This window comes from Salvia hispanica, chromosome 3, assembly GCF_029641045.1.
Source record: "Salvia hispanica isolate PSC_SH4W2 chromosome 3, Shi_PSC_v1, whole genome shotgun sequence".
NCBI classification, from domain to species: domain Eukaryota; kingdom Viridiplantae; phylum Streptophyta; class Magnoliopsida; order Lamiales; family Lamiaceae; genus Salvia; species Salvia hispanica.
Genome location: NC_142694.1, coordinates 55,994,738 through 56,133,598, shown reverse-complemented (window position 1 = coordinate 56,133,598; position 138,861 = coordinate 55,994,738). Strand labels below are relative to the sequence as shown.

Here is a 138,861-nt window from a genome sequence, read left to right as displayed (position 1 = left end):
TCAAATTTTCATGTTCTTATTTCAGTCGTCGAATAATGAAACTCGTTTGGGTCGTACTGTATAATGATTCCATTTACACCAAGCAAAACTTTAATACAATGGGTGGGCCTGTAAATGGGCCTATGGGGATTCACGAATGCAATAAATATGTTAAACTATACAAAATATAAAGCCTAATCAACTAACAGAAATGGGCTTTGAAAATGAAATTTAAATTGGCAGAAATAGATTAAATTAAAATAATTTTATAATAAATTTAACAATATATTTAGCGATATTCCAATTGCATACTTAGATCAATAAATTCAATAATATTATATATTTTCAAAAAACAATCACATTAGAGCATATCTATCACAATATATCAATGTTATACACATATAACATCAAATTCTTTTAATTTATAACGACTTCTATTAAAGTATATTATTATATCAGTCTATACCACACTCAATCTCAGTATAATTGAGTATTAATCATTGCATTACAATATGTAATGAATGTGATTGGTTCTACAGTCTCACTTTTTTTTAAAATCTCAAAAAACCAAGTCCACAAATATCATTTCTGTTAAATGACTGTATAATGTCCTATAATATTAGGTTACACAAAATTGGATATATCCAAAAAGTTCTAATTAGTTTAATTTGTACAATTTTGCAACGATAAAGAACCTTTTTATGCACACACGACAAACTTGGTAAGAAATTGTATAATTGAAAACATCATGCAATAATTTTGGACAAATGTAGTTCAATGATTTCCTCTTGCAAAGCGATCTTTTTGTGGGGTTGGGACGTGAATAATTAATGATAAAGTAGGGCTGGTTGGTGGGCTACCTTTCTCAAAGCTTATCCACATTATATCAACATCTCATACTCCATTATTTCATACACATGCATGTCAATCACAAAGCCAGCAATCCATAGTTATATCCAATTATTGGACACGATATTGATGGAGAAACCTACCCACCCTCCTTTCCCTTTCACATATGTCATCCTTTATTTATTATCTTATACTAGCATTATCACTATTAAATTCTAATTTCGTTACACTATTAAAATCGAATTTCATTAATATCCTCAGTTCAACTCAGATCGATTAAAATATTAGTCATTCACTTGTTCATATATTTCTCATCGTGTTTTAGTACTATCACATTATGAGTTTATTACACTTAATTTGGACCGGTTCAATTAATGACAAGTCATACAGCGTGCAAAGAGCAAGACAAGTCTGAAACAGGAAATTAAGGTTGCACTGATGAGTAATGAAGGTTCATACTTCATATACAAATAGAAACAACGCCGTCGTTACTAGAAGAAAAAGTCGGGTCAAGGCACCGTTAACCGGCCCTTTTGTCCCAATGCATTCCACGACGTCTCAAGCCGCATAAGATGCAGCTTCTCGACAAAAGGCTCAAGAACCTCGGCTTCTTCTTCCGGTGCAAAGGCCATGCAGATGCTGAGCTCTTGAACCGCGGCCTCATATTCTCTGAATTTAGTTACACATATTGTGAGTTTTTCATCACGAGCTCGACCAAATAAACGTATATATACGAGACTGGATTAATCAAGATATTACCGGCTGTAGTAGAGCATCATGCCATAGTCTCTTCTCATAGCCCAATTGTGCGGCTGAAGGATCAGTAACCTCTCCGAAGCCATGATCGCGAGCCTGCAAATAAACGTGTTATCTAATAACCGAGTTACACGACCATAAACTTGTCCAGTTTTTCTGCTTCATTTCTAAAGATTTCTTCCCTTTTCTTCCCTACTTTTTTCCCTAGTTCTTAGATCAGATATTTCAAATTTTAGCCTATTAAATATTTCGAATTCTACGATAAACAGCTTAAAGATTAGGACTCCAACGATGCAACTCATCGTATGTAATTCCGAACTAGCTAGGGTTATATTTTCGAGTAAGCCTTCCTGGCTTAGTTTAGATTAGTCGGGATTCACAAGTTCCGGCCATGCTTGCAAATAAGCATCTCAAAACCTGTAGGAGAAGACAATAGGCCCTCGAAAAGTCAGGAGAAGGAGACGACGAGGGCTAATGATAAAACCTGAAGATCGAGCAAAGATAGTCTACCTCAGCTCCTGAGGGCGCAGTAGAGGCATGCTCTTGTTGAGCTTCTCCTCAGAGTTGTGGACACAACGGAGCGGAGAAGTCAGCATCAACCCGTGATTCGTTCTCGAAGCACGTTTCCAGTAAAGCCGCTGCAATATACGTTACCAATTTTAGTAACGAAAAATTGTGCAAGAGGTTGATGGTTGGATAGTTAAGAAGTCACTCACAATTAAATTGGCTAGAGTGATTCCAATGATATCTCGGTTGGTTGCAACGTCTAGCCCCAAAAGTGAGTTGCTATTCACATCTGAGGCCCTAGACCGTGGATCGTCCACGCACTTCCCGTTGACAACCGCGAACAAGCTGTGCCCTGAGATCACTTTGAACAACTCCTGTGATGATAACAGTTAGTACAACATAGAGAAGTGGCAAATATAACAATTAACGAAGTGAATTGAGTAAGTGATAATGCGTATGAGTTTGGATATAGGCATATGTACCTCAGGATTTCCAGTTCGGGGCCATATCAAAAAATCTTCCCCGACACGAGATCCCACAATAGAAAGATTGAGTCTTTGGCAAACTTCAATGTAGACGACACTAAGCAAGATTGCTATTAAGAGTCGACATGGATGTACTCAAGTCAGCATTTTGCTAGACATAAGAAAATGAAAACGAACATGTTTGAGGGTAGGTGAAGAAGATATACCGCTGGCGCCACCAGAGCTTAATGCTGAGTGCAGGTACGAGCACTTCGAGTCTACTAAGACAGGTGACCTCTTTAAACCTCTATACTCGAAGAGGACTTTGTTCACTGCATCTAACACTTCTCCCATATCACATCCGATCTCTCTTGGAACCAACTCGGCCTTAACCTCGTTTGCTATGGTGTCCAGCTCCGCCAACCACCCGTTTATATCCTTTCCAGCCATTGGCATGGACTCCACAGAATCCCACCCTTGGGCATCAGGTGGCGACGATGTATCTTTCCTCTCATTGTGGATTGAACGAGCATCCATCTCACGATTGAGAGCCAGATACGCCTCATCTTCCGCGGCAACATAGAGCAAAGCCTGTAGAAAACAATTCCAAACAAACTAAGACAATATCAACAAAGCCAATATAATTTCATGTTATACTAAAATACAACCCCTTGAGAAGCAATAGATTACTAAAGGCCTCGTTTTTTTGTAAAAAAGTACAATATTTGTTTACTCATATCATTACTACGTGCCAACCCATGGATCTTTCACTAGAACTCCGGATACCATTGCACAAAGCATATATCTATATTTGGAATTCAAACCTTACCTAATCCAACTCTAACAAAGATTCTACCGAAACCATCTAAAACACGCTAAAAAAAACAGGGTGAGATCGCACTTTCCGGATCCATAACTCAACAGTCCGGGATCAAGAAACATAAATTTAGCAAGTCGCTTCGAACCAAATGGAACAAAAGTTTACCTTTGCAAGTGAAATATCTTTATCCTTAGATTGGAAAGATATCTCCATAGTAAACTTGTCTCGAGCAGATTCAAGCACCTGATATTGATATATATCATCACAACACCGATAATAATCACTTAATCACATTATTCAACCAAATCACACACACGCACACACGCACAAAACCATCACCATCCACATCACAACTTCAGCAAAAAACACACATGTTCCACAAGATCATCAAAATCAGTTCAAACCTCCTTATAGAAATCGGGTCTCGACAAATTGGGAGAGGTATCTAAGGCAGCAGAAGAAGCCAGAGGTGAAATGCTCAACCTCATCTTCTTGACTGCAGCATTGCTGGTGGAAGCAGCACTCTTCCCTTTACCACAACCAATCCAACATCCACCAAAATTATACCTGATGAACAAAAGGGATATTGGGGATTTTCCAAACTACCACAAAATGCATCTCCATTTATTTATTTACCATACAAAGCAAGTAACACCATAAACCCATATCTTTTAAATCTCATTCAAAACATATACTATATACATACATACCAATCACATGAAACTATGCAAAAAAAATCAGAGTTCAAAATCTTGACAAGAAATAAGGATGGATTCACCAGATACAAAATGCATCTCCATTTATTTATTTACCAAAGTTAGCAAGTATAATCAAAACCTACTCAAATGAAACTGTACAAAATCAAATTTCACACACACACACACGCAAAAATGGTAATATTGACAAGAAATAAGGATGAAATCACCTGCTACAAGGCAGAGCTAAGGAAGATGCAGTCATCATCTTTGTCATCTGCTGATTACTCAATGAAGCGCACAGCATTTTCTTCAAATATGAAAAGAATAAATTGCAAAAACAAATTGGTGCTGACAAAAAAAATAGCTCCCAACTTTTCAAGAAAAAAGGAAAAAGGGCTGCTGAATTTGGGTAAGATACTAAGATCAGAAAAAGGGGATGGTTTATTCTTCCATAAGATTCAAGAATCAAGCTCTCTCTCCTTGATAAATAGCTAAAGACAAAATCTTTGGGATTAAACGGTGGAAAGATTCAATTTTTAAGGGATTGGAAGAAATCATTTTGAGAGATGAATTGGGAGCCCAAAGAGACAAGAGAGAGAAAGACAAATATGGTGATGGAGAAGGGAAGTCGCTACAATTGCAACTGGTTAATGAATTGGAGAGGAAGGTGCTGACACTGATAAAATTCCCAACATCCATAGCATTGGAAAATCTCAACTCCAACATCAGCTTATATAGTCCAAACCCAACTCCACCTTTTCAGTTTTTTAAATATCTCTCTCTCTGAGTAGGAAGGTTTTTGGCACATATGCAACAAATTAATGGCTGATGTGCGGAAAACGGTGTATGAATTCAAGGGAAAGGGGCTCTGCTCTGAAATGTGAATTTTTATTATATTTACATTATCTTTCAAAAATGGGGGAAAATGTTAGAAATTGGAATCCGTGTAAATAATTGAAGATGGTGTTTGTTCAGAAAGACATGACGTTGGGTTCCTGTACTTGTCTTTTTACGCCGATGATATTTTTTTGTGTAATTATTTTACTGAAAAAATAAACTTATTTTAAAATTGGAATTGGATTTGCAAAGAAAATGAAGGGAATTGGATAAAATAAATTTTAGTTTGAAAATAAAAATTTTGGACTATTTTTTAACCATAGTTGATGTCTACGGCGATTCTACATAAATGAATTCGCGATTTTTAATTTGAGATACCATATGAAGACAAAAGGTTTTGTTTTTTGGAATTTATAATATTTAAAGCAAATTTTGAAGCTTAATTATACTCGTACAAATCGAAAGTGTTTTTAAAATTGTGTACCATACGTAATTAACTTATTTAATTGAAAACACTTCAAATTGCCTTAATATAAGATTTGTACGAACTTACCATTACATATGTTTTTTTGGCATTTTGCATGCCTATTTTTCTCGATTAATTATCTATATCTAGTCGACTCAATGCCAAAACATCAGTTTTGTGGAGCTTCGTCATTTCAAGCATTTATAATACGAGTAATAATATTGTCCTTACTAAAGCCATTCACGGTAGTGGATCGTCCAACCTATTATCAGGGGCGAAGTTAGGCATTTGTAGGGAATTGAGCAAATTTACCTATGAAGAAAATTTAAGAATTTGAGGAAGGACATTTAGTGAAAAACTAAAAGAAATAAATTTTACAAGTGACAATATATATATATATATATATGAAGAAGAAAATTTGAGGTGGGGCAAGTTCCCCACCTAAGTACTTACTAGGTTCACCCCTGCCTATCGTCTACTACTGCAGATGGTCGTTGTAAGAGTTTTGTATACTTTAAATCACCATATTAAGCGGCAATGCGGTTGGATTTCGCTGTGTTATGGGAGGGCTAGGGTCGTGAACAACATCGTGGTTGCGGTACAAGATCCGATGCAGTACGATACAGCCCTGGTAGTGGTTGCATAGCTTGGCAGGGAGCATTTTTATACTCCGTATTTATTTATTCATTTTATCATATTTTTTTCTTCCATACAACACCAAGCCATCACAATTCATCTACATTTTAAATTTCTCTTTAAAATTCTCTATAAAATTTGATGGATCCCCAAAAATTACTGCTCTGATAAAAGGAATGTTATTATCAAGTTGATATTGATAGTCGACCTTGTAATGGAAGGGAGATGCGGCAAAGGATTGTTGTTCCAAGACCTCATCGACCAAGGACGTATGTGCACCGAGAACGTGAAGAAGTTGTTGCACACCCCGTGCAAACTTGTTATGCCATGCACATTGCTAACACGTTGGCAAAATGTGATGATATTTCCATCAGTGCTCCGATAGACTTGGATACGATGGAATCTGGACGATGCAACAATGCACGTTGGCGATTCAACGGCCGGCATATAGAGGTTATCCGTACCTATTCGACAAGTATGTGATTCCATGTCATCAAATCAACAGGCTTCATATATAGATAAATGCTCTAACATCATAACATGATTTATATGTTTTGTTTTATCTCTTCATTTTTCCCAAATAAATTTTGTTTTATCTCTTCATTTTTCCCATATATTCTTGTTGTTTATTGTATTTCCTAGTTCAAATACCAGGATCTTTAGAGCATAACTCAGATATAAATTTTTTCGACCACGTCCAATTAATCTTGTCTCTAACGTTAGTTTTGATATAAAAATATACTAAATCTTGTTTTAAAGGACAATAATTCCCACATCACAACATGATTAGTTATTATAAAATGATAAATTACATAGAGAAAAGAGAGACAATGCAAACTTGGACCACATGTCTAAAGCATATAAACATGTGACTCAATCGGTTATTTTCATTATTTGTTTTCCAATATGGATGTCACATGTAACGCCTGCCACACTATTTTATTTGTTCACATATAAACATTAAATAAATAGTTACATTTATCGAGTTGTTTCGCCGGTCCTTCTCTATGTGGCAATTATATTTATAAATTATCCAAAAGATAATTTAATTTAATAGAATGCGCACCTTAGTGATTCAAAATTAAAAAAAATTCAAAAAAGTTAAAATAGGGGGTTTGAGTTCTAATAGAGATTCATATTACAGTAACTACGTACTATAATCAGAATCGTTAAAAAAATACCAATAGATTACAAAATAATAGCATCAGAAAATATCAATACAGTGTCAACGATTAACACCGTATTAACATTGTGTTGATACTGTATTGACATTGTGTTGACATCAAATGAGTTTGCATTTTATCACTACCCTATATTAATAATGGTTAAACCATCTTTACTTGAAAGATGATGCATAAACATATAGTTCGAATATGTAAACCTGAAATAATTTTTTTATTATTTATATATTAAAATACTTATATGTACTAATTTAATATTCGAAATAAATCACAAATAATAATATTGAAAGTGAATACGAAGCTCTATTATCCCAAATTCAAATAAAATTCGAAAAAATTAAAATAACGTTGAATATGACGTAATTAGAGCTGTACATCAAATAACACTACTAAAAGCTGAATACTAGTATCATTTTTATAAAAAATAAATCTTGATATATTGAAATAAAGAAAATGAGTAAAATATATCAAAGCATTGCTCTGAATGCGGAAGTGCTATATTAAGAATGAATTATGAATTTTATAAAAACAATATTCGTATTATTTTGAACCCAGACTTTTATATGAAAATTTAACAAACATTTTACCAAGAGACATAACTGAGACAAATTGACACCAATTAGGTGAAATTTAAATTAAAAGTCAGGACATTACCGATTTGGAAAAAATGGAAACACAAAAATAATAAGACATGATTATTAACACCAAAATTGTAGTACTAATTATTTTTGTAGTACAGCATTAGTAAGAAAATAAATTTTCAACAAAAATTTGGTGGACGCCTAGCAACCTAAAAACCAAACACTACATTTCTTACTAATTTAGTAGAGCAACAAGTAATTAAATTTTAAGAAGTGACAAACAGGTAAACCATCACAATCAATTCAAATCATAGAGTATTGATTATCTAACCAAATTATGAAAAAAAAAATTAATACTTCTGTTTTAGATACCAGAATAATCACGACCTTTTAAAGGAATTAAAAAATACTACTGCCAAAACTTCTAGTCGTTCCTAGGCCTAAATTTTTCTCTGTCATATTTGCAATTTTTTTACGTATATTTAAAGGCCTGTAATATTTATAAAGAGCAATCAACAACATATTTTATTTATATCACCCATGTATTAGGTGACATTTATTTTGTACTGCATCCATTTTAAGCTCTGAATTTATCCAAAAGTACACCTTTTTTTTATAATAACAAAGTCTCAAACACCAACGTCTCAACACCTATTGGTAATAACATTTTAGATTTATAGTGATAAAATTAATAACTTGCTAGTCAATTAAGACTAATTAATACTACTAAAATTTGATTTGTTCACATAAGTGCAAATTTAACGTAGAGAATTTCAAAACATTGATAAACATCATATTGGGTTTATTAAGCAGGAGATGAAACTCGAGCTGAACACTTATTGATGCATTATAAACTGTTGCATAAGATCTCCGCCGTCCTCAAGTTTATGGCATTCGTATTACCTCGTATCCGTGAGATACTCGAAGAGGAGATTCCTTGGACACCGGCCTGTCTTCTGAGCGAAGCTCCAAATTCACGTTCATCGTGCCCCAGTGGATTCGACATTTGTGAACTTGTTCGATGCTGAACCTGTTTACTAGGGCAAGCCCAAGGCATCTGTCGACAAGCCTCCATTCGCCTGCAAAAGATCATACTCCATTAGTTTTGTAACATCGGAAGTCGAGAGTTTTTGAAACGCAGGTGGGAGACGTTTTTGGAAAAACACCGAAAGTTGCTGACACAAACCATGATTAACCCTAATTCAGCTGAACAGTTACTTACCGTTTGGGCGAAGATGCCCTTCAAAAACCTGTTCACCGGACTCCGGCCAAGCCTCGTGGACAGACCCATCGATTGCAGTAAAAGACACGTATGTTTCAGTTGGATGCAGCAGATTGAACGTTGGGTGCACTCTTAAGCACACGAGCCTGAAAACAAAGTTAGAGACTGTTAGTTGGTAATGGCAGCGGACTGCGGGAAACAAACAACAAAGAACAGAAAATATAATGTACTGAAAGTGACTTGTGGATCAACATCAGCATGAGGATCAGTTTGAGGATCGAAATCAACGACACCATATAATTTCTTACAAAAGCAGAACCTTTTCGTTCATATAAAACCATTAGTAAGATTGGATGAAAAACCTCGAAAATCCTCCAGATCCAGCGCCAACATTGCGAGCTACAATGCTGGAATCGATTCGGATTGTTTTCAAGTTTTCTTTAGGGATGCATATCTGGCGCACAAGGGCTAAACCGCCTCCTATATCACCTTCTAGTTGTAGCGACTCGGCTTCTCCTGCCTGCTCCAGATCTCGTCTGTTACACAGAAGTTAGCTCGACTGAGAACTACACATTTTTAAATGAAAGCTTCTATAGACAACTGATAAGCTATGATGCAGCTTCACGAACTCCTTTTTTAGTAAGATACAGGTTTTTACGAACGAAAAACACTGATATAGATATGAATACAAACGTGTATATTAAATCAACCTAGCTATTATTAATCTAAACACTTACTCGATGACAGAATACTCCTCCGAGCATCCAGAAGAACGATACTCCAAGCCACTATATTCCTCGTACCCATTGATTTCAACTCTACTATGAAGCCACTGGGTTTCTGCCGCACATCCGAGTAGAGTGGGACAAAATAAAACATATGCATGATAAAAATAAGTAACTTTTTTCTTCTCGATATTAGGTTTTATGGAGTGTTATGAACAGAATATTTTGTCAAAAAGCTAAGACAATCGAAGCGGAAATTAAAACAGAAAATCATGTGCATTACTTGAAGGAAGGTGTTCCATGGAAATTATTCTTCCACCAATCCATGGCACGACTTTGAGAGACCAGTCGCCACTTTTGACTTCGACAGGTGTTCTAGATAGTTCTGTTCCTTTGTGTCCAGACACGTTTTCCACGTCTGGAATACGTCTAGCAGTTTCTGCAGCAAACGGGAGACTTATCAATGTCAATGAAAGGAAAGGAATGGAGTCAAAAGGAAAGAGGACGAGACCGTCACTCTATAGGCATATAATAAGAGCAGATCCATAACCTATACGAGTTCTTAGTTGTTTTTCACCAGCTGCAACCAAATCCGACACTTCCCTCTCCGATGGGAATGGAATTTTCAGAGCCTCCCCATCAATACCCCACGCATCGATCTATTTTATTTTCACATCAAACCATCAACATGAAAAAACAACGAAATTCAGAGATCACGATGTCTAGATTGTAATTTGTAAGTAACAGGCCATGAGATAGTTACATACCGTTGCACCTTTCCCGAGGAGTAGTTTTACATGTAAGCGACGGTTGGGCCTCTCCCAAGATCCTTCAGTTTTCAAAACCGTCACATTTACTACAGAAGACTGCCGTTCAGCAACATAAGTTGTCAATAAATATCCTCCTCTAGTGTATTCATACCCATCGCCATCATCTTCAAAGAGCGATCCTATGGCTTTACCAGCTTCGTCTAAAGCTACTAACAGCTGTAAATCATCGGTACGATTAGCTTCCCCAACATGCTGATAAGGTGAGGATGCGGGAATGATAGATCCGCCTTGGAGATACAATGCAGGCAAATCCTAGTCAGACAAAGACGATGATGAGGAAAAGGTACAAATCTTTGAATGGCATTTATTGCTCGAGAAGTAGAATGAATACTGGATGAGAGTCTTCAAAATCAAAACTATGCCAGATTCCTTTTGGCAACTTGTGTTCCATCTCGTATAACTCCTGATCTTGTCCCGTGCTGCAACATAATGAAAATACCGTATAATTCAGAGGCAGGATTTTCGAACCAGTGTGCGCAACTCTAAGGAGCTATCGCTGAGTGAGAGATTTAGAACCTTGCATATATGAGAAGTGGTCCTAAGAGAAATGAAATTTCTTGTGTCCTTAGCTCCAAATCTTTCGGATCTGACACGTTACGAACCAAATGTTAGGAGAATTTACCTGGTCGTCACGGCTCGTTCTAGTGAATTCATCATAATCAGAACATACCAGCAAAAAATGTAGGAGTTGCCACGGGAATGCCCTTTGTATGAGCCATGTAAAAGAGAGTATATATGTGGGGTAGAAGCCGATATCGTCTCTTTAGCGCAAGTCGGCAAACCTCCTCACACTGTGTAGGTGTATCTTCTTAGGCCATCAAGCAGTTGTTTATCATAATTACAGAAAAAAAATATTGGCGAATTTCAAATTTCAGCCACTTTAAGAGAAGCCTTTTAGATGCAAAACCTTTTTAAAGCATTCAATTGTAAGTTTTGTGAAAATATGTTCTAAATTTAGTTTAAGAGGGTCGAGAACACAAACCTCTAGCCCGAAAGACCAGGGTTCGTGATCAATAGTGTCAGTCTCAGAGTGACCTCGACAAAAGGGAAACATGGCGCCCACTCCCATCCACCTTCCAAACAGCTTTGGCGCTGCATTACCAGCAAAGCCACCGATATCTGGCCCCGAAAGTGGCTGACCACTCAGCCCCTGGACACATGCAGAATTGGTCATCCAAAAAGCTTGTTCTTACACCAAGAAAAAATGCTCGAAATCACAGCTGAATTGTTTAGAATACCCGCGACACTTACCAATTGAACAACCATAGAGATACTCATGTGAAGGTGCTCCCACGTGGAAAGATTATCTCCAGTCCATGTTGCAGCATACCTCTGGCTACCAATGAACCCAGCTCGAGTCAAAACAAAGGGCCGTTTTTGTTCATTTGCTAGTTTCATCCCTTCATATGTAGATCTAGCCATCAGCATACCATAAACCTGAAAAGGAGTAAAGAACATCCATTAGGTGGGGAACTGAAATCATAAGCTCCATCAACGTCAATAAGAAACGAACAGTGAGCTAACGAGTAGTACATTGTGATAGTGGGAATGCTTCTGATGGCCACCGAGTTCTTTGTCTCCCCTGTGGACATTGCTCTCCGGCATTGTCTTTGTCACGGTCTGAGAGAAATAATGTTAGCTAACAGAATCAAAAGCTATTTAATGCAAAATAGTTTCGACTTCACCTTGAAGACAGCTGGCTCATTCATGTCATTCCATATACCATCGACACCATTAGAGATAAAACCTTTTACTAGCTGAGCCCACCATGAACGGGCACTTGATTGTGTGAAATCAGGAAATACACAAGGCCCAGGCCACACGTCCCCTAAGTATAGCAGTCGATTAGTCGATTACAAGTGGAATAAACATGTTTTAGAACCCGAAAAGTATAATGATGTATGAAGACAGCTTCTTTCTGTGCAAGCATCAAGAGTAATAAGTACCAACAAAAGGTTGTCCATCCGCAGTTTGAACCCAAATGTCTCTTTCCAAACCACTATCATAGACAAAATAACCAGTCTCTCTTTTTATCCCTGGATCTAGCATCCAGATTCCCTTGAACCCATTTTGATGAAGATCAGCTCCTAGAGACTTCGGATCTGGAAATCGCTCCTGCAGAAGAAAAGAAACACATCAAAAGATGATATTTCTGAATAAAGACAGTCTATACTGATGCCTCTCCTAGAACCTCAATGGACATGACAAAAATCCAAAATCAAATCCAAAATATAAGAGAAACCGTTTTCGAAATTAGTGTCGAATAGATATGAATTGATGCAATTACTAGATACCATACCATGAACTGTAACCAAAATATAATCAAACAACAAAAGGCTGAAAGAATTGTACTAGTAAATGGAAATGGTTGAAAATTTTTTATTCTTAAGATGTTCGTTTTTCTCAATGTCATAGTTGGCTCTCCTTGGTCAGCGATGTGTCTCCGATCCTACTGTCCCTGCCCAAATTCTAGTTGTACTTTGCGAGTTGAGGGTCCTCTTCGACTTTAGTCCACATAGGACGGCTCTCTGATGCATCCTTTTTCTGGAACGATGAGAGAAACATTGACGATGAACTCCAATCGATCTCCAATACCATGATTGAGCGCTCAACAGTCTCACACTCAGATGAAGAAGATGTGTATTGTAAATTGATAAGAATGATTACAATAGGAATGATACGATACATTCAACGGAGTGATGATGGTTGGTTGCATGAAAGATTAGTCATGCAACACTCTCCACAACAAGACACTCTCTGTGTCAAATAAATGGTTGGTTGCATGAAAGAAAAAGAGCGATGATGCTGAAAAGAATAGTCATGTCACAAACAAGCAGAAATGGTGCTTGTTTCTGCGTGTTTCAAGGACAAGCTATTTATCACATTTAACCACCAAATACATATTTTGTAAGTATTAAATGGAAGGTGGAACTTGCCTTGTCAAAAGTGAAACAACGAAAACCATCCATGTAGTCTATGTCCATCCATATGACATCGCAAGGAATACCTTTCTCACGAAATGTCTTTGCTATCTGCAACAACAAGAGAAACAAAATGGTCAAAATTCCATCAGGCTCACCACCAAATAAGCCTTCACTTATGAAATTTAATGTTTCAATTCCAATGCATGAAGATTAAAATCAATAAATTTCTCATACATGCACGAGCAGCATATTAACATATACAAATATACAATGCTTTGATACAAAAGCAAAGATAGCAAAATCGATCAGTAAATATATTTCGACCTCACGAACTCGAGCATCAGAATGGTAGCTCCAGCGGCATTGGTGATAGCCTAAGGACCATTTTGGTGGCATAAAAACAGTCCCTGGCAACAAGACCAGGAAAGGGCATCACCAAACCATGACCAATAAAGACAAAATGGAAAATGTAACTAACTAGCAACTGCAATAGTAATATTGACTTAGTGCAAATTTCAATCATATAATGACATAGCAATGGGTCAATTTTTAAAAATCAAATATAAAGGACAAATAAGATTCAATAGGTCAGCTCTACTGGCAGTTTGCTCGATTTTGTAACGAGGTGAGATATAATGTATGCTTGAAAAGCATGAGGGCAAGTATTTACCAACTGCTCGCGAGTAAGAGGCAAGGACATCAGTTGGTGAAGCAAATGGACCAAATGTAATTACAGGATAAGGCGCTGCAGAAATCAGCTTGATGTTTGATTCCTTTCGCAAATCAATCTGTTAAACATCAATACGTCAATACAATTCCAATTTTGTATAAGTAATCAATACACAAGTACCTCACAGCGTCGAGTAGTATCTGCAAGAACTCCTATTGCCTCTCCATTTGGAAGCACCGCTAGAACCCAAGGGTGTGATTGGTACAATGAAGTAGTTCCAGGGCCATAGCCCCACGCATCCGTATTCCAAGTGAATATCTACACAAACATATAGCATATATACATATATATGTGATATATCAACTAACCTCAGAAAGAGAGATTATTAAAACAAAAGGCTAATAATGAGCTTACCCTCTTCCCTGTTCGTTCAAGCTCCCCGCTAACTTCTCCAGTTCCATAAAACGAGGTGTTTAGAGGGAACTAATTAACAGCCAAATTGAACCAAGTATCAGAGAGCTTCGAACATTTTATTCAAAATGTGAATTCCCTAAAACCAAAAAAGACATACATTGCCTTGTAGTATGATGAAAAATTAGATTACCTCTAAATTGATCAGTTGTTGCCCCTCTACACATTCAAAACTGGGAATGAAAGTTGGAACTTTATGGACATTCGCGAGTGGTGTATCCCTGACTCTCGGATTCTCAAACGAAATGCTGGGAAATGCAGCATTTCTATCATCTGCAGAACAATCAAAGCGGAACACTCCTTCCTCGAGAATTGGCTCATAAACCATCTTCCCATTCCGTGCCTCTGAGCTCAATGCAGTTTCTTCTTCCCCAGTCACCTTCTTTGACATTGCTACTGATCTCTGGTCAATTAACCCCCTTCTAACTTTCACCTTTCTACATGAACTACACCAAGAAACTAACCCAACTTACATGTCATCATAAGTCATTAGAAACAATCAAGAAAGGATCAAAATCACAATTCATAAAATAACAAATCAGCTATGGTTCTTCTACTCAATTAAACAGTAACCCAAAAAAGAGAGTAAGAAAACACACACACAGAGTTCTTCTACTCTATAAAATAGTGACCATATACATAGTGCTATTTCTTCTACTCAATAAAATAGTAGCCCATTAAAGAGAACATGTATATAGTTGTACCTCAACAATATAGTAACCCAAAAAAGAAAAGAAAAATACACTAAAATACAATCAAAGGTAGATGAAACTACAACTCACAACAGAAATGCAAAGCACTTCTTCATGTAGTTCGATTACACAGCATATGTTTATAAATTCAAGACAAAACAAACTTAAAGCATTTTGATGAATTTCAAACAAGTAGTATAGTTAGAAAACATGAAAATCGGGAATGCGACAGCTTACCGACCTGATGAGATGAATCAGAGAAAATTCAGCAACAGGTTTGGGATTGCTAGTCAAATGGGATTCGAATTTGAAGAAACGTGGAGTGTGGATGAGTGACGCGTGTGAGATTCTTGAACTACTAGTGGTATAACTGTAGGAAGTAGTGGAGTAGTAGGACGGATTTGCCATCGTGGTTCCAGATTATGATTGATAGTACCATATTTAGTTTAATCATTACAATATTACACGCGCACAGGTAGAGGACACGTGTCGGAATTTGGACGGTCTAAATTGTTCTCGTGACTCCACACTTTTTCATTTTATTGAGTGGGCCAAGCAGTTTAATTATTGTTTTCATCCAATTTCCTAGTGGGGTTCGATTTTCAAGATAAAATAATACTGCAAAGATATAATCTACTCCTTCTGTCCCGCTTAAAATGACACATTTTCCTTTTTAGTTTGTCCCAACTAAGATGACACATTTTCTTTTTTGGTAACTTTCTCTCTCCAATTAATATAATCAACCACTTTTTCTCACTCTTATTAAAATATTCATCTTTCTTTATCTCTCTACTTTAATACTTACACCTACATTTTCTCTCTCCAATTAAATACTTTAACCAATAATTCCTAAATTCCCGTGCCGGCTAAGCAATGTGTCATCTTAGCCGGGACGGAGGGAGTAGGATTTAGTTGTCAGATTATTTTAGTAATAGAGCTATAACTAACTATCCAATGATTATTCATCTAGGAGAAAAATTTCCCTAGTCAAGGAATACCAAGGCTGCAATCCTATTTGATATGTCATATCCATAAACTTTTGATAAATGGAAATATATATAACTCTAACTCCAACTAGATATATAGATTATGGAAACACTCCAATTATAACTATATACTCCCTCCGTCCCTGAAAATTTATCACATATTTCCTTTTCCGTCCGTCCCTAAAAGTTTGTCACTCTTTTACCATTTTTGGTAGTGGTCCCTACATTTCACTAACTCATTCACACTCACATTTTATTATAAAACTAATATATAAAAGTAGGACTCATATGCTACCAACTTTTTCAATTCACTTTCTAATACATTTCTTCAAACCCGTGCCAGGATAAATGGTGACGAATTATTAGAGACGGATGGAGTACCATTTAATATAGGATGGCGATGGAACCGTTAGATGATGATCTAGAAGATGAAGCCTACATTAAACGGGCACATATGCTTGTGCTTGTGCTATTGGGGGGGTTGATGTTACCCGATGGATCAGGATGTTATATACCTGTGATGTGGTTAACTCTACTTCGAGATGTTGAGGTTGCTTCTATGATTTGTTGGCGAGTGATGCACTTGCTACGTTATATCACAATCTTTGTGAGGCTTCCATGGGTAAAAGGAAAGAGATTGGAGGCCCGGCAGTACTCCTACAGCTATGGATGTGGGAGAGAATGTCCACTTTGAGACTCGATTTTGTGATGACACGTATGCACACAGACAACACTCCATGTGCATTAATGTAAGTTTGTTGTTTAAGTATTTTGTGTATTTAACGACAAAAACATATTAAATTGGAAAATTTCCGCGTTGTAGGTAGACTGGCTCATATCTGATAGACAAATCGTCCAGACATTCTGTTCTACATTATCGTGAACAGTTATCATTACTCCAACATAACCAGGTAAAATGAATACTTTTTTCATATATATGTGTGTTCATTGGTTTATATGTGTTTGTCTAATTGTTTAATGTAAAATTGTTGTTGTAGTTTATTTAGAAGTCATACGTGGTCGTCAATTCCCATACATGTGTCTCGATATAAACAACACATGGAGATCAGTAACATAAATGGTTTGTTGGGAAATTGTCGAGTTACATGAGCCCGAGCATGTCGTGAAACAATTTGGATGGACTCCTTTCATTCCATAAATGCGTGATTGGGGTTTCAATAAAAATCATTTCAAAACAAATCGTAAGAGAAAATCGAAGAAGGATTGGGCTAATTAGAATAGGGCTTACATTCAACATTTGGAGAGAAGGTCGGAGTTCGTGTCTAACCAATACACAGAACCTCTAGAAAACCACGTGCAGGTGATTAGAACTCGGGAATACATGGAGTGGTATTATAGAATAATTATTACATACATCACTCAGCCGGGTAGACTTCCAGATGTGGGAATGAACACCGGTGCATCAACAAGAACACTTTGCGTAAGTATCGTTTTTATAGTTTTTTTTTCATTTTATTTATTTATGTTATTAACTATTCACGTTTTATTTGTTACAGCTTGAGACAGTGACCAGAGTGTTTCACATCACGCGCGGTTTTGACCCAGCGAACGCCGTAGAATTCATGCATGGTCTTAACATGCTTGCTCTTGACTGCCTTAATGATTGCGGTGAGAATGAACGTACGGTCTTACCCCGCATACAGCGCACTGATGTGGATATGTCCCGGGGTTTTGTCCGAAGAACTCGGGGTAGTGGTCGAAGAGGTGTCTGAACAGGCGGGCATGGTAATTCACGTCATTTTAGAATGTCCCAAGACATGTCAGAGTCATCACAAGCCGCAAATGAAGAAAATATGAATTCGGATGACAAAATGGATTTGGACACTCATCGACAATTTTGAGAATGAGCCCGAAATGCAGAATCCACCAGCACCAGATGCCTCTAGTAGGTTTCCTACCTGGTCAGACGCGCCTCAGTCAAGTTGGATGACTCCAATGGATAGAGTTGGGTTACCATGACAGCCTACTACACAACAGCCTACTTCACATGATTCATTTTTTGCAGGTGTTCATATCATGCACTCTCCAGCGAATGAGGAAATAGATGATGATGCTCTACAGAGCAGTGCACAAATGGATCGTCCTAGGAGTAGTGCCTACATGGAGCGCCCCACGAGCAGTGAACATATAGACCCTCCTAGGAATAGTGTACAACTGGATCACCCTAGTAGTAGTGCACATACGTCACGTCCCGACAAGGAACGCTCCAGACCGAGTTTCACTCGGACATTTATGGACATCTTACCACTTAGAAGGTCTAGACGTGACAACAGAGGAAAGGGCCCGACTAAATATACATCATCATCCTTTAAGTAGATTATTGTAGACCGTTATTGGATTTGTTTTGTATTGAGTTCGTCTTTTTTTTTTTGGTGCAATGTGTTTGTACTTAGTTTACGTGGTTTTATTACAGGTGGTTTGATTAATAATTAGGGTAAACTCTATCGAAATTTTTTATAAAATTTTTTATGTGGCCTTTTTTAGATATCCTACTTAAATCTTTCTTTTTAACAAAAAATAACATTTCGCTCTATTACTTTACTTTTCTCATTATCTCTTCACTTTTCAAAAAATAACATACTTTACTTTCTCTTTCTACTAACTCTTTTAATAACTCTTTCTACTAACTCTTTTAAAAACTTCTCGCGTCTTTCCCCTCTCTGGAATTTTTTTTTTCCGGGTACAAATGGCGGATACTACCTCCCAGGAGGTAGTTTTGTAGAATTTGGCCCATAAACACGGCTATTGCCTTTTACCCTGATCTCTCCTAGCCGCCTTCGTTGATCAATCCTCACAAATTGAACTCGCAACTCGATTCACTTCCAATCGGAGTTGAAATCGCTCAAATGTCCGCCTCTTCCTTTCAGTCAGCTCTTATCAAGGGCCCATTACTCGTCGTCGAGCGGCTGAGAAAAATCTCCCGAGCGGCGGCCGCAGTAATCACTGATTCTGAAGCTAGGGATGCAAGGAAGACTTCATCCGCACAAATCCAGGGAAAAGAGTCTAGCTCGGCCAAAAAGGCGATGAAGCCACGCTGGCTAACTGTGGTGAGCATTCTCAATATGAATCTGGCGTTGGCGTTGGTGTTGGTTTTACAAGGTTGCGTGCAGATGCATCGGTGGACAGAGATGAACTCCGGTGGTGATGTGTCAGGGGATTTCGAAGGGAAGTTGTCGGTGGAGAAATTCATTACAATGAAGATGCAAGTTCAGATAATGCGCTGGAGTTGCATTTGGTAAAGGATTTGGAGATTATTGATTCCAGCAAGTGGACTTTTATCTTAGATTGGCTGAAGGTATGATTGTTATTTATATTTTGTTGTATAGTTGGTATATTTAAGACTATATTGATAAATATTCTAATTTTTTTTTCATAGAGACTTATCGATGCAATCAAGAATTGTTGTGAGCATGCGGAACACCGAATGTGTGTATGGCATATGCACAGCATAACAACCTTAAAAAGCAGTTTCCTGGCAGCGATTTAAAAGATCAGGTTTGGGAGGCAGCAAGATCAAGTAACATTCACGGCTTCGAGAAAAAAATGGAACAAATTAAGAACATGAATGAGGGAGCATACAGGTGGTTGATTGAACACACCAAACAAGGAGAATTGGAGTCGAGCTTTCTTTGAGTATCACGCAAAGACATCCTCGTGAACAATATTTCTGAATGCTTAAATAGGGTGTTGCTATTTGCTCGAGAGAAGCCATTGTATGGGATGTTGGAGTGTATAAGAATGTACATGATGGATAGATTCACAACAAGAAGGAAGATTGTCATAACATGTCGTAAATATGGCGAAAAGGGTCATAACAAGAGGAAATGTCCCCAGCTCATTCCTCTTGAATCATAACGTGTTGTTGAAGGTAGCAACCCCAAAGATACACAAGGTAGTTACCTTTTCTATTAAAAACTTACTAACTTGCTTGCATATACTAGTTAATTAACAAGAATAGAATATTGCTAATCTATATCATGCACAGAATGTGGGAAGAAGCGTAGGCGTAGTCGTCCACAACATTGTTGCTTGTGTTATCAACCGGGCCACAACAAGTCACGGTGTACAAGTATGGGTGCTGCTATGTACAAGAAACATACTTCTTCAAGTGTGTTGGCTGGAACTTCAAGTGGGTTGGCTGCTTCTTCAAATGCGCCAACAGCTGGTGAACTTTCGGAATGGGCCACCGGTGTTCAAGCAACTGAAGATGTCGCTGGCGGAGCTGCTCGGGTATGGAAACATGCTGGTGGCAGAGCTACATAATATTAAGAGAGTGCAGTTGGTCTTACAAATATTTGAAGGATTCTACTTTTGGAGATGCTAACTAGGATGCTATTGAGAGGGGAACTTTCATGCCTTTAGTTTACCATATTTTTGCTACAGACAATTTAAAATGAATGTCTCGTCTAATTAGTTTGCAGATTTATTATTTATAGTAGGAAAGAATTTTTATTTGATTTAATCAATTTTTATTTGAAGTAAAATATATTTTATAAAATTTAATATTAAATTGATTAGGTTAAATAAGTTAATTAAATTATAATTCAGTTGTTAAGTTGGTCATACACTTTCACTGTTTATTTTAACAGAAGAAGGGCTTTTTTGGATTAAAACAATATGTTTGGGATCAAAAGGTCACAAACTTAATGTATGGGACCAAAAAGAATTTTAGGGCAAATGTAAGGGACCAAAAGTGGACTCTAGTATTTTTTTTTAATATTTAATAATGCATTGCATTCCGCTAACTCATTTCACTCACATTTATCATAAAACTAATACTCTCTCCGTCCCACTTTAGGAGTCCCGGTTGAGTTCGGCACGGGTTTTAAGAAATATATAAGAAAGTTGGTGAAAAAAAATAGTGGAATGTGGGTCCTACTTTTATATATTAGTTTTATAATACAATATGAATGGAAAAATGTGAGTGGAATGTGGGGCCTATTACCAACTATGGAATATTCTAACCGGGACTCCTAAAATGGGACACCCAAAAGTAGTAAACCGAAACTCCTAAAGTGAGACGGAGGGAGTATATAAAAGTGAGACTAATATAATCTAGAGTGAACTACATAAATGGTACCTGATCTTTCACTTTCGCACGTAAATGGTACCTGATCTTTATTTTATATAGTTTTTGGTACCTATAAATCACATTTTTTATACCTGATGCAATTTTCTTCCCAAAATGCCCTTTAAACAAATATATTTTCCCATTTATGTCATAGAAGATATTTTGGACATCCATAAAATTAGTACCAAAAGTGATATTATAATATCTTCTTTCATTCTCCTAATTCTTTTTACTATTATTATTAATCAATATTAATATTATTATTTTGATGTTATAAATTAATAATTAATTCATTTTTAATAGCATTCAAATATATTTAAATATAATTATAGTTATAATTATATTTAATTATTATAATAATATTATTATTATAATACTAAAAACTAATAGTAATTAATAAATAATTATAGTATAATTATAGAAATTATGAATCACATAATATTATGTAATAATAATAATAATTATAATAATAATAATTATTATTATTATTAGTAACTAATCAATATAGCCTTAATAAAAATTTAACATTGTGAACTGTAATGATATAAAAGTTGAATATTATTAGTTAGGTGTTTCAACCTTAAAATGTGTATAAAATAATTTAATAAAAAATATTCAATTAATTTAATTACTTTAAATAATTAATTTAATTAGGGATTTTGTTTTTTATTTATAGAATGCAATAAGATGTATGTATAAAACACTAAAGAAAGAAGAAAAAGAAGAAAAAAGAACAAAGAAGGAAGAAGAAACATAAATTAAGGAGAAAAAAGAAAAAAAGAAAGGAAGATAAAATACTAAAAAGAAAGAAGAAAATGAGAAAAAAGAAAGAATAAGGAACTAAATAAGAAAAAGAGAAATAAGAAAGGAAGAAAAAATAATCACATATTTGGTTACCATTTAATTGAAATTTCCAAAAATATCCTCCCTGAAAAAAAATCACATATTTGGTATCCAGGGTTATTTTTGTCACTGGGTACCAAAAACGATATAAAATAAAGATCAGGTACCATTTATGTGGAAAGTGAAAGATCAGATACCATTTTTGTAGTTCACTCTATTTTTAATTAAGAAAATTAATAAATAAAATTAGAGGGTATTAATGTCAATTCCCTCTCATTAAAATCATCTTAAAACTTGAAATTTACGTAACTCTCTCGATTTAAATTATTTTTTCGCAAAAAATATATAAAATTAAAGATAATTTTATAAGGATTCCAACGAGATCTCAATTGCATATGTTCCAACGACGTTCGAATGATGAAATTTGATATTTTTTATTTTAGTTTTCGTAAATATTGATAACCAGATTTTTATCAACAAATGCATCAAAAATCTCAATAAAACCATGTAAAGATCTCAATAAATATGTGTTGATATTTTCTTGTACTAGTGTTGATATTCTTATGTCATATTGTTGATATTTGTAATACACTATGTTGATATAAAAAAACATTCACGAAATTTATCATATGATAACATAATGACGATATTACCCTTTTGTTGATATTTTGTCTACTATTTATTGAGATTTGTAAAATTTAATATCATCCACTCATTTTAAAATCTAAGGGTGGAGATTTTATCTTAATTTTGGATAAGAGTGCTATAAGTATTAGAATATGACCCTTCCTAGGAAACATATCATTCATAACAGAAGATATGACTACATAATATGGAATATTTTTTAAAAATAGTTATTTATTAAATTAATATTTCAAAACTAATTATTTAATAATATTATTAATATTATTATGATTATTATTATTATTAATTATGTATTGCATCCGACCCCACGAGCTTTATTTTCTGCGTCCGTCATTGCCGTATCCCACCGACGAGCTTGTGAGATCCTGCAGCAGCGGCGGCAGCTCATCCCCCGGCGCCCACTGCGGGTACTCCACCTGCCCGAACCCCGAGTTTTGCCCATAATCCACCTGCCCGAACCCCGAATACTGCCCCTCGCCCTGCCCCAAGTAGCTCTGCTGGTAGCCGTAGTTGTAGCCGCTGCCGCCGGCGTAGTTGTAGCCAGCGGCGGAGGGGGCTGGGTGGTCAGGCGAGAGCTCATACTCGGGCTCATGAGGGGCAGTGATGTTGGTGAGGGAGCCGCAGTGCTTGCCATCGGGATAGACGAAGTTGGTGTAGGCGTTGGAGCCGTGCATGGACCGGGCGGCATAGTCGTAGGCCATGGCGGCCTCCTCGGCCGTGTCGAATGTGCCAAGATTGTTTCGCTTAGTTGTCTTCTCCTCCGCGTCGTATATCCGCGCGCAGTACTTTCCTGTCCTCTTCTCTAAATCCACGCCCTTGTATTGGGACTGATCGTTTGATCGACTCATTTTGATCACTTCTTAGAAAACAAGAGTCGAGTGTTGTGTTTGAAGATGTTTGTGATTGAACGGGGCTTAAATAGAGAGATTGTAGGTTAACAAATAACAAATTTGGTAATGATGTGAAAAAAATAATTAATTTTGGGATATTTTCTTATGATTTTGCAATGAATTACTTTTGGAATGAAATATTATTTTAGGACATAATTAATGTCTATATTAATATATGTAATTCTCCTATATTCTTTTCCATGGTTATATTTTGCATAATATAATCTAATGTTGTTCAATAATTGTCATATTAGTGTTTAAATAGAGAGATTGTAGGTTAACTAATTTTGGTACGAAATTTTATTATGAATTAATTTTTGAACGGAATATTATTTTAGGACATAATGTATAAGCTGTAATTCTATTATATGTTTTTCCATAATTATACTTTGCCTAATACTCCCTCCGTGGCCATTAGGAGTCTCATTCCTTGGCGGCACGAGTTTTAAGAAATGTTAAGAAAAATTGGTGGAAAAAAGTTAGTGGAATAGGGAATGAAATGTGAGTGAAATGAGTTAGGTGAATGTGGGACCCTATTACCATTTATAGTAAAAGTGAACCGGGACTCCTATTCGCGGACGGACTAAAATGGAAAAACGGGACTCCTATTCGCAGACGGAGGGAGTACAATCTAATGTTATTTTTCATCTAATATAAAAATCTTATTGGACGATTCTAAAAAATGTTTACATACCATCAAGATTTTGAAAGCATTGTTCAGTCATTGTAATATAAGGGTTTAGCTTTTTATTTAGAAATACCGGATCCATAACTTAATTTTAAATAAACAAATACTCCATGAACTAGTTTTAATAATAGAGTTTCTTTTTATAATTTTCTTATTAATCATAATCTATAATATACTACAGTATATTTTAACTTTCTTCCTATTAAATTCAAATAAACTTACTAACTCTATCTTCTCGCCAGTTTTAATATATATTTAGCTTTTACTATACCTTTTATTATTATTTTCAATTCAATAATGCTAAAACTTGTATTTTTTTTTACAATTTTTCGTATATAGTTTATTACTTTGAGAAATTGAGAATAAGAATGTGCAAAAAAAAAACCCACTGAATCGGATTTATAGTCTAGTTATGTAGGGTTTTGTGATTTTTATTTTTTAGTCTAAAATGATTGAGTTTTGCATTTTAAATTTGGATATAAAGAAATTAGATTTTCAAGAAAATTATGAATTTAAAGAAATTAAGGATGCTAAAAAAAACCCTACGCATTGGAATTCAATTATAATTTTCAAACATTGAATTGAAAAAAATTAAATTTTGAAGCATAAAGAATTAAAATTAAAATTAAAATTATAAACTCAATTGTATTAATATAACATATATCAAATTTTGCTGCGTGATATATATAGTGAACTGAGCTAAGAAATCTAACATTTTAGAAAGAAAAATGAAAAAAAATATTAACTATATAGCTTTAAAATATTATATAGATGAATTAAAAATATGTGGTTATTATTTCTATTAATACTATATATTATTGTAGCCACCGGCGGCGGAGTCGTAGTTGTAGCCACCAGCGTCGTAATTGTAGCCACCGCCGGCGGAGTGGTCCGGCGACAGCTCATACTCAGGCTCATAGGGGGCGGTGATGTCGGTGAGGGAGGCGCGCTGGGTAGACAAAGATGGTGTAGGCGTTGGCGCCGTGCATGAACTGGACGGCGCAGTCGTAGGCCGTTGCAGCCTCCCACGCCGTATGTTCGCACTTCGTGCTTCTCGTGGCATATGTCTTCACATATATGGCCATGTGTTTACAACTTCTTCCGTTGTGCATTGTTTTAATATTTTGTACTAGATGGGTCATAAGAACAATGATTAGTGACGACCGACCTGTGATAAACACTATTTTGATCTTCATGATCTTTCTTTAACCTATGAACCTCTTTTATCTTGTTGAGAAGTATTTGTGTGTCTTATTGTTAATTCTTTCATCCCCTTCTATCCCCTCTTCCTAATTCCCTCCCCTAGTCACGATTCACCGAGCAATGCTATCCTTAGCAAAGCGCGGTCGTGACAATGCAGCCCAAATTTTTGAATGTTTATCTTAATTCAACTTTTTTTTTATCATCTATATTTATGTTCTTTGGGTCGATGAAATTATTTTCTTTATTATGATACCTGAAGTAAGTCTCTATAAAATTAGTAGCCTTGGGCCAAGAATTGGTTTCAAGTTATTATGGGATTTTATTAATTTTGTGAATTATTAATGATATTGTTAATTATAAGTTATCAACTAGTGAGATTTTATTAATTTTGTGAGATATTGAAATATACATAAATTGATGACTTATAGAATAAATATTGTTTTTTCCAGCAACTAGAAAAGAGTTGAATTCTCTTTACCGAAATAGAAAAAGAAAAAAGAGTTAAATTCCACCAAGATTTATATTTCAGAAAAAAGGCAACAATATAGATTCCTAATAGTATTCAAGATTCGAGATACTAAAAATAATCACAATATTTTGCGACAAAAGTATACACTTCTTTATATTTTGAGAAAAAAAGGCAACAATAGATCCCTTAAATTTGCTTTCCATAATTATATTTTATATTTAGACTAATATTTTACGTAGATTTATATCCTTATATTATAATTATTTCACATAATATAAAATTTTGATACGTATCTATACACTTCTTTAAATATTTAACAAGATTTCCGTATTTATCAATTCTAAAAAATATACTTACATAAAATTAAGATTCGAATGTAAAACAAAGTGATAATAATATACTAATACTAATAGATGTCGGTTCATACGATTTCATTAATAGATGACTATGCTCCATTGTACATTTATCAACTTAAAGTACGATTTTATTAATTCTAAGAGATACTCCTACTACTAAAGTATACGTACATTGTTAAGTTGTCGACTTAAATGGAACAATAGATTCCTACTAGTATTCAAGATTTGAGGTACTTAAAAATAAACACAATATTTTGTGACAAAAGTAAGTTTTTAAGAAATATTTTTGAAATCTCAACGCATTATTAATAAAATGTACTCCTATATAAAATACATCCACGTTAAACATTTAAGTGTTACTCAACTTACTAATTTATTATCATTTGTATAAGAAATTCACCATTCACATAACCATCTTATAATGTAGATTAAGTAAAAAGCAAAGACAAAAAAATTTACTAGTATCAAATCACTAGAGAAAAACGCAAGCATCGATTCGACTGTAATAAATTCAACGGAAGTAAAACTAATTAATAAAAACGCAAAAATTGAATCTAATAAACCCAGCAAAATAAGCTCAAAAAACCATCACTAATAGTAGTAATAAACCATAAACCATAAACCACCACCACTCACTGCCACCCATTCCCATTCCCATAGCCATATCCATACCCCCCTCCGCCGGAGTAGCTACCATCCCCACCCGGAGGCGGCATATACCCGCCTCCGTACCCCACCGCCGAGCTCGTGAGGTCCTGCGGCAGCGGCGGCAGCTCATCCCCCGGCGCCCACTGCGGGTACTCCACCTGCCCGAACCCCGTGTTTTGCTGGTAATCCACCTGCCCCGAATACTGCCCCTCGCCCTGCCCGTAATAGCTCTGCTGGTACCCAGAGTTGTAGCCGCTGCCGCCGACGTAGTTGTAGCCGGCGGCGGCGGGGGCGGGGTGGTCGGGCGAGAGCTCGTACTCGGGCTCATGAGGGGCAGTGATGTTGGTGAGGGAACCGCGGTGCCTGCCGTCAGGATAGACGAAGTTGGTGTAGGCGTTGGAGCCGTGCATGGACCGGGCGGCGTAGTCGTAGGCCATGGCGGCCTCCTCAGCCGTGTCGAATGTGCCGAGATTGTTTCGCTTAGTTGTCTTCTCCTCCGCGTCGAATATCCGCGCACAGTACTTGCCTGTCCTCTTCTCCAAATCCACGCCCTTGTATCGGAACTGATCGTTTGATCGACTCATTTTTATCATTTCTTAGAAAACAAGAGTCGAGTGTTGTGTACTTGTGTTTGAAGATGTTTGTGATTGAACGGGGTTTATATAGAGAGATTGTAGGTTAACACAATTTGGTAATTATGTGAAAAAAATAATTAATTTTGGGATGGAATTTTATTATCATTTTGGAATGAATTACTTTTGGAATGAAATCATTTTAGGACATAATGTCTTGATATAAGTAATTCTCTTATATTTTTTCCGTAATTATATTTTGCCAAAATACTATAATCTAATGTTATTTTAAATAGATTTTATATGATTATATTATGATTGTTTCATCTAATATAAAAGTACAGTACTTCCTTTAGATATTCAAGGTTTCCATATTTATTAATCTAGACGATTCTAAAAAATATAGTACTTGCTTACATACGATCAAGATTTCATTGAAAACTGCATGTTGTTCAATAATTGTTATATTAGTGTTTAGTTTTTTATTTAGACATACAAAAATCATAACTTAATTTTAAATACACTCACAAAGGAAAATATTTTAGAGACATAATGTCTCCAAGCCATAATGCCATAGCGAGGGTTAAATAGTAATATTATATTATATTTTATTTTTAATAAAATTTGTAATTTATAAAGGTTCTTTTTTGCCCCTACGTCTAGAAAATGGAAAATTTGAATAAGGGGTATTAATTACGTATGATATAAATAAGATGACTTCATTATGGGAACTATATATATGGAAGATATGGATTAATATTCCAATACATTCCTATATAAGTTCGAAGATTATTTGTATAAGGGAATAATTTTTATACATAGTTGATTTATTTATTTTTTTAATTTGCTGGAAAAATAAATTAATGAATGTATAAGTAAAAGTTTATCAATTTTTAGCTATTTTCCATTAATATGAAAAAATAATAAAACAAATAATTTTAAAATATTAAAAAATCAAATGCTTTAATAATTTTACAAAAAATATAAATTTAATATTTGCCTTTTTGGACATATTAATTTTGCTCCGTCCACTGCAATTAGTACCCTTTTTATTTGCGGAAATTTGTTCACACTTTTGATTTATTGGTATAAATTAAGTTTGTGATTTTGATTTTAGGAATTTCATAGATTTTATTGTAATTCTTTACAATCCCAAATTTAATTTCATTTAATTCTTCATTTTTGAAACGCTATAGTCATATCTTAATAAAAAAAATATAATCATATGTTATTAACTCATTTATTATTTACTATTTTTAAAATTAAAAAAAATTGAGTTATTATAACCATAATATTCAACTTCAAAGTCATACATATAAAATTAAAATAGTTACTTATTTTATAGCACAATTAAGAAAACAAGTCATATTATGTAAAACTAACAATATTATAATCACAAAATAAAAAATAAAATACAAAATACGGAGTATATCTTATATAAAAATTAAAATACAAACTAACTAATGGTATATAAAAAGTATAAAAAATAGAAAGAAAATCTACAAAGCACATTACAAATATAATTAAGATATAAAAATAATATAGTAATAAAATATACTAGCATCCTAATACTACTACTTAAGAAAATATAAAAATCTGCCTAATATTTGTAAAAATAATGTCTAATCTAATGCATTAATGAAAACGGAATATTACAATTTAGCTAAAATCAATACGGATATATATAATTTGATTTGGCATGTATAATCCAATTAGGATATATTAGTCCATATTTGAATTAATCTTATGTCAAAGAGACATAGGGGTATTATGGCTTGGAGACATTATGTCTCTAAATCACTACTCATAAACAAATTACTCCATGAACTAGTTTTAATAATAGAGTTTCTTTTTATAGTTTTCTTATTGATCATAATCTACGATGTATATTTTAACTTTCTTCCTATTAAATTCAAATACTCTATCTTCTTGCCGGTTTTAATTCAATAATGCTAAAACTTGTATTTTTTTTTACAATTTTTCGTATATACGTACTTTATTACTTTGAGAAATTGAGAATAAGAATATGCAAAAAAACCCACTATGCATCGGATTTATAGTCTAATTATGTAGGGTTTTGTGATTTAGTCTAAAATGATTGAGTTTTGCAATTAAAAAGTTGGTACAAGAATAAAATTGTATTTTTTTTAGGCTTGGTCGAAACCAAACACAAAGCTCTTCAAGATTTCAGAGTGAGGATGTGGTGGGGGCAAAGTGATGCCGATTGGGAGTACGTTGATGCTGTTTCGGGTAGCGGATGGGTTATTGCTTGTTGCGACAAAAATAAGTTTGATAGAGTGGTAGCAAAAAGGGAGACAGATGGATCCTTGCTTAAGGGACCCGAAAAGACTGGAGCTTTATTTGTGAGATTTTGGTTGTGTATGCTCCCAACTGCAGAACTGAACACAAACAGCTTTAAAATATTATATAGATGAATTAGAAATATGTGATTATCAATTCTATTAATAGTATATATTATTGTAGCCACCGTCGGCGGATTCGTAGTTGTAGCCACCGCCGGCGGAGTGGTCCGGCGTAAGCTCATACTAAGGCTCATAGGGGGAGGTGATGTTGGTGAGGGAGGCGCGTTGGGTAGACAAAGTTGGTGTAGGCGTTGGCGCCGTGCATGGACCGGACGGCGCAGTCGTAGGCTGCTGCGGCCTCCCACGCCGTATACCCGCACTTCATACTTCTTTTTTGGCCTTTTGGTGACGTCCTTGTACTTGTTCTCTTGGCTCGATCCTCCCCCTTTGGCCTTTACTTTTACTCTTGCCACCAAACATTTTGCTAAACTATTGGACAGTCATATTGAAACTATGTTGATTTAGTAATTGCGTCTTGATTTTTATGTTCTTAAAAAAGAAGTTATTCGTAGTGTATCGACACTACTATTATAACTCTCATGATCTATTGATTGAAAAAACACAAAGTGTTTGAGAACTCATCTACCTTTTTGGCTTATTTCTTGATTTTACAACCTTTTATTATTATTCCAAGTGTTCCTCACAATTTTATGAGTACAATTTATAATTATATTTCTCGTCTGAAACTCAAACACATGAATAGGTCTGCCACCTTTCTTAGTTCTAATTTTGAATATTGAGTTCTACACTCATCGAAACAACATGCAGAGCCCAAATTTGTGAATGTTTATCGTAATTCAACTTTTTTTTAAAATCTTCTTATTTATATGTTCTTTGGATCGGTGAAAATATTTTATTTATTATGATATATACCTGAAGTAAGAAGAACAAGAATTTCTATGGAGTCGTCATTTTTCAGTGGAGAGTGAAGTGAGGATGTTGTGTGTTTATGTTTTAATGTTTTAGTACGTTTTTTTTTCAGTTTTTTAAGAAGTGTAATTAGGTGTAATTAACTATAATTAGTAATTTAATTTAGTCAAATTTGCAATCACCGTCTATTTTTGACGGTTCTGTTAAGTGAGGACTGATTCGAGTCTGAGTTCATTTGTGAGGGACCAAATAATCAAAAAGATAATGTTTAGGACCAAATTGATAAAACGGTCATATGTTAGGGACCACTTTTGGCCTTTACTCTATCCATAATTTCATTCTATTTTTATTTCATTTATTGGATTTTTAAAGTTAATTATAAATTATCAAGTAATTATTATTTTTATAATATTGAAATATAGGGAATAACTTTTAAGGGAGTTTATAATATCGACTAAAATGTATACTCTGAATTTTTTTGAATAAGCTGCAAAATATGATGGGAGGTGTATGATTGAAAGTTATCTTAATACATATCGAGAGAGAAATATTCAATTAATATTATTACACATGATCAAAGAAATTTTTAAGTAGATTTTGTTAAATATAGATATTCCTAGGAGGGTCTAGGAGGGTGAGTGATGAATTGCTAACTAATTAGCAATCCCAAACTAAGACTAAATCTTAGCCATTAAATTAGAAAATCTAGTGGTTGAAATAATGCCACATGGATTATATTTTTAAGAGTGAACTACATAAATGGTACCTGATCTTTCACTTTCGCACGTAAATGGTACCTGATCTTTATATAGTTTTTGGTACCTATAAATCACATTTTTGGTACCTGATGCAATTTTCTTCCCAAAATGCCCTTTAAACAAATATATTTTCCCATTTATGCCATAGAGGATATTTTGGGCATCCATAAAATTAGTACCAAAAGTGATATTATAATATCTTCTTTCATTCTCCTAATTCTTTTTACTATTATTATTAATCAATATTAATATTATTATTTTGATGTTATAAATTAATAATTAATTCATTTTTAATAGCATTCAAATATATTTAAATATAATTATAGTTATAATTATAGTTATAATTATATTTAATTATTATAATAATATTATTATTATAATACTAAAAACTAATAGTAATTAATAAATAATTATAGTATAATTATATAAATTATGAATCACATAATATTATGTAATAATAATAATAATTATAATAATAATAATTATTATTATAATTATAATAATAATAATTATTATTATTATTAACTATTTAATATAGCCTTAATAAAAATTTAACATTGTGAACTGTAATGATATAAAAGTTGAATATTATTAGTTAGGTGTTTCAACCTTAAAATGAGTATAAAATAATTTAATAAAAAATATTCAATTAATTTAATTACTTTAAATAATTAATTTAATTAGGTATTTTGTTTTTTATTTATATAATGCAATAAGAACAAAGAAGAAAAAAGAACAAAGAAGGAAGAAGAAACATAAATTAAGGAGAAAAAAGAAAAAAAGAAAGGAAGATAAAATACTAAAAAGAAAGAAGAAAATGAGAAAAAAGAAAGAATAAGGAACTAAATAAGAAAAAGAGAAATAAGAAAGGAAGAAAAAATAATCACATATTTAGTTACCATTTAATTGAAATTTCCAAAAATATCCTCCATGAAAAAAAATCACATATTTGGTATCCAGGGTTATTTTTGTCACTGGGTACCAAAAACGATATAAAATAAAGATCAGGTACCATTTATGTGCGAAAGTGAAAGATCAGATACCATTTATGTAGTTCACTCTATAAACTATTAACATTTTCTACTCACTTCCATTATATTTTTCAAATTCGTGCTCTAGATCAAAATGGACAAATAAAATAGTTCTACTTCCAGGGGAGTGATCAATTGTCAACTCATCATTTAATTGATAACTACAACTAATTTAAGGCCACATGATTTTAAAAAACGTGTGGTCTACAATTTGCCACGTGTAATTTTTGTTTTTATTAATTAAATCAAAAAAAATTAAAAAAAACCCCAAATTAGGGTTTTGGATGAAAATGTCAATATAGTGTTTCGAAAATATCAACACAATGCTTTGAGAATGTCAACACAAATTTAGGATTGACATTGTATATGCTTTATATTGACATATTATCTTAGCTGTATTGACATTAGACTGTTTACGAAAAATACGAAAATTCTAGATTTTTTTTTCAAATTTTGACGTCGGAACATATGCATGTAGTATATCTTTGGAATCCTTATAAAATTATCTTTAATTTGATATATGTTATATGAATTTAAAGTTTTGTGATTTCTTTTAAAAGTTAGTTATAACTAACTTGACATTAATACCCCTATTGATTTTTATTGGAATTAATCCTATAGCCTTATTGACATTTTTGTTGATCGTATTGACATTTTGTGGTTAATGATCTAGGCCTTTAATTTAAATATCTAATGGCTATTATTGAATTGTAGTTAGCAATTAAGCATTGAGTTAGCAATATAACACTCCCCTCTACTTCCATTTCCAATTTGTGCGTTGAATTTGATTCACGCACAACTTCTCATACAAAAACTTACGCATTTTGATTTTTATTGTTAAGTTGTACTCTGAGTACCTTTCTATCCATAAAAATAGGAATCTTTTTTTTCTCCTACCTCTTTAAAAAAATTAAAAATTAGTGTAAGTGTTTAATAAAGAAATATGGAGTAAGTAACTTTTTATTAAAGCAACAGATTAATTAATTGACCAATCTAATACTCCATCGATTTTCTCATAGTTTTGGTCATTTTTCATTTTGAAAAGTTTCCTCGTAGTTGAGTCATTTCTGTATAAATTGGTAACACTTTTACATACTTTTACTTTATTCTCTCTTATTTTATTCTCTTTACTTTTTTTTATCTTTCTTAATTTTTTACCTATTTATTTAACACTCAACATCCATTTCTTAAACTCCATGCCGAAAAGTTTCGCCTCAACTATAAAGGAACAGAAGGAGCATTCTATTTCTTACATACTCCATCCGTCCCCAGTTACTTGAGTCGTATTCCATTTTGGGTTGTTCCATGTTATTTGAGTCATTTATCTTTTTAGCTAAAAATAAAACATCTAATCACACCTACTTTATTTTTACCATAATTTCGGGTTGTCCCAAGTCACACCTAATTTCGGTCTGTCCCATAATAATTGTCACACTTCATTTTTACCATAAATGGTAAGTAGGTCTCATGTTCAACTAACTCACTTTACTCACATTTTATTATAGAACCAATATAAAAAGTGGGTCCTACATTCCACTAACTTTTTCAATCAATTTTCTTTACAATTTTTAAAATCCGTACGCACAATAAGAGTGACAATTATTGTGGGACGGAGAGAGTAGATGAGAAGGGGAAGAGAACACATTAATACCTACTCCAATGGTATTTTAAATCAATAGTCAAAAATATATTTAAAAAATATAACAAAATTATGTAAAAAATTTAATCAATCATCTATAATAAAGAGGAAAAAAAAATACTCCCTCCATCCGTCCTATTTTGCCAATTTTATCCATCTCATGATAAGAATCATATTTCACTTTTACTATAATTGTGTGTTCACTATGTAACAATTGGTCAGTTCTTGGGTCAATTCTTGTATTATGATTGTTCACATTACACTAATTAATTGTTGGGGGTCTCTCAAATGGCAGAGGGCCCGCATGGTAGAGAATTGGTTAGAATTGGATACAATTAAATCTTTCAAAATATGTAAGAATTGAGTTTGCATTGCAAACTCCACCAAGAATTGGACTTAGAAAATGACTCATTGCCCCACCCTTCCACCTTATTATCTTCTCTCTCCTTTCTGGGAGTGGGGTAAATTCGCTCTTCCATAAATTTATAGGTCAAAGTCTTTATTTGGGTAAATATTTGGGTTAATTTTTAGACCAATTATAAGATACTAAACAATGGGAAAAAGAATTATTTATGTGGCTAATTATGGCTCAATTCTTAGAAAATTTAATTCTTCCAAATGTTAGAGATGGAAATGTTCTATAGTGAACATGCCCTAAATGGTAAGTAGGTCTCGCGTTCCACGAACTTATTCCATTTACATTTTTTTACCATAAAACTAATATATATATTAGTGAGATCCACATTCCACTAATTTATTTAACTCAGTATTTTTATATTTATTAAAATTTGTGCCAAAATCAAATAGAATTCGTGTTATTGGACGGAGGAAGTATTTCTCTACGTAGGTTTGATTTTTAAGTTTGGCAAAATGGAAGGGAGAAGAATAAAAGAATATAGCTGAAGGAAAGGGTAATTGTAATGGTAATGGAATAAAGATGGAGTAGACGTAGGGTTGGGTAAATATACCGAAAAAACGGTATATCGATCGTATCGTATCGAAAAATATCGAATTTTCGGTATACCGAAACTTTCGGTACGATACAATACCGTATCGAAAGTTTTCGGTATGATAACGATATGAATTTTCTTATACCGCGGTATACCGTTTTATATCGAATATACGATATATATCGATATTATCGGTATACCGAAATATATCGAAAATCAATACGTGTCGAATTATCGATACATATCGTTTATACCGATGATAATGATGATGATGATGATGACGATAATAATAATAATAATAATAATAATAATAATAATAATAATAATAATAATAATAGTAATAATAATAATAATAATATAATTTATTTTTTTAAGATTAAAGTTTAAATCATAAATATATCCATATAACTTAATTATATATTTTTTGATTATGAAGATGTAGACAATGTTTATTTTATTATGTTAAAATTATATTAATTTTGGTTTTATTTTTCGCTTTTGAAATTATATTTTTTGGTATACAGGTATTCGAAATGGTATAAAATTTCGGTATATCGTACGAAATATCGATATACCGTTCAGAACGGTATACCGAAGTTCGGTACGATATACCGAAATTTTGAAACAGTAACGGTATAGTTTTTTTCCATACCGAAATTTCGGTATACCGAAACTTTCGAAACAATAACGATATGAAATTCTTTCATATCGATATTTTCGGTATGATAACGAAACAAAATTTTTGATACGGTATATCGTATCGACCCAGCCCTAAGTAGACGGACTCAAAGGATGAATAATTCAAAATAAAAAACAAATTTATTTATGAAGTTATTTAATGTCAAACAAATTTGTTCCTCCTTTTCCAATCTGTTTATTTTGTTCTTTTATTTTTTTGTTGCGTGTATCTTATTTTTAGGGATGTTGATCGGGCCGCCCCACCGGTTTTTGGGCCAACCCTGCTCGGGTGACGAGTCAATCGGGTGCGGGTTAATTGGATTGTGATTTTTTCAGATTATAAAAATTCGACCCTAACCCTAAAAGCTCGGGTTTTGGGTAAGCCCAGCGGGTTAATCGGGTTGCTCCCGCTAAAATTAACATGCGATCAATCCAATAAATAATGGGGCAAAAATTAGTTACATTTATAAAATATAAAATATTTAATTATAATAAATTTGAGATATATACTTAAACTCAAACACAAATATGATAAATACTAATATTTAAGTGCAAAACATAAATTTAAATATTTTAAAGCATATTTTAGAAATTTAAATATTTTTTAATGAATTTGAAGTTTCTAATTTATTTATTTACTATTATATTAATAAAATTTTAATACATAATTTGTATAATTAATATAAAATTGAAAGTTATTTTATTTATTTATCTATATTATTAAAATAATCAATGAATGTGTCCAATTAGGAGTCAAACAAATATAACAATAAAAATTTTAGCGGATTTTCGGGCAAGGCCATCTGGTTTTCGGATATGACCCTAACGGGTTGCGGGTTAATCGGGTGCGAGCTAATCGGACAGTGATTTTATCGGAGTATAAATTTTTAACCCTAACCCTATACATTCTGCGGGCTATTCGGGTTAGCCCACAAGTTGCGGGTTGCATTGACATCCCTACTTATTTTGCACATGCATCAATATGCCAAAAATGATTAAAATTTTGTTTTTATTTCCCATATAAATTATCATTCGAATTATAAGTACTCCGAGATGTAAGGTGTTTTAATGTAAACAGTATTAAATTTAACTGAATTTAATCCAACACAAACAAGACGATAAAATGCACCTGAACTGATAAGTTATATACTAGTACTACATATATATTTTACCAATGATTTAATAACATCATATTTTCTGCATGAGCTAAATATCTATATCTATACTACTTAAAATAAGTAGTGGCAGTTTATTAAAGTTACTATAATATTCTTTTTGGAGGGAAAATGGTAAAACCAGATGTATTTAGTATTTTTTTTATGTGAAGAAAGAAAGAGAGGGACAGATTAGAGAAACGAGAAGAGAGGGATTTGAGAAAAAATTGGTCTAATGAAATGATAGCTTCTCGTAGAAGATTAAACACTTATATAAACACACTTTCACACCATTAATCTCCATTTATTTGGTACTGATTTCTGATTTCTTTATTTTTAATTTTAATTGCAGCAGGGAAAAGCTCTTGGAATCCGGCGACAGCTCCGACAACGGATGACGAGCGCGGCAAGACTGAGGGAGGAGGGGTGGTGGAGGCAAGGCGGCGGTTGGCTCATCGCCGGCGTCGGAGGACAGGAGCACCAGCCAGCACAGGCCGTGGAGGTGCCCATTCAGACACAAAGAACTCCACGGCGCCGTTGAAGCAGGGCGGTGGAGCTGCGAGTCAGGCGGCATGGGCGGCGAGGCTGTGCGGAAGGAACGCCGGCGAGGCTGGCCGGTGCAGGCGGGCTGCGAAGTAGCGAGGCGGAGGGAGCACCGATGAGGGAGAGAAAGAGAGAGAGAAGAGGACATAGGAAGGGTGATGGAGGAGCGGCGAGGCAGAGTGGAAGGTGTGGCGACGATGCAGGCTGATGGGCTTGCCGGCGTGGCGGCGATGCACGAGTCAATTCCGCCGATTGAGAGAGAGATGGAGATGGAGATGGAGAGTGAGAGCGCAGCGCCGATTCGGGGGAGGGGGAGAGGGCGGCGCCGATTTTTCACGTGGGGTTTGTAGGGAATTTTAATTTATGGTGTACTATTATTTGGGCTTTAATTGTGTTGGATATTAGTTTAAGGAGTGTGTTATTTGTGTTGGTATTTTAGTTTATGAAGTGTGTTATTTGGGTTTTATTTGTGTTGAATTTTATGATTGAAAATTTATAAATATTTAGAGTTCCAAATTGGTTGTTATGGCTATATCATTATATTTGTGTTTTAAATATTAGGTTTTAATTCGGACTATTAATTTATAAGACTTTGTATAAATCTTTTTAATTTAAATTCTCTTTTATAATTAAATTTGTATATTATTATTTTGCCTTTTATTAGACTTTTAATTAAAAAATATAGGTATGATTATTGGAAATTGTTGTATAGTAAAATGAATCGTTAACTTGATGAATTCAATAATAAAGTTGGAGGTTTTCTATCTAAAATAAAATAAAATAATAATACTTTGAACTAAAGTTATTAAGTTATTAATGCATACTCAATTGTTTGTAAATTATGTTTATATTTTTCATAAATTAAACTTATGAAAATTCTTTAAAGAGATCAAATCTCTTGAATTATAAAATTCTGAAAAAAAAAATACTACTCCCTCCGTGTATTAAATGTTTAATTTTTCATTTTTCGTCCATCCGCCAATAAATGTCTCATTTCAACAATAATGCATATTTTTAAAAATGTCTTATTCTAATTACATTTCCTGAAATGCAAACATCGTTATTTCTACTATTTCTACTTTATCATTATCTTTTTATATTCATTCTCTGCTCAATTTTTTTTAATTTTAACATACTTATAAATATATATTTATATTCAAGATATATAATTTATAAATATATTTATATTTAAATTACTAGAAGTACACGTAGTTATAATTGAGTTGATTTTGATTTATTCTACTACTAGATAAGATCCTTTTGTTTATGACTTTGAGTTCTATTTTTTTTTTATAATTTTCAAAATATTATCATGTACTATTGAATTTAATTTTGATGAAAATGCATTTGTTAATTGTGACTTTCTTTATTTGTTTTTCTTATTCTATTTCATCCACACATCTCCTCTTTTGTTATTTCTTTTATACATAGTTATATTTGAGTTGATTTTGATTTATTCTACTACTAGATAAAATCATTTTGTTTATGACTTTGAGTTCTATTTATTTTTTATAATTTTCAAAATATTAGCATGTAACACTGAATTTAATTTTTATGAAAATGCATTTGTTAATTGTGATTTTTCTTTTATTTGTATTTCTTATTCTATTTCATCCACACATCTCCTCTTTTGTTATTTCTTTTATTTTATACTACTACACTCATATCAAATATTAAAATAGTACTATACAATAATCTGCTAAAATATGAAATGTTTCATTGAGAGCGGGTTGAGAGAGGTGCAAATATCTTTTTAAGCCCAAATAATATTTTTAATTATTTATAATATTACAAATACTTATTTTAATTAGTTTTTATATGTAAATATATTTTTATACTTATTTACTCTATATTCTTTATTTTAAGTTAATTACACCATAACGATAATGTTGGGTGATGGAATTGTCGGATAAGATTATGACAGAATAATGTGTCGCAATCTTACTCTCTATGTAGAATAACAACTAAAATTAAGTAGAGATGATGAATTTTTTTTAATTTGAATAGAGTTCTAAAGTTAGAGCTATATATTATGTTTTAAAAACAAGGTTTAATATGCACTACTAATTTATAGTACTTTGTATAATATATATTGTCCAAATTATTATTTTTAATTAAGTAATTAAATTTATATAGTAATTAATTTGTCCTTAATTTGATTTATTCTACTACTAGATAAGATAATTTTATTAATGACGTTGAGTTCTATTTTTTATAATTTCTAAAATATTATCATGTATTATTGAATTTAATTTTGATGAAAATGCATTTATTAATTTTGATTTTATTTTATTCGTTTTATCATGTTTACTTAATTCTAAAAAATTATGTTTTTAGTTATAAATAAAGTACTATGTTGCAATTTCAAAACTTATGAACTATAGTGTTATTGTTATTCTTATTTTTTGCATTTATGAATAGTTATGCTTTGTTAATTGAAACAAGTGAACTATTTATTCGTTCAAATAGTTTGCTTTTTTTTTTCTTTTGTAAATAATAGTATTACATTTTTATTTATTTGTATGTCTTATTCTATTTCATCCACACATCTCTTTTGTTATTTCTTTTATTGTACACTATTACACTCATATTAAATATTAAAATAGTACTCTTTCTGTTTCATAGTAGAAAAGTCATTTTGTCATTTTGATACATTTCATAGTATTAGAGTCATTTCCTTTTTTTAGTAAAGTCAACATATTCTTCTCACTTACTTTACTCTCTCTTACTTTATTCTCCCTCCATCTCTCTATCTTTTTCATTTCTTACTTTATCCTTCATTTACATAACTCACTTAACACAATTTTTCTTAGATTACGTGCTGAAAATAAACGTCTCCATTACTATTGGACGAAGGGAGTATACAATCATCTGCTAAAATATGAAATGTTTCATTGAGAGTGGGTTGAGAGGAGTACAAATATCTTTATGTTGTTGTTTATAACATTTTCAATTATTTATAATATTACAAACACTTATTTTAATTAATTTTTATTTCTAGATATATTTTTATACTTATATACTCTATATTTTTTTATTTTAAGTTAATATATCTTCATTATTTAAAAAAATTTTGTCTCGTGCATAGCACAGTCGTTAACACTAGTTTATATATAATGAGACGGCTCCTCACAGGTTTACGAGTGGTTTTATTTATTTTTGTGACAATTAGGAGAAATGGGAGTGCAAGAAGTTAAAAGGTTCTTGAAGATAATTAATACTAACAGTGAATTAATTGGAAGGTAACTGACTATCTCAATATAAATTGTTGGTTATTAATCATTTAAATTTAAGTGCATATAACGTGCGAGAATGTTATGCATAAGCTTAAAAGAGAAAAAGTGTTGTCGTCGTGTTCTTAATAGTAGAATAATAGGGAAGGTAACATCACTTACAAACCTCTTTTTATATCTTACAAATTTGACTTTTATATCATACCAAACGCTTGTTATTCTATTCGTTTATCAAACGAATTTCACTTTTATATCTTACCAAGTGCTTAATAGAACTACACATACTACACACATTTCATACATTTCACACACTACACATATTTCACACACTACATACAATGTATATAGTGTGGGAAGTACACACTACACAAATTCCATTCGCTTACAAATTTCACTTTTATATCTTATAAATTTCACTTTTATATCTTACCAAACGCTTGTTATTCCATTTGCTTATTTTAGCGGACAAGAGCATAAGTTCTTACACCTAACGTCTGTTATTCTCCATTCCGAACCATTATATAAACATAGGTGAAGAAGTGTAATTGATCATTCGCCTTTTATTCAGGGAGTGAGAGTGTGAAGATGTGTAGTTGTCATTCACTCTCACTCTCATCCTCCATTTCACTCCACAAAAATGGTAGTATTCGCTACGGCCTCGACCGCCATCCAGCTAATGGGGCTAAGCGCTACGTCATTGGTGAGAGCTGATCGAAGGTGTGTTGGATACCCTGGAGTTTTCAGAAGTGAGGAGGCACCCGCAGACGCGAGATGTGTTGGAGGGACCCTGCCGTCATGATTGTGGGTCCCCAAAAAGTCGAGGGACCCTTCTGTCATTTCATCGCCAATTGTGGAGCACTGTAGCGGATGAGTTTTCAAATATCACCTCTCATGCGTGAAATATTTCTTCCAAAAGTCAAAGGAAACAGTGCAGGCGGAGTGGAAATCGAGGGCCATGCAGAGATATTTAATGAACACCGAGCCAGCCTTTTTGTCATGATTTGACACCATTACATGCCATTTATGGAACACCGAACAAGCCCTTAGGTCCTACTTGGTATGATGAAATGGAATGAGGAGGGAATGAAATGGAGATGGGAATGAAATGAAGGTGGGCATTCTTGTGCTTGGTAAGCACAAGGAATGCAAAAGGAATGAAATTGTTATTCCTTGATTAATTCTTTTCCCATGTTTGATAACTAAATTAATATGGAAATAGAATGAAATGAAATATGAATAATTAATATGTTGATTCTACCAAAAAAAGTACTACACACATTTCACACACTACACGCACTACACACATTTCACACAATACACGCACTACACACACTACAAACACTTCACACATTCCACACACTACACACATTTCACACACTTCACACATTTCATATATTTCATAAACAGTGTGTAGTGTATGAAATGTGCGTAGTGTGTGTAGTGTGTGAAATGTGTGAAGTGTGTGTAGTGTGTGTAGTGTGTGAAATATATGAAATGTGTGAAGTGTGTGAAATGTGTGGAATGTGTATAGTGTGTGAAATGTGTGTAGTGTGTGAAATGTGTGTAGTGTGTGAAGTGTGTGTGTGTGGATTTTCAATTATTAAAAAATTTAAAATTTTAATTTTATTATAAAATTGTGATGATATTAAATTTAAATATAAATAAAATAATATTTATATAATTTTGTTAAAATTTAAAATTAGAAGAAAGGAATATGAAATGAAATGGAATGACCATTCCTTAGCTAAATTGATGGAATGGTTATTCCATGTGGAATGGAATGGTGATTCCAAAGGGAATGGTTATTCCTAAGAGCAAAATATACCAAGTAGGGCCTTAGTCTTTAGAATTGATACATTCCGTCAAACCTCGTCTAACACCATTACTTCTCTTTTTTTTCATCTTATTCACTCTAAAATTATATCCTAAAATGTTATAAACCTGATATTATTTATATATTATATTCATTGATACATTTTTTTTATAATAATCATTGATACAAAATTATTCCCGATTTCAACTAGAGATACAACTGTAGATTATACTATTGCTATCGGAAAATTTATGATGACAACCATCTTATCAAGAAATGAGGAATAAATTTACCATATCTAACTAAATGCAACCAAGCTAAGCAACAAATTTATAGGTGGTATTCGGTTGTCATGACTAATAATCATGAGACTATCCATCTAGGATTTAAGTTGTGGGATTATTTTAGTTGGAGGGATGAGGCTTATGACTAATTATCATGAGACTATCAATCTAAGATTAAGTTGAAAGGGTTAATCTTATGAACCAAACATGATACATTTCTAATAATGAAATTTAGTGTTGCTAACCGAACACCCCCTATAATATACTATCTTTTTATTAAATTTGATTGAAAAGAAAACAAGTAGAGAAGTAGGAAGCATTTGAGAAAAAAAGTAACGGTGTTAAAAAGGATTCGATGGAATGAGAATATTAGTTTGGAACATTAAATAAACATTTAGTATTACTATATAAACTTAAATCTTTTTTGTATTAAATTGAAATATTAGTAAAATATTTATACCAAGTAATTACCCAAAATTTTTCACTTAGAAATGCAGTTTTGCCTAAAATAATGCGTAATCTTCTTTCTGGAAAATAGGTACAAGCAACCGAAGCGCGGCGTACACCTTATTCACCGCCCACATTCAAATCCTGGCTGAATAGTAGTATTCCCCTCAAATTCAATTTCAAATTGGTCCAGAATTTTTTCAAAATCAACAATCAAATGAAAAATTGAGACGACACCACACACTGCCGTTAGACGCCGCATTATCAGCTCATCGCCACCGTATCCGGAGTTTCTGAACACCTCCGCCGCTGCTCAATCGTCCAGTCAATCTCCCCCCATCTGTATCTGGTTAAATTTCATTATCATTTTTTGTTGGATATATACCTAGTTTATTCGGTAATTCTGGGGTTTGTGTTGGGATTTTAGAGTTGTGAGTTCACTAAGGCTCTGTGCAGTAATAGGTTTTAGTTTATACGTAATCGCCATCAATTATGAGTGCTAAATTTTAGGCAATCCTGTTTTCGGTGCATATTTTTTTAGAGATTAGTGAAATTTGCCAATTCTCCCTAATATATTTCTACTGTGTAACTGGGGAGAGTTAATGTCTAGTGAATTCATTTTGTTTTGCCATTTTCAGGTGTAGATTGAATTGTGTTATACGGAGGATTGATTACTATTGAAATATGTCATTACTAAGTAGATTCTTCTACAAAAGACCTCCAGATGGTCTGCTCGAACTTTCAGACAGAGTATACGGTATTTTGGTTCATTACATACTGTTTTCAGATATATTAGTCTCCATCAGCTTTTGTTTTTATATGTATATGTATTTATGGAAGCAAATGCTACCTTGTGCAGTTTTTGATTCCTGTTTCTCAACTGAAGTACTACCAGAGGATATATACCGACTTTACTTGCACGAAATCATTAATGAGTTACATGAAGAATTCCCAGAATCCTCATTTCTTGCATTTAATTTTCGAGAAGGAGAGAAGAGGAGCCAGTTTGCAGAGATTTTATGTGAATATGATGTCACTGTTATGGATTATCCAAGGCAGTATGAGGGTTGCCCCTTGCTGCCGCTATCTTTAATTCATCATTTTCTTCGCGCGAGTGAGAGTTGGCTTTCTCTTGGGAATTTCCAAAATGTGGTGTTGCTCCATTGTGAAAGAGGAGGTTGGCCACTGCTTGCTTTTGTTTTATCTAGTTTCTTGGTTTTTAGGAAGTTGCATAGTGGTGAAAGAAAGACTCTTGAAATGGTTTATCGCGAAGGTCCAAAAGGTTTGTTGCAGCTATTATCCCCGTTGAATCCGTTTCCATCTCAGCTTAGGTACCTCCAATACATATCGAGAAGAAACATATCCCCCGAGTGGCCTCCACCTGAGAGGCCTCTATCATTAGACTGTATCATTCTTCGATCAATTCCAAGGTTTGATAATCAGAAAGGGTGCAGACCGATTGTCCGTGTTTTCGGTAGAAATCTCCTTAGTAAAGATGGACTATCAACCCAAATGCTTTATTCCATGCATAAGAAGGGCAGACATGTTCGTCATTATCGCCAAGTAAGAATTTTGATCCTTGATTTTCTTCGTAGTATCCAAATAAGTTCTATTGCATTCTTATACATTTTGAGTATGCTGGAATTCTATGCAGAAAGATAGTGATGTCATCAAGATTGATATACAGTGTTTAGTGCAAGGGGATGTGGTATTGGAATGCGTCCACTTTGACTTAGATCCAGAAAGGGAAGTTATGATGTTCCGTATTATGTTCAATACAGCTTTTATTAGGTCTAATATATTGATGCTCAACTCTGAGAACTTGGATATTCTTTGGGACTCAAAGGCCAGGTTTCCTAAAGGCTTTAGGGCTGAGGTAAATTTTCATTTCGTTGGCAGATAGTTTAATTAGTGATTAGCTACATAATTTACAAACTTTGTTTTAAAATATTTGATGTGCAAGGGCAGGTGCTATTCGGAGATGTTGAGAGCCGCTCCCCCCCCAAAGCTCATACGCCAATGTTGAATGGAGAGGAGAAAGGTGGACTGCCCATTGAAGCTTTTTCCAGGGTTCAAGAGTTTTTTAATGGTGTGGATTGGGTTGATGGTAATGATGATGCTGCATTATGGTTACTTAAGCAGTTAACTGTGTTGAATGATGTCAAGGATTTGTCGATGCTGAGGAGGATGAGTGGTTATTCATCACCTCTTGATTCTGAAGAAGAAAACAATGCTTCCAGCATTGCTGATAGTCTTGATTTACTGGACGCAGAGAAAGCCATTGCACCCGACTTCAATTTGCTGGATGATCGTACATCTTTCGATTTTACTTTAGAGGATGCCTCTGAACTCAGGACCTATGATAATCAATTTAAGCCAATAAGGTCGACCCCTGTTGATCTTATCCAAACTTTGACTACTGATGACATGCAGTTAGATTCTCATGCTATTCGTGAAACTTCAAAGGAAATGGAAAGTTCAGATTCTGAACTTTTAACTTATCTTCAGCCACCATTGCAAACCTCCTCGTCTTCTGATTCTGTTACAGGGCATTCTCAACTATCAATCACTGATAGCAAGGAACTTCCTTCATCTTCTCCCACTGGTTCGTCTGAAGGGCTGCTACTGCCAGCTCCTTTTTCACATGATATTTCTACGGACATCCCCTCTCATCCACCACCTCCACCACCTCCACCTCCACCTCCACTACCTCGTCTTCATGCTCCAGCAATAGATCCACCTTCTCGTGGTTCAGCCACAATCCCTCCTCCTCCTACAAATAGTGGTTCAGTAGTTTCTCCACTTCCAACTCCCAAGCCAACAACATCCCCGCCTCCTCCTCCACCACCACCTGCTAATCCTTCCGGTGGTGTGTTAATAGCAACTTCACCTCCAACACCACCTCCCCTGCCGCCACCTTCGAGTTGTGATGTATTAGCAGCTCCACCTCCACCTCCACCATTGCTAGGACATGGTTCAGCACCTGCTCCACCTCCACCCCCACCTCCGCCACTTCCTGGACGTAGTTCAACTCCACCTCCACCTCCACCTCCACCTCCACCTCCACCTCCACCTCCACCTCCGCTGCTTCCTGGGAATGGTCCAACACATGCTCCACCCCCACCTCCGCCCGCTCCTCCTCTACCTCCACAACTGCCTTCTCGTAGTTCAGGAGCAACTCCACCCCCACCTCCGCCACCTCCTCCAGGCCGTGGTTCAGCACCTGTCCCACCTCCGCCACCTCCTCCAAGCCGTGGTTCAGCACCTGTCCCACCTCCGCCACCTCCTCCAGGCCGTGGTTCAGCACCTCCGCCACCTCCGCCACCTCCTCCAGGCCGTGGTTCAGCACCTGTCCCACCTCCGCCACCTCCTCCAGGCCATGGTTCAGCACCTGTCCCACCTCCACCACCTCCTCCAGGCCGTGGTTCAGCACCTGTCCCACCTCCACCACCTCCTCCAGGCCGTGGTTCAGCCCCAGCCCCACCTCCACCACCTCCTGGTCGTGGTTTAGCTCCTACCCCACCTCCACCACCTCCTGGCCGTGTTTTAGCTCCTGCCCCACCCCCACCACCTCCTGGACGTGGCTCAGCTCCTGCTCCTGCTCCACCTCCACCACCTACTGTTCCAGGTGCAGCACCTCCTCCACCTCCAGGTCATGGTTTACGATCTGCTCCTCCACCTCCTGGAGGAAAGAGCTCCAGCGTACCTCCACCTCCAGCTTTAGGAAGAGGCAGAGTTTTGCCCTCAGCGAAAGGAAGAAGTGCTAGTTCTTCAATCCCCCCTAAAAAAACTTCCCTGAAGCCCTTACATTGGGTGAAAGTTACTCGAGCAATGCAAGGGAGCTTGTGGGCTGATGCTCCAAAACAAGATAGTCAGTCAAAGTGGGTGTATCCCAATCTTCCTAGTCCTACGTTAATTATATTAATTCACCTTGACCTTAGGCAACATCTAATGGAACACTGGTAATTTTTTGTAGGGCACCTGAAATTGATATTTCTGAACTTGAGAGCCTTTTCTCAGTGGCATCTGCTTCAGATGGTGCTAACAAGGGTACAGGCGCACGTGGTTCCAAAATAAATAAGCCAGAAAAAGTGCAATTGGTATTACATTCATTCAACTTAGTAGCTGTATCGGTCATTGCCTACTTGTTGTAAACTTAAATGTCATTTACTTCATTTTTCTCGATTTACCTGAATGTTATCTGATTACGTAATATTTGGAATAGCAAAAACTAAAGAATCAAAGAATGATTGTTGATCTAACTAGCATCATTCTTTCAAGGACTGCAAAAAATCTTTCCATTGCTATTCATCTATTTTAGTGAAAAAAACATTACCTCACATCTTTGGCATTCTCCTGTTAGTCCATATGAAGAGCTTAGAGGCATGCATCCATTATGAGAAGCTAAATAAAACCAAAATTAGAAAACTGTAATATCCAAATCTATAATTAACAGGAGCAGGTGACTAAATAAAACACTTTTGAGTTCAGATTCTCGTGTTGAACTGTAACACTTCATATTGATAATCACATGCTGATAGAGAGGTGACTAAATAATAAAGAGAAATTCAATTGAAAAAGGTTAAACAAAGTTAGAAGAAAGCCAAGTCATGGGAAAAGTGACGTTAAATGATAAATCATCTTCCTGTTTGTTAGTTGAGTTGCATCTCTGTGACATTAAATGATAAATCATCTTCCTGTTTGGTTCTTTATTAGTTTAATTCAGTGTTTTATCCTGTCCAGGTTGATTTGCGTAGAGCCTATAACTGTGAAATCATGCTCACGAAAATTAAGATACCCCTTCCAGATATGAATGTAAGTTCTTGATGTCATCCTCTCATTTGCGAATAATTTGATTTGTTGCCTAAGTAGATGGTTGCAATAGGCCTTATATTATTATTTCATTGCAGAAACTGAAATTCCTTTTCAACCAATAAAACCATGTGTGCAAATTATTATTTTTTCACTTTATTTTTTCATTTTAATAGAATGCGATCCTGGCTTTGGATTCCTCTGCATTGGACATTGATCAAGTTGAAAATCTTATAAAATTCTGTCCTACTAAAGAGGAAATGGAGACACTAAAGGTATTATTCTTCCCCTCCCCCCTTTCTCTCTGTGGGTGTCAAGCTATGTTCATACGTTTTACAAAATGTATCATGCTAGTTTATACTGTGTTTGAAATTTATATCTATACTTTTATTTCATGTTGTTATTTGTGAATTTAAAACAAAGAAAAGGAGCTGTTGTGTATCCATGATATATCAGGACCAAATTTGGACACAATAATGAAGGATCCAGTGCCATTTATCGAATTAATGCCTGATAGACATGGATAACTTCAGAAAAGTGAATCAAAGCCATGTGGAGTTCTTATTGTCTCAAGTATTCCCATTGAATTATTTGACAGCATTTTGAGAAATAGATTGAAGTAAGAAGAGGGGGGGGGGGGTATTCATTTTGAGACAGTTGTAATTTACTAGTACACATATGCATTGGATACTTGTGGTGCCTGTGAATATATATGCATACTAGTTTATGCATACATTTCCACTGCACAATATATTTGTGAAAGTATGTAAAAAAACATAGATTTGGGAGTGAATTTCTGTGTATTCATTAACTAGATGACCTGTGTATATAAATGATAAGCTAATGTTTTAAAGAAAGAAATTCATTAAATTAAGCGTATACAATTCTGCCAAGGTATATCAAAATGTCTAACTATATTAAAATTGAACACCATGGTTTGAAGATATTTCCCTGGATACTCTATATTCCTGGGAATAGCATATGCTTTTCAGCATTGGCATCACATGACTTCAATTTCAAAAAAAAGCAGCAACCAGAAGATGTATTATGTCATATGCATGTGTGTATCTCTCTTATATAAACCTAATTGCAATGTAAATGCATATTATTTATGAAATATGGATATGTATGTACAATATAATGTATTTAACAAATTTCCTCAGTTACAAGTGTGTGCCTGCAAAATCCCATTAGTTTGAAAAATTGTCTTAAGAGGGCTGAGACAAATAGGCTCTGAGAAACAAGCAAAATCTGATATAAATTAATCCCAGAAAACTAAAGAGGTTTCAAACCCGTGAAAGTTTATCAATTGTACCCATATTTGAACTATCTATTCCCATTTGTTTAACTCTTTCCTTCACATTAGCATAGTGTACTTTTTTCCTTTCTTATATTCTTTTCCTTCCAGAATTACAGCGGGGACAAGGAGATGCTAGGAAAGTGCGAACAGGTTCAAGATTTTCTTGGTTACTTTATAGAATTGCTATATAATGTTTTATCATTTACTAACAATTGCGTTTCAAATATTTCAGTTTTTCCTGGAACTAATGAAAGTTCCACGAGTTGAATCCAAATTAAGAGTATTTGCTTTCACAATAACTTTTAATACTCAGGTGCATATGTTTATATATGCTTGACACAGTTTTTAACTACAAGCTTCATTGTTGATTGTTGATTATATAACTAGTTTCATTCTTCAGGTGAAGGACCTAAAAGTTAACTTGCACACAATCAATGATGCTGCTAGGGAGGTACTCTTATATTTGCTTGAATTTTTTTACCTGTGAATATGTGGTATCAGCCATATCTTTCTCATTCTTCAATTTTTGGTAGGTTAAGGAGTCTGTGAAGTTACGAAAAATCATGCAAACAATCCTTACACTGGGAAATGCACTAAACCAGGGTACAGCTAGAGGTATACGATGCTATAAAAGCTCCTATATTGTTAATATATTCCTTTTCCATTCTAATATCTTGAATTGCAACTCATCCTCTAATAACTTGCACCGCAGGCTCTGCTATTGGATTCAAGTTGGATAGTCTTCTTAAACTTTCTGATACTCGTGCAAGAAATAACAAAATGACCTTAATGCATTACCTATGTAAGGTAGAGTTCTATTTGTAACTGTAATGTCTCTTGCACCTTAGGAGGTGTTTGCCTATCAGGTTTGGAGGTGGAGGAAAGGAAATGGAAATGGAAGACAATTGGTTGTAGGTTAAACATGGAATAATATATGAATAATTTCATAATCCATTTCCTGGAAGTCAAGTGAGCCTGTATCATTTGCGGGAAATGTAGTTGTTGATTGTAGGCAACCTAACCATGTGTTACTTAGTGGGGTTCTTGTCATAAAGAAAGTTATTGATCCTACCTCTCTTCTGATGCTGGATCTGTTGGTAGTATTCAATGAATCTGTTTTTGCAGCAATTTTTCGAATGATGTAACTTCATAGCTCCTTTCGCGATTACTATGATTTTCTCAACTTTCTATCTGTTTTTAGATCCTGTCTGAGAAGATGCCAGAGTTGCTAGACTTCAGTAAGGATCTTGGACATTTGGAACCAGCATCCAAGGTTGGTCGGATGAATTGCAGTGAATATGTAACTATGTATGCTGCTTATTAATCCTATTGTGGCTTCACCAGATACAATTAAAGACTCTGGCTGAAGAAATGCAAGCTGTTAGCAAAGGCCTTGAGAAGGTTGAACAGGAACTAGCTGCAGCAGAGAATGATGGTGCTGTATCCTCTGGCTTTCGGAAGGTCAGAATGCATAATGTTTTGATACATTCTCATCCTCAATGGCTAAAATTGCTACTTGAACCCAACCTCCTGTCTTTATGACTACATAGGAAGTTTCCTCATTGTGTTTTACAGCATAGAAATAAATATAATGAATTGAGTGCATAGGTTAATTCTCTCAAACAATCGAATGTATTGAAATTCCACTCATGGTTTTGTGTCCCTTTGTATCCTTCATCCTTGGTGGCATTCCATCATGATATTGCTTTTAGGACCCATGGAGGGAGTAAATCTTTTTGTATCTTACATCTTTATTTTTTTTAAAAGGCTTGAACTATGTTGTCAATTATAGGAACCTGCATGCTTGCAACCATTATCAAATAATCTGCAGTACTGGCTCTGATGATGAGCTCACTAGCCTGCATATTAGTGTTTAGATGTCATATGCATTTTAAACCCTATGTATAAAGTTGGGGAATTGCTGAACTGGCTTTAACAGGTGTTAACAAGTTTTCTCCATATTGCTGACGCGGAAGTTAGGTCACTTGTCAACCTTTACTCTGAAGTGGTGAGCTCTATTTGTTATTTCTAATGCATCTTAAACATATTTCTTTTGGAATTCCCCTTGTGATCTGAGGTGAGATCACTTGTTATTGCCTGCTCTGAAATGGTGAGGTTAAGTGTTATTTCTGATGCGGGGCTTGGGCCAATGCATTGTTTGGTTCTATTTTGTTGTTACTAATAAAAATCATAACAATGTAATATACAGGGGAGAAATGCAGATACGCTGTCAAAGTATTTTGGCGAAGACCCAGCAAGATGTCCCTTTGAGCAAGGTTTGGGACAGTTTAATTTTCCTGTATCGTTGGCATCTATGCATCTTTGTTCGTTATTTCTGGGTTCTACGGGGTCATTTTGCTTATTGTGTCCCAAGTGAAGGCATGAATAACCCCAATAACAAAAAAAGGGGATGTGACTATTGCTTGTCGTAAATAAAGGGAGAACAGAGTAGTATTCCGCCTTGTTAAACTATATATGTGGTTTTGTATCTGCAGTGACTCAAACTCTAGCAGTCTTCACCAAGCTGTTCAATAAGGCCCATGATGAAAATGAGCAGCAGGCAGAAGCTGAAAAGAAGAAACTGGAGAAGGAAGCACTCAAGGAACAAGTAGCAACTAATTCTCCTGCGTGGAAGGACTCGCCTGCAAGGAAAGAAGGCATAGATGCTCTTCGTGCAAAAATAAACGCTCGTAATCAGAAACAAGCTTCTTGATGCGCGGACCAGCAGGTATTGCTTTTGGTGTCATCCCTTTCGTGCAATATCTCAACATATTGCTCTGTCGCGTTGGCATCAATGAGTTTAGCATGCATCCAAGGTTGATTCATCTCTCAGATGAATGAATCGTGGGGTTTGACTGGCTCCGCACCGGGCTATTGCTTGTTGGTAGGAGCATTATTTCCAAATGTAGAAATTGTACATTGTTATTGCTACAATCTGCGTAGAGGAGGCAGAGATTTTGGGAGGCAATTCAATTGTTTGAATTCAATTGGCAGATATATATATATCTACTTTTCTTGTACATAAACTTATCCCTTTTTTTTCTAAAGAGAAATGTACGGAATGGACATGCTATGCCATGTCATATAGTGGATCTATAAGGAGTATATGTAATGAATTTGTTACTCAAGTTTCTCCCATGTCTTATTTTTTGGTATTGCTCATATTTGAAATATTCATTTAATTTCAGTTATTGGAATGCATTAATCGTCCACTGTTACTTCTTCACCAAAAAAAATGATAATTTTAATCATGACGTAGAAATAATATGTCTAAAGCCTGAACAAACCCTCCTTCCTAGCATCTGAATCTGCTGGTTGCTACAGACTCATTAAATGAAGAAATGAGCGTTATCAAATTTTAAAAACTTGTATTTGCCTTTCTAGTCCCTCATCTCATGATATTTTTCAATTCTATGTAGGCTAGTAGGAGTACTAGGCATGAATTGTGGAGTATCAAATTTTGGCAATTTTGTCTCTTTTTTTTGTAATCATTTTTAATGGATGAATATGCGTTTAATTTTTTCAATTAGATATAATTTTTTTTAATATTGTACTTTATTTTAATTGCAATTATAGTTTAATTATAATACATAATAAATACTAATTTGACTAAAAAATGTACTATAAAAATAAATATTTGACCCATGAATAATAAATGCTGGGTTGTAAATTGCTAATTTTATTAGATAAAAAGTAATGCGCTTATGATCTACAAGTAGTACTCCATTTTAGGAGGACCATCTTTGATTAATTACTTTAACCTCATGGAATTGGTTTATTATGTGAAAATTACAAATAAAAGTGACAAAATAATTCTACAAGCTACTGCCTTGGAATTTGTTTATTTTGAAAATTTGGTAAGCACTTTTACATCTCACATTTCTGAACATCATTTGTACTCCAACTATCATAAATTTATTTTAACTCCATAAACATACCTCCATATAAATCTAAAAGTTCTCTCCCCAAAAAACTGTATATTTCAGGAAAAGGCAAAAAGGACACATTTTATCTCATACACAGTACACATACTCCAACCCTCCAGCCAAAAAACACCAACTACCCTTAAACTCCATAAATTCAGAAACCTTCTCAACCAGAGACAAAAGAAGAAACAAAATTTTGAGCAATGGCTGCCCAAGAACACCACCACCAACAAAAACAACAACAAGAAGAAGAAATCTATCAAACCAAAAACCAAGAAGACCTCCATTTCAGCGAGCTCCTCTCCACCTATTTAGGCCTCAGCTTCACAATTTTTCTGGGCTTGTTGCCCAAGAACTCAATCCACTTAATCTCCACATACCAAACCCAGAACAAAGCTCTCTCCTTTAAGCTAATGCAAGCGGAGGAGCAGCTCAAGCAGTTCCACACGCGCAGGAAAGAGGATTCCAAGGCAAACGCCAGAGTTGTCGAGATTTTCGCCAGCCACAGGCACGCCTGGCAGCAGGAGGAGAAGAGGCTGCTGCAGCAGATCGACGAGTGCAGTGAGGAAATCGCCTTCTTGAAGAGTAAAGTTGAGGACTTTGAGGGAGTGGAGACTGAGTTCAAGGCCAGCATTGAGGATTTGAAGAGAGAGGTTAGTGAGAGAGAGGAGATGCTGAGCTTCATGAGCAGGAGTAATTGTGAGAGCGGTGGGGAGTGCTATGGTGACATGGGCTTGAGCTATGCTGCTGCCAAAGCTGGGGTTTCGGAGGGGGTGGAGGAGGACTGCTTCAATGGTGATGGGGTGGATGAGATGAGGTCTGTTTATGGGCAGAGTCATGATGGCTTTACCTCAGATTTCTTGAATTCTGCTGCCTCCAAATTTTGGTCTGATAAAGCTAGCCAATGGCAGGTGAGAGTGTTTTTTCAATATCAAGAATTGTTGTTGGCTTGTTCTTTGAATTTTGGATTGTTAATGTGAAAGAATGTTTCTTGAAGGAAGCTTTGTGTGTTTGTCGAAAAAGGGCAGCATGATTTCTGTTCAGAAACTAATAATTTCAGAACTGGGAGATTTAATTATTTTATTGCCCTCAAATTCTTTGAATGTGAAGGAAGTTTTGTGTGTGTGTGATGTAAAATGACAGCAAGTAAGATTTTAGGAGTAGAAGTTTGATAAATTTATTTGCATTGAAAATCTTGAGCTTCTACTGGAAAACTTCTCAATGTGTTGTTATTCAAATCGAGAGTTAAGAGCTAATCATGCAAGCAGAGGGGGATCATAAGTGTTTGAAGTCAAGATTAAGGTTAATTAAAGTAAAAACTTATTTTACACCAAGATTTACCCACACATGCTAATATTGTTTTATTTATACCGACTGCTAGACCCCATTTGTTTGATAATGATGTTTTCGTATTTTATCCCAGTTATCTGAATTCTCATTCTTGCATTTGTGCATTTACATTTATATTTCCTTGGTCCATGAGAATTATACAAAGCTCGAATCTTGGACACGACGAGGTTTATAATTCAAGCGGGACATCATAATTAGCGGGTGAATTCAAATTCAAAATTTTTTGTGTTATTATCTTAGACAGAGAGTTTAATCATTATAATTTGTTAGTCTCTGTCCTGTTTGTCTTGTAGTCTGTCCTCACCAAAACTTCTTTCCTTTATAACTTCTTCAATCTAGGGAAACTTAGTTCACAAAAGTTATTTTTTTTCCTTTGGATGCTGATGAGCTAAACCTTTCATTGTCTTCCCTTGTGAAGCCTGGACCACATTTTTTAGATCGAGATGCTGACTGTAATCGATATTTTGCATATATTGACCAACTACAGTTCAAGATTTGGAGCCACTTATTTTGTCTTCATAGGAACAAAATATCACACCAAGTTTGATGTTTGCTTGACTTCACGTTCACTTCATGCTCGCAGCTTTGTTTCGTTACCCTGTTTGTTTATCAATGTTTCTTCACTTCACGTTCATGCTCGCAGCTTTGTTTGCTCGTTTTATGATGCAATGTGGAGTTTTTTTAGTCTAGATTTGTTTGTGATATTTGTCAGTTAACTCATTTGGTGGCAAAGAGTGTGGTTTCTAAACAGTGTATATTTCATCATGCTGAATTCTTCGTGGATGAACAATTTCATTCTTCGTCTGTTATTTCATAGATACACTCCGAATGTTTGCTGATGAAATGGGATATGAAACCCTGTGTTTGCTTTACCTGGTTCTTACGGGATGCTGATTCTTGATGGCATCTGTGCAGGATATGCAGCAGTACGAATCAGCCGAGTCAGTTTACCACGTGAAGCATTTCGTTTCTAGGTAAATATCGACACCATCTTTCTGATACTTCGCAAAGAGCCCAAAACCAAAATTTGTGCATCTAATGCCACAGCCACAACTGTCTCTTGTGCAGAAGGGAGTCCCCTTGGAAGGTAGACGGTGATTCTAGTGGAGTCTCGTCTAAATTAAAGCTACTTGAGCAAGAACTGCTGAATTTAGAACGAGTTTGCAGGGCAGATTTTTCGAAGGCACCATCACCGATGCGAAAGCAGGCCAAGAGGTACCAAGCATTAGCAGGAAAGATCGATGATCTTTGCAGGAGAATGGTAATCATTCCGACTTCTATACAAATTTTTTTAAAAATTTGATTGAGTTTTAGGAATAAAACTTGGTTTCTGAAATGATATCCTTTTTAATCATAAAGCAAGCTAGTGATCCATGTGAAGCCACTCTGAGCTCAGAGTTTCGCATCCAAAGGCAAACTGAGTTCTTGCTAGAGGCGTTTCGTCTGCAGCAACGAGCCTCTGAAACCAGCCAGAAACTCACAGCACTACAAACTGAGAGAGGAAAGAGCTACCACGGAGGGGAGGTCGAAGGGGCAGCTAACGTAGCCACTAGGCGAGCCCTGGACTCCATCAGAAACAATTTCAAAGAGATCCAAAGGAATCTCGAGATATGGCTTGCAAGAATCATAGGAGATCTCGAAGGACTGATGTCTAGGGATGGCGCCTCTCGTGCACAAGAATACTACGCCTCTAGGTACCCTTTTGTTCATCAGTAAGTAAATAAACAATGGCACTAATCTAGTATGATTTGAGTTTGTAGCAGCACTAGTGATCAAGGAAATGTGCAGTTTCCCTTGTGTTAGTCTTTAACTTTTCTTGCTTTGCGACGTCTTTTCTGATTAGCGAGGCACCCCGACCGCAGACGGGTATGGATTTTTTGTACTAGTTTTGAACTGTAAATTGATTAATATTACCAGTTCAGATGGGGTTCAAGATTCAAACTTCACAAACAGATTTAGGAATATATCCTATGATAACAGGCTGCCAGCTTTTTGATGACATTACATTTTTTCTTACAAAAATGGGATATTTTCCTTTTTAAAAGAAAACAGAATCCTGTCATCAATCTGGCATCTGATCTAAAGAGGATATATATGACAAAATTTAGGCATCATGGTCTCTCTGTCTGTGTTTTTTTCTAATTGCGTTGGAATCTTTCAACTGTTTTTCCATGGTTTTGTGGTCCTAGTATCCATGTTATGATGGTAAGTGGTCCTAACATCATTGGATTAGGCCATAGTCTCATAGATAGGCTTCATACTTTTGCTCTTAAATTAAGAAGTTTATAACAAAATGAAAAAGCACTTTATTTGATTTGATAATGAAACTTATTTTGTGAGCTATACATCTTTTCTACGTAATTTACCTTCACTCAATATTGGACAATTGTACTATTTTGGGTTGAGGACACAAATAAACTTTTAACTTTTGCAGATTTGAAAATATCGAGATTGGAAATATGTCAGCTCTGTGAGATGGCATATAAATTTAACTTTGACGTGCAAATGGTGGTGGATGATTTTTAAAGGAAAACCCAATTAATAATAGTACTATATAAATAAAAATAAACGTATATATTAACAAAATTTATTCTAACTTTTACAATTATTAGTTATTGCCATCTGGAAACATCTTCCATGACCACACTGACACTTCTAATCAACATTATTTATATTGTAATCTCATAAAAAGCAAATTAATTCTTCATTTTATGATAAATGAACATAAAATTAAAGTCACAAAGAAATCGATTAATTATTTAACCAAGCTCTGATTTACGTACTTTTAAATTTGACGAATTAATACAATAGGAACGAGAACGTTACATGTCTACGACTCTACATAAAGAAGAATCAGCAATGAGTATGGAAAATGAAAACCAATTAAAAAACCAATTCATCTTTGTACGAGATTAGCCAATATGGACTTCAATCATGATTCCACTTAATTGAAGTTTCCGTCGGTATCAATTAAATGATTTTCAAAACTTTTCAATTGAGAAGCAAGAGCATATTCTCATTCATTCCTTTTTCCCAAATGCAGTAGCTTTTACGATTGGTAAACAAAGATAGAAGAGTGCTATGTTACAAGCTAATATCAAGAATAAGGACCATATCTCAATCACAACACTGTCTGAATAAATATGATAATAGAATTTTCAGAGTAACAATGATACAGCACTGTCTGAATAACTGAACTCCATTTAATTCAAGCATAAACACCCCAGTTGATAACTTACTTCAAAAACTTATTTTAGACATACATCACGAGTAACTTGTAGACGATGACACCTTGTAATCAGCACGAAACTCCAGATTCTTCAAACAACTGCTTCACCTTGGTGATGTAGTCATTCATGGCTTGCTCTGCAGATTTGCCTGCCGACACGATTATCTCATCAGTTAAGCTATTGCTCAATCAATCAAAACAGATTTCTAAGCTGGGAGTGAGAATCAAATGTACCTTCAACACCCTTCCATGCATCCCACTTCGCCCTGTCCCTCATGTTAAACATACCAGGACGACCTGCGTTATATGACAAAGTTAGTCTAATCTATAGCGACGCAATATGCACTGACTGCATGATTCCAACTCTGCAGCCATCTCGATTCATGTAGAATCATACGAGGGGAAATCAACATGATAAATAGAAATAAATGCGATGTTAAAAATGAAACTAACTCGTGTTGACATTTCCAACTGTGGCTTGCTTGTAGAGTCCATACAGAATGAGCTTAGTTTCGTTCGAAGTGTTCTCGGGCAAGGTCTTAGCTTTCTCAGCATGCTCTTCAAATTCTTCCTAAAACAAATTTTCACCTCAGATGTAAGCAGGTTGAAATTAACACTAACTGAAGCAGCAAATTGAAATCTTAAGCAAATTGAACTCTGCAGATAAACTCAGCATTACCGCAGCAATGAATTGAAAACCTAAGAAAATTGAACTCTGCGCTAATGAACTCAGAACTAACCGAATCAATGAATTGAAATACTACTAAGCAAACAGAGCTCTGCGCCAATAAATTCAGCAGTAATCGAACCGAAGCAATCGATTGAGATGCTAATTCTACTTTAGTCTATACTCTATAATATTCAAGCATAATCGGCTCTCTTCTCCGATTAAACTCAACTTTTTTTCACGTTTGTGATGAACAAATCAAGCACGGTTGAATTTGAAACCGAAACAACAAATAAACGATTCAAGTCATCAAACAAATCTAATTTCAGTCGCGCAAGCAGCAATTGATCCAGATCTAAGCCAAATCCAAAAATGTTTAAAAACAATTCACCGATACACATACAGCACTCTAGATCACAACTCCAATAAAAAGGGGGGGAAAGGAAGCAAATCAATTGGAAAACCAGTGAACAGGAACGCGCGCGAGATGATAAACAACAAATTGCAGAAACAAGGAAATGGATTGGTTTTTTGAATGAAGCGTACCCTCAAACCCATGTTTCGGTGCAGTGTATCGAGCTGAGTTACGGATCTGAAATTATTGTGCGGAAAGATGCAGAGAAATGAGAGTTTATATACGAGTGAGAGACGGAGAATCCGATACCAACAGTATGTGGGACCAGTAGCTAGATGCCACGTGGTGAGAGCATATTCGTTGATGATAATGTAGGGTTGGGGTAGTTGCACCGCTATCGTTCTTTACCCATTAATTATTAAGTATAATTCCTCGAATAAATCAAGTTATTCGATTGTTTAGACGCAGATTACTCCCTGATTTATTTATAATCATTTTTTAACATATTGTTAGAAAATCAATGGTCAGATGATAAAACAAAAAGATTATAACATACTCCCTCCGTTAAAACCCATTTTGGCTCTGTGCGTGGTTTTGATAAATTGTTTGAAATCATAAAGAAAATGTGAATGATAAAAATTAGAGAAATGTGAGTTTCAATTTTAGTATTCTTTTTATATTGAATTTTGAGTGTAATAACTAAATGTAAGTGTAGGGTCACGTAATAAAGTTATAAAAAAATAAATAGATCTTTAAATGACATAATGAATTATTGAATCGCGGATGAAGAGTGTATTAAGTAGGTTGCATCGCCCAATCTCCCTATCCACTGGACAACGTACACATTAACTAGTGCTCACATTTTGACATTTTTACACTTCTCGCATTTAACACACATCAATCATACAACTTTGGCATATTATTTTTTAGAACTGATTTTGAGAACATGCTGTAGCCATCTCCTCGCCGTAGGATTATCTACATCCATTAATTCACGAAGAACTACCATCTCAAAACCATTTAAGGCCATGCAATCTCAAAACTATTTTTTGCAACTTACTAACGACAAAAGTAATTTGACAAAAAAAAATTATAGAACTATCAATTATGAATTCCAAACTTATGTCGCTAATTATGCCTTAACAATAAATTAAGCCCGTTAATTTTTATGTTAAATAACATATCCCGGAGATTTTTTAGATGAATGATGATGAAGATTGTTTCGACTTTCGAGAAAACCCAATCAAACTTTTATCGTCATAATAAAAATTTAATTGTTAAAACTAACAAATTATGGGTTTCACGGAATTGAGCTTTATTTTAGCGTAGGTAAGTGGAGATAATATTTGTTCCAATAAATCCTTGTGTTTCTAGTTTTGGTGCAAGTAGGTCTTTAAATGTATATTTAAATGCATTTTATTAATCAAAAAAGTAAAAGTACGACTGTACGAGGATATTTAAATAATTAAATGTATCGACCAACCATCCAAAATCCAAATATATAGGTAATAATCAAATGATAATATCTCCCTGTAGTAATTACGATTTAATATAGACCCTTTGTATATTGATGATATATGGTTGTCAACGATAGTATCAATGGTTTCAACGATACAAAAAATTTACTATAAAAAAACATTAACCTATATATAAAGAACGAAGTACGCTATTTTATTTAATTATCATTTCTATTATACTCCATATTAAAAAGAAATATTATCTATTGTACAAAATGTACACGGCATCTATGACTATCATATTCTATGATTAGATTTAGGCCATTGGGGTGTAAAGGAACACTACAATGACACAAAATCTATTCGTTTAGCTTTCTTAGTTATCCCATTTTCAATATATTAAGTTGGTTCAGATCTTGATGTTCAAGTAGTTCATACTAGTATATATTAATTCATTGGAATAAATATAAAATTAAATCAGCACACTCAAACAATTATCCCAAAGAGTTGGCAACATAATTGGTTGTAGGCATGTGGACTCGATCCGATTTGGGACCTATAATAAAGACTCATACTGGTTTTGCTTCGAAAAGAGCCTATGTAGATTAGACTTAAACCAATAACCTCATTAATAATCTAATTTATCTGTTGTTATTTATAATAAATCTGCAACGAAGAACACAAAATTTAACAACAATCACATCACGGATATCGAAAATAGAATCGATGACATAAACGTATAAAAATCCCATTGATAAAACACTGATCATGCACAAAAGCTTGTTTACTTCCAAACTGCTTTATTACTAAAAAGAGACAATAATGCACCATATAGTAATATATTACTATAGCAGTAAACATCTATTACCTCCATCAACTCCGTTAAAGAATATTCATGAAAGAATTTCTTATGTTAGGAGCAATCCAATAAAAGAATAGCTCAACGATTTAATGCTACAAAGAAGACCACCAGTTCGTTCAACCTAATGCACAGCATGATCCAATAGTAAGGACCCAAAAACGCATGTATATCAACTGGATCCTCTGTTCCAGCTTCTTGATGGTTATATGTCGGAAGCTAAGAAGTTTCCAGACAATGCAATCTGCCAAAACAAGGTTGATATCTCAGAATCACTTGAGCTTAATTGTGCACATACATAGATTTATGACAAGTTTGTTAAATGGAATGCTACAAAAAGTGAAAACAGAAGAAACGACTATTTTCATGAGAACCAGCGAATCCCCCAAGGATAAAGTTTAAAGAGGAACAGATCTATCGTGCTCTACTTCGTCAACAAATATTTTACAAGCAATCTCTTCATGTTCATGTTAATGTTAATGTTAATGTACATCACATACCTTCTCGCCAAGCTTAAATTTTGGAAGACCCTTGTAAGGGCATGTAGAGCACCGAAAAGCATCTCCAAGACCACACTGCACAAAAGAAATACCAATTAAGTATAACAACACCAAAATTGAAAACAAGCAAAACAACGGATTTGCATAATCATATCAAATCTAATCAAACATACACTTCCACATGCAGACTGAGGATTATCAATCTGGTCCATAGTAAGTCCAAGCTTCACTTTCTCCTCATTTCCAGCTCTTCCACAACTGCAATTTTTGCAAGCTTTCTTTGTGATTCCAACTTCACAATCACCTATTGCAGAAGAGCTACACTATCATCGCTTGTCACATTTGACTACTCATAAAACAATAAACAAATAATATACAGATGAAGACTAACCAGAGGGCAGTTGGGGTTTTTTCAAATCCTCTTCAGTAAGTAGGCTATCCTCATCAATCAAATCATCATCATCATTAATCTGAACTTTTGGTAGAACTTGGGAAGCTTTTTTTAAGGCAAAAGAAGATCCAATCTTCCACGAAGGCTTCTTACACTTCGTCTGTCAATAGAAGATACAAGAATTTCATTATGCGGATCCAAAAGTAGAAACAAGCATTTAAACTCAAAAAATCAAATTTGTATTACTGTGTTCATAGCACGAATTAGAAGACACTGATGATGCAATGGTGCATCATCACCAAAATAAAACTAAATAACCCTTATCTACCTGAATGATACTACTTCTAGCTGTGGGTAAAAATGAGTCAACTTATAAATAAGAACACGCTATATGAAATCAATACAGACGATAGATGACAAAAAACAGGTTTAAGAAGAGACACACCCCAAATGACTCCCTATGTATGTCCAGGAATCCAGCCAGAACCAACTTGCGATCAAGAGAATGGTTTTTCTGCAGTAGAATCCAAGTATGTTGATCAAATATGCTTAGCATGGAAAAAAACTTCTGGTGATTACATCTTCATCAAGGAAGAAAATATAGAACCTAAAAAAACTACCATTTGTTCCCCCACAGTTTGAGAATCCAAGTAAAAAAGGACAGATCCACCAGGTTTTAAAACTCTTGAGATATTTCCAAGCAACTGATCACTTGGAAACTCCAATGTTTTACAGAGAGAAACAACATCATCTACAGATGAAGACTCCAGCGACGTTAGACCTGCCAAAAGATATGAAAGAGAACAAACATAAATATTAAGTGATTTACCGTGAAATGGAAACATAATGTAAAAGCTATCAACCATGCTTCTATATATTATTAAGATTTTGTGCAGACAAAGAGAATTTAATCTAGTACTAATAAGCCGTAGAGCTCTTCTACGACATTCGGTATCTGCAGCACCGTACAGTCATCAATAGACTCCAAATCGAATAATAACATGATGCTATCAATTAGATAACCGTATTCTATCCTCCACCATCAAGAATTTCCATATCAAATACAGTAAATGGCCTAAACTACAAATTTACCACACATACAAATGCTTTTTGAAATAGAGGATTCAATGCCAAGAAATTTCTTCAATTAAACATATTAAACTAACAAAAAATAAAAAGTGACAATAACTTACTGTCTGAGGTAGCTTGAGTGATGATCATTGGATCAACCACTACAACTTCTTCCTTCCTCAGCTTCTTAATAGCATCGGAAACTGCAGAAATCGACACGGCTACCTGATCCGTGATCACCAACATTTTATACTGCCCCATTTCTGTTCCCTACACCAAAAATTCCCGGTCGCAAACATGTCAATTTCTAGCAGAATAATCCTCTAAAACAACTAAACAGGTGTCACAAATGATAGTCGCAAAAAAACATGCGCACTGGGGCAATATCAAAGCTAAATTCAGCACGGAAAAGAGGGGAATATAGCGATCGACTACACAATTCGTGACGAGAAAAACTAAAGCAACTGAAGGTTAATTGGAGGCGCGAAGCTCTCACCTGGAACAACGACTTGGAGAAGCAATCGATGGCGGTAGCTGGAAAATGGATTATCGGTGGAATTTCGCAAATGGTGATTGAAATTTTGATGGAAGAAAAGGAAATAATGTTTCCGGCGTATTTAAATGTGTGGGAGTTTGGGTTTAGGGTCTCACGTCATTATTAAATCGTGTGCTAAATTTCAAAATCGTTTCGCTTCTTTGAATTTTTGTTTAATTTAGACTATTTAGTTAGTTACTGTGTCAGATTATTGAATACTACTACCAGGTAGGACTATTGAATGTGTATATTAAACCAGGAAAAGAAAAATATGTTTAATTCTAAGAATTAAAATAAAGTAGAAAGTAAATGTAGATCTTGATTGATAGGCAGGGAACTATTTTTAGGAGAAACTCTTAAATTATTGACATCATTTAAATTGTGTTGATAACATATGAAGTCAATCAATTCTCGTCCTTCCCGTATTTAAAATCTTGAAGAGTATGATCAAATTTAAGATAATGTTACTTTGCCATTCGAATTACTCATATGTTTGAATCAAATTTGCAAACAATATGTTTATTATAGATAAACGTGTTGATCACATGTAAACTAAATGTAGTCTTGTTAATACTGCACAATTAAATCAGCTCAGACCATCTATGACCACTGAATAATAGTATCCAAATGGAAGGGGAAAATCATGTGGAAAAGGCGTGAGTCTGCAAGTGCTAGCTCGGGTGGTGATGAGCTTCAGGCGACGGCGCAATCGAGTGGCCACAAGACAGTGCATGGCTGCATGCACTACAACACCAATCCTCTCTATGTCATCTCGCACGACTCACACTTGTACCCTCCGTCCAACAAAGATTGTCCCATTTTTTCATTTCATCCGTCCCACAAAATTTGTCTCATTTCACTTTTTACCATTTTTTGCAATGAACCTCATATTCCATTAACTTATTCCTACTCACATTTTATTATAAAACTAATATATAAAAACAGGACCCACCTTCCACTAACTTTTTCAACTCACTTTCTATTACATTTCTTAAAACTCAAAGTGAGACAATCTTTGTGGGATGGAGGGAGTATTTAATTCCAATTTATCTTGATCTAGTTTGTCCCCCATATTTCTTTGGCAATTTGGCATCATTAATGGTCATAGGCTTTCGTTTTGAACTAGTGTTATGCCCATGTGATGTACAAATAACAATAGTTAGTCATCCTTTTTTTCGAGCTTGGAGATAATGGTAACATGGCAACCAAACATAAGAAAGGTATGGATAAGTAGGACTATCAAGGACTAAAATACAAATAAAACGAGGCCTAGGAATGAGTTCAAGTTTTGTTTATTATTGTGAATGCACTACGAGATCTTGATCGAAAAAAATCAAGGAAAGAAAACCACCAAGCAAATACTATTATCAAAAGAACCATCAGAATAATCGTGTGGTGAAAAGTAAAATAAGATGGATGACAAAATAAGTCAGAAGTAGCTGGTAATGATCAAAGATCGAAATCTCATTGGGAATCCGTCTGATTTTTTCATCATTCATATAATGCCATCCTCCAAAATACTGAAAAATTATACCTACCGAAAATAATTGAAAACGAGGAAGAATTCGTATCTAGAGATAGATTACATAAAGAGGAATAAATACACACGACATGGAATTCAATCGTTAAAAGTTAAAACATTTTAATCGTCCAAATTAGGGGAAAACCATGAAAAAATAATTTTAAAAAGGGGAAATTGTGATAAATGGAAGGGAATTTGAGACGGATTTAGTAGACAAGCACCGTGGAAACGGCGGCGCTAATCTGTGGATCCATCTCAACGGTTGTCTGGCCGCCGCCGAGCTTAACTCGGCATTTCATTTCCGCACAATCGCTCAGAGACTACTCCATTCGAATATTGTTTTTAAGAATATTGGCGCAGCCTCTTAAAGCGGAGTGCGATTCGGATTGGAAGCAGAAACGATATAAATATAAAAAATAAAATCCATAAATCATGAAAGTGTAAATAAATCTTCAAGCAGTGAAGGCGAGCAGAAGAAGAGATATAAACTCTAGGGTTTTGAAGAGCAAAGACATGTGCATAGCCCACACTGGGATTGGGTATAAATAGCTGAGATTGGGCTAATGGGCCTCTAATTAATTGGGCTTTCAAAGCCTTATAATTTTACAATAATTAAATGCTTTAATCAATGGTAATTATGAGATCAATAAAAGAAAAAAAATAGCATATATCCCATTTTTCAGGTTGCTTGTTGGATTTTTAGAGCATTTACAACGTCCGCCCTTCTCTCGATACGTCATCATATTTTTCATCTGTCTTAGACTACAACTTCTATAATGTATACCCTCTCCCAATGCTCCCCACAAGTCAAAACATTTAATTTAGTAATTTACACTATTCATTATTTTAATATTGGAATTAATATACGCGAACACGATATATAAATTCAAACGATTTCATAGATAATACTCCCTCTGTCCATGTTAATTGTCCACTTTAATTCCGACATAAGTTTTATAAAATGTAAAGGAAAGTGGGTTAAAATGTTAGTGGAATATGGATTCCATTTTTATTTATTGGTTTATAATAAACGTGAATGAAATAATTTAGTGATGTGGATCCTACTTACTATTTATAATAAAAGTGAAAGTAAACAATTAATGGGAAACAGACGAAAATGACAAAAGTGGACAATTAATGTGAGACGAACGAAAATGACAAAAGTGGATAATTAATGGGGATGGAGGGAGTAAAGCGGAGTTAAAACTTCAAACGACACTATTTGTGAAGTTATTTTTTCACATTCTTATGGAGTACGCCCACATGGCGCTCCTCCTCCGTCATGTTTGACGTATCCTTCTTATGCGCTTTGAAGTATCTATTGAATGTCATATTCATTTTCATTTCCTCAATTTTTGGGAAATCCTCTGCACGGCTAGACTAGGTTGATGGATTAGAGCAGTGCTGGATGTCGCCGAGTCACTCAGTTCTTCAGTAATCCCAGATATGTACACGACGTCTCGAGGAACCTGGGATGTGTGCCTAACGTTTAGAGGAACCTAGGCCGTGCGACCTACTTCATTCACAATTTCCTTAGCAATGAAGGGTAGTACCTCGCGGCCATCTCCATGGCCTTATCCATGATTCCTTTTTCATCAAGTGTTGTATCCATCAACTGAAATGAGGAATGAATTTTGAAGTGTGGAAGGGTGTGTATTTATAGAAGTTGAAATATGAAATTAAGAAAAAAGTTAAAACTCTTAACTCACCCCACCCTCTTTCAGTGCAGCGTCGCAGCCCTCAATGGGCGTCGCACGTCCGCTCTACCCAGGGGCGGAACCACGGTGGGACCAGAGGGGCCCTTGGCCCCTCAGCCATTTGTGTTTTTCGTATATATATGCAACATTAGACATATCTAATGTTAGCCCAGGTGGCTTGAGTTCTAGTCTTTTGTTCACAAGATGTAGAGTTTGACACCTTATGAGAGCACCTAATTTTTGATAATCCCGTTTCTTCTATTCTCTATTCATTTTTGTTCTATTAGATTTATAATACTATTATTAGTTTTGTATTATTAATTTAACTTATGAGTATATATAATAAAGAATTATTTAGCTCTACAAATGTAAAAATATGCATATAGTAAAATCGATTTAGTAAGCTATGCTCGTAGTTCATTTGTGGCTTTATTTTCTCTAATTAGTAAGTTTTGTTGATTTTCTCATATTCATTTATGTTTTATGGACTCTCACATTCTTAACTTTTATTAATTTTTTTTAACTAATAATTTTATAAAAATCATTTTAATTTGTAATCATAAAGAATGATTTTATAGATGAAGTATAGAATAAATCAATTTTAATGTGATGCTCTTTATTATAAATAATAGTCTACTGATCTAATAAATATGTAAATATATCATATACGGAGTAATATTTTTGTAAAATCGATGTTATGCTTTAACAAATCTATTCACTAGTTAATTTTCTCATCATTTATTTTTTTCACCTATGGCTTTTTATATTGCTCATGTCCGAGTTTTTTCTGTGTTGTAAGCACTGAACTAAGATGTTGCTAGCACTCAAAAAATTCATTGGTAGTTTGGGTCCCCCACTGTTAAAATTCTGGCTTCCCTACTTCCCATTCCCATCGCCATGACCCAAGAGAGTCCCCGCTTGTCGTCCCCTCTCCCCACGCCGTAACCCGCCTTCTACAATGAGGGAGCCTCACGTCGTGGCCTCTCCCATGGTAAATGCTCTTAATGCATTGTTATTTTCAAATTTAATATTTTTGTGTTGAAAGTATATATTTACAAATCAAGTGCATCTTAAATTTTAAATAATCACTTTGGAGTCTGGACCAAAATTTATTGAATCTTAAATTTATAAATATTATTTAATTCTTTTGCTTAATCTTAATTTCTACTTTGTTAAGAAAACAAAAACAAATCAGCCTTTTTGAATAGTGTTTTTTATGAAAAGAAGGCGGCACGTTTTTTTGAGAAAAACAATATTTTTATCAAGCATAATATTCGCTTCTGCAATAATAATTTTGAATCGCAAAAATGTGTTTTTTAAAATATAGTACTCCATTATAACTTTTATTTGTTACAACAATTTTATATTCATAATAATAGCTGTTTAACATAATTACCTTTAAATTTCAATAAGGATATGCCACATTTTTTCAATTAAAATTTGATTCGAATGCAGTCAGACAAAAAAATAATGGGCCGGGAAATGAGCCCAGTTTGTTTTAGTGCGCTGAGCTAACCAAGGAGCCCAATTCACAGATTATTTGCATTTGTAAATTATCAGTCTCTCTCTCACCTCATCTTCTCTCTCATTCGGCAGCTGCACCAAACTCTTCACTTCTCACACCAGCAGCAGCAATGGACTCTCTCATCCTCTCCACGCCGCTAACCCACCGCTCTCTCCCCGCCTTCCCCCGCCTCTCTCACCTCCCCGCCCCTTCACCCTCCGCGCACTTCCTCCGCGCTCCTAAATCCCTAACTTCCCCTCTCAAATGCTCGCTTTCTTCCTTCAGTCCACAGACGCTCACCTACCCTGATTCCCTCCTCACGCACCTCTCCCCCGCGGCGCAGCAGTCTCCCGCCACTGCCATGCGCGGCGCCGAGGCCGACGCCATGGGGCTGCTGCTTAAGGAGAGGATTGTGTTCCTCGGCAACAGTATTGATGATTTCGTCGCTGACGCCATCATCAGTCAGCTCCTTCTGCTGGACGCTCAGGATTCTACCAAGGATATCCGGCTCTTCATCAATTCCGCTGGTGGTTCGCTCAGGTAGGGTTGTGCTCTTCGTTTGAATCGAATTTTGGGGGTTTCAATGTTTTAGAAGGGTTTAGTTCAAACGAATAGGATAAATTTTCGAATGGTATGTTCTAAGTTGAGTATCGGAAATATTATATTGGGCGTGGATTTAGGGTTTCAAACTAGACATAGGGAGCTAAGTTTGGGGAATATGAAATTATATTTTGATACCTTCGTGTTGGAAAATTCTATATTGAGCCCATGTTTATACGGTGATTGTTGAGTTTATTAACCATTTTTGGAATTGGAGGCATTCCTGGTAGCGGGGTATGTTGGTGAAATAATGTCCTTGTTGATAAGAGAGGTCGATAATAATATTTCTGATGGCATATGGATCTGTTAAGCGACTATGTTATTCATCTGTAGACTATCCATATTGGGTTTTTTATCCAGTTCCTCTTTTATTTATTATTTGCTGAGATTAAACTCTAGATCTTGTAGCTGCTAAATATGTTGAATTTTGCTGGTTTTGTAACTACTACGATGCATAGACGCTGACATTGTTATGATTGGATGTAAATGAGTGGCAGATTGTATCATGAATTTCTGTTATATGAGCACTTCAGAAAGATGGCTAATAGAAACATAGTGTGATCATTGTGATGTGGTTTTACTTTCTTCTCCACTGAGTGTAACTTCTTTTAGAACAATGTTGTCTCACTGTATTATTTTTCCAGTTGTTCGTTGTATGAGATGCATGCACTCATATACAATGTGGAGCATAAGTAGGTCGTGTGCTTTGTAATATGAATTAATGACACTGATATCCCGCACTTGATTCAAATTGAGGCAGTTAGATGGGAAAAAATAGGATATGGAATATGTTCCCTTCTTTTTATCTGTCCATTTGTTTTGTTGGTTACACCTATTGTGATGTTGTTTTTGGTGAACAAGGGCATGTCCAACTTTTCACTTGATGTCATTTATTACCTTCTATTTCCGAAACATGTATTCTGGTGACTGTTGACTAATTTCTTACAGAGAGATCACACGCCAATGTGAGAACCTGTCATGTTTTATAGGAGTATTATTTATTGTTATCATTTTCACTGCTTATTCATTTGTATTAATTCCTTCATTTGAACTTTACAATTATACTCAAGATTAAGCTTTCTTTAGTCCTTCATTTACTTACTGACTTGTACGGTACTAATCTTTACCTACCTCCAGTGCTACAATGGCCATCTTTGATGTTGTGCGCCTAGTGAGGGCTGATGTTTCCACAATTGCACTAGGCATTTCTGCATCAACAGCTTCCATCATCCTTGGCGGTGGCACTAAAGGGAAACGCTTTGCAATGCCTAATACAAGGATAATGATACACCAACCGCTTGGGGGTGCTAGTGGGCAAGCCATAGATGTGGAAATTCAAGCCCGGGAAGTAATGCATAACAAGAAGAATGTAACAACAATTATATCCGAATTCACGGGTCGATCATATGAACAAGTTGAGAAGGATATTGATAGAGATCGCTACATGTCCCCAATTGAAGCAGTTGAATATGGCATAATTGACGGAGTCATTGATGGAGATAGCATTATTCCGCTCGAGCCCGTTCCTGACAAGGTTAAGTCATCTACATTCGATTACTTGGAGATCAGCAAAGATCCCAAAAAGTTTTTGACACCAGATATCCCTGATGATGAGATATATTAGTCAAAGTTGTCACATGTAAGCTGTCCTTTCTTGAATTATAATTTATATCTGTGACGGGTTCTATTTGTCCTTTGTGCAATGACATAAACATGAAGTGTCACCCTGAGCCGAAATATGATCATATGAATTCCTGCATACTCCATTTATTCCAATTTATTTTAAGTACAATTAGAAGTTGATACAAGTTCTGTTCTCATAAATCTATATTGAGCATGTCTCCTCAAGGCACCAGTAAATTATTCCTGCATACTCCATTTATGATACACGTTCTGCTCTCATAAATCTATATTGAGCATGTCTCATCAAGGCACCAGTAAATTATTCCTGCATACTCCATTTATTGAGCATGTCTCATCAAGGCACCAGTAAATTATTCCTGCATACTCCATTTATTGAGCATGTCACCTTGAGCCGAAATATGATCATATGGATTCCTGCATACTCCATTTATTCCAATTTATTTTAAGTACAATTAGAAGTTGATACAAGATCTGCTCTCATAAATCTATATTGAGCATGTCTCATCAAGGCACCAGTAAATTATTCAGCGCACCTTCTGTAGGCTGCTATGCATCTAGTCATGTTCTTTTAAGCAAAATTTTAGGTAGGAAACACTTGGCAGTATGCTCTTACTGTTGATCCATTCATACTGATAAAACATCCATGATCAATAGTTGTTTGGTCCAAATAGGAAATGAAGTAGAATAATATTAACTTGATGTTGACCAATCAGTTTTGATGATCTCAGAGTTCTTTATTATCATTTTTATGTATAAATTTATATGTATGTCACATGATGATACTGCCTTCTGAAATGTTGTATTCTGGAAAAATCATAACCATTACTTATGTTTTATCCATGCTTTTCCTTGCCTAGGCATCATTGATATGATTCCATTGAAGATCAATGTTGAGATAGGTCAGATTTTGCTTCATTTGCTCTAAGTGGCGTCCGGATCCTTGATTGTAACTGCAAAATCTAATCAAATGGATGTAGCAAGATTTCTCGTTGGTAATCTTAGGCAGGTTTTGTTTAAGCAAGGCATGTCCCGGTACGATTTATCTGTATTTGCTTGTAAAATACTATGTAATGGCTGATGTTGTCCCTTTTACGTTCACAATAAACACAGTGCCAGGTGAAAAGGCTTGCCATATCGGAAGTGTTACATGCTCCAGCAATTGCTTTAGTTCTATGCCAATAGATTGTAAAAGTGTAACTACTCCTGTGACTTCATCTTGGCATTCTTTAAGACTCCACCATCTTCACGACCCTCGGATCTTGATCCAATATACTCCATTTGATTCTCGTATTTCATTTGTACAACGTGTATTGATGAAATGAAATATGAGATAGGAATGACCAGGGAATGGTAAACCATGATTAATCGACGATTTTAGGATTTGTGTGATGATAGTTTATGGGTAAGTAACAAGCTAACATAGTTAATAGACGTATATAATTGAAATTGTTGAAATGTATGTTTTTTTTTTCTGTCAACCGAGGTAAAATGAAAATGTTTCATATTTTTTGCTGTAAATATAAGTAGTCAATATTTTTATTTTGAGTTTACAGAGAAAATTATGATATTATCACCATTTATACGAAAGGCTATCTCATTGTCTGGTTATGTATATTCCAATTTTAGATTTTCCATATATGTTAAACAAAATTAAAAGGTTCACACGCAAAAGTGAGTTTTTTCCACTAATAATTTTTAACTAAAAAAAGTTACAACAACCCGACTTAAAAAGAAATAAAACTGCTGCCAAACTTGCAACGATATCAAAATCATGTGTTGGCAAAAATAATCCCTTTCCTTTTTATGACAAGTTGACAACTATGACTGTTTTTCAAGATTAGTGATAAATATGGAATTTATTAAATAAAAACATTTGATGATTAAAGTTGATATTTTTATAGAGGGAAAATGTGAAATTGTCAAGATAGATAGACAAAATCAGCAGGAGTTAATGAGATACCAACTTTATTTAATACTAGGAGAATTCAGTTTGTAATATAAAAAGATCTAGATTTTTCTGTTTAATTATAAAATGTGAACACGAAATATAATACAAAGGCAAACTAGTATTGCAATTTTGTCCTACTACTTTATTATTTTGAGAAATAGAGTTTTACAGTGTACAAATAGCTCAAAGTATGTTTCTAATCTATATACTATAACACACTGTAACATATATTTTCAGATCCCGCCGATATCATTGTTGCTCCTCTCTAGTAGTAGAGGGAGGAGCATATGAGTCGACAAATCCGGCAACAGAGGGCAGTGTCTGTGTCGACAACGAGAGGGTAGGTTGTCGCGCTTTGGCTATTTTCCCTCCAACTTCAGTTGCCGCTCTTCAGCATTTTCTATGTATAGCATCAACAACTAGGCTAATGTCGTAAAATTCGTAACTGCACCTCTCCCCCTTAGTTGGACGACCCACAATACAACCATCGATAATTAACTTTTACCGTCAGTCAGTCACCACCACTACTTGTTGGTAGTTGTTGATTAGGTATAACTTTAATCAACTATAGTTGAACTAATCGAAACATTAGGTTTCAAACTTTTGGACGTGTAGTTTGAATTCGGTCAATTCATATTATGCATGCGGAACATGTATGTGGTCGCCCGACGTTGTGCGCGCATGTGTTAGTATGTAAGGTATAAATTCGACCAATTTATGCTATGCATATAAAACATTTTAGATCTAGAAAACGTAAGTGTTAATAGGAGATTTACGTGGTGAACACGAAAAAAAAATCTCACCATTGGACTGACATAAATGAACGACAACACACAATAACATAATTCTGGAAAATGCATAACATGATAATATTGTCAATTCATACCATACATATACCAAACACATTCTGATCAAAAACATACTACGAAGTGTTAAATGTTGGCATGAGAAATACAATTGAAAAACTCATCATTAGAGTGAATCAAATGAACGACTGACCGCACATGATAAAATAACTGTAGTAGATCCAATAACACGATAATATTGTTAATTCATACCATGCATACCAAACGCGTTCTAGATTTATAAAACATAAATGTTAAAGAAGATTTACAATTTTACATGCACACAACCGAGAATCTCATATTGAATTGAAGTGGCTTAAATGAACAACTACACGTAATACTATTTCTAAATGATAATATCGAAAAGAGATAAGGATAAATAAAAATAAATAAATTTAAATTATATAAAATGCATTTACATCTTTTCGCCTGAAATTTACTTGTAAAAATTTTGAGTTTTTTAAAAATGGTTATTTGACCACAACTACCACTGTTTTAAAATGCTAATGTGAAAGTTTTATCTATTTTTGGGGAAGTAAAGCAAATTTTGTGTTCACAAACAAACGCGAATTAAATAACGGAGCACAACTACCTACTACTGAAACTCCGATCACCGGATGAAATTTCCGGTGGCCGGATTTCCGTCTGAGAGAAAACCGCGCAACGTATTAGAATAGATTCGACCCCCTCATGGATTCGCCGGAGAATAGCGAAGAAGAGCTGAGGGATTGCAGCGACGACGGCGGCGGCACCACTCTCCGTCGCTCGTTTATCCGTTCGTGCTTCGCCGTCGCTTTCGCTTTCGTAATCATTTTGCTGCTTTCATTTTCGGTTCTGTACTTCGCTGTTTTGATCGGGAATTTATCAATTTGGAGCCCGATTTCGGTTCAGTCTCGCTGCAAGATAGTTTCCAGCAGTAAGCACTCAGCGCTCTAATTATATTCCTTTTATGTTTGTAATGGATGACTGGATTTTGTTACTCTGCTGAATTTGAGCGATTTGCAGCTTCAGCTTAGTTATTGGTGATTTATCGAGTTGTTAGGGGGAATTAGAGTAGTAAATTTTTGAGTGTTTAATGCTTTCGTGGCCTCGTTTCCTCGCGAGTGGTTGTTGTCAGGAATCTATTTGGCCTTTTTAGTTCATTTGTATCGTAGTTAAAGGTCTTATTCAGCCAAGTTCATGAAATTGGATAACTGTGTGATGTAGTAAGTTGGTTTTAAGAATTCAATCAAGCTCATGAAATTGGAAGTAAAATACATTTGCGTGATGTAGTAAGTTGGTTTGAAGAATTTAACAGTCATTATTACATCATCTGGAAAGTTTATTTGGTTTCTCTGAAAAAGAAAAGTTTACATCACAATATGAATAATGAATCTTATTTTCATAGTAAATTTTGTTTCCAAGGTTGATGTGACTGTTTCAACACCATGTTTTTGTTGTTTATGCACATTCATATAGTTCTTTTCTCTATCCCAGGTCACTGATCTTGATGTGTATGCAGGTGTGGATCTGAGGTCATCCAAGGTCTGTGAATTAGGTCTTCTGAATTATAAAGGCAAACATGTGTTTTACTCTTTTGAGCGGAAAAAGTATCGGTGCCATTATGACTACTACTGGGCTTCTGTTTTTGAGGTGATTGCATTTTTTTGACATTTTTGAAACATACTTCCTGTTAGATTGCTGATCTCTGTGGTTTTTAAGTATAAATTTATTTATAGTGAATTGCGACCCTCGAGAACATTTATGATGCTCTACGATGTACCCTTATTAGGTCATTTGGCTTCTTTTAATTGCAAAATGTTGGTCCTAGTAAAACATTGAAGAACTTTGAGGGTTTAAAGGTGTTAATATTTGAAGTTTGAGAACTCCTGCCACTTAGCATTATTCAGAATTAGTTCTGCTGGAGATTATATATTTCTCCATTGAATATTTATACTGGGCCCTTGATAGCTCAAAGAGCCAATCCAGCAGTAGTAATGCAGGGAGCCTCTGAGTTCACCCTGTTCATGCTGAATCGCTGATAATGTTCAGAATCAGCTAGTATAGCTTTAAAGATGGTCATATGTCTATGAGTGACATAGTGTTCCATGACCTGGATAGTATTTGCTTGGAAACAAGTATCTAATCCTGATCTCTGCCACTAAGTAGATTGACAAAAACTTTCTGGGACTTGTTTTAGGTCATGTTTGACAAATAATAATAACACTATGAGGTAACATAAACACTTGGGCCTGTGAATGATTTTCCATATCAATGACATGTGTGGCTTTCCTAATCATTTCACTGTTACACGATCCTTTTCACAAGTATGCATTCCATTTACTAAATATTCTGGCATGTGAGTATGCTATATGGTGCCAATTCAATTAATCTACAAGATTTTTGGTGTTCCCCTTTTGTAATGTGTTTCCTAATGCATCTTTCTAGCTTTTTAACTGCAAATGCATTTTCTTATATATTCTCAGGTTGAATATGTAGATCATTCAGGACAAGCAAGGTTTGCATCAGCAGAAGCCCCAAATGAAGCTCTTCCATATAACTGTAGACCCAATTTTGGTGCTGCCTGGTTGACCAAGGATAAATTTAAGGTGAACCTTCGATACTCAGCCTTTTGGCAAAATTTCAAGCTAGAATGATGATCTGAAAGGATCTTTAGCTTTCAGAGTTTGTTCCCTTCAGCTCTTGGATTCTAAGAGACGTATGTAGTTACCTAATTTTGAATTATACTTCCATTGGTATGTGATTACATCCTAGCATATCTGATTTTTCAGGTAAATGAAACGTACGAGTGCTGGTACACTCTGGGTATTTCTAAGGTTAATATAAATAATGACGGTTTATTCAATTGCCAAGCTGAGGATCCTTCTACTGTTGAGATGCTCAAAAGATATTCCATACTGTAAGTATATATTATACCCATTAATAGCTTTGGAGCTGTAGGTTTCTCATCTATTTTTTTTTATGTTTACATGATGCTCATATTTACACTTGGGGATTCCTGGTTGTATCATAGATAACTGAAAATATCGGTGTCAACTTGTCATGGAGTACTATTTAGTTATAAGAGCAGTCCTATGTTGTGTCAGGTTGCAAGGTAGGTTTTGAGTTGAGCTTCTCTGTCTTCTGACATAGTATCTCTTTAAATGTGTATTCATATTTAATTATGTAAAATCAATAGTCTTCTATGCTGTTTTAGTGTTTTATAACACAGGACTGTGTAAAAGTTAGCTCAGCTTTGCTGTAAGCTCTTAAATCGTGAAGTATGTTGTATGTAAAATACCTGGCACTGCATGCTGCTCCAGAGCTTTGCGACCTAGCAATTTGAACACTTTAATCTGCCCCCTTTTGCACACCCAGACCCTATTTAATTAGCTGAGGCAGCCATTTTGTCTGATAGCTACAGTTCCATTGGACAGATTTCGTTTGGTGGAGGGTCCTTAGTCTTGTATTCAATTTTCTGGAACCAAAATTGGAATGTGGCTTAGTTACTTCTTGTTAATTTATAATGATATAGAAAAGACATGTTGCTGTGTTACTGCAGATATGTTATGGTGGTTAAGCTTGCTCTAGATAGATGATTGTAACTTGAAACACGACATTTGTAAGGCAGTCCTAATGTTGATATCAAGAAAGTAATCTTTTGCTGTTAAATACATGTATGTATCTTGTTGATCTTTTCGGATGCTGCTTTGATGTCTATATTCCTAGTTGTAATTATTTTGTACAATTCTCTACTGATGAGTTAGTATCTGATCGTATTTATTATTGGCTCAAAAACCACATTATGAATTATTTGTTGGGTAAATACCATTAGCACTCCAACGTTTATTAGTTTTCCCATTTTCCCAATTTTTTCAAAGTTGTATTTTCAGATGACCAAAATCAGACCCATTTGCCTAGTTGGCACTCTCGTCAATTCGGGCCATATTTGCCAAGTTGGCAACATGGATTATACAAAAAATACAACGCATCGTTTGATTAAAGTATTCATGTCTTTTTTTGAAGAGTTGGAGGCATGTGTCTTTTTTTAAGTGGAATAACAAACAGAATGTGTGAAACAACACTGTTTTTTCGTGTACGTTAATGTGGATTTCTGACTAGCCAACAAGGCAAATGGGCCTAATTGCTGTAGCCAGGATATTGATATAACTCCGCTTAAAAGGTTATAGCATGATTTGTCAATATGCTTATGTTATGACACAAATATAGTATATGGCAAACAGTGATCAATGGTATTTACCTTACTTTGTTTCTGCAGCATCAGCATGCCATATTTTATCTTCTCACTGGTCTTTATGCATTGAAGATACTTTGGTGCTTATGCGATTGTAAATATATTTATGAAAGTTATCTGTAACTTCATATTACCCCTTTACCTTTTTTCTGGTCTATAAGTTGCTTGTACTATCATCTCAGGTCCACAAGGTTACTGAAGTCATGGTTTTCCAGTTGGGGATCAATACAGCTGTGGAGATGGGATCTAATAGCTGGAGCTATTTCCGGCTTTCTAATGTCCTTGCTATCCGTTCCCTTCATAGGAGTTGTCTACCCATTGCTAGTCATAATTCGCCGACTCTTGGCATCCTGGACATTCATGCCTTACCCAAGTACTATTTTATTAAAGCGAGTTTGTTTCTTTGGAGTGTATTTTTCCTTTATGAGTTGGGTCACCATTCAATACGTGAAAAAGCTCGGGTTGTCATAGACATATAGATGTTCACATTAAAAAAGGCAATCCATTTTCCAGCTGTGCTGTTGACAAGTTTGAAACCTGCATCTCTAAGGCATGAAACAATTACATTTTTGTAATAGAGACCCAAAAAATAACAATTTTAGCAAGTAGTCGTCTGGTTCTGCTGTAGGTAGCTGCCTTTCTATGAGGACCATAAATGTATAGTTTATATTTAGCTTGTAAAAAATGATGTGTCATATATCAGTCACGAGAATTTCAAAAGGAAGAGCTGAGCTCCCGATTTCCATTTCTAAGCTTTTACTACATATTTGTGGTTTTGTTTTTGATAGTTGCATAGTTGTTAATGCCTTGTTCTCTTCTAGACTTCTAGTTACTAGTATACTATATAAGGTTGTTTACTTTTTTTAAGAGTTGCAACGCACATACACACACATTCAGGTCATTCATGCATACCAGGTGACTCGAACCCCCAACTTATTGGTTGGAAGGAAAACATCTTACCAACTAATCTTTGTTTCATTCTTATGTGATGAGATGAGTATGGTGGTATTTATGTGCAATATTAGGTATTTTGGTATTGTAATGTGAATCTTTGTCCACATTCTTGGATTTACTATTGCAAGATGAGATCATAAATTTGATGCTTGTACATTTTGTCCTTGTGCACAAAATTGACATTCCCCAGTTTTTTTTTTTTTTTTAATAGGATAATAAATTAATGATACAATAAATGTTGAATGGTAGAAGAGTTTTGGTTAGGGTTAAAATAGTTACATTTTGCCAGTTTGTGAAATGATCCTCTCAATCTCTTCGAGTAATCGTTCCTTTTCATCTCCCAGATCCTGATTCTGTTTCTGAAGTTCTTCGATTTGTTTTGTCTGCTCAGAATCCTTCCTGGGAAATAATCTTTGTTTGTTAGATCTATTTCACTAAAAGTAGCAAAAAATCGAAGGGAAAAACAGAGTGAAGTGCTGTGTTCACCTGTTCATGAAGGCCAGGTTGAGTTTAAGTGAACGCACTTCCTTCTCAAGATTCTCACACCGTTTCAAGACTGATTGCATGTCCGATGCCACTTGCGGTGTCGAACTTTTCTCCTTAGCCTCGGCCATCCTTCAGAAACGCATCAAGAATCTCTTATTTGTGATAGAACTGATAAGTTTTAAAGGCCGCGACTGAATTGATAGTCACTGATTATCAAGATATGATTAATTAAGTAAATACGTACTTGCGTGATCGCTCCACCCTACGTTTTTTTGTGGGATCCCCTCCGTCCACTGCATAACGTCCAAAAACAATATCTTATCACGTTAAGTTGGGACTTGAGATCCTCTAATTCACAATGTGTTTGAATACTCTATGATTCATTTATATCAAACTCATTTTCATACCTTATTTTCCAGACAATGTGAAAATGCAAGGTCTATTTTGCAAGAATGCTTATAAATTACAAGCTCATACCTGAACCAGATGATTTGATGGATCCATATCTAACTAGCCCTTCTTGCTGCTAATCATACCAAAAAAAAAAAAGATGTCATCAATTTTTGCTATGGTTTTTCAAATTATAAAAGTGCTAGTCTTATAAAACATTAGAAGAAAAGTAAATTTATTTGGTAATTACCTTTTGATCGTCTCTTAAGCTATCATACACATGTTCTCTAAAATCTGCAATTCAAAACTCAAAAGGAGAAAAATCAACATCAAAAGATGAAGAAATCATGTTTCTCGACAAAATTTCAAGAATGTGATCAATACCTCTACTCCTTGAACTATCTTCAGGGCTTCTTCTTGTCCACATTTGATGCCTTGAGCTCTCACAAACACTAGGAGCTTGTGCAGAAATGCAAGGATCGTCGTAGATATCGACACCACCCGAAGCCATGGGTGCAGCGACAGAGGACTCACTCTGAGACGGCTCCCTTGACAGTGTAGTCATCTGGTTGAGAGGTCCCATAATGCCCTCCATCAACGACTCCTCTATCGTCTGCAGCACCCTCGTCTCATCAGCTCCGAGCAAAGAAACATCCCCAAAAATCCCTTGATTCTCAAATGACTCTTGGTTGAAGCAACCATGGCTTAACACTTTTGCTGCACCACTATCATAGTAGGTACCCTCAGCAGCCTCTCTCTCGACTTTCTTGCGCTCTAACGTACCCTTGAGCATGCTCACAACAGACGAAACCTTGTCCTCATGTCCCATTTGGGGGTTGTTGCAAGTCGAAGAAGAGGAAATGGATGGAGACATGAATGATGATGATGCATTAAAATGAGTTGCATTCTCATAGATTGTTGACATGTTGTTGTTGTGGTCATAGTTGAAGTGTGTGTTTTCTTGTTGTTGAATCATGGCCTCAAGTCCTATTGGTGTTTGTGAGTTTTGCATTGCAACATATCTCCTCCTTCAAGAAATAATATGGTTGGATTAAGGCAAGAGGAAATTAGGCCTACGATCAGGTTAAAAATGCGGTTTTTTAGTGAGTTTATTTGCTGCAGAAAATGTACCTCAATTCAGATGATCTGCTCCTTGTCATAGGCTGAGAACTGTTGAACCATGCCTGCATTTGCATTAATGGCTGAGATTGAATTCGAGAATATATCTCCGAGTAGTTTGTTTTGGAAGTTTAGTTTATCTTCTTACCTTTGCCAGAAACAGATTGCTAGCCTGCACTCCTTTCTCAACTCCACTTCTGATGGAAACAAAAGCCATTTTCATTTTTTATAGTTTTGTAAAATTAAATCAATTTATATATAGATATATTGGATTTGAAGGATTGATTCTTGAAGTCTCTCACCTTGTTGATTCAAGATCAGTTGAAGAATCACCAGCAGCCACATAACTGGTTTGTTGGAACGTATCTTCGTTTATCTTCTTCTGCATTGCAGCTGCGTTTTGATTGCTCAAACCAGCTAGTTCTGTGGAGATCCTGCTATTTTGAAGGAGATGAGAAATGTCATCAACTTATGTTGATTTGTGATCCATTTCCACAGAGGTAACAAATCATACACATGGTCTGACCTTCTTGATGCTTGTCGAGGGCGATGCCCGAGGCCTGCTGAAGGGCAGCCACTGTTCTGGTAATAGAAAAAAAGACATCCAACTTCATTAGCTTTCACTTGATCAGTATTTGTGGCCTAATACTTTTCAAAGACTTCACTAATGTGTGTCTCTCTTGTTTCCTCATTTTATATTTATCAAACAAACACAATCAACAAATCCCAGACAGATCAAGCAAACATAATTAGAAAAAATTCATCAAACACAAAATAATCACAAAACATCCAACTTTAGCATCAAAATTTATATATTTTCAAGAAACCAATGCAAACACATGAGGTACTATAAAACAGCTGCCTGCCTCTACATTTGTGAGCCAGCTCTTGAAGAGCTCCTCGCTGTCTGTTCGGAAACTCTGCGTGAGGTTCTTGAATCCCAACATCTCCATTGTCGGAGCTGGTATTCCAACGGGGCTCTCCATCATCGTCTTGATAAAAAGCTCCTCGCTCGTGTTCCTGTAAAACTCTGAGTAGCCTCTCCCCTCTATCTCCATGAAATTCTTTCTATATAAAAAGTCTACTCAAATTCAACAGTTTGTTTTGATCAACATTTACATATCAAAAGTAGCTCACAACTATCAATTTTTGTAGCCTTTTCAACTAAGTGAAAAAGCCATCACAACTTCATATTTTTCCTTGGCAACTTCAAAGCTCAAGAAAAGTTGTGATTTTTGCGGTGAACCAAGCAAACCAGTGTTATAAAAAGTGTTACTATAAATTAGGAATGAGTAAATCAACCATTTCATTCCTTTCACTATCAAGATGTCACAGATTTGCTTAACTTGAACAATTAACAACATGTTGAATGGGGTCAACTTCGATTATAAAAAGTGTGGTTTTAGGAATCAAGAAGCATAATCTTGTGAAGATTCCAGTCAACTTAATTCGTCCTTTTCTGCCCATTTTAAGTGAAAGTGTGAAACATTGGTGGGAAAAATAATTTCATCCTACACTGCTTAGAGACTATCTACGTAGAAGAGCTCATCAAACAACTCCTATTTCAATTCTTATTTCTTTAATTTGAAGGATAGTGCAAAAAGGGCATATATTTCAAACTTTAATGCTATATATCCATGTGTTATTTATAATTTTTAAAAATTTTGAGGAAATCTTTGATGCATGGTCTAAAATTCATGGAAAAAATCCAACTTTTTGAAAGTTTCATAATATTAGATGTCAATATTCCTAAAAAAAATATCTTAGAAATTGCGACAGTATCATAAATTTTTCTGATTAATAACAAACCATACTCTTTTTATATTTTCTTTTCATAATAATTCGCGATTAGGGGTACTATTATTTCCTCCATGTATTTTGCGTGCAAACTACGTTTTATTGAAGAAATATAAAATTAAGACCATATTTTTGATTTAATATAGTGAGATAAACTGTCAAGAGTTTATAACTATACATTTTATAATTTACTTTAATTTGATTGCAAAACTAGACGCAGAGCGGCCAGATTGATTCTTTAATAGACGTGTTCATATATATGTCTTCATCAATGACTTTTTCTCTGAATTTTAGTCAAAAACTAAGACAACGACATAGAGTGCTATTAATTTTTATTTGTTTTATTTTATTTTATTTTATTTTAAATTCATTCAAGCCCACACTAATATTTTAAATTTCTCGAACTAAGTATATTAAATGGCAGTAGTGCTAGCAAATCCTGTCTGGCTTATTAGACCAAGAAACAACACTTCATCACAATTTTCTTCTGAAAACGATTTTCAAGCACGTATACCATGGTATAGCATATTGTTACATCTGCACGTTGATGAATATAAATAAACTTAATTAAAATACAATAGATTGCAAATAATTATACATATGAAATTATTTTCTACTATTAGAAGAATAAAACCGTAGCCGGCGGCTTTCCAAACTTAGGAAATTTTGGCCGGTTAATAATTTTCAAGGGCAAGTCGCATTCAATACAAAATTCATGCTGTCTGAATTAATATATTATACTAGTACTATTAAAAATGTTACTGTTTACTAAATTAATATAACATACAGATTCATATTGCAACAAATCATTTTATTGATTTAATTTCAATTAAAGCACGATTCCAAGGGAATAAAATCTTGCAGTTTAAAGTCTTGAAGAAATGAAATTTCTTGTGAGGTCTACACAAACAAATTTAAAATCTATCTTTCCCGTTTTTAGTTTATTTTTTATTATAAAAATCGATATTCTCCCCAAATAATAACAATCTCGTATATACTCCATTACGCTAGAATTGTTGAAATAACGTTTCTAAAAATAAATTATTTCTTTCTTATAAAAAATTATTTTATTTTAATAACGGTGAAAGCGAGTGGGCTTCTTATTTAAATATTGTTTTTAATTAAAAAATAATTTTTATTTATGAAAAGTCAATTTTTATTTCAAAAAATCTATTTTTTTAATATATATGCTATAACATAATGGAATGTCATTGGAACCCATCAACGGATGGAGGAGACGTTATATGGGGTGTCGATTTCACACTTCGGTTCGGTACTCTGCACCCATTTCCTGTTGGCATTGAAGTCGTACATTACACTTCTTTAGAGAGGGAATAAAATTGAGAGAAAGAGAATAGTGAAGGAATGAGAAAGAAGTGGAAATGGAACTGTATTTATAGGACTTTTTTGGAATAGATACAATTTTTTTTTAAAAAAAATAGAAAAGCCCTATCCACCCTGAAAACTACCCCCAACCCCTCCAACGCGGTTGTGCCTCTGCTGACGCCGATCGTCCACGCCCATCGCAACTCCCTCCAACAGGGGAGCCGCGCGCCGAGCCTCTCGGCAGAGTCACAGCTCACTCCCCTTCCCCACTGAAATTACGCTTAAATAAATGATCAACTTAAATTTAGTATTTCGCAGTATTCATGTTTTTGCTTGTTTAGAATTTACTTCGTAATTCAATAAATAGATCCAAATTGTATTTTTATGGAGTACTATAATAATAATTAATAACTACATTAAATCTAGATTAACTTTATTCCTAAAAATCAATAAATATTTTATATATGTAGGAGTACTAGCTATTTTTAAGACAATTTATTTGAGAAACAATTTAGTGAAGTTGTTTACCAAATTAAACCCCTGTGTTAAACCCTGGCCGCTGTATCTAGCCATCTCCTCTTCCTTTCCGCGATTCCTTTTCCGTTAATGGCGAATTTCTGCCTTCACTGCTAGATGAAGGCGTGCTGGAATCATCTCGATAGGGCGAAATGAGACTGAATCGTACTGTTTGTCGACCTGCTAATCTCGGCTTGTCTCTTCGGTTTCAGCGGCGTCAAGATACCAAAATTTCAACTTCTTCTCTGCATCCTGGTAAGCTGTGATAGGCCAAATATCGATTGGAGATTGTTCGATGCATTGCTTTTGTTTTCAGCAAACAAATTTGTGCGGGAATTATTGTTTCCTTGAAATTGAAACTGCTTTAACTATTGGAACTTCAATTTATGATTGTTGTGTGATTTGTTTCTTATACATGTATAATCTAGCTCATTTGTTGAGAATTGTTTGGTGTTTAAATCAGTAGTTAAGATTTACTGATGCTTGATTCGTCTCTGTGGCAGTTTTAGCTGATGCATCGAATCTAGGGCATGGATCGAAATTATTGGGGCGCGATCGATTATATGCTTCTGCTTCTGCGGTAACTAGTGCGCTGGAAGATAGAAAGCCGCGTAAAAGACCTTCAAAGGATGAGCGCAGAACTATGGTGGAAACCTATGTTAACGAGTATGTATTCTTCAAACTTCCTTTTGTTTCAGCTGATAAATTGACTTCACGTTGTTGTAATAGTTCAATGTAGGATAAATGTTATTGAAGTCTATTTCCTTTCTTCATGTGGTATAGATTGATTGCGATATGTTCGTATGAGACTTGAAAGTGATGCTTGCTGCCTGTTGTTATTCCTTCTCAGGTTGGAATTTGGAATATTTGCAGTACCTCTAGGCTGTAGTTGCGAAAGAATGCCGAGTTGTGTTTAAAATTATCTGTTTTATGGTTCTGATGGGTGGCAATTCATTGCTGGTATACACACTTTAATTTTTCCAACCTTTCGATCTGGTCACCCATTTGATATTCTTAGATGCAATTAGAAGCTCTATCCATTGGAATTGCTTGGCCAGTCCTTTGATTTTGTGAGATTCTCTTATAGTAAGAAAATTTGTTTGAGAATGCAACCTTAATGTTTGTACACTTTGTAGTTGAATGGTCTTAAATAAGCACCATATATAGATATTTTCCATGCTAATGCATTTTGCCCACATATGGTTCCTCCTTGTTTCCATATTCTTTTGTTATTGCTGATTTAGGTTAGGTGATGAGCTTCACTCTCACCTCAAGTTTTGCTCGGGGATATGCATATGGTGTATCTGTTGTGAAGAGAGTTTATAATAGACTAGTCTATTCACTAGTTCTATCAATGATGATTGCTCTTAAAGAATGAGCTGTACTAATCAGTAATCACCAACTGTTATAACAAAAAAATAAGGACATGCTTGTTTTGTCCAATACCCCTATGTTGGCTGATTGCTTATAAGATTCTTATAAGTTTATTACGTACATGAGAAATTTTAAAAAATCATGTCATTTACTGGTCAACAGGTACAGAATAACAAATGATGGGAAGTTTCCAACTGTTTCTCATACTATAAAAGAAGTTGGTGGTGGTTACTATACTGTCAGACAGATCATACAGGAAATGTTATACAATTCCAAACAATCATCAACTGATGCTAAGTACGTCTCCATTGGGAAAAGCTCAACGAAAGAGACTGAGATAGCATCCAATTCCAAGAATGAAATAGATTTAACAGACATTAGGAATGTGAGAAGCACAACTAACAATCACGATATGATATGCAATTCTGAAGAACAATCCATGTATACTAAGGACAATTCCGCAGAGAAAAGTGCAACCAAAATTCATGAAATGATATGCAATTCCGAAGAACAGTCCATGTATACTAGGGATGTTTCCTTGGAGAAAAGCACCATAAAAGAGGATCACATATTGACTAAGTTTGAAGAGGTTCCTCAAGCCTTGGAGCTAGGTGAAGGTACTGGACCAATCTTGAAGGATGTTGAGACTTCCAGTTCCATGGCCATTAAATCAAAGCAAGACCAATTTGTTTCAGTTGAGGTAAGTGAAACCCCACTTGTTTCCAACATTGCAACACATGTAGTATTCTTAAGTCCTGGTTCTTTTGTCTGAATGTGATGCTCCAGTCATTGAGATAAATTGTTAGTCAGCTTCTTGTTCAAAGTTGTCTCCTTGTGTTTTATTATAATCCCATGTCCTGCTCCATCTACTCATATTTGTATGTGCATCTTATTGCAGCCTTCTTTTTCTATTCTTTTGGCTGTTGAACAAGAAACATTTTATTATTATTCCTGTTTTGTAAGACTGGTGAACCAAAAGATGTGGAAGCTCAATCTCCACACCTGATTGACAAACATGAAAGTATCCAGAACCTAGATTATGAGAAGGAACATGAGATACGTGAAGAAAATGAGAATTCCAATGCTTCAGAACATAGAGCTGGGCGACAGGAGTCGTCAGAAATATCTGGAAGGTAATTTTTCTTTCTTTACACGGGCATCTGGACGAGCATGCTTTCGAATGCAAATTGTTTAGGAGTGTGTTAGTTGATACTCAAATAAATGCAAGTGATGTTGTGAAATTTCAAGTCTATTTAATTAATGGAATACTCTTAGCCTGAAACATGTTGTCCCCATGCGGATTGCCTTCCTTTTGTCGTAGCTTTCTACGAATTTTTCTTCGTAACCCTTGAGGCCCTTCAGCCCTTCTTTCTCTTTGACAGCTCTATCCTGTCCGGCAACAACTTTCACTATGATATCGATTAAAGCCATGACATTTATTTTATGCTGCATGGGATATCTTTCAATTTTTAAGAAAATAGTTTTCATATGTAGCTTTGCATTTTCTTCTGTTGCATTCTTGAGCCTCTCAACATACGCTGCACTTTACTGTTTATCGTCATATGATCTGTATCTTTCCCGAGATCTCTTATACTCCATTATCTTGAATGTAGGGAGCTGGACAACATGCCTCATGAATATGCAGATCAAAAGAAATCCTCAGTTTGGAATAATCTAAAGTCCTTTGCAAATGGAATTCTGAGCATGTGGAAGAAATCTTGATTCGACTTGAAATTTGAAGCTTTTCATCTTCGTTGAGAATTGCATAGATTTTTTATAGTCGATGTGGTTTATCAGAAATTGAAGTTATTAGTTTTTCTTGTGAACAAGAATATGCTAGTATTGCATTTAGATAGCGGCGTAGTCAGGTGATTTAGTAAATAGACGTGCGGGTTTGTTACTAGTAGGATAATTTTGTTTTCAAAATATTAATATTAATTTGAAATATTTCTTTTTTATGGGGCAGTTGTGATTTTGAATTCGTTTGTGATTAATAAAAATATATGAATTTCGTTTGAATAGAAAGAATTACATATTTCAAATAAAAAATATGTGAGATTATCTAATTAAAATGAAAATTAGATGAATTATAAGGGGATTATATACATATGAAAAGAAATAAAAGTGATTTTATTTAATGCTGTTACAGAAATGGCTATTCTATTTAGCTGATTATATATGTATGGGTTGCAATAGAAACTCATCATAAAATAATATTACTTGTATCGAGTTTAGTACTATCATTTTTTTCTATTGAGTATCATCATGTTGTATCGAGCTTAGTATCATTTTGTTAAGAAACATAATATTATCATCACATAAAAAAATACTACTCTTATGCTATTATATCATTTTTTCCAGCAATCGATATTATACAATGCAATTAGACTAATTTCATTAATATCGTCATAAAATTATATAGATTTTGATAATAGTTTTTAACAAAATTATGTGAAATTTTAAATTATTTTAATAGAGATAAATTGATTTCCATATATAATGTCAGAGGAGTAGTTATTTCTTATATTCAAATGTCAGAAATATCATTCTTATATAAAAATTAAGGAAAATAGAGATTAATTGTAGCCACATCCCAAGATTATATGGTCCAGGTGGAGTTATTAGTTATCCCTCTGTCACTTAAATTATACATTTCCTATTTTAGGAAACTTTCTTATCCATTAACAATATTTTAAGTAGTACTATTTCTTTTTTGTATTTTTATTACTTTACTATTAATTGTGTATTAAAACTTGTTTGTTTTCAAAATTTCATATTTTTAAGAAAGAGATAGAGTATTATGGAAGATGTAGATTTCTTTTATAATTAAGAATAGTACAATTATGGCATGACTCATTTTTCATCCATATATAATTTCATTACTTTGTGTCATTCTCAAATAATATTTGCAGGAGCTCAAGAGTATTCTATTGCTCTAGTAATTGTACTTGTATTACAAATAATATAGTAGTAGAAAAAACAATTTAATAACTTTGTCATAACAGTGAATATTTTTACATGCTAATAAATGATGGAATTTGGCATCAGTGGCACGTAACACTGCGAGAATTTGAACTTTTTGAAGTAGATGCGATTCTGGTCGTGGTGTTAGAAAGATAATCTCCTCAATTGTAGACATGTTACAATTTTTTATGACTGAAACGTAAAATTAACCTTGAAACTTGAAAGTATGTCACATAATAGTGTCGGAATTGTCTTTAAAATATGTAGTACAAAATAAATATATTACTAGTAAGATCGAATCCTAAACATGAGATGTGAAATTGTTCAAAAGAGAGATTTGTACCTTATAAACATTAAAATATGTGTCTACTTATGCTTCATTTAATTATTAAGTCCACTTTTGCGTAATTCAAGGCCGCTGATTATGATACAAAGGGGTAAATGTGTCTCATGACTCCCACAAATCATCATGTTAGTTTTACTTTTCGTTAAGACCTTCATTTGCTTTCGGACATTCCATAATTCGTATACACTACTCCTATTATTGAGTGGCTAATTGATTTTAGTTAAATACTCTAATCTATGAGTAGTATTTACATTTTGAATGGTGTATTGTATAATAGTGTTAGTATTTTTTACTTTCAAGTCTCGTTATAAATCCATTTTCAGTTGTTCAAGTGGGATTGATTTATCATTCTTAATAAAAATAACATATTTATTCTATCTTATTTTATTATTTCTTTCGTCTCATTCTTTTTTATTATATTTTTATTTTCACTCTATTTAATTCAATAAATACAATCCCCAGTAGTTAAGTCGTATTAACTTCATCCCAAGTTACTAAAATTGTATTCCATTTTTAAATTGTCTCAATTTATTTAAGTTATCTTCCTTTAGAAAAACCAAACATCTAATCTCACTTACTTATAAAACACAACTTTATTAAATCTCATGCCGAAAAAAACTCGAAAAAAAACTCCTTAAGTAACGTGAGATAATGGAGTATTACTTTTTAGGCTATCTAATTATAGTTGAATCATTTTTTTTTGACAAAAAACAACACATCTCCTATCCCTTACCTTATCCTGTTTTATCTACTTACTTTATTCTCTCTTTATTTAACTTACTTTAAAGTTAACACAATTTTATTAAATATTGTGCCTAAAAGAAATACCTCCACTACGAACGGATTGAGCATCATTTTCTAAAATCTCAGCATCATTTTATTAAATCTTATTTTTAAAAGAAATCAATCACTTGTACCGGGACGAAGTATAATTTTTAGTTTAGTTCTTGATAACAACATCTTCAATTATTTATACTAAACTCAAACCTATTTTAGTGTAAATATCACATCAAATAGTAATTTTATTGCACTACAAACTTAAGAGAATATTATATGCTATTTATTACTTTTTTATACTCACAAAATTTTAAAAAATGATTTGAATTGTTTTAATGTAAACCTAAAAATGAATATATTTTGCTCAAAAATAAAAAATAGAACGAGATTTAGAATACTATTAAAACTATTTATACTAATTCAAACTCATGTTAGTATAAATGTCATATCAAATATAGTAATTTTACTCCAACTATTTACGTTAATTTCAAACTTAAAATGATCTATATTACTTACTTTTGTACTCATAAATTTGAAAATATGATTTGAATTTATTTAAGGATAAATCCAAAAATGGGTAAATTCAAAATAGAATGAATTTTAAAATACTAATACTACTATTATAACTCTTTATCCCTCTATTTTAAAATTTAAAATACAAAAAATGCTTTAATACGGAGTAATTTATTATTATCTCTGTCCCTTAAATTTTGTTACATTTTAGTCCGTTCCATAAAATTTGTTATATTCTATTTTCTTACATAGTGAACCTTATATTCCAATTTATTTTTTATTATAAAAGTAATATATGAAAGTATGATTATATTAACTTTTCCAATTCACTATATACTAGTATACAAAATTTAAAGAGGAAGTACTATTTGGGCAATTTTCAGTCAATGGTACTAGTATAAGGAACTTGGACATCATGAATGCAAAAGCGAATTATATGGGCCAAAAACAGTAAAATCACGATTGAGTAAATCTGTTCAAACACCAAATAAATCAATAATTGGATCTTCCCTTTTCCATTGGATTTGCCACTGTCGCACTCACAAGTCGACTTTTTCCAAAAGCTCCTTGGCTTCCTCCCATCATATTCATATATGCCAACCAGCAACTGACTGAGAGAGTGAGGGAGGAGAGAGACAGTCTATCATAGTAAGTATTTCACAAAAACAGGAACCCGAAGCTCACCTTGCATGTCGGTTTAAATTTGGGAGTAAATCGTTTGATAGGGTGAGATGCTCTTCAAATTTGTCCTCATTTCACCGCATCTCTCATACTCTGTTTCTACTTTTCTGCCTTTTTCTATTTTCTTTTCATGTTTTCCCAGTTTGAGCTAACACTGTGTACTTATTTGGGGAAAGTAGATCAGGTTTAGGTGAATTTCTTTGTTCTCTTTTATATTGTTATTTATTTGAAGCAAGCATTTTTGCTGTGGTTGTACTATGTTTTAATCGATTGGAATTCCTTATTTTGTTGTTCATCTATTTGAGAATTGAGAAATCCACTAATATTTAGATTAATGGTTGCAATTCTTAATCTGCAACAGGAGTTGAGCTTCTTTTGATTTTTTGAGCTGAATTTGGTTTTGCAATTTTTGGATATCTATTTTCAATTTTCATCACTCTCTGTCTTTATTAACCAGTCATGGTTAGGTGAGATTGATTATGGTAGTATTTTTTTTTTTTCACTTTTGCATCTTTGACTTTAGTGGTGAAGAGGGTCCTCACTCCTCGACAATCCACAGAAATATCATATAAGGAATTGGGCCCATCATCATGTGAATTTATAACTGCAGTCTGCCACAGTATTATGTCTCTATTATAGTATATGATATTATGATTTTCAAACTTCATTAAATCTGTTGATAATTGCATCTGCATAAGTTCCCCCCTCTCCATCTCTCATTCTCTGTCCCACCCTGCCTCAAAGGTGAACTCTTTAAGCTTCTAGCTTTTATTGTTTTCCTCTTAATCTGATCCTTTTTTAGGACTGGTAATTGCTGTTTGCATTTCCTGCTGCATTTGAATATTTGTCACCTATTTTTTGGAGAAATTTTTACTTGGTTGCAGCTTTTTGATTATCTGATGTAATTGTTGTTTATCTCTTTTTTGCTTTCTTTTTCTTGATATGTTTCCCACAATCTGGATGAGTTGGTCATTGACATGAAAACTGTTTTTTGATTTCTTTATCTCACATTTGAAAAACATGAGTTTTTCATCATATCTGATGTACAAGTATTGAATTCATCATCATATCTGTAGATTGTAGAGAGATCCTGACACCATGAAACCTGAAGAGGGAAAACCTAATCAACCCGATAAGCATTCTAGGATGGTATCAACGGCACTAGTTCTCATTGTGCTGAGTGGAATATCTTTCTATCTTGGTGGGATGGGCTGTTCACAAAAGTACAGATATGGGATGCCGGATATTGGCAATGTGATTCAATCGTCGAAACCTGAAGCTATTGTGCCTCTCCAAATCAAAGCTGTTACATTTCCTGAATGCGAATCGAGTTTTCAGGACTACACACCGTGCACTGATCCTAAGGTGACCTCTTTTTCACTCATATCTTGGTCGAGGGCCCTTTTATTTGTGTGATATTTCTAGAGTGACTAATGGTTTGTGATTGTCGCAATGCTATAGAGGTGGAAGCGATACCAACGCCCTCGTCTCTCGTTTCTGGAGCGCCATTGCCCTCCGCTGGCGGAGAGGAACGAGTGCTTAGTTCCCCCACCTGATGGATACAAGTCGCCAATAAAGTGGCCAAAGAGCAGGGCTGAATGTTGGTACAGGTAAGCGAACATTTCGTGCAAGAGTTACAATTTTAGAGTAGTCTAGCACTGTTCAGTAATCTTGATGCCTAATTGGGTGGATTGCCTCAGGAATGTTCCATATGATTGGATTAATAAACAAAAATCGGATCAACATTGGCTGAGGAAAGAAGGGGAGAAGTTTTTATTCCCCGGAGGTGGTACTATGTTCCCAAAAGGTGTTAGTCACTATGTTGATTTGATGCAAGATTTGATTCCAGCAATGAAGGATGGGACTATCCGGACAGCCATTGATACAGGATGTGGGGTGAGTCCATGTTTAAAGTCAACGAGGCGTCATGGCAAATCATGGTTTTGTGATCGAGATTGATTTTTTCAGGTGGCTAGTTGGGGAGGAGATTTGCTAGACCGTGGGATTTTGGCAGTCTCTCTTGCGCCAAGGGATAACCACCAGGCTCAAGTTCAATTTGCGCTAGAACGTGGAATCCCTGCAATGCTGGGAATCATCTCAACACAGCGACTTCCTTTCCCTTCAAACTCATTTGACATGGCACATTGCTCGAGATGCCTTATTCCGTGGACTGAATACGGTAATTACTCCCTCAAAACAGAGTATTTTTACACCCGACTGTTTCCGTCGTGTTTTGGCTCCCAAAAAAGTGCATTTTCGGACTTTTGGGGAACAAAGCTTGTGAAAATATGTCGACGTTCTGAACTTCTTGCATTTTGCATGCCTAAGTATTCGTAAAATTGCAGTCTTGGAAGACTTGCCTAACATATTTCGTGATAAGTGTCACACTTTGGTGCATAATTGAGGATTGGTGAACCTTAAGCCTAATTATGTGTCAGAACACTATCTGCTGCCTTGTGTTGTATAAAACACTAAAATTTGGTTCTTTTCAGGTGGAATATACCTCCTAGAAATACATCGTATTCTTCGCCCTGGGGGTTTCTGGGTGCTCTCTGGCCCACCAATAAACTATCGGAGACGATCAAGGGGATGGAATTCAACTATTGAAGAGCAGAAAACAAATTTCCTTCAACTGCAAGAGTTGCTGACCTCAATGTGTTTCAAATTGTATGATCAGAAAGGCGACATCGCTGTCTGGCAGAAACTATCAAATAATACTTGCTATAAGAAGCACGATGCCCCGAATAACTACCCTCGAAAGTGTGATGATGGCACCGAACCCGATTCAGCCTGGTACACCCCAATGAGGCCTTGTCTTGTAGCACCTGACCAAAAGCACAAGGCAATAGCATTGGGCTCATTAATGAAATGGCCCAAGCGCTTGCATGCTTATCCAGAGCGCATGGGAGATGTTCGTCGCGGCAGTATTTCTGCTTTCAAGCACGATAACAGCAAATGGGAGACGCGGGTGAAGCACTACAAGAAGCTGCTCCCTTTGTTAGGAACCAATAAAATCAGAAATGTCATGGACATGAACACAGTGTATGGAGGTTTTGCTGCTGCATTGATTGATGATCCCATATGGGTTATGAACGTCGTTTCCTCGTACTCAACAAACACACTACCGGTGGTCTACGACCGTGGCCTCATTGGAACCTATCACGACTGGTAAACATGCACTCGAAAATGTGCCACTCTTCATAGTTTTTCGAGTCCTACTATCTGGAATATAATATTGACTATCTCTTACTATCTTCTAAGGTGTGAGGCTTTCTCCACGTACCCTCGAACATACGACCTCCTCCATCTAGACGGCCTCTTCACTGCTGAAAGCCAAAGGTAAACGGGTCTTATGTTAGCTGAGCCACACAGTGGTGATACATCAGCTCTAAGTAAATCCTAATTAAGGATTAATAAACCAAATTGGGGATTGATGAGCCCTAATTGGGTGGATGCACCCTATGTATGGATGTTACTTAAACAGTTTACATTTTTTGTGCAGGTGTGAGATGAAGTATGTCCTACTGGAGATGGACCGCATTCTCCGGCCGAATGGGTTCGCCATAATCCGGGAGTCGGCTTATTTTGTGGACGCCATCACCACCATCGGCAAAGGGATGAGATGGGGTTGCCGGAAGGAAAACAATGAACGCGGCGACGTAAATGAAAAGATATTGGTGTGCCAGAAGAAACTGTGGCAGTCCTCCATCAAAAGTTCTAGGTAATAAGGAGAGAGTTCATGTTGTTTTTAGGTAGGATATGTATGCTACATCTCGTTGAAGAAACTTAGTGAGATCTATATTATAATAATAGTTACATGAATCATATTTTCGCCCCCTCCCCTCCCCTCCCTAGAAAAAAATTAATTATGAGAAATTCAAATCTTAATCGCTTTAAATTTTAATTAAAGTACACACATTTGATTATTGAAATAGAGAAATTTCTTTTAGGGGATATTTATAGAGATATTGTTGGTGAGGAATTAATCAATATGTTGAAATAATTTGCATATTCGATGATGAATCAATCAATATGATGGTCGAATTTTACACCCCCATAAATTTTGCTGTCGTATTCTTCTACTTCTTATCTTAATTTCTTTAAGAAGTTGTCTTCTAAAAAGAAAATGGCGGTGTCTCCATTAATCCATAATTATAATTTGGGTTTCAGTCTCTTGTTACGTAGGAGGCATAAAATGAATTCTTTGTGTGTAAGATAAATAATTATTTACTATGACGTAATTAGTTACTTCGTCCCGCCACAAATTGGATTATTTAGAAAAATTACTCCATAATAAATAAATGGAGAGAGCAAGGAAGAGAGAATGTACAGCGAAGAACACTTTTAAATTTGAGCATGTGATTTTGAAAAATTATATATACCTTAAGGCTTTGTTTGATACCATAAAACTAGAGGTGTGAAATTAGAATTGGAACCTTCAATTCCAAATTCAATGTTTTGTACCACAAAAATATTTGGATTTAGAATTGAATTGCAATTCCAAATCTTTCAATTCCATAATTTAAATTTCATATTAAAAAATAGAGAATTTGAATTCTAAATAGTCATAAAATTAGATAGTTTCACTATATGTCCACAACAAACACTTTCACACACTACACCAACAGCTGTGGGATGTGCAATAGCGCCGATAGGGCTTAGATCGGCACACTATTGTTGGGGCGTTGCCGATGGTAATGGGCTCAACAGAAGTCTTGCAATAGGACCGATCTTTTTGCAGATTGCATTGTGCGGAAAGATCTAAATAAAAATGCTTTTAGGAAAACAGTAACAAGACATCTCTTCAATTATTTTCTGTAAGGCCGATCTTTTCGCCAATTGCATAGGCCGGAAAGATCTATCAGCGAAAAGATCGGCCTTATAGAAAATAATTGAAGAGATATCCGCATTGTTACTGTTTTCCTAATAGCATTTTTATTTCCTTTTCTATGTAGATCATAAAACTTAACAATCTCACAAGCTTCATTTGTCGCCCCAATACGAGTTTAAATGAGTAACTTCAAATTGTATTTTATTCTTTAAACAATTTTTTATTTTTAATATTTTGCATATATACTTTAGTAGTTTCAAAACATTATAAAAATTGTAATACAGTATTACACTTATAATTATATATTTAACTCTTTTTAAAAAAAATGTGTCGCATATTAAACGCCATTAGTTGTATCTGTGGTACACGAGTTTAATTTTATAGTTAATATTTAAAATTAATCCAATTACAATTTATAGTATTTAAAATTTTATTCACATGAGTGAACAGCGGGAAATAACACTAACTTTTGCAATTCTTGCACCAGTAATCCCCAATAAAACAAAAAGCAACAGAGAGGCCTAACAAAATATATAATCACAAATGAGATTTTTTTAATCATCTTTCAAATGAAAAATGCCCAAATGGCTTAAAGGGCATTTTTGTCTGATCATCTTGAAGCTTGCACACCTACTTTACAACTTCACGGACCTATGATTTACCAAAGGGGATAGATCCTCGCAGTTTCATAAAACACAACATGAGGTGTTGTGTTTAAAACGCTTCTCAAACTGAATGGAACGCATGATATGAAAAAGTGGGCCATCCTATTCTTGCCTTTTACATTTCTTTACCTGTTGTATAGATTAATTACGTATTACTAAATAAATGCATAGATAACAATTTTAGGTAGTATGAATTATCAATTAAGACTAAAAAACAGCTAATGTGGTTCGCGACATCGCAGATTTTTAACTAAAAAGTTCAATTTACCTACAAATTTGCTAGTATATATTTTTTACTTTCAAAGAATAGTACTACTATAAATTTCAAATAATTATGTAAATTAATATACTTATAAATTGTACTAGTTATGACATCAAATATTAGTTATAGAATAGAATAAATAGCTTTGAGTATTTAAAGGAAAAGGTTTTTTTAGAAAATAAAATAAAAATATTAAACCAAAAATTTAAAAGTGTAAAACAAATGCTAGTACTATACTATAATATTTGATAGTATTATGAATTTATAAATATTTTAGCTTATTATCAGATTGAATTTTAAAATATCTTTGAGTATTCAAACTAGAAAAGTTTTCCACAATGGGAATTATTCGACCATATAAAATATACTGCATGGTATGAAAATTACTATCATTACAAATGAATAGGAAAAGTTTTAAATAATGTCTCATATTGAGTTTTTGTTTAAAATTTGCCGTTTTAATCCAACTACGTCAATAATTCTTCATGTCTGCATTCCATTATTATTATGAAATGTAAATCTATACATTTAGTAAAGAAATATAAAAAAATTAAGAAAATGATGGTCCATTCAATTTTAAGTCAAATCATAAGTGGTTGTGTTAGGTTGCATGCAGAGCAGCGTTATCATTGTGGGTAATTTGACAAAAATGCCCTTTTAGGTCGTCCAAAAAAATCTCATTTGTGATTATACATTTTATTAGGCACCACTGATGCTATTTTTTTTTGTTAGAGGTAACTGGTGCAAGAAGTGCAAAAGTTAGAGTTATTTGGTGCAGTTCACTCTATTCACGTATATTCTATTCACGTATATAGTTAATATTTATTATTCTATAATTTGAGAACACAATATATTTAGCTTCAATTTTTAATAATAAATGATAATTTAGATTGATAATATTAAAAATTGTAATGATATAACTATGAAATATGTAATACATATTTCAAGTTGCCTTTAATATTTGTATACCTATAATAATATTTTATCGATGTCATAATTTTTTATAAAAACCATATTAACAATTTTTTGAAACACAAACACATAAGTTATTCTTTTATGTTGATTCTTATTTAATACTCCTAGTACATTAAATAAAATAAAAGTTGAATGCAAAGAAAGAAGCCCTAGTTTTGTTGGGCTCCCTAAAATATTTTCCAAATAATCCGCGGAGAAAGTCCGTTCAATATTTTTTACCCAATTATTGCGCAATTGATTTCACGTTTATTATATGTATGTATGTCCTCATCATTGCTGTATTATCACCGCCGCAGCAATAAAATATATATAGCGCTGCCGCTACGCAACCCCCCAAAAAATCGTAATACTACATTTTTGTGGGGGATTTTTGAGAGAGAAAGGGTGGCATCTCCGGGTTTCTTCTCCGTAGGTAATGCCGTTTGCGCCACAGGTATTCTCCTTTTTCCTTTTTCCTTTTTCTTATTTATTTTGCCTTTTTATTTGAATTGTTACGAACATTTATCCGTGTTTATGCGTTTCTTTTTGGTTGTAATTGAGGGCGAATTGTTATCATGCTCCGAAGGGAAATACGATTTGGATTCAGATTGTTTTGAGATTATGTTATGAGATCTGAGATTGGTTTTCTAGCTAGACCTAGCTTCATAGGCGCTAGAAGGAAGCCCTAGTTACGCCCTGGTTTGAATTGGCATGTTGTTGGTGGAGTGAAACCACCGCAGCTGGTGAATTGGTTTGTTGTTTTGATTGAATTTTTAGGTTATTTGGTTGGACTGGATTGGAATTAGGGCGATGGTTTGTCTTTATATCTAGTGTTGGGCATATTATTGGTGAGAGATGTTTATGGGAAACCTGTGGAACCATATTTAGGATTTGTTAAATTGTTGTAGTATTTTATGAAGGTACCTTGGAGTTAGACGAAGTTGCAAATTGGTCTTTGCTTGATCTGAAATTATTGCTTTGGGTGCGTGATGGGATTTGAACTATCTAGGTGCTAGTTATGACTTAGTGAATAGGTTAGTGGCAACAAATTCTTGTTATGTTCCATGTTTGAAGGTTTTGGTGTTAGCGTGTTACTATTTCAATCTATAAGCTTTTCAAGATATGTTTCTATGTTTTGAAATAATGCCCTTTATATTGTAGTTATGTATAATGTCATCTGCATGCATGTTCTGGAAGTAAGTTGACCTGTATAAATTTAACTGAAATCTTGTTTCTACCTTTCCTTAATGCTAGCAGGATCTGTTAAATTGCGAGACAAAGGATTTATCATTATCTAGGACATGGAGCAAATTTTCTTCTGGTCAGATTGCTACCAGCTCCGTGGTCTTCCATTCCAGGAATATCTTGAATGGCATTTTGTCATCCTTGGAGATTTTCTTCCTGGTTCTTTTGTCAATTGCACTTAGGCAGCAGCTTACTATAAATGCTCAGTACATGAGGCTGAAGCATTTCTCTTCTACTAGATGTTCTTTAGTGCACTTGTATGTGTGAATTGCGGCTGATTCAGCTCCGCGATTAGTTTTCTTGTGCAATTCTGCTATTGCTTAAGCATTACCTCTACAAACTCCATTTGATTTTGAGATCCTTACGGAGCAGAATTAAAGGTACTCTCTATTCCTTTTCATGTCTTGTGTTCTTGGGATTGTTTTGAAAATAATCACTTACACTCTTTTTTGTCATTGTCTGAAGTTTGCAGGTGTTAGTAGGATTTATTTTGGCTAGTATTAGGTAGCTTTTTGGTATTAATAAGGGCATCTTTCAACTTGCATTTGATGGCCTATTGATAGTGGCAAGTTTTGGTTGACGGATTCGTATCAAATTCTGCATTACAATGTCTGGAAACTTAGCTTCACCATGCGCTCGACTGAGAGCTGTAGGTACTTCCAAAATAGCGTGTCAGTTTCTACTATTATGAAGATGTTCTACAGTATTCTGAACCCTCTGCAATTCTGCGTTGTCTTCGTTTCAGGATATTTGATTTAACGTACTTCATAAAATAAAGCTTTGAAGCTCATCCATCATAATCACATTCTGCAGTGAAGCTGAAGAGTTATGGTGGATTGCTACAAGGATGTCTAGAGACTATCTGCAGTTATTTAGCATAGTATATATATAGTGCTTTCTGTGCTGTTAAAAAGTTTTACAATGGATAGGTATGGGTTTTTCAATTTTGTATGTATGCAAATAGTTTCAAACTTATGATTGACTTAACACTATCACTTATGCAGATTTAGTATCATAAAAGAAGTTGGTAATGGTTCTTTTGGAAGTGTTTGGAGAGCTCTAAGCAAGCAGTCTGGTGAAGTGGTAGGAGTCATTTTTGCTTAAATAGTCTATTCCAAGGATGAACCTTGTTCCTCACACTGTTGGAACCAGTATCCACAATTAACTTAAATTGATTTCATACCTGATCAATTGCATTGTCAGGTTGCGATAAAAAAAATGAAGAAGAAATATTATTCATGGGAAGAATGCATAAATCTGAGAGAAGTCAAGGTGCCAGCCATTTTATTTTCTTGTTGATGATTGGGAATACCTTTTTTATGAAGAACAACTGACTTGTTTGTTCCTGCCAGTCACTGAAGAAAATGAACCATCCAAATATAGTGAAGCTGAAGGAAGTGATTAGGGAGAATGATGTGTTGTACTTTGTCTTTGAGTACATGGTATGCCATCTCTTGCATAGCTTCTGTTTGCTTTTTAGAATCTTTATGGGCCTATTCATTTATATTTGGATCCGAACTTTCAGGAATTCAATCTTTACCAGCTTATGAAGGACAGATCAAAACTTTTCTCTGAAATAGAAGTGAGAAACTGGTGCTTCCAAGTGTTTCAAGGTCTTGCATCTGTACACCAAAGAGGATTCTTCCATCGTGACCTCAAACCAGGTTCTTACCAGTTACCATTCTGTTTCCTAATTATTCAAGTGATGATCCTAGATATGCTATCTGTCTTTCTCAATGCTTTTCGTTTGTTTATTTGATGATCCACTGAAGCTGTACTTCCTTTCATTCCAAGGATTATCACCTTTTAGCTATATATATGGTAGTCAAGTATCTTCTTCCTAGGTTTGGCTGGAAGCCTGGATGTTTATGTCATGTGATATATATGTTGCTATCCCAGACTTATGTGTTGGCAGTGTTGCTACTAAAGTCTCACATCTTTGACCATTCTCTCTATCTATCTCTTGTCTTAACGTACGATGTTTTAACAATTACTTTCTTGACATCAGAGAATCTGCTAGTATCGAAGGATGTCATCAAGGTTGCTGATTTCGGTCTTGCTCGCGAGATTAATTCTCTGCCTCCATTCACTGACTATGTCTCAACTCGCTGGTTAGTGGTATACTTCTTTTTGGTTTCACTACAATGTCTTTTTTGCATACTCAGTTTTATGGTTTGCAGGTATCGAGCCCCTGAAGTCCTGCTCCAGTCATCAGTATATGGTCCTCCAGTTGGTGAGTAGATGTTGACAGTGGGCAGCTCCCTAATTTCCTAATTTTTTTCTCTACATTATTTTCCTCGTGATAATAATAGTTTCTTCTCTCAGACATGTGGGCAATGGGTGCAATCATGGCTGAGTTATTCACACTACGTCCGCTGTTTCCTGGCACAAGGTATAACTAACTTTCTTTATAGGAGTTTTGCATCTTGATTGTAGTTGAACTAATTTTGAAGTAGGTGATATGAACCTAATACTTTTTCCTTGCCTTGCTTGATATTTATATTCTTGCAGTAGGTGATATTTATGCGTCTTCATTATCATGCTGCATGTAACTGATAATTTCTTTGATAATCATACTGGACGTAATTGATAATTTTGTCACAGTACTAGTGCTCCACCTTTGCTAACAAACATGCCTCGATATTTAGTTCTCTTTATTAAAATTAATGTTGACGTTCTTATTCTGTTTTGATGCAGTGAGGCGGATGAGATCTACAAGATATGTTCTGTGATTGGCAGCCCAACATATAATGAATGGGGCGAGGGGCTTAGACTTGCTAGCATTATCAATTACCAGTTTCCGCAAGTGAGTGCTGTCTTTTGAGTGATGTGCTAGTTGCTTATTGTCTGAGTACTTGATTTGGATTATCTTGCCAACTATTAATGCATTTCAGTTATGAATCACAGCCTTCTTTCTTTTATGGGGTTTTATTTGATTTTCTGCTAGAATCTTTCTTTATGCCTACTTTCTGCAATTCATGTGAATAATATTATCAACTGGACAGGTTGCTGGAGTTGATCTATCCACGCTGATTCCAGGTGTTAGTGGAGATGCAATTAATCTTATTTCTGTGAGTATTTTTTAAACTTTGGAATTCATGCACATCTCATTTCTTGACATAGCTTTTAAAAAAACTCATAGCTTCTTAGAGATTTATGTTTTACATGCCTGAAGTATACTACTTTGTCAGTGAAGATCATTGTTGGAATTGTGTTTGAAACAAAAATATAACCTTCCTTTGGTAGCCAGAACTTATGAGTTTCTCATTTTCGTGCCACATATAGTCCCTGTGTTCGTGGGATCCATGCAAGAGGCCGACAGCCATGGAGGCCCTTCAACATCCCTTTTTCCAGGTGGTCTATCATTTTTTCTTATGCATTTCGAAAAGTCCTAGTATAATCTTTCCATTCATAGAACTGTTTGGTAAGAGGAGCTTGAACGCATTGTCCTTCACAATATTGCAGAGCTGCTTTTACGTTCCACCATCATTACGTTCTAAAACGGCTCTGGTGAAAACACCTCCAGGTTAGTCTCTGTCAATTTTGTGTGGTATGTCTGTCAAATTTATATACTAGTACGAAATAGAATAGATTCTAAGATTCCTTGTCCTTTGCAGTTGAAACCAGTGGAGTCTTGGAACAAAGTACTAGGAAATATCCAGGAAGATTATCGAACCCAAAGACCATGAAAAATGTCAATTTCACCAAATCAAAAGCATCCTTGAGCCCAAGTATATCCACTTTGCCATTCTGTCTTAAACCGTTATCTACTGTGGCTAAATTCTGGAACTTTCTAGCATATCAAATAATGAACTATTATGCATGCATAAATGTAAATTTACATTTATGTTCTCTGTTTACTGTAAATATGCATCTGGTTCTGACCTCATTGTTTCCTCCTTCTAGGTGTGCAAAGAAAGTTGGACTTGAACGATCAGGTTTGTTGAAACTATACTTTTATCAATTTGCCTATGGTATTTTGGGTAATATTGTTCTTAAGCTAAATCCTACTTATTGTGCAGGATATCACTAGAAATGGTAAAAGCCAGCCGAGCAATGTGAAGCAACAGCCCAAGTATCGTCCACCTGGAATGAATGGCCCACGTGAGTGTAACTATACTATGCTGATTTACTTACTATTTCAAATTGCAAATCTTATATTGATCTGAGACATGTTGCTAAGTAACATTGCAAGTGTTCTAGGATTTGCTGCATTCATGTAAATGGTTATTTTTCTTATAACCACCATTTCAGACGAGCATAGTCTTTAGATTATGTTTTGGATTATATGATAACCAAACATATGTTGCATGTCTACACAGCCGGCATGTTAGGAAAGACGCGGCGAGTGTCTGATGTAGCTGAGAAATTCTCGAACATGACAGTTGGCTCTAATAGAGCAATAGCAAAGGGGTCAGTTGGTCAACCTATGAAGTCTGGGGGATGGCATGGGCAATCTGATATGTTTTCAAGACGTTCACAGGAGTTTCTCCCAGGAAGATCGTATTCGAAGAAGGTGGCTGGATAACTAAACCCCCCCTCACTATCCATGTATTTCAACAGTATAAAAAGTTTCTGTCCTTCATTGATTGCCTTCATGTGATTTGGCTATGTTTATTTGTTTTGTTGATGTTTTATGCTGAGCGGAGCAGACAGTTACTCAGTTAATAAATGTGTTTTTGATTCCTATTTGATATTGTATTTTAGAACTAAATTGGTAGTAGTATTCGGGATCCGAAGTTTCTATTGAAACATGGGTTCACCATTTAATAATGAGTTGGAATATTGTGAAATTTAATTATAGAAGTTATAAACATAGTCTAGCTAGCCTAAGTATTGTTTTTTACATGTCATATTTGATGTTAATTGTTAGAGTAAAGGTCAATTTTAGTTCTAAACATATGCTCAAAATACTAATTTGGTCTAAAACATTCACTTTTTGAAAAACGGGTCCTAAATATTTGAAATCGCTGTCGGTTTGGTCCTAAACATACGAAAACGTTGTCGATTTGGTCTTTTTCAACGATTCCGTCAATTTTCTGACAGTCAGATGTGAATTAGCAAATATTTTGACCAGATTAGTAATTAAATAAAATAAAATTAAAATTAAATTTAAAAAATTCTAAAATAAAATCTCTCTCACATCTCTCTCCGGCAACACCCAATACATCACTCTCCCTCATCAATTCTAAAATTTGAGATTTGTAATTATAGGCCTAAACCATTGATTCCATCAAATTGCTTCGAACCCCTAACTGTAGTTGTTGATTCTTCAATGGTGTTTCAACGATTTCCACATCCTTCCCCATGATGCAAGGATTCGATACAACATTCCACGAATTCAGCAGCTCACCCAAACACCTCGCCACATCCTTCATCGACAACCTCCTCTCTCTGCACGACCTCACGCATTTCGCGGACACCATATTCCTCACCCTCGCATCCCTGGGCGTCGGAGCCCTAGGATCGTACTCACTCATGAAATTATGCTTTTTTATCAGCGGAATCGCCCAATCCACCACCAACGGCGACGAATTCACCATATGCATCTCTGGCGATCAGGAGAGCTAATCAAAGGCGGCGGGGCCAGGTTGGGGGGCGAGGATTGGTGTGGAGGAAATCGTACAAATTGTCGTTGCTCATGAATTCGACGAGGCGGCGGCGGTCGTGGGAGTTGGTGGAGAAGCCGAGAAGGTTGACGAGGGAGGGGCTGTAGAGGGAGGAGAGGATGTCGATCTCGTTGGCGGAGGGCTTCTTAGAGTCGGAGAAGTTGACGGTGGCTAATTAGAGGTCTTTGTAGGTGAATTCTTGGATTTTGATGGGGTGGGAATGAGAACCGGATGTGGAGATGGAGGAGTCGATTTTGCAGAAGGTAACCCTTTAGAATTGATGAGGGAGGGTGATGAATTGAGTGTCGCCGGTGAGAGAGGAAGGTGAGGAAGAGAGATGTGAGAATTTCTATTTTTATTTTTTTTAATATTTTTATTTTATTTTATTAAATTATTATGCATCATTATACTAATTAAGTCAAACAATCGTTAATTGGGTGCTTGTCGTCAGAAATTAACGGTTCCGTCAAATTAGGACCACTTCGTTACCGGTTTCAAATGTTTAGGATCCATTTTTCGAAAAGTGAATGTTTTGGACCAAATTGATATTTTGAGCATAGACCAAAATTGACCTTACTCTAATTGTTATCAATGATAACAATTGTACTGATCTAATTAAATACGCATCAATTTATCGTGTTAGCACATGGAGATCGAGGTTCATAAATATTCTTCAATTTGACACTGAATATATATGATCACCAATTCTGCTCTAAGATAAAAGTAAAAAATGCAACAACAATCTACGCAATAATTGGTTATTTTCTAGGTTTCATCCCAATTAAATAAAAAAGAAAATAAAATAGACAATGAGTAAATACCATTGAATGGTGAACAAAGATATGGAAAGAAACATACCTTAAATATAATTTTCATGAAACATGGTATATGCCTTAAAGCAGCTACTACAAAGCCATATAAAAGAGACTGAAATCTTAAAACAAGATCATTTTGTAATTTTCAAACTTTCTATAGTTAGAACTATAATCAAAATGGATGATTTCTTGTGTCAAATCTCGAACCATCATCAACTGCAATGCACCACTCATCATCCTCATCTTCTAGGAAAGATATTGAGCTTGTATCCTATCCCTATTAGTGTCCCACCATTGCTTAGCATGCACCTCCCCAAATCGCTCCCGACTACACCAACAAACACACTTCAAAATTATAACCAACCTAACAATCTCAAAAACTTGAAGAAGAATAATAAAAAAAATAGATGTATGTTCACCTGAATCTGACACGACGAAGCTCCCTCGTACCATCAACAAGCTGTCTGATGGTGATGTAGACGCCCGGTTCGTCTTCCTCAATCCACTCTCCTTCAACTTCACTAGCATTGCTGATGGAGACTGCATCCTCGTCCCGGGAGGCTGTGGTGTCCCGCGCCCCCTCCATCGCGTATGAGCTCTGCCCTCCACCGTTGTAGTAGTTGCTGTACCTCGGCTGCCACTCTCTGTTCATTGATGCTGAAGTCATTCGCGGGCTCTCTCTCACCGACCCTAGCCTCGAGTAAGTTGAATCTCTCTGCATTTATCATAGTTAGTTAGTTAGTTAGTTAGTTAGCTAGTTAGTTAGTTAGTTAGCTAGTTAGTTAGTTAGTTAGTTAGTTAGAGAGAGAATGTGATGATAACTTACTCCACACTCAGATCTGCCAGGAGTGTTCAATGCCTGCTGGTTGAATTTCTGGACATTGTATAGCTCCATTATTCTGTCAAAGTTCTCACTCCACCACCTCTGAGCTTGGGACTTGTCGAACATCTCCCGGCTGCAGGGTTTATCGAGTTAACCTAGATCTAATACCAACTTAAAACATCGTACCATGGATATAAAATGATGATAAGTACCTGAAACGGATGCGTTTGAGGTCATTCCCGCCACGGGGGAGGGTGACGAAGGTGATTTGGACGCCAGGCTCGACCTGCGCCATCCACTCCTTGGGGCCGTCTTCCTCTCCCAGCCCCATGTCGTCGAACCGGGATGAGATGCGGTTCGGGGTCATGTCATCGCCACCGAAGGCGGTGTATGCAGAGTCGCGGGGGGCGGCACTGCCACCCCCGGCGTTCATGAAGTGCCAGGCTGGCGTGCTCGAGCTTCCGGGTTGGAAGTAGGGATAAGGGACTCCCTCCGATGATGTTTCGAATTCGGGATATGATCTTTGTCCTACCTTGAAGCTGCTGCTTGTTCCACCTGGTTTTCCTTTGCTTGTTCCTGATACTTTTAGTGCCATGTCCTTGATCTAAACATCACCAAAATCATCATAATTAGACTTTACTTAGAAAAAATGAGTTAATTTGAAATATACCCCAGGATTTTCAAAATGAGTTAGGTCATGTTATCATCTAAGAACATGTATGTGCTATATATGTCACACATTCAATGTTTTGATTGGAAAAGTGTAATTTTGATAAACCCTACCTGAATTAGTAAAAATGTAAAAAAAATCATCTTACAAATATGTTAAATCAACTTGCAAAATAGTACTTTCAATAGGAATGTTTTATCATTGTGCCAACTTAAATCTGGTAACCTCCCCATAAATAGAGCATAAACAATCTCTTACTTTAATAGACAATTCAAAGTGCTGGGCTATGAAATTAGATAAGGGTTATGTGCATCATCTCGATTTAGTAATTCAATTTCAAATTGAGAGTGGAGTCCAAATCACCTGATAGCTAGGCTGTTTAAGGGCTACTTTATCTAACAAAAGCTATAGATTTCCTATTATTCTCTTGTACATGATTTATGGAGACAAGTAGCAAGAAAGATTTAATTATCATAAACATTGCATCATCTTCGTTTTCAGTTCTAATGAGCTGGAAAAGGACAGGAATTCAAAGGTGGGGCATTATTACAAGGATCAGCCTGCCTTCTCCAAAACATGAAATGTTGGGCTTTTCAAGAAAGATCTTCTCAACACCAATTCTTTTGACCCATAAAATTTTCATATTTGTTCAATAAAGAAGATTTCACACTGAATAAAGGAATATTAAAGATTTGGACAAAGGCTATATTGTCCCTTTGAAAGCACTTTTGAGCTTGCTACCAATAAATCTGATCTACTAATGATCAATCATCAAATAAAATGCAGACATGTCTTAGTAATTTGTGCATTCAAAAATGAAATAACGTACTGCCAAAAGGATATTGGAGAGCAAAAAAGAGAAAATGAATAATTTGGATATGGGGTAAGAGTGAATACTTAATTAAGATGTCACTATACCAAAGATGGTTCATAATCATATGTTTGTTTGTTGTTTTCTTATAAAATATTGGAATTCAATCATATGACTAATAAAAAAAGAAGCATGTTTGATACTGGGACCAGGCACATGATCCAAGGTGTGGCATGACAATCACCCATCAATATATTCCCAATATCTTTTTCTTGGGTGCGCCTAACAGTCCCCAATACCTAAAAGATTAATAGATGCACAATAATAGAGCCTTGGAATGTGTTATTTAGCCACTTTTTATATATTTATTTTACTAGTACTATCTAAGTTTTTTAAAATATATTAGTACTACATGTGAATCGTAATTGGTACACAAGACTCCTACATTTATGCTATCAGGTTCACATCCACTAACAAACTAACCGTTCTAATATATTCCCTCCATTCAATAGGTAGGTTTATTTACAGAGTCATTTCTTTTTTAACAAAATAGGGAATGCATTTTTTCTCTCTTATTTTACTCTTATACTATTTTATTATCTCGTATCTCTTCACTTTTTTTCATTAATTACTTTATTTTTTTTACTTAACTTAATTAACATAATTTTTTTAAATTGCACGTAGAAAAAGAGTAAGTAATAAATAAACATTAAAAAAATCAAATTGAACAGATTGAAATACTCCTAGTCCCCACCATAGGTGAAAAAAAAAGTGAGGTTGAATAGTGAAGGATGCGAATTTCCTATTGTAGCAAAGTCTTTCTTGTGTCATTGACCAGAAAAAGACAATTCTACCCAGCATTTACCCTTTGGGAAACAAAGGACAAAAACCAAAGCCCAACCCATAAGCAAACAGTACACATCAAGATTTCACATTCCTAAAACAAAAGAGGGGCCCACGCCCATATAGGAAAGAGTGGGCCCCCGCCCGCTTGCATGTCGGGAAGAAGGCGTTTGAAGAGAAGAGGCATAAAACTGACACAGCAAGAAAGCCCCCACAAAACCTATACATACATACAATCAAATAGATACAAAAGGGTACCTGGTTGGCGACGCTTTTGACGGCGTCTTTTGTATTGGGAGTCCCACGCGGGGCATCTTCTTCATCTTCCACTCTTTGTTTCGAGCAAGTTATACATGTCAACATTTTTATTGTTTTTACTGCAAAAGATAAAGCCATTTCAGATTTTGATTCATCAGTTTTCTTTTCAGATTTGCCCTCATTACCTTATTATTATTATTTGAATAAAAGTACAATCTTAACCTTTTCCATGCTCAACACAATCTTTGGAGTATTACTAGTTTTTTAAATGATTTTTCTAAAGTAATTTATTTGATGCAAGTACCTCCAAGTGTCTAAAATTTACAGCAAAAAAGAACCTGAAATAGTAATTTAAAATATTAAATTTGTTAATAGGAGTAGTATATGATTAAAGGTGAGGCGTGTTCCGTACAAGAGATCAGAGGAATCAAGACAGAGATCAAATACGGAGCAGCAAATATTTAATGCTAATAATAAATACTAATGCAGCTTTAATCTTTCACGAAGAACAATAAAAAAAGTAGGGATTGTACGCCGAATTTTCTGACACCATTTTTGTTGATTCATCAATCACTCCAACTATACACAAACAGTAATCTCATGCATTTTTTGTTCCTATATGGAGTATATATAGACCGATTAATTTTTACAATTATTTCCTTTTCCCTACCAACGCAAGCCCAAGATTCTCATCATTTATTGGTATAAAAAGCATATTTATTGTCATTAAGGAAAAATGAAATTCAAAAAAATCATCAGAAAATTGAATGTCGAGTTTTGAAAGCGGCTGGCAAATGCATTTCCAGACAAAAGTCCGTGGAATTTAATTAAATAAATAAACAAAACCTTCGTACTGTTGTATAGCTATTCATATTTGATAGTGACTTTCCCCTGCAAATATACCCTTCTCTCCTCTCTATCACTCTCTCTCTCTAAAATAACTCAACACTTCACAAAAGTAATCAACCAAAAAAAAAGAAAAATTCAAAAATCACAAAACTATTTGATCATCAATGCGAGAAGAGAAGCTTACCTCGAGACTGAATCTGTGGAAAAAGCCTTCTCTATTTGGAAACAAATGATCGAATCTCTATTCAATATGAGCAGTGGAAAACACTCTCATTCTTCTTCACCAGCTGCTTCACACAAGTAATCAATCAAGCAAAGAAAAGGAAAATCAGCAAAAATCAAAACAACTATTTCTGTGATCATCAATGTGAGAAGAGAATCTTACCTAGACAAATCGAGAAACGCCTTTTTTTCCTATTTGAAGCACCGATTTCAAACACTTTTCAGAAATGATCAAATCGAATCTCCGTCAACACTGGAAAATACTCGCATTCTCAAATCTCCGTATATATTTCGCAGCTATAATATCTTCAGAGGTAGCTAAATTCCGACGATCTCTCACACTCGAGAGAGAGAGAGAGAGAGAGAGAGAGAGATTTAATTGGAATTGAGAAAATATAAATGGGAGAAAAGGGGAACGGAGGCGACGAGGAAAGAGACGGGATATTGAGGTTGGGTGGTTTATATAGGGGAAAGGATGTGACGCCGTCAGCTCACGTCGTTATCTAACGGATAAATGTGTGTTTATGAAAACGGTAAGCACTTCCTCGAGTTGTACCTTACGCTGTTTCGAAGGGATTGTACTTTTTTGCATCATGTATATATGGACAATTCGCACTTAGGAAGTCAATTTTTATTGCAAAATTGGTGTTTTATTTGGGGTCGACAAGGGGGGCCCGCCTGTCTTTTGCTCATCACTGGGATTGCACCTTGTACTATACAGATGTTCAAATTACTAATATAGATATAAGTGTACAAAATTTGACTATTTAATTGAGCTTAATTGATTAAAATGAGTTACTCTTGAATATGTATAGTGTAAAATTTCCACATAAGTGGGAGTTCTTAAAATGGAATTAAATGTTTGTGTGTATTATCATATGTATACATGTGGTAGTTAGGATATACTACATCCGTCCATTAAAATTTGTCTCATTTTTTCATTTCCGTCCGTCACCCAAAATTTATCTCATTTCACTTTTACGATTTTTGGTATGGACCTCATATTCCACTAACTCATTCATATTCACATTTTATTATAAAAATAATATATAAAAGTAGGATCCACAATCCACTAACCTTTTCAACTCACTTTCTATTAGTATTTCTTAAAACTCGTGCCGAATTAAAGTGGGATAAATTTTGATGGACGGAGGTAGTAGTACTTACAAGGAAAACGCCAAATCTACTAAGATTTTTTTTCTTTTTTTTTTTTACCCTAATCTACTAAGATTATCTTCATTAATAATGCCCATCAACATGCAACGCTTCTCCCTTTTGATTTACAACCACATACACCATCTACATCTTCCTTCACAACTTAACTTACATTTTTTGAGCTCTTCTTATTTTTACTTGCGTATTGATCATTACCCAACAAATTGCAAACAATATTTTCTTGTGCAAGAAGTCCTTTGGATGTAGGAATTTGGCTTAAATTTGAAGAAATATAGTGTTACGAGAATACCCTAAATTGAGAAAGAAAATGGTAAGGCGCAAATTTTGGGAGGCAAGATAATTTGATATTGGGGATAATTTTGGAAAAAGAGTTGGTACTATTTCATTTATGGCCAATTCTTGAAATAGGTCGATCCAGCAATTAGCTTCTGAAAATGGGTCAAAATTTTGTTTTTGCTTTCGAAAGTATGCGCGACATACATTGGAAAATATAATGCACAACATATTATGCCTATCCATGCGCATTAAATATCGAGTATTATTTCCTCCATCCCAAAAAAGATGACCTCTTCCTTGATCAGTATGTGATTTTATGCAATTTTATTTTGTGTGTTAAATGAAGAAAGTAAAGTAAGAGAGATGGAATAAAACAGAGATAAAATATTTTTATTTTTAGTTTTGGATATTTTGGTTATGACAAACTAAAAATAAAAGTGTAAGGCGGAGGGAGTTTTAATTAAGAGCAAAATATATCTAATACTAGTGCATCAGATTCTATCTACTAGATTAGTTAATCAGGTGGCAATCCGATATCCTCCATTTACAAAATTTAGTTGTGTGTTGATAATGTGGCTTGTGTAATTTAATTAACACAAAACACATTAGTTTTATGATAAAAACATATATACACTCCTATTACAATTATACTAATTTAAGTTTGGTGGAGTATAGTTATTTAGTTTGAAGAAAATATTTAAGAAGACAAAGTAGTGGAATAACTAAAAAAGTAGGAGATTTAGTTTGATCGGCGAGTTTCACAATAAGAAGATTAAAAAAGATATCAGAAAAATAAATCAAAACAAATCCTATTATTCTATGAAAATAATTACTCCAATAACGAAAACACTCCACTAAACTATATCTTCTAGATTCATGATAGAGTGAAATAAATATCACACTATTTATATTTGTTTACACATTTTGAGCATGCGTAACTTATTTAGTTCTATATTCTCAAAATGTGTAATACCTGTTTTAGTAGAAAAAAAAGTGATCCATTTTCAAAAGTTACAAGTTGGATCCAGGATGAACTCAAATTTGTGAAAATAACATTTAAAATACAGAGTACCTTTTTTCTTTTAATTTTTTTCTTTTTTAAATATTTATAAATTTTAATTTTTTGACATAATTAATAAAGAGCTGAATTTGTAGAATTTGTGTAAAAACTACTTTGATGAAGCGTCGCATATGATGGCACGATAGCATGAAACTTTTCACGTAATCACATCGTCTCACCTATTAATTAATTAACATAGGTGAATCTAAAGAGATTAGAGATGACGTCTCGATTATTTCTTACTAGTTAAGTAATTGGTTCTAAAGATCATGTAGTATGGAATCTTGATTTGCGGTTTCATAGGACTTTTTCTTTTGATACTTAGGCTAGGGTTTTCTTCAATAAATATTTAATTGCATTGAGCTTTCAATTTTTGTAGTTCTTTTACTTTGTTCATAATTGAATCATATGGATATGTGGAGCAAAACTAATTTCATTTCCAAATTTAAAAAAAAGAAAAGAAAAGCATTCTGGTTGATTATTTATTATATGACGATTCGAAATCAATTCTGAATTTCACTATACATCAAAAGTCTCATTTATATTAAAATATACACAGAGAAGTATAAACACACACACTTGAAAATCAAATTCATACTAAATATACACACAAGAAATTAAAGTGCATAGGGATGTAAAAAGCGATTGGATTAGAGTATAGGGAAGTAAAATATACTCCGCTTGCAAAATCAATTTCATACACATCATACACACATGCATGGGAGTGCATAGGGAAGTAAAAAGTAGTAATTGGATTAGTTACACATTCTGTTTTGACATATGGGTCTAGTTAAAAATACTATTCTACCTTCAAAAATACCAATTGAAAATTCATATTTTCTTTAAAAGAAAAGAAGTTACAAACAAGACAAAATTTCTAACGCTTAGAAAGTTAGGAGTACTAGTTTCAATGTCCGAAACTTTGTTTCAGCCAATAATTGCAACTTTATGGTTTCATGTGTATATTTGAATGATTAGACTACTCTTGTGAGTTATGCTACATATCATTTCTCTTATTGGTTTGAACTACTCTTTCCATCCCATATCCCATAGTAATAAAGTCTTTCATTTTCTGTAATTATTTTAAAATGATAATAAATAGTTAAAATTAATAAAGAGTAAAGTAAGCAAGAAAATAATTCTTTTTTTAACTTCATTTTTTCTCTAATTTAACTATTTATATCATTTTCTCAAAATGAATGCAGAAAATGAAATGACTCTACTATTGTGAAACAGAGGGGGTACATATCAACAGGTGAGAGTTTTTGTTGACTGAGCAATACATATTTCATTAATCCTTCTGTCATGTCGCAAGTGGTCAACTTTTTTTCGGCATGAAATTTAAGAAAACACTAATATTTATTGAGTTAAGTGGAGAAAAAAGTAAATACTATAAAAAGAATAAAGTAGGAGAAATACAAAGAGAATAAAATAAGAGAGTAATGAGTTTTTATTTGTTAAAAGAAGAAAATCAATGACTTAAATGAGATAATCCAAAATAAAAAAGTTAATCACTAAAATGAGATATATAGAGGGAGTATAATTCGTTGGTGAAACGACATGATTATAGACCACTCACTCTATGAAACGACATTTTACTACTGAGATTTTCATCTTCAGGTGTTTATTTGTCTCCTGTCAGTGTTGGTTTCAATTTCTGATTTTGCTGAAAATTAATGTCTGCTGTAGGAATAATGCACCACAACAAAACTTTCAGATTCTATAACCTTTGCCATCACTTTTGTAGAAAAAACAAAAACAAATAATAGATGTTAAAAAATACAAAACAAATATCGATTGGCTAGTCGTGATCAATGAATTAGTAAAGGGAGTTTCTATAAGGATTTATCTTTAGATTTTCCCAATTTTTTAAAACTTTTGGCTCATATGCAAAAATAGATATGGGAATTTAAAAGTTACTGAATACTACAATAATACTCTCTCCATCCCTATGTAGTTGAGTGGTTTTTTTTGGCACTTGATTTGAAAAAATGTATTCCATTCATCTCAACATTAGCCAGTCACTTTTCTTTTTGGGATATCTCACACGAGTGAGTCATTTCTCTTTTAAACAAAAAGTCATAGTATTTTTTAGTACTTTATTTACTCATCTACTTTATTCGTTTCTCTCCTCTACTTTTCTCTTGTCGTATTTTACTCTCTCCACTTTAATTATTTAAATATCAATTTTTTAAATCTTGTGTCTAAAAGAAGTGGTTCACTTATGGCAGGACAAAGAGTACTAGTTAAATTGGAGAGAGAGTAAAGTAAAAGAGATAGTAATATATAGAAGACTTTTCTCTAAATTACTCTCTCTCCACTTTAACTATTCATTACTACTATCGATTTTAAAAAACGAGTGTCCAAAAGAAATGTTTGTACTACAGATAGACGGATGGAATATTATATAGGTATGAGATAGAATGTTGGGAACAATTTTTCAATATCATGCAAAATGTTCAAATTCAAACTTTTTATAGTGAGTTAAAAGTTCAAACATAACAAGTAAGATTTTAAACAAACAACAAACTTTAGCAAGTGCATTACTTGCAAAACACAAAAACGGTTAAAAATAAAATACTCCCTCTGTTTCATAAAAATATATGAACTTTCTAATTTCATCCGTCCTACAAAAATATGTGAATTCCATTTTGCAAAAATTATAATATCAATTTAATAATATAGGTCTCACTATCTATTAATACAACTTTAACTACCATTCTCCTCCTATTTCTTACTTTACTATACGTCTATACCATTCTCCTTCTCTCTCTTTACCAATCTTGTCTTAATTCTCGTGCTATATCCATTTGCCCATGTTTTTATCGGACTGAGGGAGTAATAACCAGCAGAAGCTAAAGAACCTGTATGCGAGTAGCAAGAAAGTGAAATAAACGTACCAATATACAGTGTCTCAATGCATCACTTCGTTTTTGAATTATATGATCCCCTCCAATTCCTAGTATGACTCATGAAGTAATTAATTACTGGTCTCATTTCAAGCACCAACCTCTATGTCAATTACTAATACGCGAAACCAAACTTTTTCTCTCCATATTTTAGTGGATTGTAGCTTTTCAAATGTTGTTTTATTGAACATAGAAATCTACAACTTTTATCGAATTTTCTGAATGGAGAATCCAACCGATTTAGGAATCACGTCTTACAGTGATACTGATACATTAGTACTATTAAACACTTGCTTTGGATAAAGTTTCTGTTTTGCTTTGTTCATAATATTAACATGTAATCAAGCAAAGATAAATGCTGAGACTGATTAGGAAATAGGAATGAGATGCAACTAAAAGTAATTCAGGTTAATCAGTTGTCATAGTTTATGTTACTTAAACTGGTAACCTTGTATAAAATCGCAAAATTATTGGTGATTTACTTTATAATAATGGCTATGTAAAACCCCTCATGGCTAAAATCAAATTTAATGGAATTGAATGAAAACTGCTACTGTAAAGTTTTGAAGTAAAAATATAAAAATCACAGCTAGCCCTCAATGTTTTCAGTCTACGTACATTACTGATGTTACTAGAAATCAGAATATGATGCATAATAATGACAAAATCATATACTTACAAAACTATCAAAAAGTTTATAATGACATGAAATACACATTGAAACGATATTTTACAGCACTTAATTTCAGCCATGATTAATGAATTAGGCAAAAACGGTGTAATGTGCATTAATCCATACACCCGAAGTTTAGGAGCAAATTGAATTTACAGTTTCAAAATCTATCATTTTCAAATAAATGGAATTGAACGAAACAACTTTAACTTCCATTATTCTCATTGCTTTTGTTTCTTTAATTTGATTCTTTAGAAGATATGCCAAAGGGGTGTGCCCAATAATGTGAAACATAAATACAAATAGGCACTATTGTCTTATAATTCAGTTTGAAGTACACATATATATGTATGGGTCCATAATGTTGTCTTGACCGGAGGCAACCTTTAATTTAAATTCGATTGCCAAATTATTCATTTATTTAACCAATTACACATACATCTTAACTTTATTATAATGCATGCTACATCACATTTCATTTTCATTTTGATATACTAGTATAGGTTAACTTGGCATCTATGTACTCCTATAAAATATAGGAATGATTTATCTCTCATGTAATATAGAAGTAGAGTTTGAGTGTTGATTAAATAATCATGAAATGTTAAACATTTTTTATATTATAATAAAACTACCTAAACATGCTTTCTTCATAGCACCAAAGCCTTATGTAAAGCATCGAAAATAAAAATTAAAGACCCACAAAATCTAATATAAATTGAAGAGGCATAAAGATTATGGAACCTTTGGAAAAAAGCAAAGTGATGAGTTTAAGCTTTATTCCAACGTTTGGAATGTTCAATGTTGTAAGCAAATAAGAGTGACAAGAAATGAAAAAGCGATTACGAAAAGCCATTTGGCGATCATCAATCGAACTGTAAAGTAAAGTATGGGTCTACTAAGTAGAGAATCACAGATCTCAATCTCAATCAATCCCAAATTCGATCTTTCCCTATTCCCAATGATTCATTGCTTTTATTATATCCTTCCTACTTTCCAACCCCCTGATTTTAGCAAATTATTTTTCTTATTCAGTAAAATGTTGCATTAATCAAACCGAATTTCAATGATCAAAATGTTTGATAAAGTACGATTTGTTTGAATGTTTTTATGTATCATTTTAATATACTTAACAAAATTTCATATTAGTACTAGTAGTACTATTGTTTTACTTTATCTCATGACTTATAAATAAAAAAAATACATTTATATATTAGGATTAGTAGAATGTGCCATAGATAAGTATCAAGATAAGTTAGATTATTTATATTGCTCGAGTTATAAATAAAATACCTCTTTCAAATTTTCAATTGATTAGCAATCAACTTTTCTACATATTCCTGCGATCAATAAAAAACTTCCTTCTTTATTTTTTAAGTATCTTCTTTATTTTTCAGTCTGGATGCTAATTTACAACCAGCATAGTTTTATCTAAACTACACCAATATTTAGGGAAAAAAAACAATTTAAATATATTAATTATGATTTGATTCTACTCCGATCTACACTAATATTAGCCAATCCAAGCCCGAACCCCAGTCCATCCGAGTGGGCTGGGCTGAATTTAACAAGACTAAATTAAATCTTACTAGGTTTTGTTTTAAACAGAAGCCCGTATTAGGCCCAACCAAATTTGAATTATTATAAAATCTGATATATAAGTCTAAATATTTTGTTAAATTTACAAGGAAAATGGACGAATAAACTTTTGACATGGCTTACTACAAAACATTATAAACCTGATAGTAACATTCACCTGCATGAAGACCTTTTTACATAGCCTTTTAAACTTCTAATGGTAAGGACAGAAGAAGTGATGAGGCAAGTATTTTAATCATGGGTCCAAATTATTAGTACTATTTAATTTGTTAATTGTTTTCAGTGTTAACGATATGGAAAAAAATTCAAACACGAGTAATAGAAAGTTGCATGTAAAAGATGGATATTGAGATAAATAATTAGAGGTCAGATAGAAACTAGAGATACAATGACAACATTGACATTGAAATAATTAAAATTAGATTTTTTATAATAAATAGCATAGTATTGAAATTGATATTACTATTATTATATTATTTATTTATGTTATTAATGAATTATTTTCTCTCTTAGATTTTTAATAACAAAGAGCATATTGTTAAAATTGATTTTAAATAATATTATATGACACATTTACATGTTTATGAGACTAAAGAAATAATTTATATACGTAAATTACGGAGAACATTCTTTATGATTACAAAATATAATTATTTATACAAAATTATTATCTACAGCTAGAGAAAATAAACAAAATTAAATGTCAGAAAATCCAAACAGAGCATAAATAGGAGTAAAATTTAAGGAATAGAAAAAGAAACTCGAGCATAAATGAAATTTACTGAGCTGCGATTCGAACTCAAAACCAATAAGTTGATAGTCCACTATATAAACCAACTGCACTATAGCATCATATTTTATTTATATATTGCTTACATTATGTATATAGGCAAAATACAAATGGGTGAGGGGCCCAAGCTCCGCCAGTGGATAGAAGGTTATATTTATCCAAGAGCTCAAGAACATAAATGATGATCATGACACGAGCACAGATGAAGAAAACCGAGTCCAATAGATCCTCGATGACGACGACAATTAGAGGCGTAATTTAAGGTAAGAAACGTACATGGATGTTTGCTGAGTGAGGGTTTCATAATTGTAAGAAAAAGAACAAGTCTAGCTAGTGGGTGACTTGGGTGTATAATGGACCATTTATTTTCCTCTAACTAAAAAAGTTCAAGCTCAATATCCATATTTTGTTTATTAATTTTCAAAAATCTGAATATATCTTGATTTTGTTTCAAAGGCGGTAGGTGCGAAGCTCGGCATTTTGTTTAATTTAAATTAATGTTGGATTAAACTTCTGAGGTCAGCATATAATAGAGTCGAGCTTGAACATAATTTTTTTGAAGCGAATTTTATACGGAGTTATAATAATTTTCTTTTGGAGTCCACTCCCGTCATTCTCAATTTCAAGTTGCCGACTCAACTTGACTTTAGCATCTTTCTAATTAAACAATTACAATAGTGTGTGTGAGTTAGAAATGTTAATGCATTCATTTATTGATTTACCACTTGCCACGGCATCACATATTTCATTGGAAAGAAGGCGAATAAGATATTTATGAAGCTCCGTCATTTATAAATCAATCTTTGAAAATGTGGGATGGATCGGAGTTTGACTATCTTCCATGATCTATTAGACAATTTGCCTTTTACTCCCTTCGTCCCACATTATATGTCATAGTTTTCCATTTTGGTTCGTCCCATATTAATTGTCTCACTTCATTTTTACATCTTTTGGTAGTAGACCTCATATTCCACTAACTTATTTTTATTTATATTTTATTATTAAACTAGTATCAACAATTGCTAAAATTTTCAACCTATTTTCTATTTCATTTTTTAAAACTCATGTCAGTCAAAGTGGGACACATATTAAGGGACGAGGGAGTATAAAACATGCATAAGAAATCTGGTTGAAGAAGGAATTGTGAAGTCTTGGGTCCAATTTCCTGGAAATTAATGAAGTATGGACTTAATTGTATTGCATCTAGATAACTATACTTTTCTCTGGAAATTTATTTTAAATAAGTCATTCTAAAGATGCATTGTTGTTTATATGGAGTAGTACTAAATTTGTTTGTACAAAATAAATCTTGCAGCCATGTATGGGAAGCTACTAATCATAATTTTGGTGGTGGTGTTGTTGCTCAAGGCTGGAAGATCCATTGGAGAAGGAGACACCCTCTCAAAAGGAGAATCTCTTACAGGAACCCAGACTTTAACCTCAAATAATGGAATGTTCGAGCTGGGAATCTTCGAAATATCCGCAAAGAGATTCTACCTCAGCATTCGGTCTGAACAGGTTCCAGTTTGGGTTGCAAACAGAGAGAAACCGTTGCCCGACGCTGCCGCTTCAGACCTCCAAATAGCTGCCAACGGGACTCTTCAACTCTCCAACGGCGGCGACGTCGTTTGGACCACTTCCTCATCCATGTCCTCGCCAGCTGAGAGTGCGGCCTTGGTGCTCCAAAACGACGGGAATCTGATGCTGCGTGAGGGGGCGACCCCGCTTTGGCAGAGCTTCGATCATCCGACTCATACTTGGCTGCCTGGGGCTACGCTTGGACCCGGGCAGCGTCTGGTTTCGTGGACGAGCGAGGACGATCCTTCGCCCGGGATGTTCTCAGCGGAGATATCTGTTGAGTCCACGTTGGTGTTGAGGAACGGAACGGTGGCGTACTGGGAGAGCGGAAGCCTCGGGTCTGGTGAAGTAATCGGGTTGGAGTATGAATCGATCTTCTTCAGTTTCGATAAACAGGGTAGTTATTGGAGGCTTGGAAACCCCCTGATCACTGTGCAATCGTCTGACAACAATACCGGTTCGGTTTTCTCGATGCTGGAGATGAATCATACAGAGGCCAGATTGAGGAGGCTGACGCGGCGGTCATCGGGTGGATGGATTTCGGCGCTCCCGCCTGCGGGCCGTATATGCGGAGCGTATGAGATACGCAGCAGTAGCATGTGGGGTTCTTGGGAGTGCACGTGCATGCACGGCTTCAAGCGGTCGAGCCGGGGCTGTGAAAGGAATACAACTCTGCCTAATGAATGTGGGGCGGCCAGAGGAGAGGGAGAGAGAGAGAAGGAGGGTTTTATGGAGATAAGGGATATGATGCAGTGGCCTACTCAGCCAAAGCTACAACCAAAGCCAAGTGATGCTAAAGCGTGTGGGATGTCCTGCTTATTGAACTGCTCCTGCAATGCTTATGCGTTTGATCAGATCAAAAAATGCATGGTGTGGGAAGGAGATTTGTATAGTATGATGACGGACCAGACCTCTGCCTCAGGAAACGGAGGAAAACTGTACCTTAAACTTGCCTCTTCTGATCTTCCCAAGGAAAAAAGTATTACTCCTTTACTCTCTTAATTTTCCCTCTTACTCTCTTCTATTGTGTCTCTTTAATATGGAGAAAGTGGTGCATTTACGTATGCAGGTAAAAGCAAGATATTGACGGTCATCATTGCAGTTGGGGTTCCTGTTTTGGTGCTTCTATCTGGCGGATTTCTGGGCTTCTTTTACAATAGGAGGAGGACCAAACACAACAATGGTTAGGCCTTACAATTAAACCATCATCGTCATTATATATAACCAATGTGTTTTCTTCTCATTCAGTAATTATACGACAAACAATTATATTGCTCAAGATCAAAATTTATAGATCGGGAATAAGATATTATACTATGTCAATTTGTCTTTTCAATACAATAGTGTAGGTACTTAGATCAATCTACTCAAACCCTAGTTTACAACCAAAACAACCAACAGCTAATACATCAAGAGTTGTTTGATGGCCCAAACTTGTGATTCACTTTTTTTTTTTTTTTTTTTTTTTTTTCTGGTTCACACAGGAAACAAGGAAACAGGGGAAGATCTTTTGTCGTACGATTTCGACTCAACTAATAATGGAAAGTTTTTGAGGACAAGAAGTAACATGGAAGTTGATCTGCCCATGTTCAGTTACTCAAGTGTTTCTGCTGCAACAAACAACTTCTCACCACAAAATAAGCTCGGAGAGGGAGGCTTCGGACCAGTTTACAAGGTACACAATATACTCCATGCTTGACTTGATGCAAATCTTAATATATGCAATGTTCATCATCATATACTAGTTTAAAACTGTAATATATATAGTTGTATGTTTTGGACAGGGAGGATTACAGAATGGGCAGGAAATAGCCGTGAAGAGGCTTTCCCAAAAGTCTGGACAAGGTTTTGAAGAATTCAGAAATGAAATCTTATTGATTGCAAAACTGCAGCACCGGAATCTTGTTCGCCTCTTAGGTTGCTGCATTGACACTGTTGAGAGCATTCTCATCTATGAATACATGCCTAATAAGAGTCTAGACATGTTCCTTTTCGGTTCGTACCTACTTAACTTAACCAACAATTCATCATATTCTTTTCCAAGTTCCGTATATAGATGAGCAGCATAACCTGGATCAGGATCAAATAAGCAAGAAACACTAGACTGGAAAACACGTACCCGCATTGTTGAGGGGATTGCTCAAGGGCTTCTCTACCTCCATGAATACTCAAGGGTGCGCATAATCCACAGAGATCTCAAGGCGAGCAACATTCTTCTTGACGATGAGATGAACCCCAAGATATCAGACTTTGGGCTGGCGCGTATCTTTGGAGGCACTGATTCGCGGGGCTACACCAACAGAGTTGTTGGAACATTGTAAGTCTAAGTCTATATGGTCTGATCAAAGATTTTCAATCTCATTTAGCTGATCCAAAGTTGTTCCATTTTAGTGGCTACATATCCCCGGAGTATGCATTGGAAGGCCTCTTCTCCACAAAGTCTGATGTGTACAGTTTTGGGGTTTTGGTTCTTGAGATTATAAGTGGCAGGAAGAACACTGGCTTCTACAAAACTGACTCCCTCCATCTTCTTGGGCATGTAAGAAACAACATATATAGCAGTAGTACATTTCCTAGTTTGTTTTTAACACACTACACCTTCCACTGTGTGAGAAATAAAAAAATGTGTTTGGAATGTGTTGTTGCAGGCATGGGATCTGTGGATTTCAGGCAGGGGTGTGGAACTGGTGGATGGTAAGGTGGGATCTGCGGCGGCTTTGACGGTGTTGAGGTACATAAATGTGGGACTATTGTGTGTGCAAGAAAATCCCAATGACAGACCAAACATGTCTAGTGTGGTGTCCATGCTTAGCAGTGAGATTGCAACTCTTCCACCACCTAAGAAGCCTGCCTTTTCAACTACAAATTTGCTCAGTTCATATTCATCACAGCCCAAGAGTTACCCTTCTGAACATCACTTAACTATTTCAGAGATTGTGCCCAGATGAGATGATGATGATGATATTGCCATTGGTAGCATTATTGCTCAGCTACTGTTTCTCTATCTAGTAGTACTATTCAATTATAAGTATTTGGTTTAAATTTCTGTTCTATATATGTTTTCAGTGTCCCTATATTCATGGAGAAAAACATATGTAAGCTTACCAAATTAATTTTAAGTTTGTTAAACAGTTATAGAAAAGATTCTATGCCACTTGTATTAATGAAATTTAATGCACACATGTGAATGAACGAGACAAAATGAACGCCACCTAAGAAAAAGGGAAACGGATCATCAAACAATTACTCAAAATTCAAACAGTCAAACTCCAACATTCAATTCGAATGCCTTGTTCTTATAGTCCATCCAATCAACATTTCACTTTTCAGAGACTTGATCTTGGTCTCAGTAACCATTTCGGAATTGACTCAAGTTGGAGCCCAATAATAATTTGGGTGGATATACTCACACGTCTAATAGAGCTTAGAATACAGTTCACAAAAGAAGTGTAGTGGATCATAAGCTTGGAATTATTTCGCACTTCATAAAAAAGAAGATCTGATTTATCATTACTATGCTTTTAATTAATTTGATTTTGTCAACGAAACTGTGTTTCAGCCCAGATGAGTGACGCTATCACATAATCGAGCTAGAACTTGATAATTACAGTATTTTTTCATACAATTTATGCATTCTCACGTGTTTCGAGTGTCTTATTACATTTGATACCTATTAGTTAGAGGAAAAATGTGTATCCAATTAGTTGTGCTTCATTGCCCATCTTGAACTTGATAACTACACGTCTACTCCCGTTACTTTCAAGCTGACCGAGTCATCCCAACTGTAAATTTAATGTGAAATTTCTAGGAAATGAATGAATGATTAATTGCGTCAGTAACTAAAGACTTTTCTCTTGGAATTAAATCTTGTGGGGTTACTGTAATTAGCTAGCTTTATTGTTGGTCTTAGAAACACTAGCAGCTACATTCCAAACAAACATACATATTTGTAGTATTATTTATCATTTTCTCCATCTCATGATCAGCCATGCATGGAATTGGAAAGCTACTAGCAATCTCAGTAATTGTGTTGGTGATGGGTGAAAGATCCATTGAAGCAGTAGACACGCTTGCACAAGGGGAATCTCTTGCCGGAAACCAGATTTTAACCTCAAACAATGGAACCTTCCAATTGGGCTTCTTCGAAACTTCTAAAGGCACGGGCAGATTCTATCTCAGCATTCGTCACGCCAAGTTAGAAGGCCAGCCTCTTGTCTGGGTCGCAAACCGAGATAAACCGTTGCCCGACGCCACCGGCCCCATTCTACGAATATCCACAAACGGAAATCTCGAGCTCTTTTACGGCCTTGATCTCTTTTGGAACACTTCCTTGTCCACGCCAGCAGAAAGCGCGGTGCTCCGCAAGAACGGAAATCTCATCGTGAGGGACGGAGGGGCGAGTGTGGTTTGGCAAAGCTTCGACCACCCTACGCATACGTGGCTGCCCGGAGCTACACTTGGATTTGACAAGAAGACCGGCACCGCGTTTCGTGGAAGAGCAACGACGACCCTTCGCCGGGGGAGTTTGCGGTGGAGATCACGCCAGAATCCAAGATGGTGTTCAAGTGGAAAGAAACAACGGTGTATTTCGAGAGTGAAAGCGACGGCTCCGGCAATAATCAGTTCGGTTTTGATGCTCAGCTACTCAACTCCCTCTCCATCAGGTTTGTTGTTTCAACTTTAGAAATAAGATTTGTTTGATTGATGCATGAGTTTTACTATTAACTACGTCAACGCAAAGTGTGTTATCAAGTTGAAGCATTTTTATAATACAGGTTTGAAATGGAGAAGCAAAGTTCGTATGTGACGCTTGAGAACACTGAGGTGATAATGAGCGGTGATAGTTCCAGCCTTGTTTTCGCGATGCTGGTGATGGTGGAGTATGGGCTGCTCCATCGGCCCTGCCACGGGAGGACTTCTGTGGGGCGTACGGCGTGCTGCAGCTCAATAATAGTTGCACGTGCCTGTTCGGGTTCCTGCCATCATCGTCTCCCAACCCCATGGGCGGGAGCTGTTATAGATCCACCTCTATATCAGATTGTAATGGGAAAATAGTCAAGGAGGGTTTTAATGCGGTTTCGAGTATCAAGTGGCCTAATCAGCCTAAAATAGTAACAGTAAGAGATGGTGGTGGTGGTGATAACGAGTGTAAGGCGGCCTGCCAGCGGAGCTGCTTGTGCACGGCCTATGCTTTTAATGGGAGCGAATGTTTCGTGTGGGAAGGAGATTTGTATGGTATACGAACCAACATTGCAGAGGATCAGAAGCTGCACGTTAAGCTTGCCTCTTCTGCTCTCCCGGATCCTGGAGGTAAGTACGTTTTGTGTAGCGACACACCAGCACCCCAACCAAAATCGTTAAACTAGTAGTATATCTTTTATTTTAGTGGCACTCGTAGTTAAAAATATTCGATTTTAGTTTTCTGCGTCTGTACCTGACTTGATGCAGGTATTTATGTATAGGTAAAAGCAAGATTTTGGAGGTGGTCATTGCAGTTGTGGTTCCGGTTTTGGTGATTGTTTCCGGTGGATTTCTGGGCTTTTTTTACAATAGGAGGAGCAAACACAACAAAGGTTAGTTAGTTGTACTACTCCTAAAAGATTTGAGTTTGATTTACTCTAAATGGGAGGACTTTTTATTGTTCTAGTTTTTCATACGATTGTCAAGCACCATCAAATTATAAATGTTGACGTGGATAGTTGAAATGTCTACATAGTTTAACGGATGATGTGCTAAACGGCCTAATTGGATATTTTGCACTAGTTTGTAGAAAATTGACAAGTATGTGACTCGTATAGTAATGGATCACACTTCCATGTAGTTAGGCACATTCACCTTTTAATGATTCACATTGTTGGCCTCCATGCACAGACAACAAAGAGCCAGGTGATGATCTATTGTCCTTCGATTTTGACGTTAGTATCAACGCAACTAATGATGGAACAACTTTGAGGAATACGGAATTCGATCTGCCCATGTTTAGCTACTCAAGTGTTTCTGCTGCAACAAACAACTTTTCACCACAAAATAAGCTCGGAGAGGGAGGCTTCGGCCCAGTGTACAAGGTATATGTATAAACTGCCCTTACATATGTTCTTTTTTTTGCCACAAACGGAAATCTTGAGCTTTTTCACGGCCCTGGTCTCTTTTGGAACATATCTTTGTCCACGTCGGCGGAAAGCGCGGTGCTTTGCGAGAACGGAAATCTGAGTGAGGGCATTAGCAATAAGGGGGTTTTGAAAATCTACTTGAATTCAAGAATGGAACAGCAATTTGGGTATTCATAATCAAAGGCTACTATGTATCATGAAGTCTTTACATTCATACAATTGTGCAAAATGATCATCAAATCTTACGAGAACGCTCAATTGTTGTTGGCATAGTTTATTTCAAACCAAGATAGAAAATGGAAAGATAGAAAATAAAGCAAGATAAATGCATATAAATGGTACTCACATAGATAGATAGTCAGAAAACATAGAGAGTTGAATAGCAACAGCTTACCAAAAAGATGAGTTCTTAACCATAACATGCTAACACAAAAACATAGAAAGTCGATGAAAGGCTAACTAATCCTTGCTTTCCATGGCGGCCAAAACAAGCTTGGTTTGGGCTACTTTCACCTCCAACTGTTTGAGGTAAACCTTGAGCTCTTCCACCTTCAACTTGTTCCACTCATTCTCCACATCCCCTGATCCAAAGGCGGCTTCCCCGTAGATGCAAAGTCTTTCCTCCATTGTCGCCCCACACCGATTCAGGCCTGTCATCGGCTTCTCCACCTCCCGACTCTTCTTCCCATCATCAGCCTCCTTCTTTCCTACGGCTCTCCTAACCACACTCCCATTCGCTCTCACCTTTCCTCATTCCCCCAAATCGCTTTAGAGAGATCATATGCCAATTGCTCTTGTGGCTTCGAGAATGTCTTATCCTTGCTCTTCAAGTACTTTCCCCTCAGCCTCCTTATCTTGTCCTGCAACTGCGTCTTGGTGAAATCTGTGAAATCTGTTTGAAGACTCTTCTTTAAAAACTCGTGATATTGATCCAGATTCGCAAATGGATCCACATTGTGCTTGTTCTTGAACTCTATCATCCCTTCCAAAATCACGATCTCGTCCTCCTCGCTCCACAGCCTTTGGAACATATTCGACTTCTTCTCCGCAGTCTCCGGCTAGGCGGCCGGGCTCTTTCTCGCCTTCTTTGCATCCTTACCGGCCGTGTCTTCAGCGGGGCGTTTCGCCTTGGATTTGGCCCTCCTGCTTGATTTCGGAGTCTCTTCCACCGGCTTTGCGGCGGACTCGGACTCCGTCTCAGATCCGGAGTCCTCTTCGTCGGAGGAAGAAGGGGGTTTGGCGGCGGAAATCTCAGGCTGTTGATGCATGCACGGCTGAGAAGGGAACGTGTACGAGCATGCATCTTTAATTAGGGAGTACTTGGAAATAAAGGCACAGGTGCATCCGAGTCAGCATGGTGAGGTGGAAGGGGAGAGGGTGTGATGAGGTGACGGTGTGAGTCGTTACTAACTGTGGGCATAGGTGGCGTTAACGGCGGGAGCAGCTATAAAGTGAAGAGAAGGGGACCACTGATGGCATGTTGATTGTGTGAGCATTTTGTGGCCTACGGATCTAGGATCCTTAGGATTGTTATCATTTATCTTTCTGCAATTCCTTTCATTCCCTCTGTTTTTGTAACTCGAGTTCCATAGTAATATAAGAGATTCCCCTATTATCGCGTGGTGTGATTGATGCTTGATTTCTGTGCGTGGGTTTGTGTATATCTGCTGCGAGTTGCAGGTATTGATCGGTTTTGAACTTATCAAGTGGTATCCAGAGCAGTCGGTTCTCGGATGACGACACCGGCGCCGAATACGCGGCTATCGGAAGCGGAAAGGAAGATTTTGGAGGCGGTGGATAAGCGGGTGAGTGATGCGGTGGATCGATTGGCGGATAGGCAGGGAGTGTTGGAGAATCAGATAGCGGAGGTGATGCGCGCGATCAAGGCGATGCCGCCACCTGTGCTACCACCACCGAAGGGCGAGGAGGGTAGTTCGTCGGGAGTAGTCATTGAGGGTCAGAAGGGGAAGGAGCAGTCGGAGAAGTGGAGCCGACCAACTCGTTACGAGTTCCCGAAGTTCGATGGGGACGGATTCGAAGGCTGGACGATGAGAGCAGAGTTCTTCTTTGAGATTGCAAAAGTGCCGATGAAAGAGAGAGTGAAGGTGGCAGCCATTCACTTGGAGGGTAAGGCCCTGCAATGGCACCGTGGGTTCATTAATCTGCAAGGCGAGGCGGCGATGGCAGATTGGGAAGGGTACGCGATGGCCATGGGGGCCAGATTCGGTACTCAAGCATACTCTGATCCCTTAGCGGATCTGAGAAATCTCCGGCAAACCGGATCCCTTCAAGACTACATGGATGCTTTCGATGAGATCTATCCACGCACTGGGATACGTGAAGATCAGGCCCTGAGTATGTTCTTATCGGGGTTGATCGACGAGTTACAGATGCCGGTCCGTATGTTTAAGCCGAAAGGATTGGCGGAGGCGATTTTCTTGGCTAAGTTGCAGGAGATGACTGTACGCGCGCTGGGTGGAAAGGCGAAAGGGAGTTTAGGGGGAGGAAGCTCTGGGAGTGCAGGGTACTCACATTCGAAATCTCTGGCAGTGACAACTACACCTTCGAAACCTGGGGGGCTCTCAGGGAACGCGGCGGTAAAGGACAACAAAACGATGGGAGGAAGGCCGCGCTTGACGCCAAGAGAAATGGATGAAAGAAGAAAGAAGGGTCTATGTTATTGGTGTCCGGAGAAATTCACACCGGCTCACGTTTGTTCACGACACAAGTCGTTCGTTATGCAGTTGCTAGAAGAAGAGGAGCGGAATGGGGGTAAGGAGGTGGAAGAAGATCTGCCATTTGAGGAGTGCGAGGAGGAACTGGATACTGATGAGCTTCAGCTATCCCTTCATGCAATGTGGGGAACCCGGGGACCCCAGATCATGCGAATCAAGGGAAAAAGCCAAGGCAAACCTCTACGTATATTGGTGGATACCGGGAGCACACACAACTTCCTTAGCAAGCGCATGATTCCTAGACTGCAGTGCGCAACGGTGGAGGTTTCCCCTAAGGCGGTGGAGGTAGCGAATGGGCAAATGCTCCAATGTACCAAGAAGTGCACCAATTTTGTGTGGGCAATGCAGGGCACCACCTACGCAACTGAGGTCTTCATTATTGGCCTTGAAACTTATGACTTAATTCTGGGAGTTCATTGGTTGTCCACTTTGGGACGAATCGCGTGGGATTTTGGAGAGATGAGCATGGAGTTTGTGATGGATGGAGTGGCAATCCGACTGGTAGGTGAGAAGGGAGCAACGGTGAAGACCCAACTGCATTGTCTCCGCGTGTGGGACGAACCGTTTGCAGGTGATGGAGAAACAAAGATGAGCACCCTAATGGCCACAGGGGATGTTGAACCAATGCAATGTTGGGAGTTGAGCAGTGAGGTTACTTGGCCAGAGTTAGAGGAGGTCTTGGTAGAGTACAAAGATGTGTTTGAAGAGCCTCAAGGACTTCCACCACTGAGAGATCACGACCACCATATCACGCTTAAGGCAGGAGCAGAGGCGGTAAACGTGCGCCCTTACCGATATGCACATCATCAGAAGGATGCAATTGAGAAAATGATAGCCGAGATGCTAGTTTCGGGTGTTATTCGCCCCAGTCAGAGCTCGTTTGCGAGTCCGATAGTCTTGGTGAAGAAGAAGGATGCGACGTGGAGTTTGTGTGTCGATTATCGGGCTCTCAACGCCATCACGGTCAAGGATAAGTACCCTATTCCGGTTATCGAAGAGCTCTTGGATGAATTGGGTTCGGCTGCATGGTTTTCAAAAATCGATCTACGATCGGGGTATTGGCAAGTTCGGATGGCCCCCGAGGACGTGTACAAGACGGCGTTCAAGTCACATGCCGGGCACTATGAATTTCTAGTCATGCCGTTTGGGCTGACCAACGCACCGGCAACGTTCCAGAATTTGATGAACACGGTCTTTCGGGATTTCTTGAGGAAATTTGTGTTGGTCTTCTTCGACGATATACTTATCTATAGCGCGAGTCAAACCGATCATGTAAGGCATGTTCAGCAAGTCCTCAGCCTTATGCGGCAGCACAGCTTGTTGGCGAAGAGGTCTAAGTGTGCGTTTGGATGTGAGGAGGTAGAATATTTGGGGCATGTTATTTCGAGCGCTGGGGTGGCTACGGACAAGGGAAAGATAGAAGCAATCCTAACCTGGCCTCAACTGAAGTCAGTGAAGCATGTGAGGAGTTTTTTGGGGTTGACTGGGTATTACCGGAGGTTTGTGAAGGGTTATGGTATTATGGCTCGGCCCTTGATTGAAGTCATTAAAGGGGCAAGTTTTCAATGGACCCCCTCTGCTCAGGCTGCGTTTGAGGAGCTTAAGATCGCCATGACTTCTGCCCCTGTCTTGGCACTGCCGGACTTCTCGCGGGACTTCATTGTAGAGACGGACGCTTCTGGAGTAGGAATCGGGGCGGTTCTGATGCAAGATAAGCATCCGATAGCGTATATCAGCAAGGTCTTGTCTGTTAAGTATCAAGCGTTGTCGGTCTACGAGAAGGAGTTACTTGCAATATTGTTGGCAGTTAAGAAGTGATGCCATTATCTGCAATGCCGGAAGTTTGTGATATTGACAGACCATCAAAGCCTGAAGTATTTGTTGGAGCAAAGACTCACGACCCCCACTCAACAAGCGTGGATGACCAAGCTGATGCAATTTGACTACGAGATACGGTACAAGAAAGGGAGTGAAAATTCAGTGGCTGATGCATTATCAAGAGTTCCAGAGATCTTGACATATGCCCTTACCTCGTATGTGATTCCACTGGAGCTGCTGGCAAAGATCAAATCATCATGGGCAGCTGACTCCCATCTCAGCCAAATTATTGAGTCGAAACAGAGCAGCTCTGACTCCTACCCGAAGTTCACCTGGAAAAAAGGAGAGTTGCGCCGCCATGGCCGGTTGGTGGTTGGAAAGGATCTTACCTTGCGAGCACAAATCTTGGCATTATTCCATGAATCGGCTTTTGGGGGCCATTCAGGGGCATTAGCAACGTACAAAAGGCTTGCTGCTCTGTTATACTGGCCCAAACTGCTCAAGGACGTTCGGGAATTCGTGCGAGTATGCGTGGTATGTCAGCAATACAAGGCGGGTAGTTCAGCTCCGGCAGGCTTGCTTCAACCACTACCCGTGCCCACGGCCATATTCACCGACCTTACGATGGACTTCATTGAGGCATTGCCTATGTCGAGGGGTAAGAATACAATCTTAGTAGTGGTGGATCGGATGAGTAAATACGCTCATTTCATGGCTTTGGCCCATCCCTTCACCGCAAAGAACGTGGCTGTAAGTCTTCATGGATTCGGTCTTCAAACCTCATGGTATGCTGGTGCGCATAGTGAGTGACCGAGGGGCTATATTTGTTGGTGCTTTCTGGCGAGACTTTTTCGGATTGCTGGGCATTGAACTGCTCTACCCCACGGCGTACCATCCCGAGACCGATGGTCAGTCAGAAGTGGTGAACAGGGGCCTGCAATGTTACTTGCGGTGTATGGCGGGAGAAAAACCCCATTCGTGGATGCAGTGGCTGAGTGTCGCCGAGTACTGGTACAACACTTCTTATCACACCTCAATTAAGATGATGCCGTTTGAGGCACTCTATGGGTTCGCACCCTCTATGCATGTGCCTTATCTACCGGGAGACTCACGGGTAGAGGCAGTGGATATTGCCCTGCGTGATAGGGAGGAAATGGTAGAGATCCTTAAAAAGAATCTGCAGCGTGCAGCTGATCGTATGAAGAGGCAGGCTGATAAAAGGAGGGTTGATAAGGAATATGAAATTGGAGCATGTGGTATGGCTGAAACTTCGCACTTATCGTCAGAAATCGGTCAAGGGGACGCATCACAAGTTTGAACCCAAGTATTATGGGCCCTATCAGGTTCTGGACCGAATAGGAAAAGTGGCATACAAACTGAAGTTTCCGGCGACGGCCACGATCCATGACGTGTTCCATGTTTCTCTCTTGAAACCGGCGGCCCCTCCAACTAAGCCCAGTACCAACTTGCCGCCAATGTCTCATATCCAAGACACGGTTCCATTGGCGATCTTAGACCGGAAGATGGTGAAGCGTTGTGACCATGCAGCAACCCAGTGGCTTATTCATTGGGCGGGTCATTCTCCGGCGGATGCGTCTTGGGAATTTGCGGAGGAAATCCAAGCTCGGTTCCCTTGGTTCCTTGAGGACAAGGAACCTTAAGGGGGGGCATTGATGCATGCACGGCTGAGAAGGGGACGTGTACGAGCATGCATCTTTAATTAGGGAGTACGTGGAAATAAAGGCACAGGTGCATCCGAGTCAGCATGGTGAGGTGGAAGGGGAGAGGGTGTGATGAGGTGACGGTGTGAGTCGTTACTAACTGTGGGCATAGGTGGCGTTAACGGCGGGAGCAGCTATAAAGTGAAGAGAAGGGGACCACTGATGGCATGTTGATTGTGTGAGCATTTTGTGGCCTACGGATCTAGGATCCTTAGGATTGTTATCATTTATCTTTCTGCAATTCCTTTCATTCCCTCTGTTTTTGTAACTCGAGTTCCATAGTAATATAAGAGATTCCCCTATTATCGCGTGGTGTGATTGATGCTTGATTTCTGTGCGTGGGTTTGTGTATATCTGCTGCGAGTTGCAGGTATTGATCGGTTTTGAACTTATCAGCTGTGCTTTAGGGGAGGGGTGGGGTCGAGATCGGGGTCGGATTCCTCCTCCTCGCTGGAATCCGATTCGGATTCCTCAACTGGCTTCACGGGTTCACGGTTTTTAGCCATTTTTTTTTTCCAAAGAGAGAAACTAGGGTTTGTGGGGGTGAGAGGCGGCTTGTGTTTATGTGAGAGAGAATATCGAAACAATTCGTATAGTCATGGATGAAAGTTAGGCCCATTCAGCTTTTAATGATTCAAATTGTTGGCAGACAACAAAGAGCCAGGTGATGATCTATTGTCCTTCGATTTTGACGTTAGTATCAACGCAACTAATTTTGAGGAACATGGAATTCGATCTGCCCATGTTTAGTTACTCAAGTGCAACAAACAACTTTTCACCACAAAATAAGCTCGGAGAGGGAGGCTTCGGCCCAGTAAACTGCCCTTACATATGTTCTTTTTTTGCTACAAATTTACAAGAAAAAAGTCATGTATTTCCACCCTTTTCCATATTTAAAAAAAAAAGCCACACCCTTCAAAGATTGCTAAATATACTGTTGGATTATATGAACAGGGCGAACTACTAAATGGAGAAAGAATAGCGCTAAAGAGGCTATCCCAAAAATCTGGACAAGGTTTCGAAGAATTCAGAAATGAAATCATTCTGATTGCAAAACTGCAGCATCAGAATCTTGTACGCATCTTAGGCTGTTGTATTCACCCTGTTGAGAGCATTCTAATCTACGAATACATGCCTAATAAGAGTCTAGACGTGTTCCTTTTTGGTTTGTACCTACTAACTCTAAACTTAACCAACCATTTTTTATAAGTTTCAATAATAGATGAGCATAACATTGTTCAGGATCAACCAAACAAGAAATGCTAGACTGGAAAAAACGTATACGTATTGTTGAGGGGATTGCTCAAGGGCTTCTGTACCTCCATGAATACTCGAGGGTGCGCATAATCCACAGAGATCTCAAGGCGAGCAACATTCTTCTTGATGATGAGATGAACCCCAAGATATCGGACTTATCTTTGGAGGCACTGATTCGCAGGCTCACACCATAGAGTCGTTGGAACATTGTAAGCTCAATACATAAAGATTGTTGCAATCTTGTTAGTCGAAAGCTGATCTAAATTGATGTGTTTGTTTTATAGTGGCTACATTGCTCCTGAGTATGCAATGGAAGGCTTATTTTCCATAAAGTCTGATGTTTACAGCTTTGGAGTATTGGTTCTTGAGATCATAAGCGGCAGGAAGAACACTGGCTTCTACAAAACTGACTCTATCAGTCTTCCTGGACATGTGACCATTTTCTTTTTCTACTTTTCTTGATTGCATCATGTCTTTTTCACATAGTTACACCTCCCACTGTGTGAGAATTCAGGAGACATGTTGAATGTGTTGCAAGCATGGGAACTGTGGATTTCGGGCAGAGGTGTGGAACTGCTGGATGAAAAGGCGGGATCTATGGCGGCTTCGACCGCTTTGAGGTACATAAATGTGGGACTTTTGTGTGTGCAAGAAAATCCCAAAGACAGACCAAACATGTCTAGTGTGGTGTCCATGCTTAGCATTGAGATTGCAGCTCTTCCACCACCTAAGAAACCTGCTTTTTCAACTACAAGTTTGGTCAACTCATCTTCATCAGAAAGGAGACCCTTATTTTTCTGGAAATCACTTAAGTGATTCAGATATTGTGCCCGGATGATGATGATATTTGCTACTTCAAAAGAAATATTCCTATACTAGTACTATTATTCTGTCTGTATACAGAATTATGTTTGGACAGTGTCTAAGAGAAATATACTGTATCAATAATATTTAATGGATGTGATATAAGCAATGCATAAATATGTGATTGAAATGGACAAAATTGAACATCAAGTTATACAGAACATCAAACAACTTACTTAAAATCTAAACGACAAATTTCAACAAAAATCTCTTGTGCTTACAGTCCAGCATCTCACTCAAGCTACACTCCACGCCATTTTGTGTCAGCAGTTTCTGCCTCGACTTTAATCTTTGTATATCATGCCTAAAGAAGCCCGGATACTGAGAAATTTCGTCAATGCTTCTTCCCATCGCTTCTTTCAAGAACTTGATTCTTGGTCTCAACAATTTACTTACACTGTTGATTATAACAAGAGGATAGCCAGCAACCACTGCTGCTAACTGACTCGAACTGAACCCACAAGACTCCAAGTACATAACATTAGATCTGAGAACTTTGTTCACATCCCTACACAGAACTTCCGGGAAATTCAACACTGCTCTTTGGAGCTGAGGCTCTGTCAGACCAAGTGATCTTAAAAACTCACAGGCTGGTCGTAGCCGTTTCTCAACACTATACCTTGTGATGAATGGATGTTTGGCCACAAATCTACCAACCACCCCATCTTTGGACAGACCAAGGCTGGCAAGAAAATCCACCAACCGAGAAAGTTTTGATTCAATGCTGTAACTTATGATTACAGGGTTTAAGAGTATCAGTTTGCCAATTTGCTTCTCGGGAGCACCAAGAACTTCGAAGAAGGCAAGAAGCGGGCAGAGCTTCTCTTCCAAACTGTGCAAGAGTATGCGTGGGAATTTGGCTATGGCAGAAGCTACCTCCTTCGGTCTTGACTCCAACGTTGCAAGGCACTGGATCATCGGTACAAGTTTGTCGTGCAAGTCGAGGGTAAGAATTTCGGGGCACTTCCTAATGACCATGGAAAGTTTCCCCCCTGGTATGCCTGTGCTTCTCAAATAATCCCAAGTTTCTGAGGCGATTTCCCTATCGACAACTTCAAGCCGTCTGCACTTGTTGAACATATAATGTATGCTTTTATCATCAAAACCTCTTTCTCTGAAGAACCACATAATGCCACTACCTGTCTCCATATCCCTGTGGGAATTTGTAAAGCTTCAGATAGAACATCTAACCTCAAGCAGTAAAAATGCAGATAAAAGCAAAAGCTCACTTCCTTCTTTTCCCCAAATTTTATTAAGCAAAAACTACAGAATCTTAGCAATCCACATTATGAAAGTGTGCAATAAATTCAATACAGGCAGGAAATTAGACCGGAAATATGCATCATACTCGATTCTTCAGATGCACATTAATAAACACAGTCAATGTCACATCATTCCACTGATTTTCAGCAAAGAATTTTCTAGCATTTCGAACTCAATTAACCTAAAATTTTCGAGTATAGCTACCCACGAATCTCGAGCATTATATCTCAGCAAAATCGAGCTAAACTCCGAGGAATAAATTAATCGAACAAAAAAAGCGTAAACGGCGAAGGTAGGATAAGTGCAACAGGAGAGAAAATGGAGAAAGAGTGTACCTGCGCTGCGGCGGCCGAACGTGGTGGTTTGTGTGGATGGCGACGGCGGGAGTTATTTTAGTTGTACTCTATCTCAAACTATATCCACTTTTCAAAAAATGCCTTTACCGTAAAGATAAAGATAAATTAACAACAATTGTATATACAAAATACCCCTTAATTTAATTCTATTTTGAGGATAATATTTTATGACTAATTTACCCTTAGTAATTAATATCGGATATTTCTAACTGTAGTAGTTTAGGAAAATATCATTGATTTAGGTTTTAAACTATTTATGTTAATATTGATTAACACACTACATAATTAAATTACTATATTTAATTATAAAATAAATACTACTCCGTAGTATATAATTTAATAAAGTACGATACTATTTACTTTTTAAAAGAAACTAGTGTTAACCCACGTGCTATGCGCGACTTGGAAAAAATACTATGAATAAATAAAATAAAATAAGTGATAATATCATTGCATATATAAGATTAAAGATATTTAGGAGAAAATACCATTACATAAGTGACAATATTATTTTATTAGACTTATATATCTAGAGTATAAAAAGCTAATAAAATATTAGGGAACAATAACATTGTCTCGCAAAAAAATAAAATGATGAACTACAAACAAATAAAAAGCGCACATATAACTACAATTTTAAAAAATAAGTATGTACTATAACAATAAGATTATAAAGAACGAAAAGTATCAATAACACTTTTTTAAAAATTTACATATCTGAGTTAGTAAATTTAGTCAAATTAAATGACCGTTACTTATAACTAAAAATGTTACTATCAATTATATACACAATTATTATTTACAAATATTGAAAAGATTCATAACTAATAAATATTTAAAATCTAGCCTAAAATTTATAAATATTCAAACGACTAAATCAATTTTCTACCTGCACTATTTAAAAAATATGGATATACTTTTATGAAATGAGAAATAATATAATTATATCAAGTTCTAAACTCATAAATTATATTAATAATTTATTAAACTAATAAAAACTCATATAATCAAATAAGTTTAGAAACTAATAGTTGCATAAAAAACAAATGCTAATTCAACCTCTATATATGTTGTGGCTCAAAGTTAAAATATCTTAAATTACATGTTTCAATTTATTTAATAAATTTATTATTAAAAAAAATCTATATTTTAAATATATAAATTTGTTGGTACTAAATATAAATATGATTTAATAATATAGTTTGAGTGGTTCAAAACAAATTTAATAAAATTCACCAATTAATTATGACAATTCAATATTACTTATCACCTCGAACGTTAGCAAATCCATCGTTGATTTATTGAGATAGTTGTTGCAACGGTCTAACCCCTGAACTCCTCACTTTTAACAATACATTTTGATACTGATACTATAGTTCCTCACTTTTAACCATACATAAATAAAGAAGTGTTTTAATGCTTGGTTGGATTCATTAAATTAGCATTTGAGTATGTGCACTATCATTTCAACATTTTATTCAAAATTATCATATCATGTTATATTTGTAAAAAACTGTCTCGGCTTTATCTCCATGCATAATTATATCCCGTCATTTTTTAAGTTCTACAAAAAAAAAAGATATTCAAAATTGTAGTACAACATTTTTAATTCACAACAGATTGAGTAAAACATTTTTGATGATCATAATATGATGAGTAATTTTCAAATAAAATGATAAAATGAAAGCGATAGAATCAATAATTTACCTATTTTGATATTCCAAATTTTATCTGTTTATATTTAATACATATATGATGAAGTTAATTAACACCCAACACCAAATGTTTGCTATTTGTATATTTTTAGTCCCCTGTTGATAATTTGCCTGAATAAGATATCAAAAGGTAAAAAATTCAATTATAAAATTTTGGATAGAAATAGAAATTCTTTTACTATAATTTTTGCTCCAATTCCCATTATTTTTAAAGTAAAATAAAATGAGAAAAAGACAATAATAGAAAGAAGAAGAAAAAAAAAACCCACCCTAGCAAAACCCCAACAACAAATCTCAACCCTCCAAATAACAAATAGAAAGAATTGCTCCTTCCATAATTTGATCACGAAACTAATTTGTAATGATTTTGGGAAATGTTCCTTGAATCCTAATGCTCAACAAAAACCCAATAACAAATCTCAACCGTCCAAATAGCAAATAGAAAGAATTTCTCCTACATAATTTGAGCACGAAACTAATTTTGTAATGAATTTGGAAAATGTTCCTTGAATCATAAGGCTCTGCAAGATAAAAAAAATATTAATTAATGATTTTAGATAAATAGTTAAAAAATATACTAATAAGATAAAAATGCTAAAACACATACCATAAAATCATGGGAAACATATTCCAAGCTCACAACATTTGATTTGTTGTCCAGGTTTGGTCTTTACAAAAACACATACACCGAACTTTGATAACTGATGAAGTTAAGTTATGTTAGATTGTAGATCATTGAGGTAGATGAATTCTATAACGTCATTTTTCTTCTGGCAAAATTACAACATTAGCAAAACATACAAAAAAAATAATAAGGTAAATAGATGAATACAAATACTCCATACTACTATCTCATGGCCGTAGGAAGTTTCTTAAATTCTAGAAAATACTCGCCAATTTCAAAACAAAACTTGGTGGCGTTCGTGTCTTGTTTGTTTGGTTGGATTTTTTC

At 35.5% G+C, this 138,861-nt stretch overlaps 16 protein-coding genes, 2 non-coding genes and 3 pseudogenes across 33 annotated transcripts; 10 read left to right on the top strand and 11 right to left on the bottom strand.

Moving 5' to 3' along the window:
• Positions 1-1,240: 1,240 nt before the first annotated feature.
• On the bottom strand, positions 1,241-5,015 carry LOC125214774 (uncharacterized). Of its 2 annotated transcripts, XM_048115925.2 has the most exons (9): positions 4,301-5,015; positions 3,780-3,942; positions 3,541-3,618; positions 2,783-3,146; positions 2,574-2,686; positions 2,301-2,465; positions 2,095-2,222; positions 1,588-1,680; positions 1,241-1,497 (listed from the first exon to the last, which is right to left on the bottom strand). In XM_048115925.2, exons 1-9 carry the CDS (start codon positions 4,375-4,377, stop codon positions 1,338-1,340), a joined length of 1,341 nt encoding a protein of 446 aa, XP_047971882.1. In that variant the 5' UTR covers positions 4,378-5,015; the 3' UTR covers positions 1,241-1,337. The 2 variants fall into 2 exon arrangements, with proteins under 2 accessions (XP_047971882.1, XP_088925171.1); XM_089069045.1 differs by lacking the exons at positions 1,241-1,497; positions 1,588-1,680 and adding an exon at positions 1,839-2,001 and having other exon boundaries at positions 4,301-5,014.
• Positions 5,016-8,481: 3,466 nt separating this feature from the next.
• LOC125214457 (uncharacterized) lies at positions 8,482-15,722 on the bottom strand. Of its 5 annotated transcripts, none has more exons than XM_048115492.2 (22): positions 15,550-15,722; positions 14,750-15,062; positions 14,560-14,628; positions 14,326-14,463; positions 14,146-14,263; positions 13,800-13,882; positions 13,488-13,583; positions 12,498-12,666; positions 12,237-12,379; positions 12,085-12,171; positions 11,803-11,988; positions 11,534-11,701; positions 11,222-11,342; positions 11,068-11,137; positions 10,883-10,970; positions 10,489-10,803; positions 10,272-10,380; positions 10,005-10,160; positions 9,734-9,836; positions 9,359-9,532; positions 8,997-9,142; positions 8,482-8,853 (listed from the first exon to the last, which is right to left on the bottom strand). In XM_048115492.2, exons 1-22 carry the CDS (start codon positions 15,714-15,716, stop codon positions 8,660-8,662), a joined length of 3,213 nt encoding a protein of 1,070 aa, XP_047971449.2. In that variant the 5' UTR covers positions 15,717-15,722; the 3' UTR covers positions 8,482-8,659. The 5 variants fall into 5 exon arrangements, with proteins under 5 accessions (XP_047971449.2, XP_088924430.1, XP_047971451.1 ...); XM_089068304.1 differs by having other exon boundaries at positions 14,750-15,075; positions 15,546-15,686; XM_048115494.2 differs by having other exon boundaries at positions 15,546-15,685.
• Positions 15,723-17,973: 2,251 nt separating this feature from the next.
• Positions 17,974-18,631, top strand: LOC148931116 (uncharacterized; annotated as a pseudogene).
• Positions 18,632-27,112: 8,481 nt separating this feature from the next.
• On the bottom strand, positions 27,113-27,712 carry LOC125210414 (uncharacterized). The gene has a single exon (XM_048109973.1). The coding sequence runs from the start codon at positions 27,710-27,712 to the stop codon at positions 27,113-27,115; it is 600 nt and encodes a 199-aa protein (XP_047965930.1).
• A 15,880-nt stretch (positions 27,713-43,592) lies between these two features.
• On the top strand, positions 43,593-52,737 carry LOC125213505 (formin-like protein 14). Of its 2 annotated transcripts, XM_048114090.2 has the most exons (18): positions 43,593-43,812; positions 44,102-44,220; positions 44,323-45,026; positions 45,118-45,339; positions 45,432-47,344; positions 47,440-47,563; positions 48,207-48,278; positions 48,452-48,550; positions 49,684-49,725; positions 49,808-49,888; positions 49,976-50,026; positions 50,109-50,190; positions 50,288-50,382; positions 50,777-50,848; positions 50,920-51,036; positions 51,515-51,583; positions 51,785-51,851; positions 52,071-52,737. In XM_048114090.2, exons 2-18 carry the CDS (start codon positions 44,148-44,150, stop codon positions 52,286-52,288), a joined length of 4,101 nt encoding a protein of 1,366 aa, XP_047970047.1. In that variant the 5' UTR covers positions 43,593-43,812; positions 44,102-44,147; the 3' UTR covers positions 52,289-52,737. The 2 variants fall into 2 exon arrangements, with proteins under 2 accessions (XP_047970047.1, XP_088924208.1); XM_089068082.1 differs by lacking the exons at positions 43,593-43,812; positions 44,102-44,220; positions 44,323-45,026 and having other exon boundaries at positions 45,215-45,339; positions 45,427-47,344.
• An 849-nt stretch (positions 52,738-53,586) lies between these two features.
• On the top strand, positions 53,587-56,792 carry LOC125212116 (uncharacterized). Its single transcript, XM_048112181.2, has 4 exons — positions 53,587-54,412; positions 55,767-55,825; positions 55,920-56,112; positions 56,211-56,792. Exons 1-4 carry the CDS (start codon positions 53,705-53,707, stop codon positions 56,565-56,567), a joined length of 1,317 nt encoding a protein of 438 aa, XP_047968138.1. The 5' UTR covers positions 53,587-53,704; the 3' UTR covers positions 56,568-56,792.
• Positions 56,793-57,968: 1,176 nt separating this feature from the next.
• On the bottom strand, positions 57,969-59,442 carry LOC125211122 (acyl-CoA-binding protein-like). Its single transcript, XM_048110819.1, has 4 exons — positions 59,294-59,442; positions 58,534-58,651; positions 58,315-58,377; positions 57,969-58,229 (listed from the first exon to the last, which is right to left on the bottom strand). The coding sequence occupies exons 1-4, from the start codon at positions 59,303-59,305 to the stop codon at positions 58,150-58,152; spliced, it is 273 nt and encodes a 90-aa protein (XP_047966776.1). The 5' UTR covers positions 59,306-59,442; the 3' UTR covers positions 57,969-58,149.
• Positions 59,443-61,286: 1,844 nt separating this feature from the next.
• Positions 61,287-64,031, bottom strand: LOC125215307 (anamorsin homolog). Its single transcript, XM_048116689.2, has 8 exons — positions 63,877-64,031; positions 63,503-63,650; positions 62,930-63,090; positions 62,755-62,823; positions 62,310-62,469; positions 62,092-62,222; positions 61,919-61,993; positions 61,287-61,662 (listed from the first exon to the last, which is right to left on the bottom strand). Exons 2-8 carry the CDS (start codon positions 63,639-63,641, stop codon positions 61,624-61,626), a joined length of 774 nt encoding a protein of 257 aa, XP_047972646.1. The 5' UTR covers positions 63,642-63,650; positions 63,877-64,031; the 3' UTR covers positions 61,287-61,623.
• A 1,308-nt stretch (positions 64,032-65,339) lies between these two features.
• Positions 65,340-65,416, bottom strand: LOC125217197 (small nucleolar RNA R12). Its single transcript, XR_007175618.1, has one exon. It is a non-coding gene; the product is annotated as a small nucleolar RNA R12 (small nucleolar RNA).
• A 212-nt stretch (positions 65,417-65,628) lies between these two features.
• On the bottom strand, positions 65,629-65,817 carry LOC125217268 (small nucleolar RNA snoR143). Its single transcript, XR_007175685.1, has one exon. It is a non-coding gene; the product is annotated as a small nucleolar RNA snoR143 (small nucleolar RNA).
• Positions 65,818-68,706: 2,889 nt separating this feature from the next.
• On the top strand, positions 68,707-72,131 carry CLPP4 (CLP protease P4). Its single transcript, XM_048115784.2, has 3 exons — positions 68,707-69,178; positions 70,376-70,877; positions 71,740-72,131. The coding sequence occupies exons 1-2, from the start codon at positions 68,769-68,771 to the stop codon at positions 70,860-70,862; spliced, it is 897 nt and encodes a 298-aa protein (XP_047971741.1). The 5' UTR covers positions 68,707-68,768; the 3' UTR covers positions 70,863-70,877; positions 71,740-72,131.
• Positions 72,132-74,194: 2,063 nt separating this feature from the next.
• Positions 74,195-78,661, top strand: LOC125215966 (uncharacterized). Its single transcript, XM_089067179.1, has 5 exons — positions 74,195-74,591; positions 75,177-75,307; positions 76,141-76,263; positions 76,447-76,574; positions 78,092-78,661. Exons 1-5 carry the CDS (start codon positions 74,366-74,368, stop codon positions 78,378-78,380), a joined length of 897 nt encoding a protein of 298 aa, XP_088923305.1. The 5' UTR covers positions 74,195-74,365; the 3' UTR covers positions 78,381-78,661.
• A 458-nt stretch (positions 78,662-79,119) lies between these two features.
• LOC125210413 (protein CYCLOPS-like) lies at positions 79,120-82,093 on the bottom strand. The gene is made up of 11 exons (XM_089066336.1): positions 81,725-82,093; positions 81,385-81,440; positions 81,161-81,292; positions 81,007-81,055; positions 80,871-80,923; positions 80,124-80,767; positions 79,990-80,033; positions 79,827-79,872; positions 79,594-79,642; positions 79,350-79,478; positions 79,120-79,262 (listed from the first exon to the last, which is right to left on the bottom strand). The coding sequence occupies exons 1-11, from the start codon at positions 81,914-81,916 to the stop codon at positions 79,139-79,141; spliced, it is 1,518 nt and encodes a 505-aa protein (XP_088922462.1). The 5' UTR covers positions 81,917-82,093; the 3' UTR covers positions 79,120-79,138.
• A 2,399-nt stretch (positions 82,094-84,492) lies between these two features.
• LOC125211578 (hydroxyproline-rich glycoprotein family protein) lies at positions 84,493-87,829 on the top strand. Of its 2 annotated transcripts, none has more exons than XR_016136594.1 (5): positions 84,493-84,752; positions 85,001-85,163; positions 86,034-86,571; positions 86,770-87,004; positions 87,485-87,829. XR_016136594.1 is itself a non-coding variant. In XM_048111437.2 (5 exons), exons 1-5 carry the CDS (start codon positions 84,650-84,652, stop codon positions 87,591-87,593), a joined length of 1,083 nt encoding a protein of 360 aa, XP_047967394.1. In that variant the 5' UTR covers positions 84,493-84,649; the 3' UTR covers positions 87,594-87,829. The 2 variants fall into 2 exon arrangements, 1 of the variants encoding a protein (XP_047967394.1); XM_048111437.2 differs by having other exon boundaries at positions 86,835-87,004.
• Positions 87,830-90,938: 3,109 nt separating this feature from the next.
• Positions 90,939-94,977, top strand: LOC125215605 (putative methyltransferase PMT20). 3 transcript variants are annotated; one of them, XM_089069427.1, is made up of 8 exons: positions 90,939-91,119; positions 92,229-92,517; positions 92,614-92,762; positions 92,853-93,048; positions 93,121-93,331; positions 93,645-94,320; positions 94,414-94,491; positions 94,655-94,977. In XM_089069427.1, the coding sequence occupies exons 2-8, from the start codon at positions 92,251-92,253 to the stop codon at positions 94,875-94,877; spliced, it is 1,800 nt and encodes a 599-aa protein (XP_088925553.1). In that variant the 5' UTR covers positions 90,939-91,119; positions 92,229-92,250; the 3' UTR covers positions 94,878-94,977. The 3 variants fall into 3 exon arrangements, with proteins under 3 accessions (XP_088925553.1, XP_047973022.1, XP_047973023.1); XM_048117065.2 differs by having other exon boundaries at positions 90,939-91,197; XM_048117066.2 differs by lacking the exon at positions 90,939-91,119 and adding an exon at positions 91,746-91,896.
• Positions 94,978-98,159: 3,182 nt separating this feature from the next.
• On the top strand, positions 98,160-103,798 carry LOC125212860 (cyclin-dependent kinase F-4-like). 5 transcript variants are annotated; one of them, XM_048113140.2, is made up of 19 exons: positions 98,160-98,318; positions 99,122-99,489; positions 99,582-99,758; positions 99,855-100,038; positions 100,114-100,192; positions 100,313-100,381; positions 100,462-100,551; positions 100,635-100,773; positions 101,118-101,220; positions 101,290-101,342; positions 101,435-101,501; positions 101,807-101,915; positions 102,115-102,180; positions 102,395-102,463; positions 102,575-102,635; positions 102,727-102,840; positions 103,016-103,047; positions 103,132-103,213; positions 103,432-103,798. In XM_048113140.2, the coding sequence occupies exons 4-19, from the start codon at positions 100,031-100,033 to the stop codon at positions 103,635-103,637; spliced, it is 1,347 nt and encodes a 448-aa protein (XP_047969097.1). In that variant the 5' UTR covers positions 98,160-98,318; positions 99,122-99,489; positions 99,582-99,758; positions 99,855-100,030; the 3' UTR covers positions 103,638-103,798. The 5 variants fall into 5 exon arrangements, with proteins under 5 accessions (XP_047969097.1, XP_088924759.1, XP_047969094.1 ...); XM_089068633.1 differs by having other exon boundaries at positions 99,575-99,758; positions 99,923-100,038; XM_048113137.2 differs by having other exon boundaries at positions 99,575-99,758.
• Positions 103,799-105,527: 1,729 nt separating this feature from the next.
• Positions 105,528-110,449, bottom strand: LOC125212862 (protein Brevis radix-like 1). The gene is made up of 7 exons (XM_048113141.2): positions 110,173-110,449; positions 109,972-110,074; positions 108,939-109,057; positions 106,569-106,960; positions 106,360-106,489; positions 105,953-106,248; positions 105,528-105,861 (listed from the first exon to the last, which is right to left on the bottom strand). Exons 3-7 carry the CDS (start codon positions 109,041-109,043, stop codon positions 105,780-105,782), a joined length of 1,005 nt encoding a protein of 334 aa, XP_047969098.1. The 5' UTR covers positions 109,044-109,057; positions 109,972-110,074; positions 110,173-110,449; the 3' UTR covers positions 105,528-105,779.
• Positions 110,450-119,769: 9,320 nt separating this feature from the next.
• On the top strand, positions 119,770-123,144 carry LOC148931115 (G-type lectin S-receptor-like serine/threonine-protein kinase B120). The gene is made up of 7 exons (XM_089068271.1): positions 119,770-121,049; positions 121,140-121,253; positions 121,555-121,745; positions 121,855-122,065; positions 122,150-122,387; positions 122,462-122,609; positions 122,719-123,144. The coding sequence occupies exons 1-7, from the start codon at positions 119,810-119,812 to the stop codon at positions 123,016-123,018; spliced, it is 2,442 nt and encodes an 813-aa protein (XP_088924397.1). The 5' UTR covers positions 119,770-119,809; the 3' UTR covers positions 123,019-123,144.
• Positions 123,145-124,010: 866 nt separating this feature from the next.
• Positions 124,011-134,357, top strand: LOC125210412 (G-type lectin S-receptor-like serine/threonine-protein kinase RKS1; annotated as a pseudogene). Its single transcript, XR_016137068.1, has 8 exons — positions 124,011-124,734; positions 124,846-125,380; positions 125,533-125,643; positions 125,942-126,135; positions 133,409-133,619; positions 133,697-133,920; positions 133,996-134,143; positions 134,226-134,357. The product of XR_016137068.1 is annotated as a G-type lectin S-receptor-like serine/threonine-protein kinase RKS1 (transcript).
• LOC148931114 (GLABROUS1 enhancer-binding protein-like) lies at positions 126,576-127,807 on the bottom strand (annotated as a pseudogene).
• A 320-nt stretch (positions 134,358-134,677) lies between the features above and the next one.
• Positions 134,678-136,262, bottom strand: LOC125216908 (uncharacterized). 2 transcript variants are annotated; one of them, XM_048118693.2, is made up of 2 exons: positions 136,174-136,262; positions 134,678-135,728 (listed from the first exon to the last, which is right to left on the bottom strand). In XM_048118693.2, exon 2 carries the CDS (start codon positions 135,722-135,724, stop codon positions 134,759-134,761), a length of 966 nt encoding a protein of 321 aa, XP_047974650.2. In that variant the 5' UTR covers positions 135,725-135,728; positions 136,174-136,262; the 3' UTR covers positions 134,678-134,758. The 2 variants fall into 2 exon arrangements, with proteins under 2 accessions (XP_047974650.2, XP_088924398.1); XM_089068272.1 differs by lacking the exon at positions 136,174-136,262 and adding an exon at positions 135,924-136,155.
• Between the last annotated feature and the right edge of the window lie 2,599 nt (positions 136,263-138,861).

What these genes read in the sequence shown, in the direction of transcription:
- LOC125216908 (XM_048118693.2), bottom strand. Translation starts at nt 135,724, where the DNA reads ATGGAGACAGGTAGTGGCATTATGTGGTTCTTCAGAGAAAGAGGTTTT.
- LOC125210414 (XM_048109973.1), bottom strand. Translation starts at nt 27,712, where the DNA reads ATGAGTCGATCAAACGATCAGTTCCGATACAAGGGCGTGGATTTGGAG.
- CLPP4 (XM_048115784.2), top strand. Translation starts at nt 68,769, where the DNA reads ATGGACTCTCTCATCCTCTCCACGCCGCTAACCCACCGCTCTCTCCCC. An exon ending in TCCGCTGGTGGTTCGCTCAG is followed by an intron (nt 69,179 to 70,375) that starts GTAGGGTTGTGC and finishes ACCTACCTCCAG; the next exon opens with TGCTACAATGGCCATCTTTG.
- LOC125213505 (XM_048114090.2), top strand. Translation starts at nt 44,148, where the DNA reads ATGTCATTACTAAGTAGATTCTTCTACAAAAGACCTCCAGATGGTCTG. An exon ending in AGGAAATGGAGACACTAAAG is followed by an intron (nt 48,551 to 49,683) that starts GTATTATTCTTC and finishes TTTTCCTTCCAG; the next exon opens with AATTACAGCGGGGACAAGGA. An exon ending in ATTTGGAACCAGCATCCAAG is followed by an intron (nt 50,849 to 50,919) that starts GTTGGTCGGATG and finishes TGGCTTCACCAG; the next exon opens with ATACAATTAAAGACTCTGGC.
- LOC125212862 (XM_048113141.2), bottom strand. Translation starts at nt 109,043, where the DNA reads ATGTTGACATGTATAACTTGCTCGAAACAAAGAGTGGAAGATGAAGAA. An exon ending in CTGGCAGATCTGAGTGTGGA is followed by an intron (nt 106,249 to 106,359) that starts GTAAGTTATCAT and finishes TGATAAATGCAG; the next exon opens with AGAGATTCAACTTACTCGAG. An exon ending in CTTCGTCGTGTCAGATTCAG is followed by an intron (nt 105,862 to 105,952) that starts GTGAACATACAT and finishes TTGTTGGTGTAG; the next exon opens with TCGGGAGCGATTTGGGGAGG.
- LOC125212860 (XM_048113140.2), top strand. An exon ending in GCAAGCAGTCTGGTGAAGTG is followed by an intron (nt 100,193 to 100,312) that starts GTAGGAGTCATT and finishes TTGCATTGTCAG; the next exon opens with GTTGCGATAAAAAAAATGAA. An exon ending in ACTTTGTCTTTGAGTACATG is followed by an intron (nt 100,552 to 100,634) that starts GTATGCCATCTC and finishes CCGAACTTTCAG; the next exon opens with GAATTCAATCTTTACCAGCT.
- LOC125210413 (XM_089066336.1), bottom strand. Translation starts at nt 81,916, where the DNA reads ATGGAGATAGAGGGGAGAGGCTACTCAGAGTTTTACAGGAACACGAGC. An exon ending in AGATAGTTCAAGGAGTAGAG is followed by an intron (nt 80,034 to 80,123) that starts GTATTGATCACA and finishes TTTGAATTGCAG; the next exon opens with ATTTTAGAGAACATGTGTAT. An exon ending in CATCAAATCATCTGGTTCAG is followed by an intron (nt 79,643 to 79,826) that starts GTATGAGCTTGT and finishes GACGTTATGCAG; the next exon opens with TGGACGGAGGGGATCCCACA.
- LOC125215307 (XM_048116689.2), bottom strand. Translation starts at nt 63,641, where the DNA reads ATGGGGCAGTATAAAATGTTGGTGATCACGGATCAGGTAGCCGTGTCG. An exon ending in CACTCAAGCTACCTCAGACA is followed by an intron (nt 63,091 to 63,502) that starts GTAAGTTATTGT and finishes ATCTTTTGGCAG; the next exon opens with GTCTAACGTCGCTGGAGTCT. An exon ending in CTCAGTCTGCATGTGGAAGT is followed by an intron (nt 61,994 to 62,091) that starts GTATGTTTGATT and finishes TCTTTTGTGCAG; the next exon opens with TGTGGTCTTGGAGATGCTTT.
- LOC125215605 (XM_089069427.1), top strand. Translation starts at nt 92,251, where the DNA reads ATGAAACCTGAAGAGGGAAAACCTAATCAACCCGATAAGCATTCTAGG. An exon ending in TATTCCGTGGACTGAATACG is followed by an intron (nt 93,332 to 93,644) that starts GTAATTACTCCC and finishes GGTTCTTTTCAG; the next exon opens with GTGGAATATACCTCCTAGAA. An exon ending in ATTGGAACCTATCACGACTG is followed by an intron (nt 94,321 to 94,413) that starts GTAAACATGCAC and finishes CTATCTTCTAAG; the next exon opens with GTGTGAGGCTTTCTCCACGT.
- LOC125211578 (XM_048111437.2), top strand. Translation starts at nt 84,650, where the DNA reads ATGAGACTGAATCGTACTGTTTGTCGACCTGCTAATCTCGGCTTGTCT. An exon ending in ACCAATTTGTTTCAGTTGAG is followed by an intron (nt 86,572 to 86,834) that starts GTAAGTGAAACC and finishes CTGTTTTGTAAG; the next exon opens with ACTGGTGAACCAAAAGATGT. An exon ending in TCGTCAGAAATATCTGGAAG is followed by an intron (nt 87,005 to 87,484) that starts GTAATTTTTCTT and finishes TCTTGAATGTAG; the next exon opens with GGAGCTGGACAACATGCCTC.
- LOC125212116 (XM_048112181.2), top strand. Translation starts at nt 53,705, where the DNA reads ATGGCTGCCCAAGAACACCACCACCAACAAAAACAACAACAAGAAGAA. An exon ending in ATAAAGCTAGCCAATGGCAG is followed by an intron (nt 54,413 to 55,766) that starts GTGAGAGTGTTT and finishes GCATCTGTGCAG; the next exon opens with GATATGCAGCAGTACGAATC. An exon ending in GTGAAGCATTTCGTTTCTAG is followed by an intron (nt 55,826 to 55,919) that starts GTAAATATCGAC and finishes TCTCTTGTGCAG; the next exon opens with AAGGGAGTCCCCTTGGAAGG.
- LOC125214457 (XM_048115492.2), bottom strand. Translation starts at nt 15,716, where the DNA reads ATGGCAAATCCGTCCTACTACTCCACTACTTCCTACAGTTATACCACT. An exon ending in CTGATGCTCGAGTTCGTGAG is followed by an intron (nt 13,584 to 13,799) that starts GTCGAAATATAT and finishes TTGTTGTTGCAG; the next exon opens with ATAGCAAAGACATTTCGTGA. An exon ending in ATGAGCCAGCTGTCTTCAAG is followed by an intron (nt 12,172 to 12,236) that starts GTGAAGTCGAAA and finishes TATTTCTCTCAG; the next exon opens with ACCGTGACAAAGACAATGCC.
- LOC125211122 (XM_048110819.1), bottom strand. An exon ending in AGTTGGAAATGTCAACACGA is followed by an intron (nt 58,378 to 58,533) that starts GTTAGTTTCATT and finishes CATATAACGCAG; the next exon opens with GTCGTCCTGGTATGTTTAAC. An exon ending in TGCATGGAAGGGTGTTGAAG is followed by an intron (nt 58,230 to 58,314) that starts GTACATTTGATT and finishes TCGTGTCGGCAG; the next exon opens with GCAAATCTGCAGAGCAAGCC.
- LOC148931115 (XM_089068271.1), top strand. Translation starts at nt 119,810, where the DNA reads ATGTATGGGAAGCTACTAATCATAATTTTGGTGGTGGTGTTGTTGCTC. An exon ending in GAGGACCAAACACAACAATG is followed by an intron (nt 121,254 to 121,554) that starts GTTAGGCCTTAC and finishes TGGTTCACACAG; the next exon opens with GAAACAAGGAAACAGGGGAA. An exon ending in CCCTCCATCTTCTTGGGCAT is followed by an intron (nt 122,610 to 122,718) that starts GTAAGAAACAAC and finishes GTGTTGTTGCAG; the next exon opens with GCATGGGATCTGTGGATTTC.
- LOC125214774 (XM_048115925.2), bottom strand. Translation starts at nt 4,377, where the DNA reads ATGCTGTGCGCTTCATTGAGTAATCAGCAGATGACAAAGATGATGACT. An exon ending in GACCCGATTTCTATAAGGAG is followed by an intron (nt 3,619 to 3,779) that starts GTTTGAACTGAT and finishes TATCAATATCAG; the next exon opens with GTGCTTGAATCTGCTCGAGA. An exon ending in CCCGAACTGGAAATCCTGAG is followed by an intron (nt 2,466 to 2,573) that starts GTACATATGCCT and finishes TTATCATCACAG; the next exon opens with GAGTTGTTCAAAGTGATCTC.
- LOC125215966 (XM_089067179.1), top strand. Translation starts at nt 74,366, where the DNA reads ATGGATTCGCCGGAGAATAGCGAAGAAGAGCTGAGGGATTGCAGCGAC. An exon ending in ACTGGGCTTCTGTTTTTGAG is followed by an intron (nt 75,308 to 76,140) that starts GTGATTGCATTT and finishes ATATATTCTCAG; the next exon opens with GTTGAATATGTAGATCATTC. An exon ending in TGACCAAGGATAAATTTAAG is followed by an intron (nt 76,264 to 76,446) that starts GTGAACCTTCGA and finishes CTGATTTTTCAG; the next exon opens with GTAAATGAAACGTACGAGTG.